The following is a 144,179-nucleotide window of genomic DNA, read 5'->3' as shown; positions in this document are numbered from 1 at the left end:
AGGGAAATACCTTCTTTGCCCTCCAAAGCTACTAGGGAATCGCTATGAGAGAGGGTTGCCACATTTAGCAAAAACACAAGATGCCTAGTTGAATTTGAATTTCACATCAACCTTGAATATGTGTTGGGTATAACATACTAACTTTTTTTTTTTTGAGACAGAGTCTCACTCTGTTGCCCAGGCTGGAGCGCAGTGGTGCCGTCTTGGCTCACTGCAACCTCTGCCTCCTGGATTCAAGCGATTCTCCTGCCTCAGCCTCCTGAGTAGCTGGAATTACAGGCACCAGCCACCATGCCTGGCTAAGTTTTGCATTTTTAGTAGAGACAGGGTTTTAGCATGTTGGCCAGGCTGGTCTTGAAGTCCTGACCTCAGGTGATCTGCCCGCCTCGGCCTCCCAAAGTGCTGGGATTACATGCGTGAGCCACTGCGCCTGGCCTAACTTTCAATATTATATAATACACATGTATAAAATTTCATACATATGCTAGTACGTATAGTAAATTATACTGTAATGTTTTTACTATGTCCCAAGTAATATTTATGACATTTATTTATACTAAAAAATTTATTGTTTATAGGAAATTAAAATTTAACTGGACGTCTCGTATCTGTGTGACCCTCTGTCTGACTGATAGCTTCTGGACTAGACCCTGGCTGGCGGAGTGCCCTCTCAGCAGGACCACCATTTCCCTCCTCAGTCAAACCTCACCTTGTTCCCCAGGCTCTGGGCAGGGGCACCTTGAGGGTGGTGGCCGTCTATGGCCTCGTGTCGTCTCCACAGGTGATACCTAAATTCTGTAGTCAGATAAGCGTGTGCACCTGTCTTCTCAGCCAGCCAAGTATTTCCTAAACTAAACGCTCCTAAAAAGTCTTCTCTAGTGGATGAAACACACCTTAGAATGCCTTCCAGAATATACTGCATTGTGAATGGATCGCAGTGGGGGGAAAAAAGTGAATTGTTCCTTTGTCCATCTAACGTTTGGCAGAAACTTGTGATTTATTTTGCAGCCAACCACACATGGAATCCAGTTTGCAGTTTTCCAAAGGCTATTTCTGATGTGGGATGTGTGACTCCTGACGCCTATTCTTGGTAGAATCTGTGGTGTAACGTCTTTGTGTCTGTGCTAAGAGTCAAGCCATTAACCTCCCAAATTTATTTATTTATTTATTTGAGATGGAGTTTTGCTCTTGTTGCCCAGGCTGGAGTGCAATGGCACAATCTCTCCTCACTGCAACCTCCGCCTCCTGGGTTCAAACGATTTTCTTGCCTCAGCCTCCCAAGTAGCTGGGATTATGGGCATGCGCCACCACACTGCACTCATTTTGTATTTTTAGTAGAGATGGGGTTTCACCATGTTGGCCAGGATGGTCTTGAACTCCTAACCTCCAGTGACCTGCCTGCCTTGGCCTCTCAAAATGGTGAGATTACAGGCAGGAACCACCACGTCTGGCCTAACCTCCCAAATGTAAACAAGTGGAGAGCCTCCTCTTCCTTTATTATTTTTGTAAACCATAACTACTGGCATGGATGTGGCTACTGAAAGAACAACATTGTTATGCCAACTTTTAGTAATTGCCTCTTGCAATGTCCAAGCTTGAAGGGCAGGTCCTGGAACGCAAAGCTTTTGTGCTTTCCAATCAGCAGAATGATGACTGTGAACAAACCAGCAGACTTAGCCAAGGTAACTCAATGGGTTGGTTTGCCACCTGCTCTTATAACCCCAAACATCTGCAGTCACAAGTTAAAAATTAGTGACATCCAACATAGTAAACTTTAGTTCTGTTTCTTCTTCTTCTTTTTATTTTTTGAGACAGAGTCTTGCCCTGTTGCCCAGGCTGAAGTGCAGTGGCACAGTCTCAGCTCACTGCAACCTCCGCCTCCTGGGTTCATGCAATTCTTATGCCTCAGCCTCCCAAGTAGCTGGATTACAGGTGCCTGCCACCAGGCCCAGCTAATTTTTTTTAGTTTTGGTAGAGATGGGGTTTCGACATGTTGGTCAGGCTGGTCTCGAACTCCTGGCCTTAGGTGATCCACTCGCATTGGCCTCCTAAAGTGGTGGGATTACAGGCGTGAGCCAACACGACCAGCCTTAGTATGTTTCATAATAACAAGAAGATACTCTAATGGAAGGTTACAGCTAACCTTAGGGAGAGAGTGTCCCCTTTGATGGCTTGGCACCTCTTCTCATGGCAGGAGAGCAAGCTGGCCGGTTGCAAAGAGTCTGTAGGTCCTGAACTGAAAGTGTGACAGGTTTCTGGGATGGGACTGGAGTGAACCAAATGATAGGATAAATTTTGCAGAAATATTTGGTACAAGTAAAATCAACACTGTGGACTCAGCTTTGAAACAGTTTTTAAAAAATTAGCATGCTAAGTTAAAAAATATATTTGTATTGGCCCCTGCTTTATTGAGGTATAATTGACAAGTAAAATCAAATATATTTAAGGCATAGAATGTAATGACTTGATATACATAAACAACGTAATATACTTACCACAATCAACTTCATGAACACATTCTTCACCTCCCAGAGCTACCTTTTTGTGTATGCGTGTGTACGGTGAGAATACTCACGATCCACTCTGTTAGCAAATCTCAAGCGTACTATACATTGTTATTACCTATAGTCACCGTGCTAGACATTGTTATTACCTATAGTCACCGTGCTAGACGTTGTTGTTACCTATAGTCACCGTGCTAGACGTTGTTGTTACCTGTAGTCACCGTGCTAGACGTTGTTGTTACCTGTAGTCACCGTGCTAGACGTTGTTGTTACCTGTAGTCACCGTGCTGGACGTTGTTGTTACCTGTAGTCACCGTGCTGGACGTTGTTGTTACCTGTAGTCACCGTGCTAGACGTTGTTGTTACCTGTAGTCACCGTGCCAGACATTGTTATTACCTATAGTCACCGTGCTAGACATTGTTATTACCTATAGTCACCGTGCTAGACATTAAGTCTCCAGACGAAACAGTTTTAAACACATTATTCTCATGTTTCCCTGAAGCTAACAATTTTTCCCAAGGAATTGGAATATGCGTTGTCTCTGTTTCTTATGCTCTATTTTCAGTCAGAAAGTGTGAAGGCCTAATTGAAAATACATTAAGTTACTGTTTAAATCAATGTATGGCTCTATTAGAGGAATAAGAGAAGACTTTCGACTTGCCTTCTGCTGTTCTCTAATCTAGTGAAAACATTTGTTGAAGTAGCTGGATTGCAATTTTTAGAACTATTTTTGAAATTTGAAATAATAAAATAAATTATAGTGTGTGTGTTATATTTATATTTTTCATATTTTATAGGCTTTCCTGCTTATTAGTTATGATTTGGATTTATAAAATTTGTATCCTGTGTTAGAAGCCTCAGATGATAATAATAAAGCAAAATGCTCATAAAAGCGAAGAATAAGAAAACCTACTGCCAAAGTGCAAAGGAAATTACCCAAGCAGGCAAGCAAGCAATCAGCCAATCCGCCAACCAGCCAGCTAGCCAACCAACCAGCCAACCAGCCAGCCAACTAACCAACCAGCCAGCCGGCCAACTAACCAACCAGCCAACCAGCCAGCCAGCCAACTAACCAACCAGCCAGCCAGCCAACTAACCAACCAGCCAGCCAGCCAGCTAACCGACCAGCCAGCCAGCCAATTAACCAACCAGCCAGCCAGCCAACTAACCAACCAGCCAGCCAGCCAATTAACCAACCAGCCAGCCAGCCAATTAACCAACCAGCCAGCCAGCCAGCCAGCTAACCGACCAGCCAGCCAGCCACACAACCAATCAACCAAGCAACCAATCAACCAGCCAAGCAAGCAAACAAGCAACCAGCCAACCAATCAGTAAATAAAAAACCAATAACAGTTGCATTTTGACTACTCTCTGGGATTTATCATAACGAACTTGAAATAATGTAACATAAAAGTAAATTCTTTAAACATAAAATTTAAGTATTAATATTGATAGTGCTATTAATTTTTTGTTTATATAGTTTTCACATTAAAAGACCTTGGAAGTGAAATTATATATAATTTCTGCATGAAGTATAGAAGTCACGTTACGTATTTATAGCAATTTAAAAATATAGAATTGTTTTCCTGTTACCAAGGTCGTTCCTATACATTGTAGGAAATTTAGGACATAGAGATTAGTGAGAAGAAGAAAATAAAAATCATAGGTAACCTGAACAGCCAGAGAGAATCTCTGTGAATTTTTGTGTACACCTTAACACTCCTTTTTATCTGTGTATATTTATTTTTTTTTAAATGGTATTGTTCTGATTCTTTCAAAACTGACATTTGATTTGTGTGTAATATGAGGAAGGGATGAAACTGTAATGGAGAGGAAGATGAGATTCTGCAATGACTCTGATAATAATACGAAACAAAGGACTGCTGGTCTCATGGAAAGCCAGTGACATTGTTCTCCGCTGGTTTTATTTATGCCAGACTAATAGCCCATGACTCCCTGAAATTTTCATCTTCAGAGTCATATATGTATTTCATGCGACTTAAAGGCACATTTCCACATGATGAGCTTTTCTTTTTTTAGCCGTGATTAGTTTCAGAAACGTTTGAAATTTCCATATTTGACATATTTGAACTTTACAGTTTAATCACGTGGATTTAGCAGTTAAGACTCTAGTACATTTTCCTCTCCGATTTTAGCAGACGAAAGCACATGTCAGGAAATGTCTAGCTTCAAACCTTCTGTGTCAAAGGCATGTACGATGAAGCAGAAACCAGACAACTGCAATAATTTTACTCCCAAGCCAGAGGCCACGGTGAGAACCCACTAGGTTAAAAACCAGATACAACGAATTGTGCAGCAAAAAAAGCTCAAAAAGAAACAAACCTCATTTGTGCAATGTCTGAAAAGAAACAGAAAACAGCGAGAACATGAGACTCCAGATAACAAATGTACTTATGCTTCATTATCTGAAAGATTCGCAGTGGGGCACAGACAGGAGCCAGCATTAAAATAATAAGAACAAAAATAGCTGTGCGTTTCAGCAGGGTGTGTTACCGTATTGTACTCAACACGAGGATATTAATTTCACAGTTTTCGTAGATAAGTTTAAACATAGGAACCTGTCACAGATAGGCAGTAATCTCAGTGAGGATACATCAGCTGGGATTTCACAGTCTGCAATTTTTAAATTCAGCTGGGTCCCCAAGGGCCAATCAATATTGGTGGCAATTATTCTTAGTATACGGTCCAAATGAAATGGGTGTTTTTTTTTTCCTTTTTTTATCAAGGTGGGAGATTGTGATATAGAGGTAAGCAAATTCCCTTGTGGTTGGCAATTGGGCTGCCTAACAGCTGCAGCTAGTCTGCTGTAGGACTCTATCCCACGTTTCTCGGGAATAGCCCAATAATGACCCCATTATTTTAACCCTTACACATGAGCAATGTTTGATAGCTAGCTGGGAAAAACCTAGCCTGTGTTAAACAAAGAGAGTATGAAAAATATAATAAACAAACCCAGAGAGCCTCCCAAGGCAGCTGCTTGGGAGCAGCACTTTCTACACAGGTTTTATTTACATTCTTTGGTTTCTAAGCCACAAACCCTTGAGGACCAATGCATGGGACACAGGTATGTTCTCATGAGGCAGAGTCAGTTTATATTCTAGAGGGAGAGGCGGTGAAAACCTTTTAAAAAAAAAAATTCTGAAAGCCAGATACTAAATTATGCAAATCCCTTGATTTTATTCATTGAAAAGCTGGGTTTTCTTTTTCTAAATTTTTGTCTATTTGGGGGGTGGTTGGGGATTGGGAGGTATATTGAAGGTTGAGAATGAGGAATAGAAAATCAGAGAACTGAAATTCAAAATGATGTTCAAGTTCCTTTTCCTGGTGGGGCGCAAGTTGAAGTTAGATTGGGCTAACCTTGGGGCATTTGGCTGGTAACACTGGCAAACCCAGGTCATCCGTGGAGAGAAGGGAATGAAAAACGCATTCTGTTACAACACATTAGGGTTGAGATGTGTGTTTCAGGTTCTTCAGCTTTGGTGTGGAGCTTCTTTTGTCTTCAGCCTGACCCTTAATTGGGCTTTTCATCCAATTTTACTTTTATCTGATTAATCACTTAAAATGCCAGTGTGCTAGAAATCTAAAATGTTCATGTTGTTTTATGCTCACTAATAACAAAACAAATCAAAACGATGTGCTCTGTGTCTGCTAGTGTTTCCAAACCACCAGCTCTCCTAAGTAAATGCTACGAGAAATGAAAAAATTCTGGAAAAGAGCCAAAAGTGTGAGCAGAAACGCCTCATTATAAAAATAGCCTATTGGCGGGGTGCGGCGGCCCATGCCTGTAAATCCTAACACTTTAGAAAGCCGCGGTGAACGGATTGCTTGAGCCCAGGTGTTTGAGACCAGCCTGGGCAACAGGGTGAAACCCCGTCTCTAGAAAAAAATACAAAATTTAGCCGGGTGTGGTGGTGCACACCTGCAGTCCCAGCTACTTTGGGGGCTGAGGTGGGAGGATCATCTGAGCCTGGGGAGGTGGAGGCTGCAGTGAGCCATGATCATGCCACTGCACTTTAGCCTGGAAGACAGAGAAAGACCCTGTCTCAAAAAAAAAAAAAGAAAAATAGCTTATAGTTTTATACACAGGATAGCCCGTTAGCTACCTTGGAATTATGGGCCTTTCCTCATGTAATTTGGTGTCTCTTACTTTGATGAAAAGTAGAATGAATCAAAGGGTACTTTTAGGAGAGTTTTGAAGTCATAAAAATCGATTTGCTCTTTGAAAGTTCAGGTACATGTAGCTCATTACCTATAAATTGCAGGGAGCTCCAGGAGATAGCTGGGGAAGAGTGTATGAACAGAACGGACTGCTATTGAATTTAAGAGGTATTAGGTTGGTGCAAAAGTAACTGCAGTTTTTGCCATTAGATTAAAAAAAAAAAAAAGACAAAAACCGCAATTACTTTTGCACTAACCTCATGTTTAATTATTTCCTGCCTAAAAATGGGGACATGAATGAAATATTCATTCACTTTCAATTCTGTACCGCCTTTTTGTTAACCACAGTTCTTTCCATTGCTTTGTGTGGTTCAAAGTTGCCTGGAATCAGTGATTAGAAGTCAATATTCTAAAGCTCAAAAATACATTGTTTTCTTCCCCTTCTCCCTCACTCTGAAAATGGTTTGGAATAAAGGTTCCTGATTGCAATAGTGATTTGTGGTTAATGTCTTTAGACTTCTGGTTTGGATTAATACTGCTAATTAGTTTCTGTCCTTGACTTTTTCCAATTAAAGCCTAGAGGCCTTGGTGCTGAACACCTGGGCAGATTACCTAATTAGATGAAAGAAACATACACAGTCGTTCACAGGTAATTATTTTAACTTTCACTGCTTGTTGAATTTTAAACGTGATGAAAATGGCATTCTTTCTACCCTGCGAATTGCAAAATATCACCTCCCTGGCACACAAGTTGGTACTGGCACTTCTTCTAAAGAGACAACTTTGAATCCTTCTTTAATGTGAATACGTGCAGAAAGTGACAGATTTGGTTTTTCCCACCAGACGTAGCAGAAAATGCACACTCTAGTTGCTTCTCTGCTGTCTCCCACGTGTTCCTTTGAGAAGTATGTTTCCTTTGAGGAGCTAAGTAGAACATGGACTCTCTTCGGTGCGTCATGCTCTTGGGCATTCTTGGAAACACGCTTGTTTGTCCCAGTGCTAGACATTGTCGGGTGGCCTCCTGAAGATGGGACATCTTCTCTTATTTAGAATTCAGAATTGAAAGCCCAACTCTGTGCCTGTGTTCTTAAAAAAGAAAAAGAATGAAAACTTCTGGGATCTTTTCTGTGGCTGGGTTCTGTGGCTCATTCTCGGCTCACCCAACATGGGAAGAATCAGGCCCAGGTGGAGCTGAATAGGAGGTGCTTGCACTGAATCCACTTGGGACCTGGAGAATATTTTACTCTTTGGGGGACATGCTGGAAGTTTGTGACAACGGTCTTAGCCGGTCTGTGTAACCTCAATCGCTGTAGACCAGTCAAGGGCCCCACTGGCCTTCCCGCTTTGGTCTTGGCTCTTACAAATTCTCTCTCAGCTCCATCTTCTCTTACATCTTCATCTCTTGAAGTCCTCTCTCTCTCTCTCTCTCTAGGCCCAGCCCCTATGGCACCCCTTCTTCAAAGCCTTTCCTAGAATAGCCCATTGATTTCGTTTCTTTCCCTTTCCTTGAAGCCCATTAGCTTTGTGCATCTCTCTCACAAGCCTTATGGTGTCTATTTTGTATTAGTGTTATTAGAGATCCTATCTTAGCTCTCTGGTGATATCATCAGCCACTTCATTCATTTGCTCAGCAAGCATTCACTGAGTGTGTGATAGGTGCTGGACACATCTAGCCTGACATATCAGCGCCTACTCTCCTAGGTGCTGAAGATTCAGCGACAGCAGAACCAAATTCCTTCCTGCATCGAGCTTAGAACCCAACAGGAAGGAGAGCGCACAGCAAACAAGAGAGCACATCAGTACATGCGACAAAGTCATGCAGTGATAACAGCTGTTACAAGAAAAGCATGTCCAGGCAGGAAGTGATGGAGTGAGGTAGAAAATAATGTTATCTATTAATCTGTCTAATCTCACAACCACTCCATGCATGCGGCACCCCTACCGATCCCACTTTAGAGAGCAGCAGTTGAGTCCCAGAGTGGTTAGGACGCTTGCCCAAGTTCACACAGCTGGTCAGCAGCAGAGCTGTGCCCTCCTCTGAGCCCATGCTTGCAGCCAGCATGCACACTCTGAGATTGTCTGACCACCCTTCATTCCTCTCATCGCGGTCACAATGGTGGCAACCAGCAGAAGTTCTAGCACTGACTGTGGGGTCCCAGCATCCATGTCATGAACTGTAAGGACCTCAACCCTGGCTGCAGTGCTCCTGTGGCATGGTTTGGGTGGTGCTTGAGGCCACAGCTGCTGTTCGGGTTATCTATTACCATGTAAGCAATCACCCCAAAATGTAGGGGCTTAAACCAGGGGCAAGATACGTTTTGCTTTCGAAACTGCAATTTGTGCAGGGATTGGCAGGGACAATCATTTCTGCTCCACTTAGCATTGGGTGAGTGGCTTGAAGGCTGGGAGCTAGGATCATCTGAGACCTACTTGCTCCTGTAGCTGGCAGCTGATGCTGGCTCTTGGCTGTGATCTTAGCTGGGCCATAGACACCTGCACGTGGTTTTCCCATGGGGCTACCTGGCTTCCTCACCATATGGAGGCAAGGTCCCAAGGGAGAACATTGAGAGAGTGAAGGAGGAAGAGAGAGACAAAGAGAGACAGAGAGACACATGCAGAGAGAGGGAGACAGATAGAGAGACAGAGAGATACACAGACAGAGAGGAGAGAAAAAAAGAGTCGGGCAGAAGCTGTGTCACCTGGAAATCATACAGCATCTCTACAGCCATGTGCTATTCATTGAAAGTCAGTAAGGCCAGCCCATATTCATTTCCTTATTTCAGTTCTCACCACTCTGCACCATAAAGGCCTTGCTGCCTGTGGTACCTCTCACCAGGCTGTGAATGTCACACAGGGAAGTGTGTCCCCTGTTGCATCCGCAGGCCCTGACAGATGGGAAATGCTTGCTACACACTGAGTTTTTGTCAGTTGCATGAATGAAATGCATCGGCCATGAGCGCTCTGTTCTTATGTTCTCCAGGAGACAGGTAAGGCAGGATCTGGAGGACAGATTTTAGAATCAGACAGATGTGAGTGGGCAGCCTGAACCCACCCTGACTTCTTCATATAAGACAATAGAGTAATCCCAGGACTTTGGAAGGCCAAGGTGGGTGGATCGCTTGAGGCCAGGAGTGGGTGGGCAGCTAGACTCCACCTTCAGTGAGACCACTGTCTAAGAAGCTTTGCCCATGCTTTAGAACCAGCCCCGTGGCATGTTCACTTCCTCACCTTTCCCAGAGCTTCTATGAGCTGACTAATATTTTAAAAATGAATTGTTCTTAGGTTTCAGCTATCTGGAGTCTGAATCAGTATATATATATATTGATACTACTCTCACTCTGTCACCCAGGCTGGAGTGCAGTGGCCTGATCTTGGCTCACTGCAACCTCCGCCTCTTGGGTTCAAGTGATTCTCTTGCCTCAGGCAGCCAAATAGCTGGGACTACAGGCATGTGCCACCACGCCTGGCTAAGTTTTTTATTTTTAGTAAAGATGGGGTTTTGCCATGTTTGCCAAGCTGGTCTCGAACTCCTGGCCTCAAGCGATCCACCCACCTTGGCCTTCCAAAGTCCTGGGATTACTCTACTGTCTTATATGAAGAAGTCAGGGTGGGTTCAGGCTGCCCACTCACATCTGTCTGATTCCAAAATCTGTCCTCCAGATCCTGCCTTGCCTGTCTCCTGGAGAACATAAGAACAGAGCGCTCATGGCCGATGCATTTCATTCATGCAACCAACAAAAACTCAGTGTGTAGCAAGCATTTCCCATCTGTCAGGGCCTGCGGATGCAACAGGGGACACACTTCCCTGTGTGACATTCACAGCCTGGTGAGAGGTACCACAGGCAGCAAGGCCTTTACGGTGCAGAGTGATGAGAACTGAAATAAGGAAATACCAGGAGCATGGGAAGCTCACCTAACCCACAGGAGTCAGGAGATTGTGAAAGTGACATCAGCTCTGGGACTTGAAGAGCCGGTTTGAATGAATTAGGCCAGTGATGGAAGAATGTTCTAGCTGAGAGAGCATACTGTGCAAAGGGCCTGATGCAAGAAGAAGCCTGCTCCATGACAGGAGAGAGTGAGTTGTGTCTGGCTGGGCACCTTGGGTGGAGGAGGAGAGAGACAGAGACAGGAAGCTGAAGAGGTGCGCTGGGGGCAGGTCATGTGGGGCCTTTGGTAGTCTCGTCATTAATTAAGGGCAACCACACTATTGGACATTGGACCTACTTGAGGGGAGAGGTGGAATAATTTGGTAAAGGCAGAGGCTCACATTTAAACTCTCAGCATGCAAAGAATTACATCAGAATATCATCCAGAAACTGCCTTTATTGATACCCATCTGTTCATTTCATGGATATTTATCAAGTGCCAATGGCATTCCAGGCAAATCCTAGGAGAATCTGATGAAAAGGACAGATAGTATGGTAGACCTATAAGGAGAATGTTTATTTTTCTGTGATCTGTAAGGAGAATGTTGCTGGCTTCAGTCATACTGTGGTGGGGAGAAGATGCCACATTAATGCCAGCAGTGCAGTGAAAAGTGCTAGCGGACCTGAGACACAGACGTGGCGCTCTCTGGCTAGTCAGGCAACTTAACCTTGGCTGTGAATGGGCAAAACCAACTGGCTACCTTCCTGTCATGGAAGCACAAAAGCAACTGGCATTTCTTTTTACTGGGGGGGAGCAACAAACAAGTGTCCCATTGGAGCAGACGGAGATGAAATCTCTGCTTGATTGAAGGCATGTGAGAAATGAAGAGAGGCTAATGATGCATGTGGACCTCGAGCCAGGTCACCTCTAGTTTCCAGACTCTGTCCATTCAGTGTTGGGGACATCTGCAAGTTACTGCATGCAGGAAACCGTAGGGGAGAACTGGGCAATTCAACCCTGGTTTGCACACTTGTGTGCATTGATTCTGGATCAACGGTTTCAGAAATAAGATAAAATTTAAAACGAATGTTCTGAAGTTTTTGATCTAGATTGACATGGCAAGTGACTCTGCTCCAGCATTTGAAGACAAGGCAAGTGGGTGGGACAGTGAGAGTCTGAGAAATGTGGGCATCTCCACCACACAGGAGATGACGTCCTTGTGTTTAAACTTGTGACCTACCTGAGACTCCACTATGATCACTTCCAGTGAATACAAAGTAGATCATTAACCTATGACCTGAATGACACAGTGTAAAGGCATCATCGTAATAGGCAATGGATGTGAAATTAAGATTGCTGGTTTACATAAAGGTCAGTGCTGTTACGATCTCTTTTCATATTTGACCAATCATCAGAGGATTTGAAGGGATAAGGCGGAATGCAGGAGTACATAGATTTGCTTTCCCTGAGTTCAAGAGACTGGATATATTTCACAATTAAGCCTCATGGTCTTTGGTGAAGAAGGTTGACTTCAGAGATTGTAAATGGGATAGCCAGGAAGCAAACTAACATTTAAAGATTATAAGATTTTGGTTGGGTACAGTGGCTCATGCCTATAATCCCATCACTTTGGGAGGCTGAGATGGAAGGATTACTTGAGCCCAGGAGTTCAGGACCAGTCTGGGCAACATAGGGAGACTTGGTCTCTAAAAAAAAAAAAAAAAAAAAAAAAAAAAAAACATTTCCCCTAAGCTCCCAAAGTCTATTGTATCATTCTCACACCTTTGCATCCTCAGCTTAGCTCCCACTTATGAGTGAGAATGTACGATGTTTGTTTTTCCATTCCTGAGTTACTTGACTTTTAGATTAAGAGTCTCCAATTCCATTCAGGTTGCTGTGAAGGCCACTATTTTGTTTCTTTTTATGGCTGAGTAGTATTCCATGGTAGATATATATATACCACGTTTTCTTTATCCACTCATTGATTGATGGGCATTTGGGCTGGTTCCATATTTTTGCAATTGTAAATTATGTCTTCTGGTAGAAATAATTTCTCTTTTACTTATGAGTCTAGCAAAAGTGAGAGTAAAACACCCAGGGAGGGCTGCCTGTCTCAACAAAAACTGGAAAGACACAGTTCCTTTAGGATGTGAAGAATGTTCATTCCTATGTGATTGCTTTGCAGACATTCTGCCCCCTTCACTTGTTCATATGTATGTACCAGCCCCCATGGCTCATGGTCCTGCTCAGTACTTCCCCAGGGTCACACACTGAATTCTTATAGAAGCTGTCTTGTTGTGGCTGTATAACAGAGTACCATAGACTGGATAGCTTATAAACAACAGAAACATATTTCTCACAGTTTTGGATGGTGGAAGTCTGAGATTGGGGTGCCAGCGTGGTCAAGGGCTGGTGAGAGCCCTCTTCTGAGTTGCCCACTTGTCTTCTCATGGTGGAAGGAGAGTGAGAGACTCTCTGGAGTCCCCTTTACAAGGGCACTAATCCCACTCCTGAGGGCTCCCCCCCTCACCTAATCACCTTCCAAAGGCCCCACCTCCTAATAGCATCACACTGTGGGCTAGGATTTCAACATATGCATTTTGTGGGGGACACAGACATTCAGTTCAGAGCAGGGGCCACCTAGCTCATGGTCTTCTTTGGGGACGGGCCTTTTCAATAGGGACTGGGGACCCTCTGACTATACTGTTCCTCTCCATGTCCACTCCTAAGATGGACAGGCCTGGCTGGAGAGCATTCTGAATGTCCTCTAGAGGGAATGATTTTAGAGTCCTGTGGTGGATTCTCTCTGTTTCCTGTTGGCTCCAACAGAGCAATTATGTGTTAGTTATTTCTGCATAACATACCACCCCCCAAATTTAGTATTAATAGTGTAAAACAACAATGTCATTCTTTCTCTGGGTTCTGTTATCTAGGATGTCAGATAGGGCTCAGCAAGGCTGTTCTTCTGCTTCCAAGTGATGTTAGCTAGGATCCTGTATGTGGCTGTACTCAGCTGGGAGCTCACCTGGGTCTGAAACATCCAAAATGGTTTTATTTTTAATTCTGTTTGTGTGGTGTATCACATGTATTTATTTGTGGATATTAAGCCATCCCTGCATCCATGCTATGAAACCCACTTGATCATGGGGTATTATCTTTTTGATATGCTGTTGGATTCAGTTAGCTAGTATTTTCTTGAGGACTTTTGCATCTATGTTCTTCAGGGTTATTGGTCTGTAGTTGTCTTTTTTGTTTTACGTTGTTTCCTGGTTTTGGTATTAGGATGATATGGGCTTTAAATAATGTTTAGGGAGGATTCCCTCTTTATCTTTTGGTATAATGTCAGTAGGATTGGTACATTCTTCTTTGAATGTCAGATATAATTCAGCTGTGAACACGTCTGGTCCTGAACTTTTTTACTGGTAACTTTTTAATTACCATTTCAATCTGGCTGCTTGTTATTAGTCTGCTCAGAGTTTCAATTTCTTCATGCTTTGATCAAGAAGGATTGTATATTTCCATGAATTTGTCCATCTCCTCTAAGTTTTCTAGTTTATGAATGTAAAGATGTTCATAGTAGCATTGAATGATCCTTTGTATTGCTGTGGTATCGGTTGTAATATCTCCCATTTCATTTCTAAGTGAACTTATTTGGATCTTCTCTTTTTTCTTGGCTAATCTTTCTAATGGTCTATCAATTTTATTTATCTTTTCAAAGAGCCAGTTTTTTGTTTCATTTATCTTTTGTATTGTTTTTTGTTGTTTCAATTTCATTTAGTTCTGCTCTGTCTTGGTTGTTTCTTTTCTTCTTCTGGGTTTGGCTTTGGTTTGTTCTTATTTCTCTAACTCCTTGAGGTGTAACCTTAGATTGTCTGTTTGTGCTCTTTCAGACTTTGTGATGTAGGCATTTAATGCTATGAACTTTCCTCTTACCACTGCCTTTGCTGTATCCCGGAAGTTTGGATAGGTTGTGTCACTTATTGTTCAGTTCAAAGAATTTTTAAATTTCCATCTTGATTTTATTGTTGACCCAATGATCATTCAGGAGCATGTCATTTAATTTCCATGTATGTGCATGGTTTTGAGAGTTCCTTTTGGAATTGATTTCCAATTTTATTCCATTGTGATTTGAGAAAGTACTTGCTATAATTTCGATTTTCTTAAATTTGTTGAGACTTGTTTTGTGGTCTATCCTAAGATCTCTCTTGGGGAATGTTCCATGTGCTGATGAATAGAATGTATATTCTGTAGTTGTTGGGTAGAATGTTCTGTAAATATCTGTTAAGTGCATTTATTCTAGGGTGTACTTTAAGTCCATTGTTTCTTTGTTGACTTTCTGTCTTGATGGTCTGTCTTGTGCTGTCGTGGAGCATTGAAATCCATCACTATTATTGTGTTGCCATCTATCTCATTTCTTAGGTCTAGCAGTAATTGTTTTATAAATTTGGGAGGTCCACTTTTAGATGCATATATATTTAGAATTGTGATATTTTACTGTTAGGCTAGTCCTTTTATCATTATGTATAATGTTCCTCTTTGTCTATTAAAACTGCTGTTGCTTTAAAGTTTGTTTTTGTCTGATATAAGAATAGCTACTCCTGCTCGCTTTTGGTGTCCATTTGCATAGAATATCTTTTCCCACCCCTTTACCTTAAGTATATGTGAGTCCTTCTGTGTCTGCTGAGTCTCTTGAAGACAACAGATACTTGGTTGGTGAATTCTTATTCATTCTGCCATTCTGTATCTTTAAGTGGAGCATTTAGGCCATTTTCATTCAATATTAATATTCAGAGTGAGGTACTGTTCTATTCATCACCCTGTTTGTTGCCTGAATACCTTGTTTTTTTTTTTGTTTGTTTTTCATTGTGTTCTTGTTTTTAGGTTGTGTGAGATTTATCCTTTAAGAAGATTCTATTTTGGTGTATTTCAAGGATTTGTTTCAAGATTTAGAGCTCCTTTTAGCAGTTCTTATAGTGCTGGCTTTATAGTCACAAATTCAGCATTTGTTTGTCTGAGAAAGACTATTTGTCCTTCATTTATGAAACTTAGTTTCACTGAATACAAAATTCTCGGCTAATTATTTTGTTTAAGGAGGCCAAAGATAGAACCTCAATCCCTTCTAGTTTGCAGGGTTTCTGCTCAGAAATCTGCTGTTAATCTGGTAGTTTTTTTTTTTTAATCTGGTGCTTTTGCCTCACAGGTCTTAAAATTCTTTCCTTTGTCTTGACTTTAGATAATCTCATGACTATGTGCCTAGGTAATGATCTTTTTGCAGTGAATTTCCCAGTTATTCTTTGAGTTTATTGTATTTGGATGTCTAGATCTCTAGCAAGGCTAGTGCAGTTTTCCTTGATTATTCAATCCTCAAATACATTTTCCAAACTTTTAGATTTCTCTTCGTCCTCAGGAACACCAGTTATTCTTAGGTTTGGTTGTTTAATATAATCCCAAACTTCTTGGAGGCTTTGTTTATTTTTTAAATGCCTTTTTCTTGTTTTTTTTTTTTTTTTTTTTTTTTTTTTTTTTTTTTTTCAGATTGGGTTAATTTGAAAGCCTTGTCTTCAAATGCTGATGTTCTTTCTTCCACTTGTTTGATTCTATCGCTGAGACTTTCTAGTGTGTTTTGCAATTCTCTAAGTGTATACTTCATTTCCAGAAGTTGCAATTGTTTTTTATTTCTGCTATTACTTCACTGGATATTTATTACATTCCTATATTGTATGATTATTTTTATTTCTTCAAGTTAAACTTTACCTTTCTCTAGTGCCTTCTTGGGTGTCTTCATAGTTGACCTTCTGAATTCTTTCCAGCAATTCAGAGATTTTGTCTTGGTTTGGATTCATTGCTGGTGAGCTAGTGTTATCTCTTGGGGGTGTTAAAAAACCTTGTTTTGTCATATTATCAGTATTATTTTTTTCTGGTTCCTTCTCATTTGGGTAGCCTCTGTCAGAGGAAAGATCTGGGACTCAAGGGCTGTTGTTCAGATTCTTTAGTCCTGTGGGGTGCTCCCTTGATGTGGTGCTCTCACCCTTCCCTAGGGATGAGGCTTCCTGACAGTAGAAATGCAGTGATTGTTATTTCTCTTCTGGATCTAGCCACCCAGTGGAGCTACTGGGCTCCAGGCTGGTACTGGGGCTTGTCTGCAAAGAGTCCTGTGATGTGATCTGTCTTCAGGTTTCTCAGCTGTGGATACCAGCACCTGCTCTGATGAAGGTAGCAGTGAGAGTGGACTCAGAGGATTTTGTGTTGGTTGGCCTCCAGCCAGGAGGTGGTGCTTTCAAGAGCACATCAGCTGCAGTTGTATACTGAGGATACAAGCTTGCTCTAGGGTCAGGTGGCCGGTGGGTTCCTACAGCTCCCTAAGGATTATGTCCTTTGTCTTCAGCTACCAGGGTGGATGGAGAAAGACCATCAGGTGGGGAGCAGGGTTAGGCATGTCTGAGCTCAGACTCTCCTTGGGCAGGGTTTTCTGTGACTGCTGTGGGGGATGGAGATGTGGTTTCCAGGCCAGTGGAGTTATGTTCCTGGGGAGATTGTGGCTGCCTCTGCTGTGTCACACAGGTTACCAGGGAAGTGGGGGAACGCTGGCAGCCACAGGTCTCACCCAGCTCCTATACAGCCCGCAGCCTGAAAGGCTGGTCTCATTTCCACCACATGCCCCCAACAGCACCTTTATTTTCAGGCATACAGTGAGCAGGGCTGAGAACTTGCCCCAGGCTACAAGCCTCCCAGCTGAGAAAGCAAGCAGACTCACAGTTCCCACCGAGCCTGCAGCAGCAATCCCCCTCCTTCAAAGTGTCTGTGGTTTCTTTTGGTATTCCTAGTATCATCCTGTGATAGTTCTTAGAGTAAAAGTTGACAATGTGGGTCTTCTTCATGTGCTGCTCCGTCCATCGAGTGGGAGCTGCAAGTTAGTCCTGCCTCTTAGCCACCATTTTCCTCTATTATAATCAGCATTTTTAATTAACACTGTTGAGCTGTTTAGTTGCATCCATCCTATCAATGAGGAATCAAGTTTATGTCCTGTTATATGCGTGTTTCTAGCCCCTCCAAAATTCATGCTAAAATTTAATCCCCAATGTATATAATGGGAGGTTTGGCCTTTGGGAGGTGATTCTGTGTGGACCTATGTTCTCATCTCTCTTGAATATATTCCTAGGAGGAGAATTGCTGGCAACTCTCTAATTGTTTGAGAAACTGCCAAACTCTTTTACAGAAGCACTTTCCACAAATGAGTGACATGATCTGATTTTCCTTTTAATTCTGACTGCTCTGTGCAGAATGGATGGGGTTAGGGCAAGAAAGGAAGACCAGTTGGGATGCTACTGACAGATGCAGGTGAGAGGAGATCCTTGCTTGGGTTGGTAGGAGGATGAGCACAGATGGGTGAGTGGGAGATTTATTTTGGGAGGGAATTGACAGGACTTGGTTATGACTGGATGGCCATTGGTGGTCTTTGATTATAGAAGAGGTTCAGATGTCCCCTGATTTCTGGGGTGAGCAGGTGGGTGGATCAAGTTACCTTCTGGACTTTCTCCTCCTCTGTCCCCCATATTGCCAGGAAAAGGAAGTTCTAGAGGTTGGAATAGATTCAGCTATTTTAGCAAAATATTCTTTCTTGTTTCTTTGTTTTTCTCTTTCTCTCTTCCTCCCTCCCTCCTTCCTTTCCTCCCTTCCTCTCTCCCTCCTTCCTTCCCTCCCTCCATTCCCTTCCTCCCTTCCTCTTCCCTTTTGTTTTGGATGGAGTCTTGCTGTGTCACCCAAGCTGGAGTGCAGTGGACTCAGCTCACTGCAACCTGTGCTCCTGGGTTCAAGGGATTCTCCTGCCTTAGCATCCTGAGTAGCTGGGATTACAGGCACCTGCCACCCTGCCTGGCTAATTTTTGTATTTTTAGTAGAGATGGGGTTTCACCATGTTGGCCAGGCTGGTCATGAACTCCTGACCTCAGGTGATCGACTTGCCTCGCCTCCCAAAGCGCTGGGATTACAGGTGTGAGCCACTGTGCCCAGCCTATTTTGGCAAGATGTTTTCTGGGCCATCCTATGTGTTTCATGCTGGAGCTTGTTGGCATGTTCTTAATAAATCACTTACATATGAATCCTTGTCTCGGGGTGGCTTCTGGGAACTCTCCCTGAGAACCTTCTCTTCCAAGTTTCAGAGTCTGTTACCCATCTGTCCACCTGTCATGTACACTAGTGGATCTGCAGTCACCACGTGCGCCCGAAAAAATTCTAAATCATATTTGCCAGGTCTGCTCCAAGTTATGCACGATAGTAAGAAGATAATACAGTGAACCCTCACACGCTCATTTTCTAGATCCAATAATTATGGAAATCTCAGCATACACAAGGGAGCTTTGTAGGGTGAAGGAAATACTCTATATCTTGGCTGCGGTTTTGGTCATATAACCGTATGCATTTGTCAAAACTAATCAAACTTTAAATGGTGCACTTTATTGTATGTAAACCTCAATAAGTCTGATTTAAAAACAAATCTTGTCACGTGTTTTGTATTTTGTTTGTTTGCTTTTCTTGTTTTGTTTGCTTGTTTGTTTGTGTTTTTGAGACAGGATCTAACTCTGCAGCCCAGGCTGGAATGCCATGGTGTGATCATGGCTCACTGCAGCCTCAACCTCCCTGGGCTCAGAAGATCCTCCCACCTCAAGGTTCCCCTCTTTTGCCCCCGAGTAGCTGAAACTACAGACATATGCAACCGTGCCAGGTTACTTTTTTTCTGCCTCTGCCTCCCAAAGTACTGGGGTTACAGGTGTGAGTCACCACACCTGGCCCATTTATTTCTTTTCAATATAATGAAGTACCTGAAAGTAAATCCCCAAAATTATGTCATTAAATCTCTACACACTTCAGTACATATTAATAGCTCTAAAAATGGTTACTATTTTCTTATGTAACCACAATACAGTTATTATGCCTCTCAAAATGCATGCTACTTCTATGGTAATATACTAAATATAATTTTCAGTCCATAATAAAATTTACTTACTTGACTTCAAAATGTCTGTTTATTGTTTGTTGACACAAATCAGGATTCGAGCACATTTTCCCCATGAAGTTTCATTGTTATATCTTGTAAATGTTATTAAATCTACAGTAGTCTCCATTATTTTCTCTTCTCTATGCCCCCCCCACCCCCTTGGTTTGTTAAAGAGACCAGGTCGATGTCCCACATTCTGCATTTGTCTGCATGCTTCCTTATGATGTCATGCTCTCATTCCTCTGTTCCAAGTGAGTGGAAGTTAGCTGGAGGAGTTTGATTAAATTCAGGCTCAACTTTTTGTGACGAGAGTATTGCCTAGCTGGTGCTATGTGTGTTTGCATGGCGTCAGGAGGCACACGATGTCTAGTTGAAAACAGGGCTTTGGATTTTACAAACTAGGCTTTGGTAAGGAAAGGAACACATTTAAAGGTAAGAAGGTGATAAGTATTATGGGGTAAAATGCACCAGGGTAGGGCGCTGGGAGTGTTGGGCAGAAGACATTACAATTTTGAATAGGGAAGTTGAGGCAGATCTCACTGAGAAGGTATATTAGGCCATTCTTGCACTGCTATAAAGAAACACCTGAGACTGGGTAATTTATAAAGAGAGGTTTAATTGGCTTATGGTTCTGCAGGCTGTGCAAGAAGCATACTGACTCCTGTTTCTGGGGAGGCCTCAGAAAACTTACAGTCACGGTGGAAAGAGAAGGGGAAGTAGGCACATCTTATAGTTGGAGAAGGAGGAAGAGAGAGGGAAGGAGGGGCTGTACACTTTTAAACAACTGGATCTCACAAGAACTCACTCACCATCAACACAGTACCAAATGGGGAAATCCACCCCCGTGATCCAGTCACCTCCTGGCAGGCCCCACCTTCCCAACCCTGGGAATTACAAATCAACATGAGATTTGGACGGGGACACAGAGCCAAGGGACACAGAACCATGTCTAAAGGTGATAGCTGAGCAAAGACATGGGGGAGGTGAGGGAGTGAGTCAGGAGGCTGTCTGGGGATTCATGTTCCAGGGAGAGGACAGAGTTAGTGCAAAGACCCTGCATATTTGAGGAACACAGATGGGGAGGGGGGCTGGCACGGATGGAATGGAGCAGCTAGAGGGAGAGTTGAGCGGAAGGTCCCAGAGGGATGGACAGGGGTAGGTGGTGTAGGGCCTCGGAGCATTGAAGACTTTGACTTTGACTCTGAATGCTATAGAGGAGCCCCTGGAGTCAGGGTACAGAGCAGGGAGCTGACTTGATCTGACTTGGGTTTTTAAGGAGCTGTTCATTCTGACTGCTGTGCAAAGAAGAGACTGTGTAGGGCTAGGAGACCGAGCGAGGCGACTGTGAGAATCCAGGCGGGACACGATGGGGGCCCTGCTGGAGGTGCTGGCAGTGGAGGTGTGAGAAGTGGTCATATCTGGATATATTTAGAAGTTTAGGATTTGCTGACAGATTGGATGTGAGGTGAAAGGGAGAGAGAGTGGAGTTAAAGATGCCTCCAAGGTTTTGGCCTGAGCCACAGCTGCCAATCAGTGAGGTGGGAAAGACTACAGTGACATTTTAGGTACCATCTGCTGTTCCTGCAATGTCACGACCTGCTTGGTCGTCCGCAGGTGGGTTTATTGCTTTTCTTTTCTACCAAAAAAAGTCCTGTCCATTCCAGCCTTTGGCAGAACATCTCACTGAGAGCCCTGGCTCTAATCCTACTGAAAAATCAGCTGCCTTTTTTTTTTTTTTTTTGCCTTCCAGCTTTACTGAAGTATAATTGACAAATAAAAATTGTATATATTTAAGATGTACTACATGATGTTTTGATATATGTATAGGTCATGAAATGATTACCACAGTGAAGCTAATTAGCATACCCATCACTCACACGGTTACTTTGTGTGGTGAGAACACTTACGATCTACTCTCTTAGCAATTTCAAGTATATAACACACTATTGTGAACTGTAGTCACCATGCTGTATGTTAGGCTTCCAGAACTTGTTCAACTTATAACTGCAAGACTGTACTCTTTGATCAACATCTCCCCATGTCCCCTGAGCCTTGGGAACCACCATTCTATTCTGCTTCCATGCATTTGACTGTTTTGGATTCAAATACTGTAATATCACGCAGCATTTTTCTTTCAGTGTCTGGCTATGTCATTTAGCACCAGGCCCTCCAGGTTCATCCATATTATCACAAATGGCAAGATCTCCTTTTTGAAGGCTGAACGCTATTCCATTGTAATTTGTGGAAAACAGCATGGACATTCCTCAAAAAATTAAAGAAAGAACTACCACATGGTCTAGCAGTCCCTTTTCTGGTTTATACACTCAACTGAAATGAAATCAGTGCCTCGAAGAGATATCTACACACATATTCACTGCAGTATAACTCACGATTGCCAAGATATGGAAAGAATCAGCTGCTTCCCATAAGATTAATATTTGGTTTGTCCATGGAGCTCTCCCTCAGGAGTTATTCATTTTGAGTGCTGCTTAAGAGATGGAGACACTGTTTTTAGAAAAGGGTGGGAGATGAAAAACGTTCTCAAATATACAGCTGGATAGAGATTCTTCCAAAATGAATGCCGAGTAAACCACTTTTATATTCATAAGCTTGCAGTACAGTAGATGGCTGGAAATTGGGAGATGGGGAGGGGCTTCTCAACGGATGTATGACCGTAATTACATCATGCGACCTTCCCAGGCATCAGTTTCTATCATCTTAAAGTGGAAATGATACCAGTAATTATCTGGGAGAGCAGAGATGAGGATTACGTGAGATAACCCATATTTGTACTCAATAAATGGTTATTATAATAGGCAAAATAAGCATATTATTTTATGTCACTTTTCCCACCTTTCCCCAGAAAAATGGCTGCTCCCATATACATATATGAGTATACCCATCCATGTATACACCTATATTTACATATACTTATATGTATACATAGGCATATATATTTGTAATTTGATTTTTAATTATTTTTTGAGATAGATTCTGGCTCTGTTGCCCAGGCTGGGGTGTAGTGGCACAATCTCAGCTCAGTGAAGCCTCCACCTCCTGGGCTTAAGTGATCTTCCCACCTTAGCCTCCTGAGTGGCTCTGACTACAGGTGCACGCCACCATACCTGGCTAATTTTTGCATTATTTTTGGAAGAGATGGGGTCTTACCATGTTACCCAGGCTGGTCTCCAACTCCTGGGCTCAAGCTATCCTCCCGCCTCCACTTCTCAAAGTGCTGGGATTAGAGGTGTGAGCCACCTCGCCCAGCCTAATGTGTATTTTTTAATGTGAGGGTAATTAAAACTACTTTTAATTTTAGATCCATCCTTTAGAGTTGAGCTTTGTCTTCTTAAATCACTTCTGTTTCAGTGATTTAAAAAAATACTAATGTGCAATGTTTGCCTTAATTCCAGCCTACCCCACTCCAAACATATTATACTCAGTGCATTGCATTTATAGGGTCATTCTGGAATGCCTTTGGAAATACAGCGTCAGCATTTGTGAAATGGTTTTGCTCTCTCAAAGGCCAGGCTAAAGACAGGTTATGTGACATTGCAGTGTGTTTTCTTTAGAAAATCCATGGGTGATCTCTGACAGGATGGCTTGATCTTTCCGATAGCATTTGGAAGCCCATTAAAATGTTCAAGCATGCTGACTTATTTTACTGTTCAGATGAAATGACATTTGTTTGAATATTACTTAGATAGTAAATATTTAGGGACTTAGTTGTCTTTTGAAATGAGAATCGAGGTTTAAATTTCTAGGTGCTTTAAATTGCTTTTACAACTGAATTTTCAAACAGCACAGGAAAGACAGAATAAAAACTTTAACACGTGGCCAAAACTAAAAGCATTCTACAGACCCAAATAGGGAAGATGCTTTTTAACACTAAAATGGCATCCTCAAAAATTAGGGAATATACATTTACCCCCTCTGCCTCACATTTTGTGCAAGACTACTTGACGTAGTAGAATTTTGCTGGAAATTTCTTCTTAATGTCTTCTCTTACATTCTGCAAAATGTTCCCAAGAACCACTGAAATACTATTGTTAGGATTACTGACTAGTTTTTTTCTTTGTAATCAATTTCTATTGAAAAAGTCATTGAATTAGTGTGGTAATTTACTACCACTCATTTTTGGCAGCTTTGAGTGCATATCTGTAGAACCACAAGATAACAGCGAACAAAGTCCTTGAACTCAGGCTCCGTGAGCTTCACACCTCTGCAACCAGACCCATGGGAGCTGCGGGTGACAAATCTGTCCCAACGGGATATGACACCAACCTCGTGAGTTGTTTGCTTATGTTTTTCTAACATTTCTACTACTTAGCTTCAATCACATTTTTCTTAGGATGGGGTAATAAGAACCTTTTATAATGGACAATTTCAAGCATATTTTTGAAAATTAATTTCAAACATAGAATAATTTTATGAATTCCTATGTCCCCATAGCCCACTCCAACAATCATTCCCACAGAGCCGGTCTTGTCTCACCCATACTCACAGTCTGCTAAGGTATTTTGAAGCAAATCCAGACTTTATGTCATTCTATCTGTGAGTATCTTAGAAGATAAAAGAAAAGGACTTTAGAAAAACAATAAGAATACAGAGCAAAGGACATTTACTTTGGATCCTGGCTTGTGGACTGGAGCTAATTCCAGAATGATTTTATCACTGTTGACTTACTACCTGGGACGTGCTTGCCCCACTCAATAAAAGGGCATACTTTAGCTATTTTGTTTCTATGCTCCGGGCCTGTATTTTGAAAAGAGGATTTATGTGTTCAACAAATCTTTGCTAATTCCTACGACAACTAGAAATGTTCTATGCACTGGGGATTCAGAGATAAAACTCCCCAAACTTGGAGAAAATAGGAAAAATCAGCCTCAACACAAACACAAATATAAATACAGCCTGATACACTTGAGGCCAGTGGCGTGTACAGACATACAGGTTGTTTTTTGTGTCTGAGAGGTATTTCTTTCTCTTGCCCACAATTTAAAAAGCCATCTTGATTGTGATTAAATTTCAAGTGTTAATTAGGAATTAATTTAGGCTATGTAATATATAGCCCATTTTAGGTATCTAAGGTTCATCATGAATTAACTCATTAACTAAAGAAGATGGCTTCTCCCAATCTCAACCTCTGGGAGTTTCACACTTATCATCTGGGGTCCAGTTGACCTGGGGCCAGTGGGCAGTGGCAGCAGCCTCCGAGGGCAGGGGTTCCTCACTCTTTTCCCTCCCCTCCTTTTACTCCGTTTGTGTCCTTGGGTCCCTGGCACCTGCTGAGTGAGAAGCCCAGATCTGTGTTAGAAGCTGCTGCTCTCTGGCTCAAGGAGGGTAGCAGCCTCTGGATTAGGGAATGGAGGGATGGCTGTTTCAGGGATCACCTCCCTCTGCCTTTGTGCAGCCTCATGTGCTCAGCCTCCCACCCCTGAGATTTGTATCCTGTGGCCCAGGCCCTGAGCTGCAGAGCTGGTTAATTAGCGCTGGAGTCCAGGAAGCCCCATCTGTTCCCAGTACTTGTGTTGCTCTAATCTCTCCACCTCCCTGACTCCCAGGCCAGGGAGAGTTCTGTTCCTCCTACCCTGTGATCCCTGGAGATGTGCAACCCCCTCCCCTCCCCCTCCTTCGCCAAAGTGCCTTTTCGTGGGGCCAGGAGGCAGCTGTCACGAAGCTAGGTAAATCGCACTCCTTACCCACCAGCAGGTAGGGACAGGTGGGAGGGATATGGGAGGAGATGGCTTCCACTGGTGACTGCCAGTCCCTCCCCTAGCTGGCCGCAGACCCTGGGGCCACTTTGCTACTTTATCGCCCCAAGAGACCTTTATCTGGTGATCCTGGAATTTTAGTTGGGTTCTCCTAAACGCAGACCCTGAGACAAGGTCTTGGGCATAGGAGGTTTATCTGAGGGGACTCCAGGAAGCAGCAGTGAGGGAGAAGGAAGCAGGAAATAGAAGTAAAGGTCATTACTGAGATGGCTGCTGGAGGCGACAAGGGTCATGCAGGTGAGAAAAATGTCCTTCCGAGAGACGCTGGTTTGGTGGGTTTGGAATGTGTGGAGTCTGCAGGCGTGCTCATCATCAGCTGGGTGGACAGTGAGAGCTGGAGGGGCTCTGCAGAAGCCCTGAGCTGCACTAAAATCTACTAATCCAAATAGTGGCTCTAGATTCCCTCTCCTACTCAAAATGACTTAAACTCATCCAACTTAGCAAATACTGGTTGAACATCTCCCACTGTATTTAACGGAATGTAAAATATCATTGACTATAAGGCATGCCATTATTTTAAGAGGCTCTAAGAAAAGAGCTTCCAATTCAACTATGAAACTCTATGAAATGTAAGATTTTCCTAGGTCAGAAACATGAAACTGCAAAAGTTATGTGGATTATGGGATGGGTACCTCGTGCACTGACGCTTAATGGGCTTAGCGGGGATCGTGATATAGAAACGGCCCCTGTTTCCAGCAGAGTAGAAAAAGCACGCAAAGCGATGGCAGTGACAACAAGCAGAAATAGTACAGGGGAGAAGGCCAAGTGCCTTCAGACCGCAGAAGAAGGAGAGATTAATTCTGGTAGGGAAGCATCAGGAGCCCTTCCTGAATGAGGGGGTGGCATCTGAGCTGGGCTGAGAAAAAGGTGGGGCTTGAACTATTGGGGATGAAGAGAAACGAATTCCAGGCAAGTGGGAACAGCACAGGCAAAGGTTCTGAGCAGTTCTAGAAATAAAGTGATTGTACTTTTTTTTTGGTGGGGGAGGCGGTTGTAGGATTTATGGGTGAGGATAAGGAAAAAGTAGAGAATTAGAAAAGCAATGAACTTACCCTTTTACCCAGAAATCCCCCTCCCACCTGCATGGCCAAGAGAAATTTGTCCTCAAGGGCACCTTTTCCCTTTAGGAAAATCCAGCTGGATGGACAGCAGCAGGCGGAGGTGGAGGCAGGACAGTCCAGACCAGCAGCCATGAGGTTCTGAACCTAGATGGTGGCCAAGTGGGCAGAGTGAGGGCACGAGAATGGCGCTGTAGGGGGTACTGAGCAGGAGGGTTGATGGGACTCAGCAACTGGGGAGGGAGTTGGCAGGAAGAGAGCTGGGAACTTAGGACAAGTATCAGGGTATTTTTCTTCAAGGGAGAGGGAAGCAGCAATGATTTACTTGTTCTTACACATGGCGCACTCCAGAGTGCGATTCCTGCATTTAAATCACTTGGCTCCGGGGATGGGGGTCTCCCCCATTTCTCTTTCTGTCCACTCCCTCTTCATTTGTCCTCTTCCTTCTTGGCCTGCCTGCTCCTTGGGGCCCTGTCTCCAGGTCAGGAGGCCCGCACCCTGTACTCGCCTTTCCTGGGAGCTCTCACTTCACCTGTGATCTCAAGGCCTCTCCCTCCTGCTTGACTCTCATCTTGAGGGTTGCGGTCCATTCGAGGAGGTGTTTCTCCCATGAACTCCCTTATCTTTGGGAATCTATTCTTTTCCCTGTGCTCCCTATAGGTGGATGGAGAACCACTTTCCACGTGGTTACTCGATCCGGAAGGCTGTCTGTCTGTCCAGATGTGCCTCTTCCTTTCCTTCCTCTATCTAGCCAGCTTCTTTGCCCACCTCCCTTTCATGCTCCTCTCACATGCTCTTGGCTCACCATTTTTTCTTTAATTTTTTAGAGACAGGGTCTCGCTCTATCACCCAGGCTAGAGTGTGGTGGCACGACCGTGGCTTACTGCAGACTGACTTCTTGGGTATATCTTCCACGTTAAGGCTGCGTGTCCTGAGAGGTACTGCTCTCTTCCGAAAGGTGGAACCGCCAACCCTTCCCTTATGATTATGGGACCTGCCGATTATACAGTTGTTCTCTTCTGATATTTGCTTTTGTTTCTGAGGTATTCTGCCCTCTCCCTCTGCTCTTCTCCCAAAACAAATGTCTCTCCTCAGTCCCCCTGTCTGGGTGGTGGGTGCATAACACCAAGTGCCTGAAAAGCGTGAGGGAGAGGGTCTGGGCTGTTCAACTGTGTCTAATTGTAATGACGTTGTCAGTGGTGTAGTGATCGTGTGTTTTGGCTCAACAGCATGAAGTCTGGGTTGCACGTTGTATCAGAGGTGCTGTAATCTTTCCAGTATCTCTGATATGTGGCTTTTTGGTTGAATGTTGCCCTGAGCCCTCTTTAATGGATAAACAACCATGAGGGCTCTTCTCTGTGGAGCTGTGGAGAGCTTGGTGGTAGAAAGCGGTGTTTCTAAAAACTGCAGCTGCTCTTTCCTGTCTGAACTGAATCCCGTGTCTAACTGCTGCGCTGTCCTTACAGCCTCCTTCCCTGGCCCGGCTCCATGCAGACCTTCCATGCTTCACATTTCGCTCCCCTGAACTCGCTCTTTTTGTCAGCCCCAGGGTCTTGAGGCTGGGTCCTCTCTAGCAATCTCTACCTTCAGAAGAGACTTTTGCTTTTCCAATTCTTGTTGCTTTTGTCATTGTGAAGAGTCACCCAGGACGCTGGCACTCAGTACCCTGAGGTGAGAACTGGTCTGTGTGTGAGCTGTGGGACATATGCACACGCTTTCAGAGTGATATTGTGTAGTGGAAGGACTGTTAGAACTCAAAGAATAGTTAATAAATCCAGTATTATTCCATTGCAGAAAAAAAAAGTGACAATTGAGTGGACAATTCTGAGGCACCTTCCACACGCTTCCTCATAGGGTCTCTAGGGGATCCAGTCCCAGTGGCCCATGCAGGCATGCGCTACCATGCCTGGCTAATATTTTATTTTTTGTAGAGACAGGGGTCTCACTTTGCTGCCCAAGCTGGTCTTGAACTCCTGGCCTCGGGCAATCCTCCTGCCTCAGCCTCCCAGACTGCTGGGATTGCAGGCATTTGCCACTGCTCCTGACCTGGCTCACCTTTTTGCTCCTGGGTGTTGCTCTGACAACCAGAACAGCTTGCTTAGAATAGCTCAGCAAGTCCCCACAGGCCTGGAGAGAAAGTGAGAGATGCCCACTGACAGCTGAGACCCCACAGGCCTGGAGAGAAAGTGAGAGACGCCCACTGACAGCTGAGACAGTGGGTGCCTCTCGCTTTCTCTCCAGGCCTGTGGGGACTTGCTGAGCGATTCTGGCTTGTGTGTAAACTTGGAAGCTCAAGGGAGGTGGCATTCCTTGGGGGCAAACTTTGACCAACTGGGGCAGGAGCTGATGAGCACATCTTCCTTCCATCCATGTCTTGAGTGGACAATACTAAGGCACCTTCCACACGCTTCCTCATAGGCTCTCCAGGGGGTCTGGTCCCCAGTGGCCCATGGAGGTAACTAGGCCACTAACACCACACTGGGATGCCTCTTTCTCCTCCCTCTATTTAAAAAATTTTTAATTTAAAAAATATTCTGTAGAGACAGGGTCTCTCTATGTTGCCCAGGTTGGTCTTGGCCTCCTGGCCTCAAGCAATCCTCCTGCCTCAGCCTCCCAAAGTGATAGGATTACAGGCATGAGCCACCGCACCCAGCTCTCCTCCTTCTTTCACCCCTCCCAGCCCCTATTGCTATTTCTTGGCATCAATTCCTAAACAGCCCGCTCATCAGCCCTTGTCACAGGTCCTGCTTCTTGGGGTAGCTCAAGCTAGAACACCCCTAGGACACTCCCCAAGGCTCTTCCTTCCCATTCAGCACCACTTCCCTAAGTCACAGCTGCACCGCCTGTCATCTGGACTGCTCACAGCAGGTACCTCATTGATTTGCCTCTAATCTTGTTCTATTGTAATCCATTGACACATTTTAGCCAGGATGGTCTATATTAAATGAAATCTGTCTATGTCACTTTTCTGCTTTAAGTCATTGAGAAGCATCTCATTGCTTACGGAATAAATTCCAAGCTCAGTAGCATGGAACACAAAGCATCTCATCACCTGGCCCCTCCCACCCTCTCTTTCCCACCTCACATTTCATTTCTTCCTCCTGTTCAATAGAGTGTTGGCTCCAAGCTGCTTTCAGTTCGCGTGCACTATTTCATGCCTGGGCTTTTGGTCATGTTCTTGCCTCGATGCCACCATCTTCTTCGGCCTCACCAATCTTCACATGTTCTTTAAGCTGTGATATGAGCACAATCTGTGGCCATCCCTGCTGCCCTGGCACAGTGCTCTATTTCTCTCCACTGTGGCCTCATTCCTCTGTGAAGCAATGCCCTGTTTATCTGAGTTCCTTCAGGGGAGAAGCTACATCTAGTTAACTTTAAATCTCCAAATATATGCATAGAGGTAGATATAAATATAGATATAGATACATCTCCAAATATAGCTATATATATATATTTGGAGATTTAGAGGTAACTAGAGATGAGACAGAGTCAGACTCTGTTGCCCAGGCTGGAGTGCAATGGCACAGTCTTGGCTCACTGCAACCTCTGCCTCCTGAGTTTAAGTGAGTCTCCTGCCTCAGCCTCCCAAGTAGCTGTATTACAGGCACGTGCCACCACACCCAGCTAATTTTTGTATTTTTGTTAGAGATGCAGTTTTTCCCTGTTGCCCAGGCTGGTCTTGAACTCCTGACCTCAAGTGGTCTGCCCACCTCTGCTTCCCAAAGTGCTGGGACTACATGTGTGAGCCACCATGCTTGGCCAAGAAATACATTTTTGCATTAAATTCTAAACTAAATTTCCATTGACAAAAGCTTTATGCTGGCCACATTTGTCACAGTCAGTGGTCCCATGGGTTTGCAGGCTGCTGAGAAGCACTGGGAAGGAAGGTATGTGGAATTTGTCTTCAGCTGCCCCAGGAAAGGGGATGAGACCTCACCTGTGGATTGCTTTGCATTAGCACTAGCCTTGTGGCCAGTGTCTAGGTGGCTCCTCTCTTTCTCATCAAAAACAGACACACTTTCCAGCACCAAATTCTGCATTCATTTCTTAGGGCTGCCATAACAAAGTACCCCAAACTGGGTAACTTAGAACACCAGATACTCACTCTCTCACATTTCTGGAGGCCATAAGTCCAAAATCAAGGTGTTGGCAGGACCATACACCCTCCACAGCCTCCATCCTTCCCAGGCTCTTCCAGCTTCTGGAGGGAGGGAGCCACAGCCTCTATCCTTCCTGGCCTCTCCTGGCAGCTGGTGGCCAGCAATCCCTGCCACTCCTTGGCCTGTGTTTCCATCACTCCACTTCCTGACTCTGTTGTCACATGGCCATCTTCCCTCTCTGTGGCTCCAAATTTCCTTACAAGGATACCCATCATTAGACTTGAAGCCCACACGAATCCACGATGACCTCATCTTAACTTGATGACATCTACCAGGACCCTATTTCCAAAGAAGGTCACATTGGTGGGGCAGGAGATGAGTTCTTCACTGGATCTTTTTGGGGGACACAATTCAACCCTAGGAACTATGACTCACTGGACACCTTCTTGAGTCAGGGACTATGGTAGGTAGGTTGCACATATTTAACTTTCTCCACAATCCTGCCAGGTAGGGGGTATTATCACCCTGATTATACATGTGAGGGTATCCAAGTTCAGAAAGGCCACACAGCTCATTGAGAAAGAAAACCAGCCAGGCACAGTGGCTCATGCCTGTAATCCCTGTACTTTGGAAGGCCAAGGCAGGCAGAGCACTTGAACCTAGGAGATTGAGACCAGCCTTGCCAACATGGTAAAAACCCATCTCTACAAAAATGCAAAAATTAGCTGGGCATGGTGGCATGCACCTGTGGTCCGAGCTACTCAGGAGGCTGAGGTGGGAGGGATTGCTTGATCCCAGCATGAAAAGGTTCTAATAAGCCAAGATCATGCCACTGCACTCCAGCCTGGGCAATAGCACCTGACTGAGTCTTAAAGAGAAAAGTAATAGGCTGGGCGCGGTAGCTCACGCCTGTAATCCCAGCACTTTGGGAGGCTGAGGCAGGCAGATCACAAGGTCAAGAGATCAAGAGCAACCTGACCAACATGGTGAAACCCCATCTTTACTAAAAAATACAAAAATTAGCTGGTGCTAATTAGCGTGGTGGTGCATGCCTGTAGTCCCAGCTACTTGGGAGGCTGAGGCAGGAGAATCACTTGAACCCGGAAGCGGAGGTTGCCGTGAGCACATTGCACCACTGCACTCCAGCCTGGGGACAGAGCAGCACTCCAGCCTGGGGACAGAGCAACACTCCATCTCAAAAGAAAAGTGATAATAGAATAAGTAAAAGTAAAAGCACTCTGTGGTGTGTGTTGTACACTATCAGACCCTGGACACTGTGAATGAGGTGGTTTTGGGGGATACAAAAAAGGAGGCCAGGTCCTTCCCTTCAACAAGCTTAAATCTTTTTATCATCATTTTATCATCTCACTGCTATTTGAGTCAGGATCAAAATATCCAAAGAAAAGGTAAGAATCTGTAGACAGGAAACAAATATGTGATGATGACGAGAACAGTTCGGAGTCAGGATTTGAGCAAGGCCTGGGCTGCTTTGATTTTCTGAAGGTCCTGAAATATTAGGGGCAAAAAGAAAAAAACAAGAAGGAATACCAAAACAAAGTTACATAAGTATGAGATATACTTACATGTTTCCAGTGAACAAGTGAACAGTTTGACATGTCAAAGACACAATGTCAGAGCATTTAGCCTCAATTGGCGATAACATGAAAACCCTGAAAAGCCAAGTCTTCTGGGAATGTGAACTCCAGTTCTGGGCTGAACCTTGAAAAGGGCGGAGTGAGCCACACATGGTGGTCGGACCATGGGTGATGGGTAAGTGCTGCTGGGCTCCATTCTGCTGGAAGGACCGACACTCTCCCACTGCATAATAACTGGTGCAGGGGGGCCGGAAAGTGTGAGGGTCAGGAAGGGGAGGGTCCGCCCAGAGCAGGCTAATGGAGCAGTTGGTGACCCTGTTTTCCCAGCTTTCAGTCAGAGATATCCCAGATGTCATGGGAGAGCCATAGGATGCTCTCAGCTCTGAATTTCCATGCCTCTGCCAGGCTTAGCATCAAAGCAGTGATTTCCATCCAACATAGCGAAAACTTTTTCCTGGGGGACCAAAAGCTCGTAGCTTCAGAATGAGTCCAGAAAAAAAAAAATCCCTCTTGTGAGGGTGAAAGGAGCTGCCAGCCTCAACATGGCTCCTTGGAGAAGACATTTGAGACTTGGATTCTGGGCAAAGGGGCACATCACGTTCTGTGTTCTGACCTTCTTGGAATAAATGTCTCCACCTGTGAGCAGAACTCCTGGCTCTCCTCCACACCTGCTATAACAGAATCTGAGCAGAGTTAGGGAGGGATAGAGGTATCCTAGGTAATTTTTTATAGGCACTAAAGCGGAGGTCCATTGTACTATGTTTTGGGGTGAAGGTAGACAGGGAAGATGGTAGTTAGTAAGTTGCCATTTCATGGCTGCTGATTTTTGAGGGAAGGGGAGTCCATTTAAGTGACCAGGAAGGAGGAGGCTCACATGCTGGCTTGGGTGGAGGGTGTGTGCCATTTTGCTAACTCTGAAGAGTAGAGGGAAGAAGCTTCTGATGGTTGCTTGAGAAGCCTGAGCCAAGCAGCATCCCCTGAACCTCAAACTAGTAACCATTCCTAAGCCTTGTATCAACCTGTTGCCTTGCCATTTATTCCAGTTACTCTTGCTGTGCAATAAACCACCCCAAAATCTGGTGACTTAAACAATAATTATTTTATTATCTCTCACACTTACTGTGGGTCATGAATTTGGGAAAGTTTCAGCTGAGCAGTTCTATTTTGGGGTCCATTGCACACCTGTAGTCAGATGGTAACTAGAGCTAGAAATCAGAGGTCTGGAGCAGCCGGGGACTGGCTCTCCCTCTCTCTTTTTGTATTCTCACAAGCCTGTCCAGGAGGGCTTTCTGTATCAGATTGTTTGAGCTTCCTCACAGCATGGCTGCCTCATGGGCCGGTTCATGGCATGACATCTCAGGGTCCTGCCCAAATGTTCCAATGAACAGGGTGGGAGCTGCATCACCTTTAATGATTCAGTCTTAAAGGTCATGCAGCATCACTTCCATCACTGACTACTGGTTGCAAACGAGTTATAAGGCTGCTTAGAGTCAAGGGGAGTTGGCATAGACCTCTCCTCTCAGTAGAAGGAGCATCGAAGTTCCATTATAGAATATCAGGTGAGATGGGAGATACTCTTGCAGCCATTTCTGGAATGTTATACATATATGACATATATATATATATATATATATATATATAACTTGGATATTATATATGTATATCACACACATATATTACATGTGTTATATATTATGTATAATATATCACATATATTACATGTGTTATACATTATGTATAATATATCACATATTACATATATGTATATTATGTCCAAATAATATGTAAATATGGTATTTGGATATTGCATATATAATATACTGCACCCTACATCAAAACATTTTAAAAACAGAAGGTTTCTCTTCAGATCAATCAGTTCATCAGTGATAGGGGAAGCTGCCTTTCTTTGGACAGTTCTCAAGGAGTTGGAGGCTTTCTTTTTGAAACTGAGGAGCTGGCAAGTTTCTCTTTTCTGAAGACATGTCAAGTGATTTTTGATGCCTAACCATAAGACATCACTTAAATTTTTTTTTTCGCTTGCTTATGCATGTAGTTGGGTACATGACAAACACTTCTTCCCATTTCATTGATGAAGAAACCGAGGCTCAGAGAAGAGGCCCACGGCACAGCATAATAACAGAATGAGGACTAACGAGGACGAAGTATTTCTGGTTTCATACTAAAGCCTCCATCAGGTGATCCTCATGGGTGTGGGGAGGCCATTCATGGTTTTCAGGAGCTGTTTTGCAATGTTTGGAGCTGATGATGCTTCAGAACTCATACAAAACCAAGAGCAGTTTGCTCCCTTGCCCAGAGACTACAGATGGCTCCCTGGCACCATCAGGATCAGATCTAAATCCCTCTGTGGAAGTTCAGGACCCTCCATGGTGGGTTGTGAATGTATATGTTTATGTGCATATAGATCTTTACACAAACACATATATAATTCCTCAATGTTAATTCATACCTGTTGGAGGCTGAGAGGCATTCGATAAAGATCACAGTTTCTGGAAAGATCACTGCCTCTCTGCTTTTTGCACCCCCAGCACCCACCCTCTCTTCCTTGAAGAGCTCTTGCTGGTTTTAACAAAGGAGAGAGACCCACTGTGAAATTTCCTTTGTTCCACTGGAGGCCTGAAGCTGAAAGACAGTAGGCTCCGCCGTCTGGGCTGACAAGAGGAGGGCTGGGAGTGGGGGCAGCAGGCAGTGGAGGATGCCGGAGGAATCTTGAGGAAGTTTCCATATGCTGGGGAGTTTCCAAAAGAACTTGAAGCCAACTGCGCTCTTTTGGATGGGGCTTGTTCCTGGCCGATCCAATATGTCTCAAGTGGCCCATAAAATTTTTACTATGTTTTGTCCACCCGTGGATACTGTGACCTAAGGTCACCCAGTCAGAAATCTGTTTTGGCAATGTTTTCAGAGAAGATTGGAATGGCCTGGGCCGTGGCTGAATTGACAGTGTTTGCTTTAATCAGGAATGATGGCTTCTGGTGGGCGTCGGAGGCAGGTGGTGCAGGGAGCCGTGAACTTTGTCACAGAGCAATGACTTCTGTAAAATTCACAGCAGTGCCTTCCAATTCTGTCTGAATGAGCAGGAGTTACTACAAATGTGTCCTGTGGGCTGCAAGTAATGATGGGAATGGAGTCTTATTTCAGCCCGGAACTCACAGTGGAAAAGAAAGCCAACTGGGTGAAACCATTTTACTATTTTATCCTATCCTTTTATTTTAATAACTCAGATTTAAATGAATGGAAATAAATGCAATATCTGGACCCTATTTTTGAGTCTCTTGCAGTTAATCTATTTGGGAGATGTGTCTTCTCAATTGTCATTGAGACTCCCACAGTTGGTATATTAGGCTGTTCTTGCATTGCTATAAAGAAATACCTGAGGCTGGCGCAGTGGCTCATGCCTGTAATCCCAGCACTTTGGGAGGCCAAGCCGGGTGGATCACAAGGTCAGGAGTTCAAGACAAGCCTAGTCAAGATGGTGAAACCCTGCCTCTACTAAAAATGCAAAAATTAGCCGAGTGTGGTGGCGGGTGCCTGTAATTCCAGATACTCGGGAGGCTGAAGCAGAGAATCTCTTGAACCCAGGAGGTGGAGGTTGCAGTGAGCTGAGATTGTGCCACTGCTCTTCATCCTGGGCGACAGAGTAAGACTCTGTCTCAAAAAAGAAAAAGAAAGAAAGAAAAAAGGAGAAATACCTGAGACTGGGTAATTTATAAAGAAAAGAGGCTGAATTGGCTCACGGTGCTACGGGCTGTACAGGAAGCATAAGGCCAGCATCTGCTTCTGGGGAGGCCTCAGGGAGAGAGGGGTCAGTGAGGTACGGGGGCTCTTGCCTGTAATCCCAGCACTTTGGGAGGCCATGGAGGACAGATCACTTGAGGCCAGAAGTTCAAGACTAGCCTGATCAGCATGACAAAACTCCATCTCTACTAAAATTACACAGATTAGCGAGGAATGGTGGTGTGCACCTGTAATCCCAGGTATTTGAGGGGCTGAGGCATGAGAATCGCTCCTTGAACCTGGAAGGCGGAGGTTGCAGTGAGTTGAGATTGCATCACTGCACTCCAGCCTGAGCAACAGAGTGAAACTCTGTTTAAAAATAAAAAAGAAAGAAAGAAAGAGAGGAGGGGGACATGGGGGAGGTTCCACAGACATTTAAACAACTAGCTCTCCTGTGAACTTGGAGAGAGAGCTCACTTATCATCCTTATCATCAAGTGTATGGCCCAAGCTATTCGTGACCCAAATACGGCCCACCAGGCCCCACCACCAACACGGGAGATTGCATTTCAACATGAGATTTCGGCAGGGACACAGATCCAAACTATATTAATTGGTTAAGATGTCTCCAAGGAACACAGGGTACATGCAAAAATGCCTAGTTTCCAAAATGATTAAATCTGAAGCCCCTCAAAACTTTTGATATTTTTCTCAGGATTTCTAAATGTGGGATAGTTTCAAGTTCCTCTGTATTTGTATTCATCTCATTCAACTCTGAGATGCCTTTGACTAGGCATTTTATGGTCTGTTTTTTTCTGGTATCGCATAGTTAACCTCTTTAAAGCCCATGCTTCTTATACTTTGTCAGTTTCTTGTCAACCTGTCAGAGTCGGGGCCAGGAGTTGCTGTCACATTCTGAAGACCATGTCTGTAACACCATCTTGGTGAGTTCCACCTAATGTTAGGTAGGTCTACGTGACCTTCATAGAAATGGAAGCAAATCAGAAATTGCATGATTTTGATGAAACTATATTAGATTAAAAAAAAAACACCTCAAAGTGTCAGAAGCACTTTGCAGACATCAAGGTGTTTGAAGCAATGAGAGTCGCCTCCATGACCACCACCACCATCATGGAAACCTTGTGAGTTGTGGCCATGTGGAAATACTGATTTTTCTTTGTTCCGAGATGGAGTCTCACTGTTGCCAGGCTGTAGTGCAGTGGCACAATCTTGGCTCATTGCAACCTCTGCCTCCTGGGTTCAAGTCATCTCCTGCCTTAGCCTCCCACGTAGCAGGGACTACAGGTGCCCATCATCATGCCTGGCTGATTTTTGTATTTTTAGTGGAGACAGGGTTTCACCATGTTGACCAGGATGGTCTCAATCTCTTGACCTTGTGATCCACCTGCCTCAGCCTCTCAAAGTGCTGGGATTACAGGCTTGAGCTACTGTGCCTGGCTCAGAAATAGTGATCTTACCGTATGAGCAAGGCCACTAAAGCAACCCTGGCCACTGAGTGGTGCCTTTTGGTTATTCCTGATTCTGCCACTTTTGTACACACAAGACTTTAGCAAGTGTGGCTCCTCAAACACCTACATTTTCTTCTATGCTACAGGAAAAATAGGACTGGTGAGTGAATCAGAATTTACAAAAATCCAAGGCAAATGGCCACCAGAAACTTCACATGTGGTTTGATTTGGTCAGACTTGTGATATTTAGGTGAGTGACCAGAACAGTCTTTGTTTCCTCCTGAAGCAGTGGTTCCCACCATTGTGGAGTTGTGATCCTTATTTCTTGATGTTTGGTTTTGTGACTTTTCCCCCATTTCTAGGAGTGCTATAAAATATGTGTTTATTAAAGGCATGTGTATGTATATAGGTGTGTGTTTCAATGTAAGAGATATTGATTAAATTGCCTTTTGAAAATATTGTCTTGATTTTGCTATGCTGTTTAAGGAATTTGGAGGTGCTTTGGGTTTTGGAAAGCCAAGGTTTAAAAACAGCCATTCCAGATGGATCTCAGGCCCTTCTCCAGTAACTCTCCTCCAATTTTAGAATGTGGGAAACATTGCTGGGCTGTGATGGGTGAGAAACTATGCTTTGGAGGATAAAGGCTGAGCCGTACCACCACCTGGGCGTTTTAATGTCCCCTACTCTGAACCTTAGTGGAATCTTCCTGGCCACCTGGACAGAGGTGATTAGTTGACTTGCTGAAAAAGCCTTTCTTCTCCCTTTGGAACTCCTGACTCTTGGCAGGTGTGTGACCTCTGGGAATTAAGACTATATTTTCCAGCCTGTTTTGCTGATAGATGAGGTCATGTGATGAATTGTTGACCCGTTGGTCAGGTCCAAGTCTTGTAAGCAAGAATTACAGCTCCTAAGAACATTCTCTAAGAGGTTACTTGCTTAGGTCCCTTACGCATCTTCCCCCTTGCTGCTTGGAACATGGACACATGATTGGAGCTCCATTTTGGACCATGAGGATGAGGGCTATATTCCAGAAATGGCATAATTGAAAGCCAGAAACAGCACAGATCCTAGGGGATGATAGAGAAGCCATCCCCCTACTGGAATGTCTGAATTCAGAGTTCCACACAATGAAAATAAACGTATGTTTGGTACGTAATTATTTTTGGTTCCTTACTGGGAGCTGACTCTGATTTTAATTTGTAAATTCCCTTTTTTTCCTTAAAAATTTACCTGCTTATAGTAACTCTTCCACACCAGAGCCATTTTTCCTACCAGGTGGTTGTTTTCTAGTCCATCTGCTTAATCCCTGTATTCAGTGGTTATTCTGTGCTTCTGTTCTCAAGTAATATGGCTACCTTTTAGCAGGAGCCTTTACAATTGCACCCCAAGCCAGTAGCTTAAAAATTTGTTTTCAAATGAAGTCCAGTCTCCTTCTCATTGCTTCCAAAAATTTCTGGTGTGTGTGAATGTGTGGGAGTGGGGTGAGCTTGTATTCCACTGGGTAATGCCTGTCACCTCTTTCCTCACCCTAGCCCCTGGCTTTTCCCTCCATCACATCTGAGGGATTTTTCATTGCTATACTGCCTGCCATCCTCTTCCTACAGCTCTGCTCCAACATGGACACAGTCTGCTTCCTTCATTTCTTAACCATTTCTAACCTAAGGCTAATGAAGTTTTACTGTACAATAGATTTTTATTGAAGATTTGGGAATATCAGGGTGTAATTATAGCATAGACAAATTAAAAACTTATGACAAGGTTTCTATTATCACTGTTGTAATTATTCTTCCCTTATGCTCACTCAGTGTCAGTTAGGGTGGCTTGAATGCTGTCATTCTAGGTGGGCAAGCTCACTCACATGTTTGCACTTACAGTGTTGTGCTGATTCTTGGCTGAGAACTCACCTGGGCCTGTCAGGGGTATACCTCCATGGGAATTCCCCATGTCACTTAGGCTTCCTCACAACATGGCTACCAAGTTTGAAAAGAAGCAACCTGAGAGAGAGTGAGTGAGGCAGAAACTGTATTGCCTTTGGTTACCTAGCCTCAGAAATCATGTAGCATCACTTCAATGGTGCATTCTGCTTGTCAAGGCAGTAAAAAGTCCTGGCCAAGCTCAAGGGGTTGATCCCTACTCCCTACCTATTGATGGAAAGTGACACGTTTTGGGAAGAGTTTGTGGGCATGGAGATATTGCCATGGCCATTTTGAGAAAATGATCTGTTACACTCACCATGGGGCATCCTTTACCTGCCAGCACTGCCCTTGGCCCTAGCCTGCTCCTGGGTTCCGGGGATTTTACTTTTCCTATGAAGTTCCAAGATTCTCAGGTTATTACTCTCAATGAAACTCCTATCTTTTGTGCCAACCCAAAGAAAACTGAAAGCACCTACTTTTTAACTATTGTTATTCAGAGCCACTTGGTTCTCCTGGTCTCACTCTTCCCATTCCTAGCTCTGCCCTGGACCTTACCTTTTCTAACTTACGTTACCTTTTATAACAAGAGGCTCATTAGCTAAAAGACCTATTCTCTTCTAAAGCAAAATGGGCATAAGCAACAGAAACTTTAAAAACTTGTATCTGTCTTTCTCCCTCATAGGTAGCTGGCCCTTTTAGGCACCAATTCATGTGTAGTGGGTAACTTTTGGGAGGTGGTGGGGGAGTAGAGGGTGTTTCGCATTACAGCAGATGAGAATCGTTATTTTACCATCTATTAACTGTGGGCTCTTGGACAGGCCAATTTGCTGTTTTTGCCTTTGTTTCCTCATCTGTAAAAATAAGATTACTATCCCCACTTTATAGATTGACTTCAAGAACTGATGTGATAATGTGTGAAGAGTGCAGAGGACCACAGGAGGCACTCAAACATGAAAGCTGTTGATTTTCTTAAAACTGAAGTGGGGGCTGGGTGAAGGGGATGACAAACTTATATAAGTTGCTAACTTTTAATAAATCCCTAAGGAGATGTTCTTTTTTTTTTTTTTTTTTTTTTTGAGACGGAGTTTCGCTCTTGTTACCCAGGCTGGAGTGCAATGGTGTGATCTCGGCTCACCGCAACCTCCGCCTCCTGGGTTCAGGCAATTCTCCTGCCTCAGCCTCCTGAGTAGCTGGGATTACAGGCACGCGCCACCATGCCCAGCTAATTTTTTGTATTTTTCGTAGAGACGGGGTTTCACCACGTTGACCAGGATGGTCTCGATCTCTTGACCTCGTGATCCACCCACCTCGGCCTCCCAAAGTGCTGGGATTACAGGCTTGAGCCACTGCGCCTGGCCCTGGAGATGTTCTTTCAAAAGCCTACTTTTGAAAAAAATTATCAACAAGGGAAACCTTCTCAGAAGGCAAATAAAAACATTTGTGGCATAAAGCGGGTTTCCTAATATGAGTGAAAAATGTAGTGGAAGGCGTGGTCAGTAGAAAATAGTCCCCAATCCCTGGAATCCAGGCAGATCCCACCGTCTCAATGGAAATTGGCCCCATTATCTGTGAAATTAAGACCATGTGGTCTTAGCCACTACCTGAGGTCCATACACCTGGACATTTAAGCCTTTTATTTTATTCTATAAATACATTCAGCAGGTATTTGCTTAGTATGGATTGTATTTGAGATAGCTGAATCAATTAAAAATATTAAAATATTAATATCATTTCAATAAATATAGATAATAATTAGATATAGATACACTTTTTTTTTTTTTGCCTGAAAGTCATCATTGCAATTACACTTGAGGCAGGGAATACTTTTCTTGGTGGGCTTGTTTTCTTGGTGATCTTTAAACTAAAGCTTTCATTTATTACAGGGTAGACTGTCTAGCAGTTTCCAAAAGCATGGGAGGTGTCCTTGGTGCTGAATTACAAGCACGGGGTCTGGTGGTCAACACTAAGGATAAACATTTCTGCTTTTGGTGAGAGAGAGAGAGAGAGAGAGAGAGAGAGAGAGAGAGAGAGAGAGAGAGAGAGAGAGAGAGAGAGGGAGGGAGAGAGAGAGAGGAGAGAGGAGAGAGGAGAGAGAGAGAGGAAGGCTGAGAAAGAGGGGAGAGGAGGAGGAGGAGGAGGAGGGAGGAGGAGGGGGGAGAAGGAGGGGGGAGGAGGAGGAGGAGAAGCAGCAGCAACAGTCTGAGTTGTCATTGTTTGTTTTGTCTGGTTTTTTGGAGGCAGTAGGGCATGTCGTGATCAGAGAAAACCTAAAAAGAACAAGATTCTTAAAAATCAGGCTGTGGTGCTGCCCAGGGCATGGGCACTCTCCAGAGCTTTTCAGGGCTTCCCTGTGTTGTCATGGGGATTAATTAGTCAATGTTTGTGCCATATTTTGAAGTCACTTTAAGTTAAGCATGTGCAGGGAGCTGTGACTCAGATATGAAATTATCTTCAAAAGGGAAAGTGTGTGTCAGGGTTTCTGAGTGGTGGGGCTCTCACACATGTAATTTCATACTTACAAAGCATTTTGTAATGCTATATGAACGACATCTTGCCAAAATATGTTCACCATTTTTGGCTAAAACATTTTAGGTTAAAACTAAATTTGCAAAGTTACATCTCAGAAGAAGAATATACTGGAAATTTAGGAGGATTTGGAGTTAATAGGGTTTTTAGCAGACTTCCTTTCCTTCTTTTGTTTATTACTCCATCCCCAGAATCTCTTTTCCTTTCTTACACTGTATCTGCAGAAGAAAAACAGGTCTTGCCATATTCCAAAGCCTGTATTGGGTGATGAAATAGCTCAAGTTTCTTCAACCATTATTTATTCCATATCTTTTCCATCCAAAACATTAAACATTAAATTTCAAGAAGCATACCTTATTTATCTTTAGAGTAATCAGAGCAGCTAGAATTGCATTCATTCATTCAACATGCATTCAATGAGTATATACTCTGTGCCAGTCTCTAGGCATAAAATAGTGTCTTGTAGGGCTTTAATGCTTTCCATGTAACAGGGAACTCTTGCCAAATACCAATGCATCTGCTTTCTTAAATTATTACCTATCAGGAATTGTAACATCCTCAGATTCTTAGATTTACACTAGATGCATGCATATGTTTTATTAGCTCAAAGTAAACCTCTGTGGCCACCAATGGTTTCTGGTTATTTATATGTAATGTAAATTATGTCACCCTTGCCTCTAGTTCGATTTAGCATTTCACTTGATTCCTTCCCAGGTGAAAAGATGATTCCTAGTTCTTGTCTGGCTCTGGAGAAGCAGGTTTGGTTGCTGATCCAGGATGGGCTGCCTCCTAGGTAACCACTAGTGTATCTTGCAGTTGCCCATTGAAGATGCTGGTGATCTTCAAGAAACTTCTCAGGTCTGAAGGAAGACTTAGGAGTTAAAAATAATACTTGTGTTGAATATTTAAAATTACTGTTATCGGCTGGGCATGGCAGCTCATGCCTGTAATCCCAACACTTAGGGAGGCCGAAGCAGGCAGATCACCTGAGGTCAGGAGTTCAAAACCTGCCTGGCCAACATGGCGAGACCCCGTCTCTACTAAATATACAAAAATTAGGCTGGGTGCGGTGGCTCATGCCTGTAATCCCAGCACTCTGGGAGGCTGAGGTGGGCAGATCATGAGGTCAAGAGATCGAGACCATCCTGGCCAACATGGTGAAAACCCATCTCTAGTAAAAATACAAAAAGTAGCTGGGCATGGTGGCATATGCTTGTATTCCCAGCTACTCAGGAGGCTGAGGCAGGAGAATTGCTGGAGGTTGTGGTGAGCTGAGGTTGTGCCATTGCAGTCTGGGCAACAGAAGCAAAACTCCATCTCAAAAAAAAAATACAAAAATTAGCTGAGTGTAGTGGCATGCATCTGTAATCCCAGCTCCTCAGGAGACTGAGGCAGGAGAATTACTTGAACCTGGGAGGTGGAGGTTGCAGTGAGCTGAGATCATGCCACAGTGCTCCAGCCTTGGTGACAGAGTGAAACTCTGTCTAATAAATAAACAATAAAATTACTATTATCAATTATCTGGGTGTGGTGCACGTGTCTGTAATCCCAGTTACTTGGGAGGCTGAGGCTGGAGGATTGCTTGAACCTGGGAGGTGGAGGTTGCAGTGAGTCGAGATGGTGCCACTGCTCTCCAGCATGGGTGATGGAGTAAGATTCTGTCTCAAAAATAAATAAATATAATAAAATTACTATTATTATGGACAGGACTTTGCAAAACTTTATAATATAAAAATAAAATTCTATAAATATAATAGGTATAATGATATCATATTGTAATATTATATTGGTTTGCATAAACTCAAATCTGCCAACCTCTTTAATTCACATAGAGTATCCAGTAGGTGCTTTGCATATACTCCATGCATGATAAATATCATGAATAGTTGGATTAGCAGCACATTTTCCCTTGGATCTCTTTTTTATTTCCTGTGGAATGCATGCTAGTCCCAGGGAACCCTGAAGGACTACCTGTGGCAAAGTACATATCTGTATTTGACACTCACATGCAGGTAACTACCACGCTATAAATGAGCTGCTTTTCAGAGCCTCCTTTGCTAAATTGCCACATGGCATTCACAGCATAATTCTCAATAAAATACCATCACACTCATTGTTTCCTGCATATGTCAGAGTCTCCGACATTCACTACCATGTCTGCCTTGTGCTTTGTGCTCAGTAGTGGAAAGAATGATGGGTTTTCATTCCTTCTGAATGTTTTCTTTCATGCCTTCACCTCATGTTTTCTCTTTTGAACTCTTCAAGATTCAGCTCAAATTAGTTTCCCTCCATCCCTTCCTCCCTCCTTCCCTCCCTCCCTCCGTCCCTCCCTCCCTTCCTCCCTTCCCTCCTTCCCTCCTTCCCTCCTTCCCTCCTTCCCTCCTTCCCTCCTTCCCTCCTTCCCTCCTTCCTTCCTTCCTTCCTTCCTTCCTTCCTTCCTTCCTTCCTTCCTTCCTTCCCATGAAGTCTTATTCTCTTACCCAAACAAGAGTGCAGTGGCATAATCATGGCTCACTGCAACCTCAAACTCCTGGGCTCAAGTGGTCCTCCCACCTCAGCCTCCTGAGAAGCTGGGACTACAGGTGCACCACCATGCCCAGGCAATTTTTGAATTTTTTGTGGAGATGGGGTATCTCAGCATGTTGACCAGGCTGGTCTTGAACTCTTGGACTCAAGTGATCCTCCTGTCTCAGCCTCCTGAAGTACTAGGAGAGCCACCTTCCCAGCATTTTCTTTCTTTTCAAAAAAATTTATTTTTATTTTATTAAAAAACATTTTTTTTTTTGAGATGGAGTCTCACTCTGTCACCTAGGCAGGAGTGCAGTGGTGAGATCTTGGCTCACTGCAGCCTCCACCTCCTGGGTTCACGTGATTCTCCTGCCCAAGCTTCCTGAGTGGCTGGGATTACAGGTGCCCACCATCATGCCTGGCTAATTTTTGCATTTTTAGTAGAGATAGGGTTTCATCTTGTTGGCCAGGTGGGGGTGTGTTGGGGGAGCTTTGGTGGAAGGGGAAGGTGAGGAGAAGAAGTGAATCCACGTGCTTCCAGGAACAAGCACAGTGATGGAGAGGCAGTGCGCAGGACCCGTGATGAGGGCGTGAGTCCTCAGCAAGGACGGCCACTGGCATTTGAGGGGCAGCCATCATCTTCAGCAACAGGAGAGACTGTCAGTGAAAACCCGGCTTCTCCCCTTCTCTGGCCAAAGGTATGGTGTTTTGGGAGCCAGAGAATGGCAGCAGCTGGGTCTGCTTTGAAGATGCTCCTTGGTGCTGCAGAAGAGATTGTGTATGGGGCAACCCTTAGCACTTGGTCTGCACTGCCCCCAGGCACGAATTCACTTGGCCCCTGGGGACAAACCCACTTCCTTCCGTGTGCTCCACTCCCCTTGCCTGGGGGGGATGCCCAGGCATACCTTCTGCACAGTCCTGAGCTGCAGGGTCAGTGAAAGAAAAGAGGGTGGCAAACGTGCCCGGGATGCCTCTTAAGAGACACACCCCAAATCCATCTTGAGGGCCTTTAAGAGATGGAAGTGAACTGCTGGCTTCAAACCTCTCACTCCTCCTCCCAGCCTCCAACTTCCAGCACAGTGGGTCAATTTTATAAAACTAAAAATGTTAAATGCTGGCATTTCAACTTGGTTTCCAATGTCCATATTCCCAGCAATCACAGACACATTGAAAGCCGGAAGTTGGGTGGAGAAACAGAATGAGGTGATGACGATGTCTAAATTTTTTTTATTTTTTGAGATGGAGTCTCACTCTCACCCAGGCTGGAGGGCAGTGGAGCCATCTCAGCTCACTGCAACCTCTATCTCCCGGGTTCAAGGGATTCTCCTGCCTGAGCCTCCCGAGTAGCTGAAGTTACAGACGCGCACTACCATGCCTGGCTAATTTTTGTATTGTTAGTAGGGACGGTTTCATCCATGTTGGCCAGGCTAGTCTCAAACTCCTGACCTCAAGTGATCCACGCACCTCGGCCTCCCAAAATGCTGGGATTATAGGCTTGAGCCACCGCGCCAGGCCCTGGCCTGATCTTTAAACACAGTGTTGTCTTGAGGATGGCAGGAATCAAAGTCCCCAGGTTAGCCTTTCTTCCGCTTTGTTCTATTGGGTCAAACTTTAAAAAGAGAGATACCCCTTCTGGCCATTTGGGGCAGGGGTGTGGGGACAGAGAGGTGTGGAGGAGAGAATATATTGAAAGACAAGGCCTCCGAGACAGCTGAAGCCCAGTGACTGGCTACCGGGCTCTGTCTTGCTGCCGACCGGCCAGCAGAAGGCTGGGGGAGAGCGGCGTAAACAGAGGCATCTGGTCCCCCAGCATGGAGCAGCGGGTCCGTGAACCGTGGCAGATGCAGCCTCAGCTGTGATTGGGCACGAGGCCTCGGTGTCCAAGCCTGGGTCACGCGCGGGGCCCATTTTAACTGTGACAGTGCAGTGTCAAACTGCCATTCTTTCTTTCTCATGCGTTTTTTTTGCCTCTGAAATCTGCCAGCTCGCGGAAGCAGCCTAGACGTCGGCCCCTCGGGTTCCCAGGCTGGAGGAGGCATGCGGGGGAACAAGCAGTGAGTGACGTCCAGGGAGGGACGCTGAGGAGGGGGAGCCCAAAAGCCAGTAGCAGGCAGGCAAGATGTGAAAAGAAGGGCTCTCTGGGTTTTGCATCGTGGGCAGAATTAAGTCCGGATGAGGCACAGGTGCTGGGGTTAGCAAATTATGCAGAAGGACATTTTAAGGCTTTTCGAGTGAGTCGGAAGTGTGAGCTCTGGGAAGACAGAAAGTGTTCTTCGTCAAAAGTTAGGAAGAAAGCCAGTGGCAGCAAGTTTTTGAAAGATCACTTGACTTGATATATTTGCAGAGGAAACCAAAAGAATGGGGGTTTCTTTGTAAGAGGTGCTGTGTTGTGGCAAAACGTGGCTTTGCTCTCTGGGCTCTCTGAGGTTTAATCAACACCACTGCCCTCTCCCCAGTGTTTGTCTGTGGGGAAGTCTGGAGGAATGGGCCCTTTTCTGAAGCTGGTGACTCTGCTGGTTAACAGTGCTGAAACCGCTTCTGGAAGCAATTCACAACACCACGCTTTTTCCATTTCAGAGTCCCTCCCTCCCTTTCTCTCTTCTCTCTCTCTCTCTCTGTTAGAAAGGATGGAATTCATTTCAGAACGTGGTTTATTAAAACACCCAAAAGGCCAGGTGTATTGGATCATGCCTATAATCCCAGCACTTTGGGGAGGCTGAGGTGAGTGAATCCCCTGAGGTCAGGGGTTCAAAACCAGCCTGACCAACATGGTGAAACCCTGTCTCTACTAAAAATACAAAATTAGCTGGTGTGGTGGCACATGCCTGTAGTCCCAGCTACTAGGGAGGCTGAGGAAGGAGAATCGCTTGAACACAGGAGGCGGAGGTTGCAGTGGGCCGAGATTGCGCCCTTCCACTCCAGTCTGGACAAGAGCGAAACTCCATTTCACAAAAACAAAACAAAACCATACACAAGCATACACACATGGCTGGGCTCACATACGTAACCCCAGGACTTTGGGAGGCCAAGGCAAGAGGATCCCTTGAGGACAAGGGATCAAGATCAGCCTGGGCAACATAATGAGACCTCGTTTCTACAACAGATTAAAAGATTAGCTGGGCATGGAGGTGTGCCTGTGGCCTCAACTACTCAGGAGGCTGAGGGGAAGAGGATCACTTGAACCAGGAGGCTGAGGCTGCAGTGAGCTATGATTGCATCATTGCACTTCAGCCGGGGCAACAGAACGAGATCCTATCTCTAAAAATCAAACAAATAATCAAACCTTCCAGGTCAGGCTTTGACTTTTCGATTGTTTTGGTTTCTTTCTGGAGGCTTAGAGGTAGGGGAGTGAGGAGACATTGCTGCCACCTGTCTTGGGGATATTTTTATCCATTGGCTAAATCTGTGGTGACAAAACATGTGTCTCATGCTTCATTTCACACTCGAGCCTTTTGTGCGTTGCTTTTCTCATTCTTGTTTTTTTTCCTCTGGTGCCACATCCCTCCCAGGGTTCATTCCATGTCTTCCTTCCTTCTTTCATTCCTTCCTTCCTTCTTTCCTTCCTTCCTTCCTTCCTTCCTTCCTTCCTTCCTTCCTTCCTTCCTTCCTTCCTTCCTTCCTTCCTCCTTCTTTTCTTTTGCTTTCTTTCTTTCTCTTTCCTTCTTTCTTTCCCTCCTTCTTCCTTCCTTTCTTTTCTCTTTTCTTCTTTCCTCCCCTCCTTCCCTCCCCCCTCCCACCTTTCTTTTCTTTGTTTCTTCTTTCTTTTTCTTTTTTTTTTTGAGACAGAGTCTTGCTCTGTTGCCCAGGCTGAAATGCAGTGGCATGATCTTGGCCCACTGCAAACTCCGCCTCCTGGGTTCAAGCAATTCTCCTGCCTCAGCCTCCTGAGTAGCTGGAATTACAGGTGTGCACCACCACGCCCACCTAATTTTTTTTTGTGTGTGTATTTTTTAGTAGAGATGGGGTTTTACCATGTTGGTCAGGCCAGTCTCCAACTCCTGACCTCGTGATCCACCCGCCTCAGCCTCCCAAAGTGCTGGGATTACAGGCATGAGCCACCACACCTGGCCTCCTTATTTCTTTCTTTTTCTTCATCCAGGAGGAAAGGACTCATAAGCAGACATGACTTAGAATTCTCTAGGCAAAAAATATTTCCCTATTTTGGGGGAAGAGACCTGAGAAATACCCCAGTGATGGGGCATCCCGAGAGCCGGGGGCTTTGGCTTCCAGGGAGGTGGGCTGGGGTTATGCTTGTAGTTTAAAAACCACAACTAATTGTATTACTTGCTGTAGTCTCATTTCCATTAAGTCCAGATTGATTCCCTCCAGATGTGGCTTCTGAGCCCCCAAATCCTGTGATTTCCTAGAATGACAGACTCCCTTTCCCCCTTTTTCACTCTCTCCTTAGTTGTCACAGCTTGCGTCTTGAATGTATTTCCATTTTTTCCTAGATTTGTATTGCGAACCTACACCAAAGCCCCTTCTGACTCTTCCACTCGACGATCTGTTTTCCCCTCGTCTCTTTTCACTTTGTGTCTCTGAGTGTGTTTGACTTTCTCTCTCTGTGTCATCCTCTGTCTCCTCCCCGCTTGCCCTCTCCAACCCCAAGGGCTGATCGGCTTTTGGCACTCACCTCTGCACCTTTTTCTGCTCAAACTCTTTCGAAACAGGGCGTGGGGGCAGTGCTCTGATCTCCTAAATGCTTTCCCATGTCTCAGTGGGAGAAGTTACACCGATGCGATGCGCTGGCTCCAGCTATGCGTGGATAAGCAGCACCGTGTCTGCATGATGTGCAGTCCGCATTGCTGAGCCATTTGTTCTCCATTGAGTTGGTCTCTGTACAGACGAAGCCTTTTATGAATCCTATCTATAAAGTGACACCGGAGAGTATAATACATGAGAAACTTTCACACTGATGCTGATGCAAAGTGCCTCTCTTCTCCAAACATCTGCCCCCTTGCTAAATCATCACAGTGCCCGATGCTCCCCCAGCCCCAGCTCCCTGGACCGTCGTGGAGCCTGCACGGGCTGCTCGGGATCTGTTCTCAAGTTGTTGTGGGGATCCCGCCGTATGATGACAATTAGGAGCAGTTAGTGTGCAGATGAGGCCTGCGAGTGGCAGGTGGCGGGAACGGGCCTCAATTAACTAACAGGCACCAAATCCCTTCCTAATGAGGCTGGGCCACCCAGATGAGCCAGAAGCATGTGTCACTGACAGCAGCAGAGGATTTGAACTGGAGAGGGGGAGAAGGGTGGTCAACAGGTACCTGGCTCAGCCACAGAGACAACCCTTTCAGTTTCATGGGTTTCATGGCTCGGAAAGGCAAAGGGGCGTGGCCAGCAAAGGATGGTGTAAGGCAGAGGGCAGGGGCTTTGTCAGACTCAGTTCTGCTCAGCATTTCATCTCTTTGGGTGGTTCCCTTTGGTCAGTTCACCTTCTTCATGTGTTTGGGTGAAGAATTAGAATGCCTCCCAGGATAAGCAGTCAATGAGATATAGCCCAGCCAGCAGGCAAGGTAATGAATGTCAGAAACTTAATAAAGGACCATTGTCTTGAGTGGGATTTGAATTCCAAATCAGACACACTGCAAGTGTCGCATTGGGCTCTGTAGTTGAGGGCTGGTGGCCATTTCCATTGCAAATCTTCTGGCGCTCTGTGTGGATTCATCACCTGAATTTATGTGGGATTGAAACTTGTCTGGCTCAGTATGAGCTTTTAAGAATTAGAAAAGAAAATAACTTTTAAAAATGCTCCAAGTGTTAGCAGGGTGGCATCGATGGACACATTCCCTACTTCTTGTTTTTTTTCCTAATCCTTCCATCCTAAACAACTTGCTGGGAAAGTTCCAGACTTACAGATGCAAGATCCATTGCCCTGGAATGTGAATCTCTCCAGTTTTTCTTTTGAGATGGAGTCTCACTCCCTTGCCCAGGCTGGAGTGCAGTGGCGTGATCTTGGCTCACTTCAGCCTCTGCCTCTCTGGTTTGAGTGATTCTCCTGCCTTAGCCTCCTGAGTAGCTGGGACTACAGGTGCCCACCACCATGCCCAGCTAATTTTTGTATATGTGTATATATATATATTTTAAGTAGAGATGAGGTTTTGCCATGTTGGCCAGGCTGGTCTCAAACTCCTGACCTCAGGTGATCCTCCTGCCTCAGTCTCCCAAAGTGTTGGGATTACAGGCATAAGCCACCGTGCCCGGCCTGAATCGCTCCAGTTTTTCTCCTGTACACTCATTGTTCTGCTGTGGTAAGAAGTGGGGTACCCGTAATGTCTGCACTTTCCTGGGGCCACAGCTTTGTTCTGTGAAGTCCTCTCATTAGAAAGCCATATGTTTGAAACTGGTTATTTTCAATGCTTCTCCCATCCCCCTGCTCCTTCATTCTTTCCTTACAGCACAAAAATAAAGTTGAAAAAGGCCCAAAGCTTTAAAAATAAGGCACAGAGCCAGGACTGGGGATGTGGATGTCCCTTTGCGCACATGCATGTGGCGGTGTTTGGATAATATTACCCACCGTATGTGTCAGGCTGCAGAGCTCAGAAACAATGAGGGAAACCAGGAACCCACGTGGGACTCCCACCCGTTTCTCTCCTATTGTGCTTTTCTGATCCAAAGAGTATTTAATTGAACATTTAGGTCCTTTCCCTAATTTGTTGATATGAGAACAAATGTTGACAAAGAGAATTCTCTTGTTTAAAGGGGGAAGTTTGCTAACGTTTATGCATCCAGTCAATTTTATCTGTACATGTTTGTAGCTCTGTGACTCAGAAAATTAAAAACTGTATTTCAATTATGTAGCATAAGTTGTTATTTTAATTTTCTCGAGGATCATGTCATTACGCATTCTCCAAACCATTTTTTTTTTTTTTTGAGAGAGAGAGCCTTGCTTTGTCACCTAAGCTGTTGTTACACATTCTCCAAACCTTTTTTTTTTTTTTTTTTAAGACTGGAGTTTAGTGGCACCATCTTGGCTCACTGCAACCTCTGCCTCCCGGGTTCAAGCCATTCTTCTGCATCAGTCAGCCCGCTAGCTGGGATTACAGGTGCCTGCCACCACAACTGGCTAATTTTTGTATTTTTAATAGAGGCAGGGTTCCACCATGTTGGCCAGGCTGGTCTCGAGCTCCTGGCCTCAGGTGATCTGCCTGCCTCAGCCTCACAAAGTGCTGGGATTACAGGTGTGAGTCACTGTGCCCAGCCCGCATTCTCCAAATCTTTTAAGGACAGTCTCCGAACACCGGTGACTCTGTTGGGTTGTAAAATGAGAAAATAATACAAATTTCATTTTCTATTTTCTTTCTTTCTTTCCTCTCTCCCTCCCTTTTTTGTTGACTGTCTTCCTGCCTGTCTTTCTCTCATTCGCCTTATTTTTGGGCAAGATCCAGTTCCAAAACCACTTTAGGTCAAATATGTCTTTTTTTTTTTTTTTTTGAGACGGAGTTTCGCTCTTGTTACCCAGGCTGGAGTGCAATGGCCCGATCTCGGCTCACCGCAACCTCCGCCCCCTGGGTTCAGGCAATTCTCCTGCCTCAGCCTCCTGAGTAGCTGGGATTACAGGCACACACCACCTTGCCCAGCTAATTTTTTGTAATTTTTAGTAGAGACAGGGTTTCACCATGTTGACCAGGATGGTCTCGATCTGTTGACCTCGTGATCCACCCGCCTCGGCCTCCCAAAGTAGGTCAAATATGTCTTTACCCTCTCAGAAGCTTTCCAGGGAACAAAGTCCATCTTTCTCCGAGACATCTAACATCTTCCAAACCAGCATAAGACATCTCCCCTGGAGGGTGCTGTGGCTTCTCGCAGGCCCTGTTGCATCCTTTGCCTTATGCCACCTTGCATCCTCTCTGTGAGAGGGGTAAGGGACAGACAGTCTTATGGGAGACTTAGATTCCCAGTTTTTTCATTTGGATTTCTCCAGAAGCCCACCCTAAGACAAAGATTCTAATGCAAATTATCTACTTGGGAGGTGAGACCAGGAAATTTTGGTAGGGGAGTGGGGAAGGTGACAGAGCCAGTGAAAAATGGGTTATCAAGTTAGTTACTGCTGTGGGAAGCGCGCTCAGCTCTCTGGGGACTCTGAGAGACTGTGAAGAACAAGCAGGGCTGGGCTCCTTGGCTCCCGGCTGCCTGAAGCTGCTTCCAGGGGTGTGAACACTGCAACACCTCCATGGTTCACTGTGCATGCAGGCTAACTGCAGTCTCAAGGCCAGAGAAAAACCTCAGTGAAAGAAGCATCTTGAAGGGCTTTTTGCAGAGCAGGAGATATTGACAGCATCTGCTGCGCCTGACTTCCAGATTCCTCATCTGGTTCTGTTCTGCTTATCCCCCTCTGGTGTGCGATGCTGATGTTGGAGGCACAGGATAGGAGAGAGGAGGGGTAGAGATGGTGGGGAGGGAGTGAACTTTGATACTTTCTTAATATCATACAAAATGTTTAGGAAGAGAGATGCTGTATCACAGCACATCTCAAAAATAATTAGAGTTTGACAAATGAATGCATCCACCTCATTTTATGTTACCCACGCTTGTGGACAGGACCAGTGGTGTGGCTTGTGGGGTTCCTTTCATATTGTTAGCGAACATTCATGAACGGATATCCATAAATTCACAAACATTGACCTTAGAAGGGAGCTCAAAAAATTGCCTGGCTTTGCAATAAGACAACAATTTTTCCCTTATTTTGCAAATGACCCCGTGGACTAGAAAAGTCACCTGCTCAAGAACTCATTGCATGCGGTGCATATAAACTGCCTCAACCTCTTATGTCCATGTGCCACCACTCCTGGGTTCCGGAAGACAGACCCAACAAGAATTTCCAGCCAAATGCTCACCCTATCCTTAGCTTTGCCTTCTTTCCTGAATCTTCAGTTCCGTGTCAGCTCCCTCCCTTGCTTCTGGACCCTAACTTGATTGGCCTGGTGCTCGCCAAGTAAGGATTTCCAAGCTAAAAGCCTTTCAGCCAGTGGAGTGCTGTAAGGGTCAAACAACTGGCCTTCCCAAGGTGGAGACAAAAGATAGCCCTGATTTTACTGATTTCCGTGGTGTAAATACTCCCACCGTGGCTGATTTTGAGCCCCTGACAGAATGTCACTAAACGGAGTTGAGAAGCAATGTGTATGTAACTTGGCACCTGTGCAAACCTGCTCCACCGTACCACTGCTCCCAGGCCCGCACACCTCCAGAACTCCACAGCTCATGGAGCCCACGGGCTGAAATGCCCACCAAACCGAGACATCTAGCCTCAAACACCTACAGTTCCAAGGCTGTTTATCACCCCGATCTCCTTCCTTGCAACGCCACCATTCCCAATCCCTTCCCCCTCCTGCACTTCTGGATGGGGACTTGGTCCTTTCAACGTGTCCACTGATGGCAGCTGTCCCTGGGGAGGGGAGAATAGGTGAGGGGACTCCTATCTCCATCCCACCATGTGGCCATCACTGGATCTGCCTGTCAGCTTTGTCTCCTCCAGCCCGTTTGGTGTCTGCTGAGGCACCTATGACCCCCTCCCCCGCCAAATCTGCCTGCAAAGCATGTCTTTGTTCACTGGAGCAGCACTGAGTTGTGGCAGAGGCAATGCTGACCCTGCTCCTACTTTGTATTTAACTCTACAGGGTCCTTGCATTTACAACCAGGCCCAGGCCCAGACACCTCCTCAAGGAAGCCTTCTGTGACTTCCCCAGGGTTTGTTGTTCCTGTCATAGACTCGTGTTCCTTTCCACCAGAGCCTCTTCCTCATTCGTTAATGCGATGACTTAATTGACTGCCTCCTGCACTAAGCTCTGGAGAGAAGAGTCTGTGTCTTTTGGGCTCCCTGGGGTATCACCAGGCCCTAGTACATATAATAGGCATTCAATAATCTTTGTGTCATGAAAGAAAGAACTGAACTGGGGTGTTGTGACTTTCAAGCAACCTTTGTTCTCAAGCTTGCCTGAATATTAGTCAGGGACCCCCCCTTTTTTTTTTTAGACAGAGTCTCCCTTTGTTACCCAAGCTGGAGTGCAGTGGCACGGTCTCAGCTCACTGCAACATCTGCCTCCTGGGTACAAGTGATTCTCCTGTCTCAGCCTCCCAAGTAGCTGAGATTACAGGCATGCACCACCATGCCTCGCTAATTTTTGTGTTTTTGGTAGAGACAAGGTTTCACCATGTTGGCCAGGCTGGTCTCGAACTCCTGACCTCAAGTGATCTGCCTGCCTTGGCCTCCCAAAGTGCAGGATTATAGGCGTGAACCACCATACCCAGCCGGGATGCTTTTAAAAAATACTATGCTGGCGTGGGGCAGGTCTCTAGCACATGTAGTTTGTAAAAGCTCCCGAGGTGATTCTGATGTGCAGTTAGGGGTGAGATCACTGCTCTTGAGAAAGGGCTCTGGGGAATCTTTAGAGAGTGGTTTTCATACTTGACGTCCATGTTAAGACCACACCCTGGCACAGAATCACTGAGGCTGGACCCTTGCATAGGTATTTAAAAAACATCTCTAGGTAGTTTTAATATGTAAAATTGAGAACCACTGCAAAAAATCTTATTTCTCTTAAGCTTTCACTCTCTCTCTCTCACCCTCAAAGGGAATATTTGCCCTTTCCCCTCCATCATAGCTGTCCTGCCCTTCAGCTTTGGGTGTGCCTATGGAATTCGGGTGGCTTTGTGGCTTTGGCTAACAGGCTATCAGTGGACCCAACTCAGGCAAGGACCTTGGAAAGCACTTGAGGGGTTGGGCTATCCCCTGTGCTTCTGCCAATGCCATGAAAGGAACACATGCAGTCTGGTTAGCTGGTGGGTCCAGGAGGATGAGAGACACCAGGAGCAGAGGTGCCCAGCCCAGATCAGCCAAGCCCCAGCCAGCCCTGCAAACATGCAGACACGTTGGCAGTGATGCATGACTGCTGCTTTAAGCCATTGAGGTTTTGGTTCATTACACAGCAATAGCAAATGGAAAAATTGACTTTTCCACATTTTAAATATTCACCTGAGCTAATTAGGTGGTCAGTTCACTTTTGTAGAGGTTTTATGGCGTTAGTTTCTTCACTATTTCTCCAAGAAAATAAAGATTACAAGAGGAGAGAATTTCAACTAGTTTATCTCCAAGTCACACTTTTTGAGCATCTCATAAGTCATATTGGAGATCCCTCTCCAGTTGAGCTCAACAGTTGCGGGGCTGTGTGGCCTTGGGCAAAGAGGATTGCAGGATTATAGAACTAGCACTATTGGCCAGGCGCGGCGGCTCACGCCTGTAATCCCAGCACTTTGGAGGGCCAAGGTGGGTGGATCACGAGGTCAAGAGATCGAGACCATCCTGGCCAAATGGTGAAACCCTGTCTTTACTAAAAATACAAAAAATTAGCTGGGCACAGTGGCGCGTGCCTGTAATCCCAGCAATTCAGGAGGCTGAGGCAGGAGAATTGCCTGAACCCAGGAGGCGGAGGTTGTGGTGAGCCGAGATCGCACCATTGCACTCCAGCCTGGGTAACAAGAGCAAAACTCCGTCTCAAAAAAAAAAAAAAGAACTAGCGCTATCTAAGCAAGATGTCACTGTGATCACACTGGTACCTTATTTATTTAATGATTGCTAAAATTATTATTATTACTTATTCATTTTAATTTTAATTGTTTTAGAAATAAGGTCTTGCTATGTTGCCCAGGCTGGCCTTGAACTCCTGTCCTCAAGCAATCCTCCTGGGTCAGCCTCCCAAGTAGCTGGGATTGCAGGTACAGGTCACTGTGCCCAGCCACAATGGCACTTTACATAGTCATAGCTCTATAGTGGCATAAATATGGCCCTAATGTGTTTAAACAATAAGCCTCCTCTTCCTTGTATGAGCACCAATCACTCATATATTTGTGTTTTACCCCCGTCCCAAACTAAAGGGAATGGTTAATCAGGACCTTCATTAATTTTGCTGAAGTACATTTATCTGGAGATTATTGACAAAAATGATTTAACTTTCACTTTATTGTGTCAGATACTATTGACAATTCCTTCTCCCCAGTTCATTCATAAGAATGAAATAAAGACTCCAAGTCACATACAGACACTTTTCTCCTTTACCTCTGTGGTAAACTCGATGTACAAAATCCTTTCCACCCAGACTGAGGGAGGGTGTCTGATGGGGGCCTGGGTTGGGTCCGTATAGCTGTCGTTTGACTTGATGTAGCATCTCCCGGTCAAACTGGATAGCTGTATCTCAGCTCCCAAATGGACTAATCAACTTGACACCCAGAGAGGGGGGAATCCAAGGCTAGACTCTGGGGTGGGGTTCTATGAACTCCCTGAGCTTGAAGGCAGAAACGTGTGCATGAGTGTGCACTCACACATACTTGTATGTACTATTCTGGGAAGAAGGTTCATAGTTTTCATTACAGTCTCAAAGGGATCAGTGACCTCCTAACCACCACTCCTGTGAAAGGTACAAGGCAAAGAGGACTCCTACCCTCTAAGCAATACTATACTTTCAACCCCTGTAAGTTCAGGGACTCTGAAGATGAGGCGTTACTGAAGCACCGACTGTGTGCTACACATGTGAGGTGATCTATGTGCATCACCTCTGTGCTAACGCTTTTTTAGATGGGCACTCTGATGTCTGGAAACCAGGACCATCTGACTCTCAGCTCGAGCTCTTAGCTGTTATGCATGGAGCCTCTTTATTAGTGTGTTTTCATGCTGTGGGTAGAGACATATCCCAGACAGGGTAATTTATAAAGAAAAAGAGGTTCCGTGGACTCACAGTTCCACGTGGCTGGGGAGGCCTCACAATCATGGCAGAAGCTGAAAGGCACTTTTTACATGGCAGCAGCAAGAGAGAAAATGAGAGCCAAATGAAAGAGGAAATTCCTTATAAAAACATCAGATCTCGTGAGACTTACTACCAAGAGAACAGTATGGGGGAAACTGCCCCCTCCATGATTCAGTTATCCCCCACCTGGCCCTCCCACAACACGTGGGAATTATGAGAGCTACAATTCAAGATGAGATTTGGGTGGGGACACAGCTAAACCATATCAGCCTCCAACAGAAGGGTCCCAGAACACAGAATACTCCCTCCCCAAGAGATCACACACCAACTGAAATGTGGCAACAGCTGGCAGTCAGAATACCAGCCGGCCATATTCAATTGCATTCCCCCAAATTAAAGGGGGAGGAAACTTAACAAAAGGGCATGACAGATCCACAGTTTTCTGTTCTGAGGACATCAGGGCCAGTTCTATTTATGAACCTAAAGTTTGGGAGAAATACCTAACACTGTGGAACTCATGTGTCAAAACCACCCGTGAGCTCAGCAATTAGGTGCAGTATCTCTCTTTTGGTGCCAAGGATGTTACAACTCCCTCACAGATGATTTTTAAAAATCGTGGTGAGCACGAGCTTCCTAGGAATCCATTGTGTATCTAATGATAAGTTTAGGATGGGAGGAAAGAGACATTAGTGATACACTCCGTTGCAAAAGATCATGCTCTGCAGGGAAGCATCCACCACTGTGCAGCCACCTCTTTTCCTGGAAGAGGCCATCTGAACTGCTCCTGTCTGCTCTAACAGGAAGTCTCAGGTTACCACCTACCTGGGTCCCACTCCAGGTTCTGACCTCTTAATTGACAATCTCTTCTTCTCCTTTTTCTGCACCTCCAATATTTTCCCTCTTCCTTTCTTGATGTCCCCATTCTGATTCTCTCTTGGCTCGTAGCCAGCTTCCACTTGCTCTAATGAGTTGAGAACTCCATGCAGAAACCACACCTTTGCCAAGCAAACCTCCTGCCCTTGAACTTCAGGTGGATTCTGTCCTCCTGTCTTATTTTTACTCCTCTGACTGCGGCAGGCACTGCCACATTTTTGGAAAGAAGTAAGTATCAACACATTCTACAAATAAATAAAAGCAGCCCCCGCAGAAGCCCAGGACTCTGGGATCCGAGCTGTCCTTCTGCCTCTGTGGAGGCCTCTGCTCATGCCGTTGGTTTCCTTGGGTCTCATCAACTCCTGCAGAAGGTTTCCCATTTTTCCCACTTCTAGCAGCTAGAAAACACCTCTGAGAAGGTTTTTGGGATCTGGGGTTTAGAGTGGGGTATAAATCACTTTCTCAGGATGCCTCTTAAGCTCTGACCTCAAGATACCAAATTTGCTTCATTCACAAATTCATTCATTCAAAATTCTTAAATCATTAAATTCATAAATTCATAAATTCAACAAATACTAATCGGGCACCTGCTATATGCCAAATCTATAGCAGGCACCACAGTAAAGAGGTGTTCAAGGGGGTGATCTCTGCCTCAAAGTACTCCCAGTCTGGTTGTCGGGGGTGCCTCCTCCCTGAGGCTGACTGTCCCCCGAGCTGGGTGAAAAGCAGGTATCTTAGTGACACTCAGAGCTGGCTCCATTGCTTGGCTCCGAGGCTTATTCATTGAGTTAACTTGGGTGACTCACTTCATCTCTCTGAACCCCAGCCTCTCACCTGTGAAGTGAGGAGCTTAGAACCTGCCTCAGAGAAAAATGGATCCCACGTGTGCAAGCCTCTTGCCCCACAGAATGGGTGACTGAGGATCACCATGTCCACGAACCTCTCCCCTCCCCAGGGCCCATTTTCATAGCTTCCATGCCCACTGCCTTACACACCGCCCTTCCTCCACCTCTCCTTTTCCAGACACAGCCATGAGGGGCATTCTTTCCCACACCTGCTGTGGTCTTGGAGGTACATTTGTATGGAAACTCAAACGCCTTCCTACCCTTTTCTTTCTCTTTCAAACAGCTTTGGTGTTCAGTGACTCAGTCCTAGGCTCTTGGGACACAAGGGGTCCCATCCTCCTGGGGGGTGGGCAGGGAGTGGTTTTGTGGCTTGTCCCCTCCCTGGCTGGAGTGTTGGCTGGGTACTGGAGAGCCACCACACAACTCCTCGGCAAAGCAGGCCGGCCACATACACATACAAAGCAAGGAGGATTCTCTTTGTTCCTCTCTGACCCGCCAGAGGGACCTGTTTTTCTGGGTCTCCACAAAGTCAGCTCCTTATAAGTCCTCAAAGTGCCCTTTTCCTGTGACAGTGACCAATACTCACTATAGAATGACCCTTCTTATATTGAAGACACTAATTTAGGTGCATGTGAACAACTTTTGCTCCACCCCTACGATGAAACCCCACGAACTATTACAGCCACACTGCCTGCGTTACAAGTCTTTATTTTCAGTTTCCCTTACAACCCTACTTCTTCCTCCCTCCCTCCTCGCCCTCTCCTCATTCCCAGGCTCTCTCCAAATCCTCCCAGTTCCTCTGAGGCAGTGGCTTCCCAAATGCTTTCCAGAGGCCAGGTTGAAGGCCGACAGGAAGGTAGTTAATTACAAAACCGCAATACCAGTGCCTCTGCGGTGATGTGAGAGCCCCTGGGATGAGAATGCCGGGCTGCCTGATGCTCCGTGGTTCCGGAAGCTTGGCTGGGTACGAAGCCCCACACCACGGCTGTAGTTTGCCGAGCTCTCTGCCGTTGCATTCTCTGCTGGTGTGCATATTCCCAGCGCTGGCAACACGTCTTGCATTCCTGCCACTGCTTACATGTTTAGTGGTGGCTTCCATGCTTGTTCCAAGGACAACCTCATTAAGAAAGGAAGCAGTGCTCTCATGTAGACTAACTTAGGGGACAGGACCGTGCATTGATTGAATGAGACTGAGTAGGGGAGACTGAGGAGTATCTGGGCTCAGCCTTCCCTTCCTCCCAAAAAGTTAGAGTACACCTCAGATCTCAAACTGCGAGGTCCCCCTGAGGTCAGGCTGATGTCCTGCTTACGCTTAAAAGGTCCTTTACTGAGCCAGGCATGGTGGCTCATGCCTGATCCCAGCATTTTGGGAGGCGGAGGCAGGCGGATTACCTGAGGTCAAGAGTTCGAGACCAGCCTGACCAACATGGAGAAACCCTGTCTTTACTAAAAACACAAAATTAGCCGGGCGTGGCAGTGCATGCCTGCAATCCCAGCTATGTGGGAGGCTGAGGCAGCCTCCTGGGAGGCGGAGGTTGTGGTGAGCTGAGATCGCACCATTGCACTCCAGCCTGGGCAACAAGAGCAAAACTCTGTCTCAAAAAAAAAAAATGGTGCTTTGCTATCTTCTGCAAGACAGGCAACGGCACATCCACTAACAATTTCCATGTGGCTTTCTGGCTCTGCCAGCCTGTGACTATAAAATAATATGGCAGCTACAGAGCCTCACTGTTAAATAGGGCAGCTACAGAGTTGAGGCACTGCTCCGGTTCTGTGTGGTGTGGTGAAGACTCCGGACCACCCCTCAGAATAACAGTTTCAAATGCATAAAATAATACTCATGAATATAAAGGAAACCAATTACATGGAAATATATTGCTGAAAATATTTTACAGAAACAGATCTGTGGTGATGGAGAATTATGTAGTTATTTGAAAACTCATTAAATAACAAGACGGAGTGGCAAGTCTAACCTAAAGTAATGAGTGTAAACAGTAAGGATTTCACATGTCTCCAACAATGGTAACACAACTTGAAAATGTCAGCCATTTGGACTGCTGAGGAAGGTGTGGAACTGCAAATACCACAATGGTTTGTGCCACTATTGTGTTACAAAAATCAAATTTTCAGTTAGTGGGTAATGCAAATAAGGATGTAATTTCTCCACATGTAAGTTCAGGGACCTCATTTTTAGCGATGCTTGCTGAAGAGGGAGGCACTAGCTACAGGGAGCCATGGTTCCAACGTCATAGTCACAAAAGCTGCCTGTCTTTTCCATTTTCTTTCTTTCTTTCTTTCTTTCTTTCTTTCTTTCTTTCTTTCTTTCTTTCTTTCTTTCTTTCTCTTTCTTTTTCTTTCTTTCTCTTTCTTTCTTTTTTGAGACAAAGTTTCACTCTTGTTGCCCAGGCTGGAGTACAATGGCACAATCTCAGCTCACTGCAGCCTCCATCTCCAGGGTTTAAGGGATTCTCCTGCCTCCGCCTCCCGAGAAGCTGGGATTACAGGTGCCACCACCACACTTGGCTAATTTTTTGCGTTTTTAGTAGAGATGTGATTTCACTGCATTGGCCAGGCTGGTCTCAAACTCCTGACCTCAGGTGATCCACCTGCCTCAGCCTCCCAAAGTGCTAGGATTACAAGTGTGAGCCACCGCGCCTGGTCAAGCTGGCTTTATTTTATTTAATTTTATTTTTTGAGACAGTGCCTCACTGTGTCACCCAGGCTGGAGTGCAGTGACACAAACACAGCTCACTGCAGCCTATACCTTCTGGGCTCAAGCCATCTCCTGCCTCAGCTGCCTGAGAAGCTGGGACCACAGTTGCACACCACCACACCTGGGTCATCTTTTTTTTTTTTTTTTTTTGTAGAGATGGGGCTTCACTATGTTGCATAGGCTGGTCCAGAACTCTTGGGTTTAAGCAATCTTCCCACCTTGGCCTCCCAAAGTGTTGGGATTATAGGTGTGAGCCACTACACCCAGCCTTAAAATACTAGTCTCAAATCCCATTCCCACCACTGGCTGCTACATGAATCTGGGAAAGTAATCGCCTCTCTGGGTCTCAGTTTACCTGTGAGTAAAATGGAGACAGTAATAGCACCTCCCAATAGCATCGCTGGGAGGCATGAAGTGTGGCAAAGCCCTCTGTAAGCAGTAGAGACTCTATGAATGTTCTTTTAATTGCAAAGTAGAGTTTGAGCCTTTGGTTTTGAGAAAGGTTAAAAATAGAATCAATCCCTTTAAGTGCATTGCCCCCATATTTTCTGCCAAAGAGTTTTGAGCTCTGATGTTTTCTTTCTTTCTACCCCAAAACTATTGTTTATGTACAAAATGGATTCCTAGGAAGCCGGCCCTCACCACGGTTTTTAAAAATCACCCATGAGGGAGTTGTAAAATTCTTGGCACCGAAAAAAAAGACATTGCCCTTAATTGCTGGCTCAGGCACGGTTCTGACAGTTTCAATACCTGGTTCAACATTGCTGCTAGCCAAAACTCACCCGTTAAACATGTTTTCTTAAACAGTGACTGATAAGTTGTTATCTTCCAGCGTCTCCTGCTAATTAGACATCATGAGTCAAAGTTAATTTGGTGGAAAACATTTCTCAACTTAATGACATTTATGGGCAATTAGGCACGTTGTGGAAGGGAACACACATTTACATTTCAGCCTATTTCCAGAGCTTAACAAGAATCTCCTGTTTCCCGGTTGGAGAGTTCTCATTCTCTGAGGAATATGTTCAATACAGACACCATGGGTCTCCTTGTTATGCTAGAAACCAGCAATTGTTTGCACAAAACAAGCTACCACACAGTAATGAGGTGCAGACGGAGATAAAATTAGGCTCAGTGAAGGCTTTTGTGTTGTTTAGACCTGTGTCTCCAGGCAAGAAGTCCTGGGCTGCGTGCACAGTACAAATCACAGCCAGACTCACCGCATCGATAAATGGGTGCCAATCACATGGTTCTCAGCCTGCTGTCAGAAATGGTTTCTATTTGCAATGCCAGAAGACAGCTAACTGTCTAAAAGACAGCATTCTTAACTTACAAGATGATGCATCTTTGCTGTTGGGCATCTTTTGTAGGCCACCAAAATCTTTTTGATATGTCGTTTTGTCAAAATGAATTGGCACAGCCCCTCACCTGCACCACCCCATGGAAATCCAGCTTGAGGTGCAGTGGAGCAGCAAGGGACATCCTGCATGCTTCAGCCCAGCTCAGCTCCTCGGAAACGAACAAGCTGCCTGCTCTTGACTTTAACCAATGTCCAATTCTTTACTGTCTCCTGACTTCCGTCTTCTCACCATGCTTTCACTAGATGTGCATGATCTTCCTAGTTCTCTTCTTTTGGAAGAGGAGAGTTTGTATTTATGTATTCCATGTGGTGCCTCATGCACAGAGATAATAAATGGTGGTGAATTGACCCCCACTTCCACCCCACCACAGGATGGTTTCTGGGCATAGAGAATTGAGGGTGAAGTAGGATGTTTCATTTCAAAAATCCCAAAGCAATTCAGTGGGCTAAGGTGCTGAATCAGGATTTCTTACAGGGAGCTAAATGCCCAACATGAGCTTGGTGCCAGGAATTCACAGTTTTGTAAAACCAGGGTGATAAGGCATGTCCGGATATCTCAAGATTTGTGAAATTCTCATATACTGCTGCAATATTTAAAAAATTCATTTTTACACATTTGCATTACATGTAAAAAATTATCATTTTCTGTGTGGTTAAATGGTAGAAGAAAGCTTTACATAACAAATAATAAGTTTAGAGACTCTTTATTGTATAATTTAGGTGTTATGAACAAGTTTCCTAAGGTAAAACAAACAAACAAAATGAAACTGTCTAAATATTTTAACAATCATTTGTTACATGTAAATATTATAAATAATATATGTAAATATATTATAATATACACATATTAAAATAAGAAGGATATAAAAAATAAAATAATGACATAAAAGCTCCTAAAATCAACAAAAGAAATAATTTTTTTTTTTTGTTTTTTGAGACAGAGTCTCACTCTGTCGACCAGGCTGGAGTGCAGTGGCACTATCTCAGTTCACTGCAACCTCTGCCTCCCAGATTCAAGCAATTCTACTGCCTTGGCCTCCCGAGTAGCTGGGATTACCACCAAGCCCGGCTAATTTTTTGCATTTTTAGTAGAGACAGAGTTTCACTGTGTTGGCCAGGATGGTCTCCATCTCCTGACCTCGTGATCTGCCTGCCTCAGCCTCCCAAGGTGCTGGAATAACAGGCATGAATCACCACACCCAGCCATAACGTTCTGTTTTAATAAAACTTCCCAGGAGACAAATATGATTTTTCTGATTGCTTGAATAGCAATGGAGAAGATGACAATGAAATTAGACCCAAATGTCCCCCAAAACCGATGCAATCATGGGATTGGCCCCATCTCAAAGGAAAAGTCTACCCAAAAGACCCAGAGCAGGTTGGGGACCTATTCTCAGTGACCCTGGGGACCAGGTATTGGTGGGCACTGTGACACTGAGGGGTGAGAAGCAGTGGGCTTGGCCTTTAGCTGACCACTGGGGTGACCACTGGGGCAACTGCACAGGACTGCCAGGAAAATGACAGTTTTAAGTGTTGTCTCATCTAGACTGCAGGTGCTCACTTATACCTTGCTGGCTGTGTGGTTTGTGGCAAGTACTAATCCTATCTGTGCCCCCTTTATTTCCGCATCTGTCAAATAAATATAATAATTGTACCTAGGTAGTATTGTTATGAAGATCAAGTGAGCTTATATATGTAAACTGCTTGCACAGTGCCTGGCATATCATAGGTAGCAGTCGCTATAACAACAGCGATGGCCAACCCTTCCAGCAGCAGAGTCTATAGATTCCAGTTGTGCTATGAATGCCTAACAGGGAAACAAGGAGATCTGGCTTCTTGTTTCTCACCAGAAGAAGAAGATCTGACTTCCGCCTTCTGATCATGCTTTCACCAAATGTGCATGATCTTCCTGGTTATATATGTCTACTGCGTGTAGCTGTGCCTGGCATGTCGTGGGTAGAGTCCTGGCTTGCCACTTGATGTTTAGCAAAAGCTTTAGCTGCCTTGAGCCTCACCCTCCTGCCAGGAGAATAGAGCTAATGACACCTGCCTTACAAAGTTATTGTAAGATTCAACCAGACCTGCATTCTGTGAGCTGTGGCGCAATCACCGTGGGTGGCGTTGGAGCAGGTGGTTAAGAGGGAAGCGTGGCTTTGACTTGGGCTTTTCCTTTGACTGGGGAGCTGACTGCAGCCTCCATCTGGGCATGGCCTCTGGACCACATGCCGTTCCCCGGCCTTTCCCACCCCTCTCCCCCTCGACAATATGCTAACTGGTGTCCTTCTCTACAGGATCCTGCTTCCTGCCAGGTGACAGCAAGATAATCCAGCCACACACTCCTTGCTAATGGGGATTAGGGTGCTAATGGATTCTCCCTCTAGGTTAACATATGCACTTTTACAGAGGGGCCTTCTGGAGACGATGCTGATGCCAGAGAAATGACTCTAATGGGCCAAGTTTGGACGCCATGGGAGGGACCCCTGCAATGGGCCATCATGTGCTGTCAGCAGGCCCCATTTGCCTCTACATAAAAAGCCCGCCAAACTTTTCTGTTGTAGCCACCCCTTCACTCCATTCTCCGCCGTACAAATGGAGAAAGCTTTTCTTGGAGGAGGAACAATGTATCTCTTAGTCCATTAATCAGTTAATCTGTTATTTGTGGACCACTTTGTAAAACCATAATGATAATCGTCATTTATTAATCCCCTACTACACACCAAACTTTGTACTTAGTGTTTTATGTATTTCACTTCATCTGATTTTTACAGCTGTCACCTTGTCACCTTACAGATGAGCAAACAAGCTTTTTGATTTTTAAAAAATTGTGATAAAATACATGTAACATATAATTTATCATCTTTTTTTTTTTTTGGACACAGGGTCTCTCTCTGTCTCCAGGCTGGAGTGCAGTGGCACAATCTTGGCTCACTGCAACCTCCGACTCCTTGGTTCAAGCAATTCTCCTGCCTCAGCCTCCTGAGCAGCTGGGATTTCAGGCACATGCCATCATGCCTAGCTAATTTTTGTATTTTCAGTAGAGATGGGGTTTCACCACGTTGGCAGGATGGTCTCGATCTCCCAACGTCATGATCCACCCACCTCGGCCTCCCAAAGTGCTGGGATTACAGACATGAGCCACTGCACCTGGCCGAAATCAACCATCTTAACCATTTTCTAAGTGTACAGTTCAGTGGCAATAAGAACATTCACTGCCGGGCACAGTGGCTCACACCTATAATCCTAGCACTTTGGGAGGCCAAGGCAGGTGGATCACCTGAGGTCAGGATCACGAGACCAGCCTGACCAACATGGTGGAACCCTGTCTCTACTACAACAAAATTTTGCTGGGCATAGTAATGCATGCCTGTAGTCCCAGCTACTTGGGAGGCTGAGACAAGAGAATTGCTTGAACCCCGGAGGCGGAGGTTGCAGTGAGCGGAGATTGCGCCACTGCACTCCAGCCTGGGTGCCAGAGTGAGACTCCGTTTCAAAAAAAGCTCAAAAGAACATTCATATTGCTGTGCAACCATCACCACCATCCAGCCATACAAAATGCTTCTGATCTTGTAAAACGGAAACTCTCTACCCATTAAATAATAACTTCCCACTGTCTGCTCCCTTCAAATCCTGGCACTCACCCTTGTACTTTCTGTCTAGAAATTTGATTTATCCAGATACCTCATGTAAGTGGAATCATATAGTAATCATATAGTATTTGTCCTTTTGTGTCGGGCATATTTCACTTAGCACAATGCCCTCAAGGTTCACCCATTGTTGTATGTGTCAGAATTTTCTTCCTTTCAACGTATAGCTATGCTACGTTTTGTTTTGTTTTGTTTCAAAGACAGAGTCTTGCTCTGTTGCCCAGGCTGGAGTACAGTGGTACTGTCTCAGCTTGCTGCAAACTCCACCTCCCAGGTTCAAATGATTCTTGTGCCTCAGCCTCCTGAGTAGCTGAGACTACAGGTGTGAGCCACTCCACCTGGCTAATTTTTGTATTTTTAGCAGAGATCGAGTTTCACCATGTTAACCAGGTTAGTCTCGAACTCCTCACCCTAGATGATAAGCACCCAGCCTACATTTTGTTTTGATAGACTTGGGTTACTGCCACCTTTTGACTATTGTGAATAGTGCTGCTATGAACATGGGTGAGCAAATATCTCTTCAAATCCTTGCTTTCTATTCCTTTGTCTATTTACCCAGAAGTGGAATTGCTGAATTATGTATTTCTATTTTCAATTATTTGAGAAACTGCCATACTGCTTTCCCTAGTGGCTATACCATTTTACATTCTCACCTGTGGCAGTCAGGGGTTCCGGTTTCTTCCTATCCTCACCAACACTTGTTATTTTCTGGCTGTTTTATTTGTTTGTTTGTTTGAGACAGTCTCACTCTGTTGCTCAGGCTGGAGTGCAGTGGTGCGATCTCGGCTCACTGCAACCTCCGCCTCCTGAGTGCAAGGAATTCTCCTGCCTCAGCCTCCTGAGTAGCTAGGACTACAGGCACATGCCACCATGCCCAGCAGATTTTTTGTATTTTTAATAGATATAGGGTTTTACCATGTTGGCCAGGATGGTCTCCATCTCTTTACCTTGTGCTCTGCCCACCTTGACCTCCCAAAGTGCTGGGATGAGGGGCATGAGCCACCAACACCCGGCATGTTTTGTTTCTTAATGAGCATGGAGGAGATGAGCTTCTGATTGGATGCTAAGGGGCTGTAAAGCAGTTGCATCCTCGCGCCCTTGTGAAGTAATTACAGAGCCTGCTACTCTATTACTTTGAGAACAGTAAGTCATAGCATATAAGCAAGGGTTAGATGGAGCATCCAGAGGATGATGGCAGGGAACAAAAGAGAAGCCCTTAGAGGGATTGTGGGACTAGACGAGGTTTTGTGGAAAAGGACAGGCTGAACTGTGCCTGAAGGGTGCAGAGAAGGTGGGGAGTGTATTCCAGGAGGGGGCAACCAGAGCAATGGTGTACAGATGGAAACTGGTCCAGCCACTAAACTGAGAGGGACAAGAAGGACAATAGGAGTGATGTGGATATATGGCAAGGCAAGCCTATTTCACCTGCACTTTCTCGCTGAACTTCAGACCTTATGAAGGCTCTGATAACGGCTGGGATGTCTGGTCATGCAATCCATGGTGAGGAAGGAAAATCCGGACATCCTTTTAGCTCAATAGTGAATTAGAGCGATGCCAGAGCAGTGAGGGAGGGGGGCAGCGATCGTGGCAGTGTGATACTCCCGGGGAGTATGTGATTAGGAGAATGTGGCATGGCGGGGGCTGTGAGAGTGCCTGGCAGGCTGTGAGGGTGCCATGGTGGCAATGTCTACACACTGAAGGACAGGTCCAGTAACCAATACAGGGGTCTGTAGAGTCTGAAAGCATAGAAAACAATGTTACAGTGATGATTTTACAGATCGGAGATGGCTTTAATGATATTGTGTATATTTAACTGTTTCTGGACCTGATGAACATCATATATATTAAGGCCAATGAAGGAACCAGGTTTCTCGTTGATGAAGGGAGTTACACATGTAGAAAGGAAAAATCCTAGGATAAGCCCTTTGCTGTGGGACTGAAATTGGAAGTGTCGGTATAAACTCATATATAATGTATCCTGGCTCCGGTCACTGGGAGGGCCTGGGAACAGTGCCGCCCAGGAGCAGACAACACATCAGTGCTCAGATCTTGGTTCCTAAAGTCCCCCTTTAAAGGAACTCAAACTCCGTGGAAAAGTGGCTGATTCCAGGGCTGGGTGCGAAGTCAGGGAAAATACAAGATGAAATTAGAACATCTTGTGCCAGGAAGTAAAGAAGGGCTCAAAGAACCATAGGCACATGTCCAGAGAACCCAGAAGCCAGAGTGAAGGAGCTCCTACCAGCCAGACCTGGGACAACTGGGGCATAAAAACGAATGATGATAGGAGCAGAGTGTCACCTGGTAAATACAATGAGAACTTTTGAGTTCCTACTGACATAAACAAACAGATGAATCTATAAGTGGAAAAAGTAAAAGCTTGTTCTTACAGCAGAATTCCAACTAATATGGTGGGGCACAGTGGCTCACAACTGAATCCCAACACTTTGGGAGGCCGAGGTGGGAGGGCAGCTTGAGCCCAGGAGTTTGAGACCAACCTGAGCAACAGAGTGAGATCCCATCTCTACAAAAAAGATGAATAATTCCAACTGATAAATACAGGGAAAGTGAGGAAATTAGAAAATCACTCATTGGCAACCATCATAGTCATCCAACCAAGAGACACTGGTGGATATTAAAAACAGCGAGGGGAGTCTGATGAGAAATGGGATATTTGCATAGTGGGGGAAGTAGAAAAGTTCCCTTTTAAAGTTTCCTTTCCAAATTTAATTTCTTGTTAAAGAATAAGTGTGCTAATAACTTCGAGAAGCCCTATCCTACGTAGCTGTTAGACATGCCAGGCTTACAGGCACGTAGTACATTCTATGTACTTTAACCAAGATATCTGTGCTGGACGTGCTCACAGGCGTGTCCCAGCTCTCCATTGCTTTTACCTGTTTAGAAAAATTTTAAATTTTTAGCCAATCAGGTTTCAGTTTAGATTGTGAGGTCTGCCTCCAGCCAACAGAGATGTGTAAGGAATGGATTTGTGTATATTCTTTTGTTCTTTGCGCTCTCATGATCTCCACCTACCTGCAGACTCTGTGTGTGGTGAAGACTCAGTATGTCACCCAAAGTTGAAGCAAAGGTAATGTGTATATTCTGTGGGGTGCAATGTGTCTTTTTGTTTGTTTTTGTTTTTATTTGAGACAGAGTCTCGCTGTGTCTCCAGGCTGGAGTGCAGTGGTGCAATCTTGGCTCACTGTAACATCTGTCTCCTGGGTTCAAGCGATTCTCCTGCCTCAGCTTCCCGAGTAGCTGGGACTACAGGTGAGAGCCACCATGCCAAACTAATTTTTGTATTTTTAGTAGAGACGGGATTTCACCATGTTGGCCAGGATGGTCTCGATCTCTTGAGCTTGTGATTCACCCACCTTGGCCTCCCAAAGTGCTGGGATTATAGGTGTGAGCCATTGAGCCCAGCCTGCATTGTGTCTCACTAGGCAACAGCAACACTGATTACGAATGATAGCTCCCGTCTCACTCAGGATACTCGACCCACTGCTACTGGGATTCTACATTTGTTTGGAGAGGTGGAGGTGCAGCTAGAAGAAGAGGAAGTGGGAGCATTATAAAGAGCATTTTGAAAGGTTTTTTGAGTGAGAGGAAATGAGACTTGATGGAGCAGGCATGGAAAGTTGTTGCTGATTCCTGAATTGGGTTCAATATATTGACAATGGCATGAAAGGGATTAAGAATCCTGACCCCAAGCAGTCTGCTAGGCTATCCCGTTTTCCAAGGGAGAGGGGTGGGCATTGTAAAACTTTCTTGATTAAACACGTGGATTCAGAATGAATGAATTCATGCATTTGGCTGTAGTGAGATTTAAATGAATGAACACATGGAGACTCGCAGTGCAGTGCTGGGAACAACACATGCTAGACACACAAACACATGGGAAACCCCAGCTAGAGCCGGGCAGATGAGAAGCAACTTTCCAACGGGCCTAAAACCCCTACCCAGCTAAAAACCCAAGAATCTAAAGGTACGGCATTGATCACTTTCTCCACCATCGCTAGTGCTGCGGCCTGTTCTTTTTATTTGCAACGATGCTTTCTCTCTGAGGAATTCCCAAGTTCTTACAAACTTGAAATTACCCAGGGGAAATGAATCCTCACCAGCAAGAAAGCAGAAATGAAGCTCCTCAACCAAAAGAAACTCCCTTCACCTCTCTGTCTCCCTCTGTGCCACCTCCCTCACCTAAAATAACCCAGGTCAACTCTGCCCACCTGCTCTGTCGCCGCCTGTGCCAGCCTCAGTCATCAGCTGACCCAGCATGATTGCTAATGAATCCTGTGCACTTTCACCAGGAGGGTTTCTTTGGAGAAGTCCAGGAAGGTGTTTGAAAAAGGCCAGTGCCTCTTTGTTTTTTAATAACCGTTCTGTGACTTCAACCACTTCGATTCTACATCTATTCTGTTTGCAGAGGACAGGATTCTCCTGTCGCAGTGTCTGATCTTGATGAAGGCTTCTTGACGCTTTGGATCTGCTAAGACCACACACAGAGTATTTGTGGTTATTGGTCTCTTGGGAGAAGATGTTTATTCCCCTGATGATAAAACTCCGACAGAGAGACCTGACTTTGCGGACACCAAGTTCAAGACAGAGGGATGGTCATGAGCCTTGAGCTGGGATTGCAAGAGCTGCTCTTGGCAGTGTGTTCAAAATTCTGTAACTGGAGATGATGCAGATAGATGTCCACTTCCAGGTTGTCAACGGTTGTCCGAGAAGCACCAGTACCCACTGGCCAGTAAGGGGCGCTGTTGATTGAGGGACTGTGACCGGAAGGTTTCAGGGGGAAAAGAAGTGACCCGCAGATGTGGTCTGTGATTCTAGTTCCTTAAAGACTTCCCTCTTTGGGGGACGATCTGATTAGCGCTGGAAGACCCAAACCAGTGGCTTCAACCCCAGCCAGCAGCCCCACTCTGCTTTGTACTCTCGGAACAGAAACTGATCCCCACGGCGGCTTTTCTCCTTTGCCTGTCCGGCCTCTCTCCCTCCCGACAGTGCAGAGGGTCCAGGCCGCCGCAGGAGGCATCACTGTGATTGGTCCAGGCTGCGAACTGCTGCGTGCTCGTTCACTTTCCTTCACTATTGCCTTCGTGTTTATTTATCTCCGAAAACGATCATGGCTGCATCTGATCCTTTCATGCAGCCATTGTCACTACTCTCTCATACTGGAATCTACCAGGCACTTGGTTTGATAGACTACTAAAATAGTTAACGAAAGTCCTCAGATTTTGTGTGTTGCGGGGGGCAGGAGAGAAATAGAAAAAATAGAGAAAGAAAACAATCTGAAGATATTGCATTCCATATTTATCCTGTGTGTCCCGCATGTGATGGGTCCTATATTTGTAATCACATTATATATATATTACATATATCCTTAAAAAAAAAAAAAAAAAAAACTCTCCCAGTCCCCATTTAGCTGAGTTTTAAAGACAGAGTGCTTCTCTGTGCTAGGGCATCAGCTGGGGGACACTGTGCCCAAAGGCCGGAGGCTCTTTCCTGTGTGGAGCTCTTTCCCTGCAAGCAAGGCCTGTGTTCGCGGGAGGGCACTTAGAGACACCCTCAAAGGGCTATAGAAGTGCAAATTATTAATAGACATTATTCCAGTGATGCTCACTTAAACCTCATTGGCAGCGGATGAAGCAGTGGCGGCCCCTGGCCATTCGTTCGGGTTTCTCCTGCTGTTCCCTCTCGACTGAGGACTGCAGCAAACAGGAGATGTTTGAAAACTCAGCATTATCTGCATTTTTCTGGTTTTATGGGTCAAGGGAGGGAACCCTGATTTTAAGGGAAAGGTGTATTTTCTTGAGTTGGCAGTGAACAAGTTAAAGGGATACTGTCCCCCCTTCTTTTTTGAGGTTATATTGAAAGATAAAAGTGTCCCTATTAACATGCAGATCTGAATATCCATTTGCAAAGAACAGAGTTATTTCAGATGCTGTATGGGAATCCTTTTTGTACTTGTATCTTTGGGGGTGGGAAGTCCAGCTGCCTCTTCTAAGATTGCCCATAACTCTTCAGATGTCAACAAATCATTGAAAGGTGTCAGAATGGGGGAAATGAAAGATAATTATTCTGGCTGTGGAGAGCTACTTTGAAAGTGAATAGAATCTGTCAGATCGTCTTTTGAAAACGGCAGTTGGCTGCTTGTCTTGGCCATATTAAATGGATATATCTGGAGCCCAGTGAGGTTGCTTGAGATGGCGGTAATCAGCTTAAGTTGGTTTTGGTAGAGAAAAAAAAAGCACTAGAAACGGGGCAATTACTGAGTTGGCGTAGAACAGACGCCCTGATATGGTGATGCCAGGAATTTCTATTCATTTCTTAAAAAAATGGAATCTTACATTGTTTGTGAATGAATACAGAGCAAAGTCCATAAGGACTTGATAATTTCCAGATGGGGTGGGTGTGGGGTGGCAGGGGAGCCTTCAAGGGGATCCTGTGGGCCTGGGTGAGTGAACGGGCCACACTCGGAAGAGAGGACAATTCCGTTTCTTCGCAGGGACTGAACCAGTAACAGGAGGGCAGAGAGACTTTGACTGAATGAAATGGATGTAGGGTGTTGATGCCAAAATGAAGCCCCATCTGACTTGGTTCATGTCCCCAGGTGGCACAGCAACAAGGAAGCAATTTTGGACAAATGTTCAGCTTCATATAAAAGTAGAGTTGTGGGCCAGGCGTGTGGTGGCTCACACCTGTAATCCCAGCACTTTGGGAGGCCCAGGCAAGTGGATCATGAGGTCAGGAGTTCAAGACCAGCCTGGCCAAGATGGTGAAACCCCATCTCTACTAAAAATGCAAAAATTAGCCGGGCATGGTGGTGCGTACCTGTAGTCCCAGCTACTCAAGAGGCTGAAGCAGAGAATTGCTTGAACTGGGGAGGTGGAGGTTGCAGTGAGCTGAGATTGTGCCACTGTACTCCAGTCTGGGTGACAGAGCAAGACTCCTAAAGAAAAAAGAAAAAGTAGAGTTGTTCCTGCTTCCCCTTATCCAAAGCCAGATTCTGGGGAACTTGAACTTCCCAGTTCATGGAAGAAACATCAGATCCAATACAGGGAGGGTCAGGAGAGGCGTTGCCTGACTTTCCCCAAGCCTCACACCTAGACTTTAGGGGCTCACCCAGAACGCAGCTGTGCATAAGGTCCTAGAAACATGACTCATGGCTTGCACCTCTCCCACGCCAGACCACGCGGACATGCACGATCAAAGAGGTTTTTTTTTTTTTGCAAGCCCTGTAGTTGTTCCGTAGATAATACAGCTAGATTTTCATTGTGTTTCTATGTTAGAAGTAAATCTTTAAAATAGATGACAATTTGTCTATTCTTGTCAAAGCATTTCTTCATTTGCTAACATAATGTGAGCCCTCTGTGGTCTGGGCTGCTGGTTCTGCGGGAACAGGGCAAAGCAGGTTCTTCAGGTCATAGGAGCTTGGGCCAGATGGCTGGGTGGCTTTGCAGTCTGTGGAATGAGTCTCCATGGCTCCTGACCACAGACATGTGCCTGTCACCAAAACAAGGAAGAGTCTGCCTGCCCCACTTCTCTTCTCATATTTGGGGCCAGTCAGGTGGAGAGACACCTTCTTACCACATGTGGCCTGTGTACTCCGATCTGATGGGGTTGCAAGGGCCTGCTGTGCCCAGGATCAGGTTCCAGGTGTCCTCTGCCCTCCAGCCAGCCGCTGACATTTTTATATTTAGAAAGCCTGCCCCAAACAGGCAGCTCTTCCAGCCGGGGGACACTGCTTGCTACCAGGAAGGAGGGCACATTAGGGGTACCTGCTCCTCTGCTGGGTTTCTGCAGAAACATGCCACCCCCATTAGAGTTTTGGCCAGGGACTGTCAACCTGTTGCCATACCAGTGACTGCTATCACAAGAGAAGCACCTTCTCGGAATTCCGGGCCCAGTAAGAGATGCAGCCTGTTTTCCCTGCTTCACCAATAGATCGTTCATTGTCCTGTCCTCCTTTGCTAAAGGTGGGTGGGGCAGCACAAAATTTTTCTGATTCAACATGTGTGGATTCCACATTAATTCTTTTTTTTGAAACAGAGTCTCACTCTGTTGCCCAGGCTGGAGTGCAGTGGTGCGATTTCAGCTTACTACTACCTCTGCCTCCTGGGTTCAGGCAATTCTCCTGCCTCAGCCTCCTGAGTAGCTGGGATTAATAGGCCTGCATCACCATGCCCAGCTAATTTTGTAAAACACTTCAGCCTCTCAAAGTGCTGGGATTACAGGCGTGAGCCACCATGCCTGGCATGATTCCACATTAATTCTTATGCACACATTTTTGAGCCCATGGCCATTCCTGACACATTGGCTTTATCCCATTGGATATAAGATGTAATTGGTCGGCTCACTGACCTGTTTATATTTATATATTTGTTTACTCACTGAGAGTCTCCCTCTCAGTCTTCAGAAGAAGATCCAATGAGGACTCAGAGTGCTGGTCCCCAGGCTTGGAAAGGTGAGGCCCCTCTGACAATTTCTGCGCCTTGGCTCTTGTTTTCATCTGTCAACGCTGACACCATTTGGGGTTAGTGGCTTCTTTGATGTGGCTTCTCAGGGTACTGGGCTTTGTACCTAATGCCCAGGGACCCCAGTTCCAGTTGGCCCAGCCTCTGTCAGCGGTTACCTGCTTGCCCTTGGGTGAGTTGTTTACCTTGAATGGCTTCTGGGTCATTTCAAATAGAAAAATCTCCTTCCCGTTTAGGGCATCTAAGGACTTTGTTCATAAGGCAAATCTGACCCCATTTTTCTCATTCTCTGGCAAACTGCCACCCAGTGGTAAGTTTCAGAACCATAAAAATGTGGCCAGAAGCAAGGATGTGGGCCCAGAGTGTCCCTGGGGCCACCACATTCAAGGTGCAGGAGAGTTTCTACCTGGTTCTGATACCCCAGAGGAGGACAGAGTCCGAAGGCAGCTTATCCTTTTGGGTCATACATCTCTGCTCAGAGACACAGCCCTTACTGTTGCACACAGGCTGGGGAGGGGCAAGAGGCTCTGTCCATGGGGTACTAACTCTGCGTGCGGCTGGACATTCAGCACGAGGCACAAAGTCTGTGTTTATAATCCTCTCTGCTGTAATGACCGGGCATTCCTTCAACAGCGAGAATTTGTGTGGGACACTTTTACTTCCTGCCAGGCCCATCTTATAAGTTATTGTTTCATCAGTGGATCCATATATCTGTCCTCAATCATGTCCTGTTTATTAATAAATTTTACTTCTGCACTTGCAGAAAGTTTCTTTTTTAAAAAAACACTTTACTCTCTTGACCCTTAAACTGTAAAGGTTTCCAAAATGGAAAACATGATGAGAGAAGGGGGAAAGGGAGATCTCATTTATTTGGGAAATATTTTTTTTCTGAATACCCCATAAAACATTCAAAAACATGGAAGGAAGGCTGGCTTAAGAGTCCAAAAAGCTAGATTCTAATCTGGGTCTCACTTTTCTAGCTCTGTGACCTTGAGCAGCTTACTCAACCTCTCTGAGCTTCATTCTCTTTCTCTATGGAAAGGCGAGAATAAGATGCGCTTCCTTTTGTATATTATCCAAATTAGCATGTGTGAAAGTAATTTGTCAAAGGTAAGAGACTGTATGTAGGTAAAGCATTGGTATTAATAAAACAAGACAAACAGAAATGACTTGGGTCATCGTTGCTATGACTTAGAGCTGATACTAAAATAGCTCTGGGAAAAAAGTCATGTGCTTTCTAGATCACAGACAAATACAATTATATTTTAGTCGCAGAAAATAGAGCCCAACTTTCCGCTGGCCCCAGAGGCCCTCTGCACATGCGAGGTGGGAGGACAGCCTCTGGTCAGTTCAGGGCCTTTGAAAGCAGTAATGACCAATTGGAAGCCAGAAGAGTCTCTTTCTTGGTCTCATTGGTTGTTAGAGGTGTCAGTCATGGTCAGCCCACCCACAGCCCCATCATAGGCTTAAATGGCCACTGTCTCTACCACCTGTTGATAATTTTTGACTGGTTTTTCTAACTGGAAAAGATAAGTGGGACCCTCTAAATTCTTCCTGTGGGGATTGCAATTGGAAGAGTGAGAGACTCAGTCAAGTGAAGGCAGGTGATCCTGCAAGAAGGCGGTGTAGTGTGTAGGGTACGGTGGCCCGTGAGGGCCATGTGCGAATTGCAGGGGTGGAGCCAGGAGGACGGAAGGGGAACCCAGGAAGAAATAGAAACACTATCAGGTGAAGGCAGCGGGGGAGGCAGGGGTGCCTCAACACTGAAGCGATCTCCAGCTTTGCCACAGACTGCCCCGTGGAGGGGAGCCCTGTGTCCTTGGCAGGAGACGCCATGCCACGGGCCAGGGTCACCTGCGAGCTGCCTCTGGGCATGGCGGGGATTTTTTGTAGATTTAATGCCCTCTTGTTTAAACAACTGCCTGGTTCTGCCTCAGCATTTACAAGCGAACATGCCTTTGTTCCATAGCCATAGATCCCTGCCCCAGTCTATCGTTGAAAATGCAGATCAGGGATGTGGGCCTAGGAGTGTGCGCAAATTGCGGCTGAAGCACAAATCCCATTGTTGCGAGAGTAACTCAAAACCTACCTGGGTGGGTCCCTGAATCCTCAGAAATGCAGACTACCCCGTGCTGTCCCTTCTGTGTGAAGGGCAGTGGATAGATAAATAAATTAGTTATATAATAATAATATAGTAAATATTATAGCCACAATAACAAAACAATAGCTAGATTCATAGTGCTGCGTATGCAGTAGACACCAGGCTCTGTGTTAAGTGTTTTATGCCAGCGCTGTGAGGTAGATAATCCAAGGATTTTACAGAGAAGGAAAGTGAAGCCCAGAGATGCTTAGTAGCAAAGTTCCCCAGCCAGTAAGTATGGAGCTGGCCATAATCTAACCCCAGAGCTCAGCTCTTGAGCACTACCTTAGAGGGCTTGTACTGTTGCCGAACCAACAAATCACAAACCATTAAAATCTCACGGATGGAGTAAGCCAAATCACGTAGCACTTCCATGTTATATTTATTTTAGACACAGATTTCTTATGCCATGGTAAGTCCTTTAGGGAAACGGATTAGTTCTTCTCGTTGGCTGTAACTCCCTCAGTCTTTGGCGTCAACCCCTTCTCACAGTGGGCTTCCAGGAAGTTTTGCTGGCCAGCTCTTCCTTCCTTCTCCCTTGAAAAGTTCATGTCCCCTATGCCAAAGAATGTCAGCAGCCTGAGAGCGAACAGTGACCGGGAATGTATTTTTTTTTATTTGTGATACTTTACAGTCCACAAGAATTGTAACTTTTTGGTTTTAAAAAATGCAAATACCACCAAAGGGCATTCTGTAAAAACGAAACCCTCCTCTTTTCATCTTCTGGATGGCATGGCATGCATTCTTCTAGATAATTCTCTTTTTAGTTTTATTTTTTGGACACAGGTTCTCACTCCCTCACCTAGGCTTGAGTGCGGTGGCATGATCATGGCATGATCATGGCTCACTGCAGCCTCGACCTCCTGGGCTCAGGTGATCCTTCCACCTCAGCCTCCCAAGTAGCTGGGACTACAGGCACACTCCACTGTGCCTGGCTAATTTTTGTATTTTTTTGTAGAGACAGAGTTTTGCCATGTTGCCTGGGCTGGTCTGGAACTCCTGGGCTCCAGCGATCCGACCACCTTGGCCTCCCAAAGTGTTGTGATTGTAGGTGTGAGCCACTGCACCCAGTCTCTTCTAGATAATTTTATATGGAGACATATATAGATGTAGTTATAGAGACTGTTATACATATGGCTCCCTGTCATTCTTTTTAACCGACGCACCGTAAATTATTCAAACAGTGCCCTATTAATGGACATTTAGGTTATCATCATGTTTCACTTTTGCAAATAATATTACAATCAATCCCCTTGTACATATGTTCTTGCATGCTTTGAAGGAAGAGCTCCATAGAATATGGGTCTACTGAGAATGAAAGAGAATTCTAGAATAGAATTCCTGGATCAGAGGGAACATTTTACATGTTGGTAGAGACTATCAAATTACTCTCTACTAAGGTGATTCTAACCTGCATTGCTGCCAACAATATATGAGAAGATCTGACCCTGGCCCCTCCCATCCCAAATGTGTATTTCTAAGTTTAATTGGATTTGTGTATGTCCTTAGCAGGACTTCTTATAGGTCCCAGAATCCCAGGGCAGCACTTGTTTCCATGGCTGACTGTTACCCTGGGAGCAGTTTTCCTGCTGAAATTAACCAGGATTCATGGAAATTATACAATATGTGCAACAGCTTCACACTGAAGCATTAAGGCAAAACTAAAATAAAACAACCTAACAGAACAGTGGTGGAGATTTGTGAGTAAACAGTGAGTATTTTGCATTCTTCCAAAGATATAAAGTCCAGAAGGTTTTTCATATGGAAATTTCCATTAGCTTTTTTTTTTTAGATATTCTGGGAATACTTTAATTTCTGCTGAAAATGTCCGGAGAAGTTATATAGGTGGTAACTGAAGCAATTTTGTTATGTTCTGCTAAATTGATTTCCATACCTATCACAAAGTTTGGACTGCCAAGAACCTGTAACTCAGTTTACAGTTGGTTAAATATGGCATTTGTAATTTTTTTTCTTTTTTTTGAGACAGAGTCTCTTTCTGTCACCCATGCTGGAGGGCAGTGGTGTGATCTCGGCTGGCTGTAACCTCTGCCTCCCAGTACAAGTGATTCTCCTGCCTCAGCCTCCTGAGTATCTGGGATTACAGGCAGGCACCACCAAGTAGTATTTTTAGGAGAGATGGGGTTTCACCATGTTGGCTAGGCTGGTCTCGAGCTCCTGACCTCAAGTGATCTGCCCACCTTGGCCTCCCAAAATGCTGGGATTACAGATGTGAGCCACCATGCCCAGCCAGCATTTGTGATTATTTTTACAAAGAGTTGTTTCCTAGGCTCTGGGTCCAGTTTGCGTTCTCTTAACTAACGGAAAAATCAGCTTTCCTCATTTCAACCAAACAGCTTCATGTCTAGAAACCCACCAGTTGTAAATGTAAAGATTACTCCTAAATTAATTGCAAGCAATTAAAATCTTGGGATTGATTGAAACTGAAGTAAAGGGAAAGGAATCATTTTAAGATCTCAAGCCATCCCTATGACTTTATACTTAAGATACAGCAACTGTGCATTCTCATTTTTAAAAACAAATGACTATGACTGCTACAGAAATAACAATATACAATTTTGGCCATTTTCATGCCTCATGAAGAAAGCTTTACCTCAGAAATAGGATACAGGATAAGCCCACCAGCAGTGTAGTTTCTAATCCAACTTTGTCAAATAATTTGGCAAGGGCGAATGCTAAATGGTAATGATGAGAATAAATTAATAAATGTTACTTTTTTTTTTTGAGACAGTCTTACTCTGTCACCCAGGCTGGAGTACAGCTGCTCAATCTCAGTGCAATGCAATCCCTGCCTCCTGGATTCAAGTGATTCTCCTGCTCAGCCTCCTGAGTAGCTGGGATTACAGGCACGCGCCACTACACCCGGCTACTTTTTGTATTTTTAGTACAGACAGGGTTTCACCATGTTGGCCAGGCTGGTCTTGAACTGCTGACCTCAAGTGATCCACCAGCTTCGGCCTCCCAAAGTGCTGGGATTATAGGCGTTAGTCACTGCGCTGGGCCAGTAAATGTTACTATTATCAAGGGTCAGTGTTTATTTAAATGAGTGACTGATATCTTGGAAGCTGTTTTCCCACTGAAATTCCAGGAGTCACAGAAGCAATGTTACCATTATCTGTTATCATTATTGTAAGAGCTGCCATTTATTAAACCCTCACTATATAAAGGCATCATGATAAGCATTTCTGATCTATTTTTCAAGTATAGTTCCTTCGAATAAGAAAATGTTATCCCTTTTTTACACCTGAGGATGGGCGCTGAGCAGTTAAGTAGTGTGTGTGAGATGAAAGGGCTGGCAAAAGATCATGCAGGAATTCACCCTGCCCTGTCCATCTCCAACAAGGTGCTGCGTGTGTCACATCTCAGGTGGCTCCGGCTGCAAAATGGCCCAATACCTCCTTGCTTGCTTGCACGGGGAAATCACAGAGAGATATTACATGAAGCATCTTGTGTGCAAAATGTTTTATGCATAGGGGTGGGTCAGGGCTCCTTGCTCTGCAAAACAAACCAAATCAAACAGGAATTGGAACAGGTGGAAGGCTTAAGCTGAGCCAGCTTTTTGGTCCGTTCTTCATCGTGTCTCAATTTCTGTAATGAAATTTTCCCACCAAACAGCCACACAAATGCCTTGGTCGAGGAGACTGAATTGGGTCTTTTCCGGAGAATGACACTTCTTCCATTGAAACGGCCCCTTTCTTGGACAGGGAGCTGGAGTGTGTGTATGTCTGTGTGTGTATGTCTGTGTGTGTGTGTGTGTGTGTGTGTGTGTGTACTTGTTTGCCTCGTGAAGCAGGCATTCAGGTGGCACAAGGCTGAGAGTGACTTGTTTGGCTATTTGTGAAGAAGCTGGCAAACTTGGGCCTTCTCCCTGGCAGGGAGGAGAAAGGACCGCTTGTTTCCGAAATATGAGCAAAAAGACTGGTGCAGGTGGGGCCCCCATCAGTGAAAAGTTGTTGGAAGCAAAGGCTGCAGGTGCTGCCTCGCTCGGGAACACGGACGTGTGCTTCCTGGGTAGGGTGAGGGAGAAAGAGGACTGCCAATCACCAAATAGAACCGCACTGTTGTCCCAGGGGTGAATGAAAAAGATGTTTCAGTGCTGTGGACGGATCTGGATGGTTTGCCACGGAGGACAAAAAGTCTCCTATAAAATTCCATTTACATAGTCCTATCTCACTTGGGCTTTTGGTGACCAGATTCAATTGTGCTGGTGTCCCCTGTGCAGTGTGATATCATAGCTTCAGAGGAAGGCTTTATTTAGAGGTCACACTAGTTTGTCCTGGGGATGTAGTCATTTTTTGTGTCACGGACAATGTTTTACTGTGGAGATATGAGCCAGATGGCTTAGCCACTTGCAGTCCGGAGCTAAACAGTGTCTGTATTGTTGGCGAATAAACAGAATCTATTGTTTGCTGCTCATGAAACTCTAGTGCCCACCACTGTTTAGAGATGAAGTATTTAATAAATTGTTAGGTCTCGCTTAAAGAATCTGTAAAACAACATCTCAGAAGGACGCAGGCCTCCAAAAATATAAATCTCATGTGTTCTTAAAAACAAGAACAACAACCACCTTTATCTCCAGCTTTCTTCCTTCCCTGCCCCTCCATCTCTCAAGGCCATTCACTCTTACAGTAGTGAAGGCTCTGATTTTGTTTCTTTCCCATGGCAATCCATATGCTAATATGAGCAGTAACCCTCGCGCGGGGCGGTGAGGGGACAACATGATGCTTGTGTTTGGCCCCCTCCAATTTTCTCACCCCCTTCAAGCCGTGGCTACCTATTTGCCAACCCTGAACAGAACAGTGGAGCCTTCTGGGGTAGCACGTGTGCCACGGAAATGCAGTTTGGGGATGCGCTTCCTCCCTGCTTCCTGAGATGGTCCTCTCAAGATAAAAGGGGTGTAGTGTCTGGCAAGCGCCTCTCGCATGCTGAATCGGCCTCCCTCAGTGGGGGAATCTGCTCACTCACCGCAAGCAACAAAAACAACAACAAATAACACCACAGCACAGCAACCCGAAGGACCACAAAATATTTGTTTCCTTTTTGCAGAATGAGTGTAGAGTGTCACTTTCTGAGCATTTAACACTCTTGGCCTTCCCCATCTTTTTTTTTTCCAGCGTGCATCTTGTTCCTCTAAATAAAGCCCGCTTTTCCATTTAACTTTGCCCAGCTGTGGCTGGGTATATTGCAATGTCAGAAGTATTCGTTTCCTGCCTTAATTGCAGCCAGAGCCAACCTTGACTGGCAAGGAGAAAGCCACTGACAGGTTTGGGCTGTGTCCAGACCTCCTCAGACTTTCTGTCAGCCAACTGTTTGACAGTATATGCAAATGCATGCAAATGCAGGGACACTGGCCGAACACCTGCAGAAAGTGACCATCTCCACTCAGGCTTGGCCTCCCCTGTAACTGGGGGTTTTGAAATGCTGCTTGGTCGCTTTCTGTCAGTTTATTATGCGTTTGTCAGCAGAACGTTGGGCTGATAAAAACACTCCTCTTTGTCCTGAAGAGCCGCAGAGCTCCATGTGGAGCTGTAAGTGCCAGGGCTAGTGGGATGGCTCCCGGCCAGCCCTTGTGAATCCTCCCCTCTGTCTGCAGGACCCGAGCGGCAGCATCCGAACTCTTGTGGGCTTGCCCGCATGGAGGAAGGCCTTCTGTTTCCATGGGTGGAAAGATGGAGGCTTGATGGTGGGGTAACAGAGCAAAAGGCCGGCTCCCTCTAGCAGCTGGAACTTGGCGACTTTGAGGAATAATATGTCCTGGATTTTCAAAAGCCAAAGGACAATCTGTCCGGGCTGTCAGGGGATTGGGAAGGGGGAGAGGGCCCGCCACCTCAAGCGGGAATGGAACTGCCAGCCACACACGCCCCCTCCAGATTGTGGGAAGACGGCCAGGTGGCGTGACTCGGGCAGCCACTTGCCGCCCGGCCATCTCGGCTCCCATATGCTCAGGCCTTCACTAGCTTCCCACAACTTCACTCTTGAAGAGGTGCTGGGACCAGCCAGTTAGCTGTGGTTTAAAAGTTGTGTGTGAGACTTGTGCATAGTTTTGAGTTTGGCCTTTTTGAAAGTAGGGCAGGTGACCTAAGTATCGTAGCTCCAAGACCGTGAAGACCAGTGGACAAGACCCAGATTCTGGGGACTTCCTCGAGCCATCAAAGAGGGAGAAGTAAGGTAGGGACACTGCAGACCAGTGTCCCGTGTGGTCCTTAAACACGGAGCACCAGAATTGGGGGAAGCATTTTGCAATTTTTTTTTTTGAGATGGAGTCTCCCTTTGTCGCCAGACTGGAGTGCAATGGCGTGATCTCAGCTTACTGCCACCACCGACTCCCTGGTTCAAACGATTCTCCTGCCTCGGAGAGGCAACTACTCAGGAGAGTAGTTGAAATTACAAGCATGTGCCACAACACTAGGCTAATTTTTGTATTTTTAGTAGAGATGGGGTTTCACCATGTTGGCCAGGATGGTTTCAATCTCCTGACCTCGTGATCCACCTGCCTCGGCCTCCCAAAGTTCTGAGATTACAGGTGTGAGCTTCCGCGCCCGGCCCATTTTGCAGTTTTTTTGTGCAGCCGGGCTTTGGTTCTTCAGAATAACAAGTCATGTGGGAACGGTTGTGCAAAACAGGCCTTCTAAATCTCCCCGTCCTCTCTCCTTACAGATTTGAAGCACCTTGAAATCTGGGCAACTTCTTGTGTATTTTTGGGAACCTGAATATACACAATCTAAATATAGGAGCATGGTGTCTTGAATGTAGATCTGTAGCCAACTCTGGCAAAGTCTGAGGAGTAAGCAGGTATTGCTTGTAATGGAAAACCAGGCTGGGCACGGTGGCCTGTAATCCCAGCATTTTGGGAGGCCAAGGTAGGAGGATCAATTGAGCCTAGGAGTTCAAGACCAACCTGGGCAACCATTTAGCAAGACCCCATCTCTACAAGAATTAAAAAAATTAGCCAAGTATAGTAATAAATGCCTGTAGTCCCAGCTACTAGGGAAGTTGAGGTGGGAGGATAGCTTGAGTCCAGGAGATTGAGGCTGCAGTGAGCCATGATCATGCCATTGCACTCCAGCCTGGGTGACAGAGTGAGACCCTGTTTAAAAAAAAAGCGAAAAACAAAAAACTGATGTCAGTGTAGACTGCTGATCCAAGTCATTCATACTCCAAAATGGATTGTTCTTTGGCCTAAGAATCATTTTGCCATTCATGCAACTTACATCAATCAAATAATTGCCTACTCTTTCTTGTCTATTAAGAGAAGTGAAAAATCACAGTGAAATCTCTTGAAATGTTTGACCATCCAGTTGTTTCTCTCTCTAGAAGGAAGAGGCTGATCTCTGCACTTTCCAAAAGCTGCTGTTCTGGGACCTGGCAGAAAATTGGAGTTCATGGATTCCAAGCAGGCATAATGGCTCTCTGCAAGACCAAGTATGTACAAACATACCTTGAGCAGCTCTGCAAGCCTGATGCCTCACGAGTGGGTACCCAGGCTTCATAACTGCTGAAAATCATGGTGTGGATTATCAGCACAATGATAGTGTGGCGGTGAATGCTTGTAGTCTCAGCTATAGGGAGGCTGAGGCGGGAGGTTGGCTTGAGTCCAGGAGATTGAGGCTGCAGTGGGCCATGATCATGCCATTGCACTCCAGCCTGGGTGGCAGAGTGAGACCCTCTTTCAAAAAAATAAAACAAAAAAAAAACTGATGTCAGGTGCTTGTGGAATCAGTGGGGTTTCCAATTATTGCTTTATTGCAGAGGGAGACAGAGGGCAGCTTAAACTCAGAAATGTATATATTAGATGCTTGCTAAGTACCCACATTGAGCATCTGCTGTTGGGGATAAACTGAGGCACAGTGGCATCAACAGGAACAACTCAGGGCACACAGTAGACCAAGGCCATTCATTGTTAGCACTAGGACCCCAAAGCCCAGGTTCCAGGGCCTCCTCCACATGCACCCTCTTAAATATATCACGAAGTACATGCAATAAGAAAAACTCTTGCTGGGACCAAGTAGCCACAGAAAATCCAGGGGGATCTGCATATCAATGATAAAGGCAATTTGAATTAGAAATATAGGAGGCTTCAAAAAGGGCCAGGGACGTGATGGGGGAGGCCTCCAATCGGGTCCTCAGTTCCTTTGAGAATCCATGAGACTGATACTGTTTGTGGTTGTCATAACATCAGCAAGGAACGAAGGCGGGAATTTCATCAACAGGGATTTTAGACATTTTCCTAACCCCAGTGTCTGGGTAGGGTGATTAGATCCCACTCCTCTGTTCAGAAGGCCAGTGCAATTTCTATGGGTACGGTACCAGTTTTGTTTTACTGATTGGAAAGAGAGCTTGGTCATACTAGCTGTAATTCATAATGTATGGGCATCTCTTATGTAAATGAGCTCACTCTTTCCCTTAAAAAAAAAAAAAAAAAAAGGGCCGGAAAGAAAATGCTACATAAATGAGACCGCTTCGTTTCTCTCCTGCTTGTTCTTTCCCTCTTTCTGTCTCTCCCTCGCTCTCTTTTAAAAAATAAACCCAAGGTAGTTGTATTTAAGCAGCTTTAATGTCCTTTCAGGGCTGCGCACAGGGTTGTGGTCACTCAGGCAGCAGTAACTTTGAAAAAATGACCCGTCTACACCCAAACAATAACAGAATCCCCCTTTTTATGTTGGAAACGCCCACGGCTTTCTGTGCATCTCCAGACTCCCCACGTAGATGCAACTGTTTGACCAGCCTTCTACTGAACAACTTAATTAAGCAAAAGAAAACGTGTCAGTTTCTGCCAACCTCACAAAAACAGAGCTGTGGGGGTAAAAAGGGTCGGCGAATTAACCCACATTCCTGAACGGGTTCACTAAAGCCAGGCCTGGCTTTGCAGCAATGCCAAGGGGAACCATCCGCTGGGTTGCCATTCAAATTTATCAAGACATATTGTTCTGTAGATCATACAGAACACAATTAAAGCTGCAGTACCTCAGGGGGCCACAGCTCGGGTGTGAGCTTAGTTTAACTTAAAAAAAAAATCTTGTCACGACACAGTGCCTACCATTGACATTCTGCACAGTTACGGAGACAAAACAGTTCTATCTGACCATATGAAAACAGCAAGTTGTTTTTAGTTTTTTCCCCTGTTTAGTGTCCCTGCCCTCCCTCTTCCCCCCTTTTCCCTCTCCACGAAAGCACATGCAATATGCAAAGCAACTGTATTCTCTGCATGCAATTTGTACTGGCCAGACCCAACCCGAATTTAATCCTTTTTTTTTCTTTTTGTCCTGAGGGCGGGGAAGTGTCCCAGCTTAAATCCTTCTCTGGAAGCTGGGAAAGCAGAGGCCCCAGGAATCCTGTTTCCTAGCCAATTAAATTTAGTTTTCTTTTCTTTTTCTTTTTTTTTTTCAGGCTTGGGTTTTGATTTTGCTTCCTTTATGTGAAGCCAGGAGGGAGCTTAGCGCCCAGCCCTCTGTGCCCCACCCCCATCACATCTCAGCCTCCTGCAGTCACGGGGAAAAGGGGAGGCTTTCAGTGGTAGCCAGAAGGAATTCAGAAACATCACATTTCATGTGGGGAAGAATTGGATCAGCACCAGTTTGCATGAGATTGTGACGTTTTTATCCCAAATTATCCTCCCTTGGTCTCTCTGTGTGTGTGTGTGTGTGTGTGTGTGTGTGTGTGTGTGTGGTGTGTCTGTAGGAAGTCATCATGTACAATTATGCTATGCAGAAAACATCCCACACTTACAAATGCATCACCCCACATTCTGGCTCAGGAGACACAGACTCAAGTCCCCTCGCAGTTGTCTAATTTTGCAGGGAAGCAGCTATCCCGAAGTTTGCAGGTTGAAGACCTTTGAGTTATACACATCAGGAAGAAGTGTGCTCTCCAATCCCAGATGAGCTGAAACACCAACGTTTTTCTGAGGGGGTAGTTAGGGGTCCTATCTTTCCAAGCCCTTTTCGATGCAAGGAGCCATTGATGAAGGAGCATCTGTGCTTGGTGTCTATTGCAGGTGTTCTTTGGTGTGGAGATGTTTTCAATGAAAGATTAGAAAGTGGTTCAATTATCAGAAGTCCCTATTTGTTTGCTCTAGATCAGCTTTTGTTTGCTCTGTCACTCAGGGAGAATATTAACCACTTTGGCTAGGTAAGCTGGAAAGACATTAGCCAGTGCGGAAACGATCGGCAGACAAGTGAGGGGATTTGGCAGAAGTTTGGCATGGAAGAAGAATGAATAGAGCCGCGGGCAGAATGCAATAGTGGCAACAGGCATGCATTCTTTGCAGATGTGCACCGAAGGCTGCGGCTACTGTGTCTATTTCTTCTGGCTTCTCTCTTGAGCTTCTGACACTGTACAGAAAGTGGGTCGGTCCTCTGAGAGGCTTGAAAAATGCCAAAGTTTACTGCCAACTGGTTGGAATATGTGCCACACATGCATAAAGCAGAGAACATAGGTGGTGAAATGCAGTCTGCAGGTCCTATCTGACAGTTATCCAGACAGTTCATCTCAAAATAATCATTCTGCCGTAAACGTACAGATACTGCAGGCAAAAGCCATCCCAATTCAAAAGCAGTAAAAAGAATGGTGTATTCTTTTAAGGGTTCCTTATTATCTACAGAAAATGATCCACATGTCCCATTAAGGTTCTCTAAGAGCTGGGACCAGCTTATATGTTTATCTTTTTTGCCAAATAATTCAGGCTCCAGAGGGATTTTTCTTTTTGGTCTGCAGGGTGAAGCTTGTCTGGTGGGCATCTTTTGCAAACTACAGCCACTCAGTTGAGCTCATTCCTCTGAGGTCTCTGTGCTGTCCCAAAATGGCTCTTCTGTGGCCCAATGGAAAATCTGAGCCGAGAGGTTTATGTAGACATAAGGCCTCAGAGAAGCATCTGATCCTTGGGGCGGGCGTGCCAGCCAGCTGGGCCCCTTACCCTGCCTTTGGTCTCACTCCTGGCCTTTGCTCTGGGATTCCTGCCCTCTGGGATGCCTGGCCTTGTCTTCCTCTGTCCCCAGGACAGGAAGCGTCATCTTTGCCAAGGGCCCAGGGCCGCTCTTTGTGCTTTCAGGGGTTCAAGTCTCCTCTCTACCTCTGACCTGCCGTATGATCTTAGGCAAATTATTTACCCCCTGTGCCTCAGTTTACCCATCTGTAAAACTGGGCTAATAATAGTATCCAACCTCAGGGAGCTGTTGGGAGGCTTAAGTGGGTTAATTTATGCACAGGACTTAGAACCCTGCCTGCAGCAGAGTAACAATAGTTATTGTCTCTCCTGTTAGTCTTGAACCTCTTTCAGGCCTCCAGCATTGCTTTATTTATTGCAATAAAAGTTCCACAACTAAATAGTCCCCAAACTGTCTCCCCTCTGTTGGGCACTGCACAGGGCAGGTATAGTCTGGGTTTACAAACCTTCCTTCTATTGATATGGGCTCAATACCCTTGGCTTTCCAACCAAATCAGAGTGCCAGTCCCTGGAAAGATTTCCCATAACAAATGGCAGCAGGACAAAGGCTGAATTCGATCAGACCCTTCTTTCACCTTGTTGGTGGTGCAGGGAGAGGGAGAAGGGGCAAAGACCAGAGGCTGGGGATGCTTAGAGCTGCCCCATGCCCACCGACCCTCCAACTCCCTCACTCCACTCCAGGAATGGGGCTCAGAGATATAAAGTGACTCACCCAGGGTCACACAGCAAGGCCTGGGCCTAGAACCCTGTTCTTTAACCTCTTGCCTGTTTGTTTTTTCTGGGAACCATCATTACATTCAGATGGCAAGGTCCTATGGAACGGGGCATTCAACACAGCCTTAACTTATTCACATGTTTCTGTTCATTAACTTCAGGATTAATGAAACCCCAGACGGGGTTTAACTTGCCGCTGCAATGTAAAGAGAAACTGACCACCTTCCTCTCCCAAATGTGCTTGGGTGTGTGTCTTAGATACATAAGGACCGTTTGGACACATCTAAGGATTGCGATCCAGCCAGGCAATACCAGAGAAGTAGCGCGACAGCCACACATGCAAGGTTCTAAACACCTGAATTCCAACGACCCTCAGCACCCGCAGCCCAACGCGCTCACCCTGGCTCCCTGGCTCCCTGGCTGCCCCAGAGCCCACCCGCCCTGGAGCTGCCTAACCCTCGCTTAGCGGCTGGGAGGTTTCCTAACAAGCCCGAGCTTGATGGGAGCCTCTTGTTGGGTGAAATTTATGACCGGGCACTTCCTCCGAGAGACTTCCCACGTTGAATTGTTGAACGCTTCTGACCTTACCGCCCCAAACAAGAGAAGGGTGGGGAGGAGAGGCGGGGCGGGTGGAGGCTGCGGGGAGAGGGAGGCGTGGCTCAGCCAGATGTCCAGGGGTGGGAGGTGCAGAAGCCGGGAGCCAGGACCTGCGGGCCCCTGGGTGCAGGGACCGGGTCGCTGAGGGCGCGCGGCTGTCTGATGCGGAGCGCGCAACCCGTCACCATCGGCAGCCTGCCCTGCCTGGCAGATGGACCCAAGCCTGGAGTTGGGGTGGTGGGGGTGAGAATCCGCCTGGGTCCAGCTTGTCCTATTGGAAACGCCCTCGGAGGAAGGAGAGACGGGATGGGTCTGTCGGTTTCTAGGTCCCTCGGGTGTTTTGTAGATGCTCCTTCGTGTGCAGATGGTATTTGGACAGTCTCCCGAATCTGTTTCATGGATGGTCACTGCTACTCACTGCTTCCTCCTGCTTGGAGGAAGGAGAGACATGGCAAAGAGAATCTTGGTTCACAGCTTCCCAAACTTGGCTGCACATTGGAGTCCCCTAAGGAGTTTAGGAAATAGAATGATATCCGATCCCACTCCCCCAGGAGTGTGATTTAATTGATCTAGGTTGAGGTCTGGGTGTCTGAGTTTTAGAAGCTCTCCTGGTATCCTAATGAGCCAGCAGCTCTCCACAGCCAGCCTGGCATGACATCTAGGGTGTCACCCACTGGACAGTAAACACATCTGAGAAGCAGGTTTAACTTCAGGCTTACACTTACAGATGAAAGAAACGGAATTTTTTGATTGGTGAGTCATCTAAGCAGGGCAGCCATTTACTAAAATAACGTTGAGCTTACCAGAATGTTCTCTATGGGGGAGGGGAGCAAGTTGCAGTTCCCATGACAGGCATAGTCAGATGCATCAACTCACTGTGGGCCCCTAGCTCTTGGGACAGAGGCATGCATATCCTTAACTAGGTCCTGCACTGTGTGGCCTGGACTCCCTTGCCAGCTTCTTCTAGAACCCCATGGGGCTCCAGCCACACCATGGAATGCATACATGCTTCATCTAATTGGTACCTACTCATCGTTTAGCATTTATGTTAGACATTGGTTCCCCGGTGGCAGCACCTGCAGACCTTCCAGACCATGTCAAATCTCCCTGTTCTGTGCTCATCATTCTAATCCTTCTCCTACACAACCATGATTGCATAAAAATCCAGTAAAAATTGATTGTATAACTAGTTCCTTCGTATCTGTCCCCCCTAAGATATAAGCTCTATGAGGATATGAAACACACCTTCTTTATTCATTGCAGCTCTTGAGCCATAGTAGGACCAAAATAAATAATGGTCAAACAATGAAGACAGGCCACTCTTATTGCTTAAAAACCATCTTTGGGATCTAGTGTTGCATTCACCTGGATTTTATTGGCTCAGCCTTAGGGCTGGTGTGTGGATATTCTGGCAAAGGAGTTTGGCTCATTGGAGTGCTTAGCCACATGGTGGCTCTTCTGTTGTTAATGGTAGTGAGCCCTTTATGGGTTACTTTGTGCCTCTGTGAACTCAACTATGAAGCAGGCAGAGGTTATAGAAAACCCATGGGGCTTCAAGGAAGAGGTGTGCTACAGCTGTGAAGTGGCATGAACGTGCAAACGTTTCATACACATGATAGAACTTGTAACGATTCTTTCATGATGGGCATTTTCTAGCAAATTATCAATGGCGTGCTTAAAATGTTTAAGTACACTGTATCCAGAAAGCTGGGAGTGGTGGTGTATGACTGCAATCCCAGCTACTCAGGAGACTAACTTGGGAAGATCTCTTGAGCCCAGGAGTTCAAGATCAGCCTAGGCAACATAGTGAAATCCATCTCAAAAAAAAAAAAAAAAGATTACCAAAAGGATGATCATTAAAGTTCAAATGCTATAATCAAAGTAAAATAAAAGGAAACTAAGTTTTCTTGAATATTGACACTATGTCAAGTACTTTTTGTTGATGCCATGTAATCCTAACAATAAACCTATAATATAGGTTGATCATTACCGCTTCACAGACGTAAAAGTGAAAATTCAGAGAGGCGGTAACTTGCCCAACGTCACGTGGCTAGTAAAGGGTGAAAATGAAATTTGAAAATAAGTATCCCAGACTTACTACTCCATACCACTTCCCTTTTAAAACGAAAGAATCTTGAGGTGAAGGAGTCCTAGATTGTCCTTTGGAGGTGATACCTGCATTGTGGCTATTTCTCTGTTGGAGAGAGAACATAATCCTGAAAAAATTCCAAGAGAGATATACCAGTGCTTGTAAAACAAAACACACAACAAAACCTTGGCAAAACACCCAAATTCTTATTTTCTTTGAAATTCTTTAATCGACAAACTACGGAACTCAGCACTTGCATCCAGATAGAACAGAGAGTTTTTCCTTTGCAGCTTAGAGAGCGAGCCAAGTCTTCAGACCGGAGCCACTTAATCAATAGACCCAATAAAGAAGACCGTTGCACAGAAGTGGACTATTAGCATTACTTGGAAAAAGTTGACCAATATTTCTTTACTATGTGTAATGCATGAGACACAAAATTCGAAGTGTAAATTCTACTTTATTATTCCACTTAGAATTAAGCTGACGTAGACATTGTTCTGTATCCACCCACAATCAGGCTCGATCATATCTTCTTCTTGCTCTTCTCTCTAGTGACACTTTTTCAGGTAGATTTTTTTAAAAACCTATGACAATGATGCCTACATTTTCAGATCTATTTAAATCACAATTTTTAAGTTGTATTCTTCCTTGGGAATTCTGTTTAATGTATTTCTTTGTCATTTTCTCACCCCCTGCAAAACTCCTTTTTCAAATTTTGTAACCGCTACGTGGTTTTACTTACAGAGATTGTAAGTCACTTGGTTATACCTGAAAGGATGGCAGGCGTTCTGAGTCTGACAGTGATTTAAGGGTTTTTCATGAATTGTCTCTTCTGTGAAATCAAGATCCAAGAAATATCACAAATCCTGGGGTTTCCAGCCACTAGGTAAACCAAGATAGGTCTTTGGATAATGGCCCTAAAAGAGTCCTAATCATGGAAAGGTGAAATTTTATTACATTTTATTAAAAATTCAGACTCTATCCTCTACTGGACTTCTTAAGCCTCAAGATACACATAGCATCATTTCTACTCTTCAAAATAAAGAAAAAGGGAATGAGGCTTTCCTGCAATGGCAAGATCATTTTGAATCTGATCCAAGGGGAGTGAGAGGGAGGTTGTGGTGATGACTTTCCTGGCTGGCTAGTTGGTTGGTAGTTTGGTCCACAGGAATGGGGAAAGATGGAAAGGGCCCAGGTTTGAGGGAGAAATGATCTTGAACTTTGTTTAGGATATTTTGAGGATAAGCTTCCTTTAAAATATCCATCAGGTATGGGCTAGGTTGTTGGATACCTGATCTGAAGGTGGAGATTGGCATTTGTGGGTCGTGGTCACACAGACTGCAGTTTGAGCCCCCAGTGGGGAGACTGCCTAGAAAGAACTAGAGTGAAAAAGGAGGGATCCCGACTCTAATGTTTACATGCCCCCTTTGTTCCACTTATGAACAAAAGCCTGAGAAGATGTAGCCAAAGAAGTGGGAAGAAAACCAGGAGAATGTGGAGTCACAGTATTTAAGGCCATCCAATACTGCAGTTAGGCAGGGTGGATAACTGGCCAGTTCTGCTGGGGAAGATGAAACCTGGAAAGACCCTTGGATTTAGTGGCCTGGAAGCACGTGAGCCACTTAGGTGGAGGGGGCTATGTGGGTAAGGAGGAAATAGAGGCAGGAAGTGCAGATAATACAAGGAGAAGCTCACCTGGGAAGGATGGGAGAGGAAGGTGCTTGCCGGAAGTGGAAGTGGGGTACAGGAAGAGTATTTACATTTTTTTTCTGATTTTAAAGTGGAAGAAAATGCATGTGTTTAAATGATGAGGGAGAGTTCTGTAAGATCTTTTAGGCAGACTGACTATGCCATGGACTCCATGGTAACCTCTGACCTGCATGTATACCTCTAGATGAGTTCCTGGAACTAGAAATTCTGAAGTAACTGGAAACCTCAAAAGGTGAATAGTGATCAACTCCTGTGGTGCCTAATTAACTTTCAGACATTCTTCTATTGTTCCTTATTTCCACATCAACTGACAAGGCAGCTGGACTTTGTAACCAGCCTTGCTCAACTGATAGGCCAACCTCGTGACTCCAAACACTATGACCCCCCACCCAAGCTTGCAAAAAACGCCCTGAACTGTAACTTCTGTAACTTTCCACTGCTTACCCCAAACCTGTAAAACCAACTCCTATCCCACTGCCCTCTACTGACTCTCTTTTCAGACTCAGCCTGCCCACACCCGGGTGAATAAACAGACATGTTGCTCATATAAAGCCTGTTTAGGAGGTCTCTTTATTCAGAGTTTGCATTTAACAGGTTCCACCAAAGCAGGAGATGTTGAAGCCGGAGAAGACAGCTAGGGAGATTTGCAGGGAGGTGCCTCAGGAAATGAGAGGGCTGGGGACTCAACCAGGTGGTCAGTTGACCTGGGCTGGAGGAGAAAATTCTTTTCTTATGGAAATGGAGGGACCAAGAAGAGGGTAGGGCCAAGGCAGGAAAGTAGTGGGGGCTGGGGATGGGAATATGAGGGCTTTTTTCTCTGATGGCTTTCATTTTCTCTACTAAGCAGTAGAAAGGTCATTTGCTGAGAGTGACAGCGAGGTAAGGGGCAGTGGTTTTCAGAGAGCAGAGAAGGTTGAGAAAGGCACCACAGAGTGTGAGAGGGCTCTCTGAACATGAACCGTCTTAGGGTTGCTGGCAGAGTAGAGGGGTGAGCAGGTGATTGTAAATCAGAACGCTGGTCAGATTCATGCTCAACAGAGTTGGCCTTCTTGGGAATAAATCCAGACAACTTGCTATCTGGTTTGTGAACACTCCTTGTCCCCAGGCTGTAATGGGTGAAATGGTGGCTTCCAGAAAGATATGCCCCTGTCTCAATCCCTGGAACCTGTGAATGTGCCCTCGTTTGAAAAAATAAAAAAGAGTGCAGAGATGAGCAAGTTAAGCATCTTAAGATGAGATCCTCCCAGACCATCCAGTTGGGCTCTAAGTCCAGTGACAATTGTCCTCATAAGATACACACAGAAGATAGATACATGGAGAAGAGAAGAAAGCCCTGTAAAGGTGGAGGCAGGGATTGGAGCGATATGGCCACAAGCCGAGGAATGCCAGGAGCCGCCTCCAGAAGCTGGAAGAGAAAAGGAAGCATCCTCCCCTACAGTCTGTGGAGGGAGAAGGGCCCTTCCTTTTGGACTTTGCACTTCCAGAACTGTGAGAAAATACATTTTTGTTGTGTGAGCTACTAGATTTATGGCACTTTTTTTTTCTTCTTGAGATGGAGTCTTGCTCTGTCACCCAGGCTAGAGAGCAGTGGCGCTATCTTGGCTCACTACAGCCTCTACCTCCAGGGTTTCAGCAATTTTCCTGAATCAGCCTCCTGGGTAGCGGGGATTACAGGCACACACCACCACACCTGGCTAATTTTTTGTATTTTTAGTAGAGATGGGGGTTTGCCATGTTGGCCAGGCTTGTCTCAAACTGACCTTAGGGGATCTGCCCGCCTCGGCCTCCCAAAGTGCTGGGATTACAGGTATGAGCCACTGCACCTGGCCAATTTATGGTACTCTGTTATGGCAGTTGAAGGAAACTGACACACAGGCCTTTCCATGGCACCCTCTCCTGTAGCTTGTAGGTCAGTGCCCTTCCTGCTGCCCACTTCCCCACGTTTGGGGTAGTTCTTTAACCCCAAGCCATTCTTCCTTTGAGAGATGCTATGGCCTGTGGCCTGAAGTCCCTGCTGGCCCCCCAACTCCTGGCTTCCTAGCTCTGTGACCTTGGGCAAATTCAATTGCAACTGGGACAAAATAGCTACTGCCCACTCCCGGAGATTTCCTAGAGGGTCAGTCAAAACTGCTCCCACACTGCTTCTCTGTAAAATTTGTTTGCAATTTCTACTCTGAATTCCCAAGCTGCTCCTACCTCTTCATTGCCATTCTCCTTCCTGGGGCATCATCCACCTTAGGAGTGCTGAAGAGGCATATCTTTGGACTCCTCTGGCTCTAGGTGCTCAGTGTAGCTTCTCGGGGAGTGCACTGTGTGTGTCTTTGGTGAGAGCGTCATTTTAGAGACTGCAATACAAAGAATAGCACATTGCCAGGGTCTCCAAGGATGTTGCTTTGTCTTAAGGGCAAGGCTGATCTTCCACAAAAAGGACCAGGAATGGACTTGACTGCTTCCTCATTTCCTCTTTCTTTCCAACTCCAATTCTCAATTCTCATTCCTTCTCTCTCTCTCTCTCTCTCTCTCTCTTTTTCTTTTCTTTGAGAAGGGGTCTTGCTCTGTCTCCCATGCTGGAGTGCAGTGGCACAATCACAGCTCTCTGCAGCCTCAACTCCTGGGCTCAAGAGATCTTTCTGCTTCACCCTCCCAAGTACCTGGGACTAGAGGTGCACACCATCACACCCTCCTAAGTTTTTGATGTGTTTTGTTTGTTTGTTTGTTTGTTTTGGTACAGACAAGGGCTCATCATTTTGTCCAGGCTGGTCTCAAACTCCTGGCCTCAAATGATCCTCCTGCCTCAGCCTTCCAAAGTGTTGGGATTATAGGTGTGAGCCACCGAGCTGGCCTCCAACTCTAGTCCCCTTAAAACTCTCTCCTAGGGCACTGAGAGTGCCTCCTGCGTAGCTTTGTGGATGTGGCTTAAATCTTGGGTTGCAAAGCAAAAATTTTGGAGTTCCCAGCTGGTGTGCCCAGCAGCAATCACAGGTGGGCCTGAAAATCTGCTCCTTCACATCTGTGATCAACTTGCACTCAAAGTTTCATATCCAAGCAAACTGGGACAGTTGGTCACCCTGTCCTCAATCTGAAGCCAGGTCAGAATGCTCTGCAAAAGTCATGCTTCTCCGTATGCAAAGGGGGGGGGGGAGAAAAACCCCCAAACTTCACCTCCACCTTTTTCTAGTTACAAAGAAGGCAAATTTCAGTTGGAGGGTGGCCCTTCCCTCTGTGACTTCATCCCTCTGCTCTCTCTTCCTCCCTGGGGTTGTGAAAGGCAGCATCAGGACTATTTTATTCCTCCTAAAAAAGTTGCAGCTGGGCATGGTGGCTTACACCTGTAATCCAAGCAATTTGGGAGGTCGAGGCAGGTGGATCATGGGGTCAGGAGTTTGAGACTAGCCTGACTATGTTAGTGAAACCCCATCTCTACTAAAAATACAAAAAATTAGCCGGGTGTGGTGTCGGGCACCTGTAATCCCAGCTACTTGGGAGTCTGACAGGAGAATCGCTTGAACCCAGGAGGTGGAGGTTGCAGGGAGCCAAGATCGTGTCATTGCACTCCAACTCGAGTGACAGTGCAAGATTCCGACTTGGAAAAAAAAAAGTTTCATCTTTTCTCATTGTAACAATAATACATGATCATTGTAGATGCTTTAGACAATAAAAAATGTAAAGGAGTAAATTAAATTCACCAATAATTTCACCAGCCAGGGTGATGATACTGAGGATGAGGATGATGAAATTAGCACTTCTTGACTGTTTTATGTGGGTGGTGCTGTTCTAAGCTTTTTACAGGTAGTAAAACAATCATCAAAATAATCTTTTTTTTTTTTAACTGGTGGGAAATCAAGGCAATGGGAGTTTAAATAAATTGTCCAAGGACTCAAGATTGCTGTTTGATTTTCAGACCTGTATTTTATTTATTTATTTGAGCTGGAGTTTTGCTCTTGCTGCCTAGGATGGAGTGCAGTGGTGCGATCTCGGCTCACTGCAACCTTTGCCTCCCGGGTTCAGGCAATTCTCCTGCCTCAGCCTCCTGAGTAGCTGGAATTTACAGGCATGTGCCACCATGCCCGGCTAATTTTTTGTATTTTGGTCAGGCTGGTCTTGAACTCCTGACCTCAGATGATCTGCCTGCCTTGGCTTCCCAAAGTGCTGGGATTGCAGCCGTGAGCCACTGTGCCCGGCCTCAGATCCCTATTTTAAACTGCACACCGTGCCTCAAGGTAGCAGAGATCTTCGCTGGGACTCTGCCTTCAGCAGTTCCTAAATTGTATCCTGTCAGAGCCCAGCGTCATTTGGGCCCCACTCAAGTGTCCTAATGAAAAATGGATGACTGTGGTCTTTGCTGCCAACTCCCTGATACTGTTCAGGACAAGGAAACAGACCCCCCACCTCATTTTTCTTGATCAGTTTTACTTCCAAGCTCTGTTTTCCTAAATCTTTGTAGTCGCGGCCACATTTATAAACTCAAATGTGGCATTAAACGGCATCTAATTTGACACTAAATAGTATGCTTAGTGGTTTTTGGTAACATGAAACTGTGTTTCTTGGGGTTCTGAAAAGAGCCTGCTGACCTCGCATCCCCCTAGCAGGAGGCTGGAGGATGGGGCCTCCCTGCAGGGCCTGGAACATCCCAGGGGCTTGTTCTGGGACCCATCCTCCTGCTTCCCCTGCTCCTTTCAGGCCCCCCTGCCACCTGCCCGGCCTGGGGGATGAATGGGAGCTGTCAGCCTCTGGGCAGAGTTATGGAGGCCCACGGGCTGCTGGTTGCCTAAGGAACCGGCCCAGGCGCCTCTCATCCGTCAGGCGTCCTTGCTCCCAAGTCCCTCCAGCTCCCACTTGAGAGCCTTTGTCTCTCCGCGGACACCCCAGGCCACAGGCCGAGGTTAAGATCCTGCCCCTGGTTCTGTTGTTCTCAGTGGGCACCGCCTTCTCGGCCCCCTCCCTGGCCCAGATGACAGCACTTAGTGACCTTTCACACGAGCACTTCAGGCCTTTGTGTGGGGCAATTGGTCTTCCTGCTCTTTCTGTGAGCAGACACGGATGGCAGCATTACAACTGTCAGGCCGCCAGACGCAGCGGGAGCCATTGGGTGGCAGGGCAGCCCGGGTCCACACGGCGGCAGTCACAGCCGCAGCAGGGGTGGTTAGGGGAAGCTGGGACCACAGTCGGTCCCCTCATGCCCGGCTCGGGGTGACTCAGGCCTCTCTGGTGAGCAGCACCCCAATCTCCAAGGAGGAGCTGTGCATATTCAGGGCCACCTGCCTGTGCAGAGGAAGGCTACGTGTCCCAAGGTGATTCCGGCCCACTTCTGTGGACACAGACCCAGGGCTGCTCCTGGGTATGATTTAGGTGTGTGACTCCACAAGGAAGTCATCTCATCTCTTTATGTATTTATTTTTCTCTCTATATATTTTTTGAGACAGCATCTTGCTCTGTTGCCCAGGCTGGAGTGCAGTGGCTGTGATCAGGGCTCACTGCCGCCTCAACCTCCTGGGCTCAAGCAATCCTCCCACCTCAGCCTCCCAAGTAGCTGGGACTACTGGTGTGTGCCACCATGCCAGGCTAATTTTGTTGTTGTTGTTGTAGAGATAGGGTTTCACTGTGTTGCCCAGGCTGGTCTCAAACTCCTGGGCTCAAGTGATCCTCCCTCCTTGGCCTCCTAAAGTGCTGGGATTATAGGCATGAACCACTGTGTCAGGCCTATCTGATCTCTCAACAGTCAGCGGCATAATTTTCCTTGTTCTAGGTTTAGTAGGAAGGAAATATAAAATATGTTCAGCTCCCTGGAGAAAAGGCCTATGTAGAATCCAGACCACAGTAAATATTAACTATAGTACTGCTATCGACTACGCTCCTGCTATGATGATTACTACTTGCAGAATTTCTGAGCCTTGTATCTGCTGATGCTCTGATGGAATATTAAAACTAAAAGAAAGGAAATAGAATAATACAGCCCATATAATTCCAGCTACATGAAAAATAAAATCATATGTTCCAATTATATATGCATAGAATAAACAACTGGCGGAAAACGCAATTCACTGTTAATTTTTATTTCCGGGACATAGAGTTTCTTTTTCTCTCAATTTCAGTATATGTTTGAAATTGACGTGAACCTGCATGTCTTTTATAATCACAAAGAAGCAAGTAAATATTTTAAAAATATGCTCATTTGGGAGAGTAGGGGATATAGTTAATGAGTAAAAAAATTAGAATAAATAAGACCTAGTATTTGCTACCACAACAGGATGACTATAGTAAAAAACGATTTAATTGTATATTTTAAATAACTAAAAGAGTATAACTGGATTGTTTGTAACACAAAAGATAAGTGGATACCCTATTTACCCTGACATAATTATTATACATTGCATGCCTGTATCAAAATATCTTGTGTAATCATATACACACCTATTATGTACCTACAAAAATTAAAAATAAAACATTTTTAAATGCTCATTTATATTTTGTGTGATTGCAAAAGATCCTAGGAATAGTCTTGATTTCTCTTCTGTTTGCTTGAAAATGAAGCAGTTGCTGCCTTCCTGGAATCCAAGGGTAGATTGTTTGAGAGAGGAAGTTTGACCTGACATACACATCCACCTTCAAGAAATGACTTCAAAAAGGGTCAAGAGGCTGGTGTGGTGGCTCATGCCTATAATCTCAGCACTTTGGGTGGCTGAGGCGGTGGCTCACCTGAGGTCTGGAGTTCAAGAACAGCCTGGCCAACATGGTGGAACCCCATTTCTGCTAAAATACAAAAATTAGCGGGGCATAGTTGTGCGCACCTGTAATCCCAGGTACTCAGGGAGGCTGAGGAGGGAAAATTGCTTGAACCTGGGAGGCAGAGGTTACAGTGAGCAGTGATCAGTCTGGGCAACAGAGCAAACTCCAGCTAAAAAAAAGGGTGGGGGGGCCGGGCATGGCAGCTCATATCTGTAATCCCAGCATTTTGGGAGGCCGAGGTGGGTGGATCATGAGGTGAGGAGTTCGAGACCAGCCTGGCCAAGATGGTGAAACCCCTGTCTCTATTAAAAATACAAAAATTAGCCAGGCGCAATGGCAGGCACCTGTACTCCCAGCTACTCGGGAGGCTGAGGCAGGAGACGTACTTGAACCTAGAGGGTGAAGGTCGTAGTGAGCTGAGATGATGCCACTGTACTGCAGCCAGGTAGACAGAGTGAAATTCCGTTTCAACACACAAAAAAAAGGGACAAGAAAGGAACCAGAGTTTGCTCTCCTTCTACCTAAGGCGATGAAAGGCAGACATGGCATATCTTCTGTGCCTTGTTCTGCCTCGGAATAATCTAGCAAGTTTGTTTTGCTCAGCCAACCTTTTTCTTTCTAATTTGGTGCTAAGGGAATGGGCAGAATAAGTCCTGTGTGAGTGCAGACGCCACAACCTTGTGCAGTTGCCATTCGTGCCTCCAGCATGTGGTTCCATTGCTTCATGGCCAGGAGGACCCCTCTGCCCAAGGACACCCAAGAAGCACATAGTGAAGCACGCACGGAGCTCTGGTAGGTGTCGCTTTCATTTCTGGTCAGTAAGAAACCTTAGCCCTTCTGCTGTTTCAGGCAACCCTTAGTAAACTCACAGGCATTTTTTTCCTTTTTTTGAGATAGAGTCTCCCACTATCCCCCAGGCTGGGGTACGGTGGCGTGACCTTGGCTCACTGCAACCTCCACCTCCTGGCTTCAAGTGATTCTCGTGTCTCAGCCTCCCAATTACAGGCACGTGCCCCATGCCCAGCTAATTTTTGTATTTTTTTTAGTAGAGACAGCGTTTGACCATGTTGGCCAGGCTGGTCTCAAACTCCTGATCTCAGGTGATCTGCCTGCCTTGGCCTCCCAAAGTGCTGAGATTACAGGCATGAGCTAGTGCGCCTGACCAGAATTTTTTGTATTTAGTAGAGACAGGGTTTCACTATGTTGCCCAGGCTGACCTTGAACTCCTGAGCTCAGGAAATCCACCCGCCTCGGCCTCCCAAAGTGCAAGGATTACAGGAGTAAGCCACTGCCCAGCCGCATTTTAAAAATCTTCATCTCATAGATCCTCCTCAGTTTTCTAAGACTGTAGATGGGCGATTTGAAATTAACTGAAATCAAAACGTCTCGTTATAAGTGTCATAGTAATACCATGCAAGCCTGTAAGGCTGTCATCGGGGAGTATTTTTCTTGGTTACACTTGATATTGGGCAGGTATCAAGGCTCCCAGACACTTCAGTTTGTCCAACCTTAGAGCCTATGTCTACATTGATTAACAAATTGCTCAAAAGAGAGCCACAGGCCACTGCAGATAGCTTTGTCTGGTGACAGAGGAGTTGATCCATGCCCTGCCTTTCCCTCACAAACTCACCTCTCTCAGCCTTTTTCCTCAATTGGATTGGTTTGAAATCCGATTGCAACATATTTATAGATGATTGATCTATTCTTTTCAAGGGGCAAATCAAACTCAGAAAATCTCTGTCAACACAAGAAGGCAATGAAAACAAGGGCGAGAAATTCTTTAAATCCAAAAGTAGGACTTTGAGGAAAGGCAAGCTGGTGAAGCAAGCAGTGCAGGGACCCAGGCTCATCAGGACGGTGTGAGAAGCCTGTCCTGCAGAGCCCCAGACACCACGGACTTATGACATCTTTTCCTTCATTTTGGCCTCAGAAAATCTCATCTTCTCCCTTTAAAGTCATTTCCCAAATGCTCACCAAATCCCCTCCAGAAGTTATTTTATTTTATTTATTTATTTATTTATTTTTAATTTTTTTTTTTTGAGACGGAGTTTCGCTCTTGTTACCCAGGCTGGAGTGCGGCGCGATCTCGGCTCACCGCAACCTCCGCCTCCTGGGTTCAGGCAATTCTTCTGCCTCAGCCTCCTGAGTAGCTGGGATTACAGGCATGCACCACCATGCCCAGCTAATTTTTTGTAATTTTTAGTAGAGACGGGGTTTCACCATGTTGACCAGGATGGTCTCGATCTCTTGACCTCGGTATCCACCCGTCTCAGCCTCCCAAAATGCTGGGATTACAGGCATGAGCCACTGTGCCCAGTCCCAGAAGTTTTTTTTTTTTTTTTTTTTAAATAAAATAGAGATTTTATTGTAAAAGTAATTTTTGTTAATTGTAAAAAAAAAATTCAGTAAGTACCAAGAAAAAAATAAAAATCACCAAGTCCCACCATTCAGAGAAAAATACTGTTAATATTTGGCTGACATTTTCTCAAACATTTCTCTTTTTACATATTGAATTCTACAAATTGCTATAGGCTTCTTTATGTCTCTCCATCTCTCTAATCAACGAAAGCTCCAGAGCATTATTTCAAATCATTTCAGATTATTTCAAAATCAGATCATTAAAATGAGTGTATGGTATTTGATTGTAAGTTCATAGCAAAGTTTGTTAAACTCATCCCATTAGAATGATCATTTTGGCTAATTCCTATTTGGTTTTAATATTAAAAGCAACCGGCCAGGTAGAGTGGCTCAAGCCTGTAAACCCAGCTCTTTTGGAGGCTGAGACAGGAGGATTGCTTGAGCCCAGGAGTTTGAGACCCGCCTGGGAAGCAAAGCTAGACACTGTCTCTACAAAAATTTTTAAGAATTATCTGGGTGTGGTGGAGTGCATCTGTAGTCCCAGCTGCTCAGGAGGCTGAGGCAGGAGGATCACTTGATCCCAGGAGTTCCAGACTGCAGTGAGCTATGATTGTCCCCTTGCACTTCAGCCTGGGCCACAGAGTGAGACTGTCTTGGGGAAAAGAAAAGAAAGTTTGTGATGAATGTCCTGATACAAAGACCTTTAAGCTCTTTTACTAAGCCTATGTAGAATAAATTATTTGAAGAAAGATTGCTGATTCAAAGAGTAGGTTCATTAATCATTTATATAATATATAATACATTGTGTATTATGATATAAGTATTATGATATAAAATAGAAATACATAAAATTTGTAAGGAACTTTGATGGACCCAAAAAGTTTAGATATATTCAGTCCTTGGGCCTTGAACAGAGGTGAGCATGTCTTTTAGATACTATACTTAATTTTTATATTCAAGCCATGGATACTTGAAATTCCCAGGGGACCCACTCACAATAAGGGCCTCAACCCCTCTAAACCTTGCAACAGACCTTCTATCCCCCAGACCTCTTAGGAGAACTTCCTTTTCGGTGGGGAGCAAAGAAGGAAACAAGCCTTCATGAACAAAGAAGGAAGGAGGAACTGGCTTGTATTGAAAAACAGCTCTGCTGGGCTCCAGGATGGTGGCATAAATCTCCACCCAAGGAGGGGAAAGCTGCCTTTCCCAGGAGTGAAGTTTAGGCCTCCAGAGCTGAATTCTTAAGCTGCAGGCAGAAAGTAGTAAGACACTGGTTCACTCTAAAAAGATTTTTTTGTTTTATTTATTTATTGCTTCTTTTTCTTTTTTGGTGACGATCGGATTGTAACTACTCTGTTCTTGTTGAACTTTTGCAGTTTTTTTTCATAATTTGAAAGAATTAAAAATTATAGCCTTTATGAATAAATATAACTCAGCTCTTTCTTACTAAATGCAATTGGGGAATAAATACAGTGAGTGTTCACACACACACACACACACACACACACACACAAGAAAGAGAGAAAAAAGAAAAAGGTGAAGAATAGAAAATTGTTTAAGTGGCCAAAGAAACTTTATCCTATTGTGCTGCAGGCCAAGCTATGCCAGCTATATGTAAATGTAAGCAGTGGCCTGTGTTCATGTGTCCACTTTGAAGTTGCCATCTGAATTTAATTCTGCCTTTGTGATTAAATCAGGCCATTACGTTTAATCTCACTTAATAGTAAGAAACGTCCTTTGTTGTTTTCTATAGGCAACATATTCTGCCCCTAACATATACAGCTTGGTATTCACACTTTACTATTAATCCCCGATGGCTGATAATTGCTTCATCTCCAAGCCCTCTGTCCAATTCACAAGGGGTTGATTGCAACTATTCTTCCCCTATACATTAATGCACTGTTTGGGTCTTGCTTCTTTGGCTCAGTGAACCCTATCAAGCTGTCCACATTTTCTGGGCATGTGGGTGTATTGTGAGATGTTAAATTAAATTCTGTGTTGACCTCCCTAAATGCCAGAATCTATTAGCCCCTGCAACATAGCTGATTGACAAGTGGGACTACTTTTCCACTCAAAATCCTGCAATAAGAAACAACAACAACAGGCTGAATATTTTGTTTCTAGGCAGAGTCTGGGGTCTTCTTACCGCTGTCTTGTTATTTACATGCTCATGACTATGGCAGGACCAATTGCCATAGTTGTTTCATTGATCTTCCATTTGTCTGCCTTATCATTTCTCTGGGAGAAACTATTAGACCTCTAGAGAATCACCATGCATTGCTTTAGCGTTTGAAATTATGTTCTCCTTTTTGGTTTTTTTCCGAAACTGTTTTGGATGATGAGTCTCAGGCCCTTCACTGTTATCTGTGACATGAATTGCTCAGGCATAGAGATCTTAGAGGCAAAATCCCAACTGGAAGAGCTTCCTTCCATCTTTGTTTTTTGCACCTAACGTAACAGATACAGCTAATTTTAATGTTGAGCTTTACAAAAGAAAAGAAGCTTTTCTTTCTCTTACCCATTCATTAGCTTGGCCAATAGTTACCAGGCTTTTCACTGTGCTAAATTAGGAACGCTATCACTATCAATTTGACTTTGTGCTTCCCAAAGCACTATTAGCTGCTCATGCCTAGTCCATATTAAGCACATATAGTACCTAGAGTGTGAATGATGGCCAGAGTCCATGCATAACTCCCTCCTCCTGCCAATAGCTTTGCCCAGCTTGCCACGATTTCAGCCTCCTGGCTGCTGGTGGGGTTCTTGGCAAATCCACATGGCTATTTTTTTTTTCTGATTTTAAAAGCAATCTCATAGAATAAATTTTATTTTTATATATTATATAACTGTAACATATGTACTATATAAGTACATAGGTAATAATTGTAGAAGAGTTTTCTTATATTTACCATAAAAAAAATCTTAAAAGTTTGAAACAAGTAAAGAAAAAATAAAAATTGTTCTCAATCCCACAAATATAGCTGTGGTTATTATTTTGGTGTATTTTCTAGAATAGCTGTCTTCTGTAACATGTGAATAGACTGGCAATGTAGATAAAAATACTCACATAATTTTTTTGCATTTCCAAAGTGTTTTATTAAATTCAATGTTAAATAATTGAAGCCCTGAAAAATGTGTGCCCTAAAGTGAGTAAGTTCTCTTATTTCAAAAATAAACTTTTTATTTTGGAATAATTTTAAGTTTACAGTAAGGTTGCAAGAATAGTTCAGAGTTCCCCTATTCGCCTCACCCAGTTTTCCCTATTATTTTTTTTTTCAGTTTTCCCTATTATTAACAGCTTACATAACTACAATACATTTGCCACAACTAAGAAACACATTGTCAATTTATTATTAATAATTTTTTTTTTGAGACGGAGTCTTGCCCTTGTCACCCAGGCTGAAGTGCAGTGGCACAATCTCAGCTCACTGAAACCTCTGCCTCCTGGGTTCAAGCAATTCTCCTGTCTCAGCTTCCTGAGTAGCTGGGATTATAGGCACATGTCACCATGCCCAGCTAATTTTTGTATTTTTAGTAGAGACAGGGTTTTGCCATGTTGGCCAGGCTGGTCTCAAACTTCTGACCTCATGATTCGCCTGCCTCGGCCTCCCAAAGTGCTGGGATTAGAGGCATGAGCCACCGCGCTCAGCCAATTTATTACTATTATATATTAATATATTATATATAATTAGGAGTGTTCATTTTCTTCGTCTGCTTTTTTCACCATGTAAGTAAATATTTTTCTATATGACTAAATATTCTCATTATCATTTTTAAAAAGAAGAAACTAGGGTAAAGAGTTTGACCATTCAATCAGTTAGGTTCCAGGTAAAATACAGTGTCACATCAGAAAGCTGCTTCCAGAAAAGCCCTCGTCATGGGGGCATCTCTGGAGGGGAGCTTACCCAGGAGCACCCTGTCCCCAGCCAGGAACCTGCCCTGGTCTCCATGCCAGGGTCTACTTAATGCCTTTGGGAGCATCAGCCAGGAGCCTGGGTCTGGCCTTTGCAAAGGAGATTCTGAATGTAAGCAAACGGAGTCCAGGTGTTATCATTTCCAGCTTCTCTTTTTAAACATTACATTAGAGATAGAATACTTTCATTACTGAAATTTTAGAAAATGTATATAGAGCAAAAGAAGCAAGCATAAAGTAATCCTACACAACCACTCAGAGACAACCACACTGCTTTGTGGTATTTGGAATCACACTACTTTATAATTTACTTTTTCTTTTACATTATAATCATTTTCCTCTAACATTTAATATTATTATTATTATTTTTTAAATTTATTATTGCATTTTAGGTTTTGGGGTACATGTGAAGAACATGCAAGACAGTTGCGTAGGTACACACATGGCAGTGTGTTTTGCTTCCTTTCTCCCCTTCACCCACATTTGGCATTTCTCCCCAGGCTATCCCTCCCCAGCTCCCCCTCCCGCTGGCCCTCCCCTTTTCCCCCCAATAGACCCCAGTGTTTAGTACTCCCCTCCCTGTGTCCATGTGTTCTCATTTTTCATCACCCGCCTATGAGTGAGAATATGCGGTATTTCATTTTCTGTTCTTGTGTCAGTTTGCTGAGAATGATGTTCTCCAGATTCATCCATGTCCCTACAAACGACACCAACTCATCATTTTTGATTGCTGCATAATATTCCATGGTGTATAGGTGCCACATTTTCCCAATCCAGTCTATCATCAATGGGCATTTGGGTTGATTCCAGGTCTTTGCTATTGTAAACAGTGCTGCAATGAACATTCGTGTGCATGTGTCCTTATAGAACGATTTATAGTCCTTTGGATATATACCCAGTAATGGGATTGCTGGGTCAAATGGAATTTCTATTTCTAAGGCCTTGAGGAATCGCCACACTGTCTTCCACAATGGTTGAACTAATTTACACTCTCAACAGTGTAAAAGTGTTCCTTTTTCTCCACATCCTCTCCAGCATCTGTTGTCTCCAGATTTTTTAATGATCGCCATTCTAACTGGCGTGAGATGGTATCTCAATGTGGTTTTGATTTGCATCTCTCTGATGACCAGTGACGATGAGCATTTTTTCATATGATTGTTGGCCTCATATATGTCTTCTTTCATAAAGTGTCTGTTCATATCCTTTGCCCAATTTTGAATGGGCTTGTTTGTTTTTTTCCTGTAAATCTGTTTGAGTTCTTTGTAAATTCTGGATATCAGCCCTTTGTCAGATGGGTAGACTGCAAAAATTTTTTCCCATTCTGTTGGTTGCCAATTCACTCTAGTGACTGTTTCTTTTGCCGTGCAGAAGCTGTGGAGTTTCATTAGGTCCCATTTGTCTATTTTGGCTTTTGTTGCCAATGCTTTTGGTGTTTTGTTCATGAAGTCCTTGCCTACTCCTATGTCCTGGATGGTTTTGCCTAGATTTCCTTCTAGGGTTTTTATGGTGCCAGGTCTTATGTTTAAGTCTTTAATCCATCTGGAGTTAATTTTAGAGTAAGGTGTCAGGAAGGGGTCCAGTTTCTGCTTTCTGCACATGGCTAGCCAGTTTTCCCAACACCATTTGTTAAACAGGGAATCCTCTCCCCATTGCTTGTTTTTGTCAGGTTTATCAAAGATTGTATGGTTGTAGATATGCTGTGTTGCCTCTGATGCCTCTCTTCTGTTCCATTGGTCTATATGTCTGTTTTGGTACCAGTACCATGCCGTTTTGATTACTGTAGCCTTGTAATATAGTTTGAAATCCGGTAGTGTGATGCCCCCTGCTGTGTTCTTTTTGCTTAGAATTGACTTGGCTATGCAGGCTCTCTTTCGGTGCTCTACACGTTCAGAGAAACTTCTCTAGTAACACTATAGAAATGATCCCTGAAAGTATAGTCTTACATTTAATATTCTTATAAAATTTCACCCCAGGGGTGGCATAGAATTCTATCCTATGACTTTATCTTAATTATTTGATTCTATCTTACATTTTTTGGATATTTAGGTTGTTTCCAGCTATTTCCTATTATAAAAGATACTGTGATTTTTTTTTTTTCCTATTACAAAGGGTGTAACAGGTAACACACCTTATTGTTTCCTCAGGAAAAATCCTCAAAGGTGGGATTCATGGGTTAGATAGAGGTTGATCCATTGGTGCCTTTCCTGAGTGGTGTTTTCCAAGAGTTTCAGATAAAAAAAAAATAGGGGCCAGGTGCTGTGGCTCATGCCTGTAATCCCAGCACTTTGAGAGGCCGAGGCGGGTGAATCATGAGGTCAAGAGATCAAAACCATCCCGGCCAACATGGTGAAACCCTGTCTCTACTAAAAATACAAAAATTAGCTGGGTGTGGTGGCATGCACCTGTAGTCCCAGCTACTTGGGAGGCTGAGACAGGAGAATTGCTTGAACCCGGGAGGCAGAGGTTGTAGTGAGCCAAGATGACGCCACTGCACTCCAGACTAGGTGATAGATTGAGACCCTATCTTAAAAAAAAAAAAAGAAAGCACTTGGCAGAATGCAACAGATGTACTGGGTAGTGTGGTGGTTAATACTGAGTGCCAACTTGATTGGATTAAAGGATGCAAGGTACTGTTCTGGGCTCGTCTGTGAGACTGTTGTCAAAGGACATGCCATTTGAGTCAGTGGACTGGGAGAGGCAGACCCACCCTCTCTCTAGGTGGGCACCATCTAATCAGCTGCCAGCGAGACTAGAATAAAGCAGGAGGAGAAGTTGGAAGGACTTGACTTGCTGAGTCTTCTGGCCTTCATCTTTCTCCCGTGCTGGATGCTTCCTGCCCTCAAACGCTGGACTCCACGTTCTTCAGCTTTTGGACTCTCGGGCTTGCACCAGTGGTTTGCCAGGGGCTCTGGGCCTTCGGCCACAGACTGAAGGCTGCACTGTCAGCTTCCGTAATTTTGAGGTTTTCAGACTTGGACTGGCTTCCTTCTCCTCAGCCTGCAGATGGCCTATTGTGGGACTTCACCTTGTGATCTTGTGGGTCAATTCTTAATAAACTCGCCTTCATATATCCCATCTATCCTGTTAGTCCTGCGCCTCTAGAGAAGCCTGGCTAATACAGGTAGTATGTCTACTGTTTTGAGAGGCTCCCCAGCTCCTGGTGGAAGATGGAGAAGCCAGCTAGGTGTCTGCATTAGTCACATATTTCAGCCAAGCAGCCTAACAAGACACACGGATGAGAAACCCTTCACTTCTGTCAAACTGGAGGATTATTTTGAACAAATAACCTTGTGCTATCATGAGTCTGTTTCTGCTATTGAAATGACATTGCACAATCCAGTCTGCTTTGATGATATAAATAATATCTGCTTCCCTAAAGGACACTGCCCCTGGGACCACAGGGAGCCTGGGATGGTCTCTTAGGGGTTGTGCGGCTGGAACCCCATGTGATAGCTCATGATGGAATCAGAAAGTCTCCTGGCAGGCCACTTCTCACTATGACCTTGCAGAGAGCCACCATGCAAGCTCCTGCCACAGCTGGCCAGAGGAAGGTCATCAGTCTTTAGCATAAACATGCGTGCGTTTATGGGATTACTGTGCAGACCCACGGGCCAACTGTGAGCGCTGCGCCGACTTTAGGACACAAGCCAAGAAGTTTGAGGCCCATTGGGTTTTGAAGCGGAGGTGTCTGTCTTCCCAGAGCTGCTCCCACAAACCGAAGTGATTTATTTTCAAGCTTTGTCTCTGTGGCCCCTGTAAGTCTCCAGGTAAGACAGGAAGGCAGCATTGGGCTCTCATGTTAAAGGGGAGATTGTTGAAAAATAAAAACTAGAAAACAAACACTATGTCCTCCAAATTCCCTCCTTTTCCTCCTTTTTAAACCTAGAAAACCTATGGTAAATGACTAGAAATGATGTAATTTGAGAGGAAAAAATAGCATCATCAAAGAGTGAGACTGGCGTTGTGGCTCCTCCGCCCCCCGGGAAGTGTTTCAGCCATTCTGGGCTGAACCCGTTATGGATATTCCCAGGGTAATTCCCCGAATACAGGCTCCCAAATCAGGAAGGAGCTTTGATGATCACCCTTAGAGATGGTATTGAGATCATTGTTCAGCGGCTGGAGGGAGCCCCATATTTTGTTTTGCAAAAAGCAAACAAGGACTCATGATTTTTATATAATCTCCCAATCATCCCCCAAACCTCCCCCACCTTCTGCCAGCCAAGAGAAAGCTGAGTATTACAGATTCTTTAAAATGGAGACCTCAGCAAGTAAGATTCAAGACTGACTTTACCAATTTGTTTCAATTCTGACGCCTATTAAAGCAACAACGTTTGAAGAATTCATAGGAAGAAAATGCTCAGTAAAAGTGCTACACGCGATTATTGCTGCTGCTGCTACTATTACTATTTCTCAAGATTCGCTTAAAGAAAAACAAACTCGGCCAGGCATGGTGGCTCACACCTGTAATCCCAACACTTTGGGAGGCCAAGGCGGGTGGATCACAAGGTCAAGAGATCGAGACCATCCTACTCAACATGGTGAAACCCCGTCTCTACTAAAAATACAAAAAATTAGCTGGGCATGGTGGCGCGTGCCTGTAATCCCAGCTACTCAGGAGGCTGAGGCAGGAGAATTGCCTGAACCCAGGGGGCGGAGGTTGCGGTGAGCCGAGATCGCGCCATTGCACTCCAGCCTGGGTAACAAGAGCGAAACTCCGTCTCAAAAAAAAAAGAAAAGAAAAGAAGAAAAACAAACTCACACATATGGTATTACAAATCCTGCATTCCTCACAAGGGGCTGCCCCACTGGTCTCCCCAGTAAACAGCTGAATGGAATGGGAGTCATTCCCTCAACAGAGGCAATGCAGCTCCAACCCAGAGTGGGGGAGGTGAGATTTGCCCATGGACATATCTCCAGTGATAATGGTTCCAGGAGCTCTGCTGAGCCCTGTGTGCCTCCTTGAATCCCATGAGATCCACATATTATCATGCCCATTTCACAGATGAAGATGTCAAGGCTTACAGAGCTAAAGCACAAGGTAAGGAAGCTAGGAAGCGGGGAGCAGGGATTTGATGGCAGAGACCTCCCGATGCCAGGGTTTTCCACCAAGACACAGCGCCACTCCTGTGACTCCCAGTCACACTGTCCTGGAATCAGCCAGCAGAGACGATGTCTGTGGAGATTTGAATTCGCCCAGAGCCTGCCTGTCATTTCTGTGAGCTAACATCAGCTTTTTCCCCAACTGGCCAAGGGTGGGCAGGGAAGTGGGGCGGCTGTAGGAAACTGGGGGTGGCGGAACAGGGGTCTTCCTGTTGGAATCTGAGAAAAATTGGTAGCACTGCTGCTATCTGTATTTAAACATTTTATATTTTGTTCATCATGAATTTTTGCATCAATTTTGCAAAAATTGAGACCAAATCTCACTCTGTCACCCAGGCTGGAGTGCCGTGGTGCCATCTCAGCTCACTGCAGCCTCCACCTTCCAGATTCAAGAGATTCTTGTGCCTCAGCCTCCTGAGTAGCTGGGACTATAGGTGCCCACCACCACACCCAGCTAATTTTTGTTATTTTTAGTAGAGATGTGGTTTCACTATGTTGGTTGGCCAGACTCGTCTTAAACTCCTGACCTCAGGTGATCCACCCACCTTGGCCTCCCAAAGTGCTGGGATTACAGGCGTGAGCCACCATACCCAGCCTTTAAAAAAATATTGCATTAAAATATTCTTTATCATGATAGCTGAGTTTTTGGTGCCCCCTTCAATTTTGTGCCCAAAGAAAGTACCTCATTTACCTAATCCTGGCCCTATCTGCTTCTTCTCAAGGCCCACTTTTTTCCCAAGACCCAAGTAGCAAAAAGCAGTTCTAATCTAACTATTGTATTTTACTTTGGGAGACAAACTTAATTAATCAGAATATTTTTCTGATTCTGTCTTATTGACCAGTTTGAAATGGCAAATTAATTAATGAATTTTAAACATAGTTACTATTGAAAACTTTAACATTAATAAAATCTTGGTTTCCCTTCCTTTCTTTTCTCCCTCCCCTCCTCCCTCCCTCCCTTTCTCCCCTTCCTTCCCTCCTTCCTCCCTCCCTCCCTCCCTCCCTCCCTTCCTTCCTTCCTTCCTTCCACCTCAGGTGTTTCTGGGTGGAAAACACAGGCTTAAACTTCCTTTGGATAATATGCCCTGAATTTAGATGATCACAAAGTCTATTTTGAGAAATAATCTCTCACTTATTAATCATTCACTCGTGCCGACACCTAGTAGGTGGATGCTCAGTAAGTGTTGGCCAAAGGAAGGACTACTGAGGACAAATCCCAGCCTTGCTTGTAGGGAGAGCCCGGCCCCCAGCACCTTGCCGGAGAGGCTCCCCGGGGCCTGACTGAGCCCCATTCAGCCCCCATGTGCAGAGGATGACTCAGCCGGTGACTTCATTCACCCAGCCTGGTGTTTATCCACTCGCCACAAACCAGTTGATACTGTTTGGAGCTACCCCGAGGTGACGCTCTGCTGGTGGAGAATGACATGCAGTCAGCTTGTGGCCTCTGTGGCCAAAACAGCTGAAACACTGTGGCTTCTGAAGAACCCATTGTCTGCTGGTCAAGCATGAGGACAAGGAAGGTCCTGGTGCTGCCCCCCAGCTCCCTCGGAGAAGCATTTTGGCTTCCATGTGGGTGCAAGACAGACCACAGCAAGGGGCCCTGGCAGGGTTCTGACCCCAAGCTTGGAAGGATGATGCCTGCCATGGGGCTCCCTCAGAGAAGACCCTCGAGAAACACTGTGGGGGTCCAGTCAGAGCTGGAGGGAACTAAGGAGTTTAGAAGGCAGCTCTGCTCATTCCAAATGTATTATTACTTGGTACCACTGGATGCTGCCATGGACCCTGTTAATGGCTTGTGAGAAATGGGAATGACTGAGCATACACTTCCTTCCTTCCTTCCTTCCTTCCTTCCTTCCTTCCTTCCTTCCTTCCTTCTTTCCTTCCTTCCTTCCCTTCTTTCCTTCCTTCCTTCCCTTCCTTCTTTCCTTCCTTCTTTCCTTCCTTCCCTCTTTCCTTCCTTTCTTTCCTTCTTCCCTCCCCTCCCCTCCCTCCCCCCTTTCCTCCCTCCCCTCTACCTTCCCTCCCCTCCCCTCCCTTTCCTTTCCTTCTTTCTTTTTTTCTTTCAACAGAGTCTTACTCTGTTGCCCAGGCCAGAATGCAGTGGTGTGATCGCAGTTTACTGCAGCCTCAGCTTCCTGGACTCGGGCGATTCTCCCAACTCAGCCTCCCCAGTAGCTGGAACAGGCACACAACACCACACCACTATTTTTTGTAGAGATGGGGTTTTGCCATATTGCCCAGGCTGGTCTTGAACTCCTGGGCTGAAGCCATCCTCCCCGCTCAGTCTCCCAAAGTGCTGGGATTACAGGCATGAGCCACCATGCCCCAGCCTCACACTGGTGCTCTTTAAAGCAGCTGTCACAGTACACATCACCATGGAAATAATCAATTTCCAGCCAACAGAAAAAAATCTATCAGTGGCAACAAGAAAAGCATCAGCAGGTGCAATAGGCACTGTGCTTAACTGTATACCATGCCTCATTTAACCCCCAGGAGGTGGGTCCTGTTATTACCCTGACCTTACAGAGGAGGAGACCGGAGGTACCGGAGCTCAAGGAACCTACTGAGGTCACACAGCCATGGAGTGGAGTGACCAACTGGAGGCGCAACCAAACCAGGCAACACACAGGCGGGACCTTAAAGAGAAGAGATGACCAGGAGAAGGGAGGAGATTGGTGCCTGATTGTGTTTGGATACAGTAGGGTTCTTCGGAGTGGAGGATGGGACGGGGAGCGTGGAGCATCCCTCTCTCCCATCTCCTGTGGCCAGGTCTGCCACACCAGCCAGCCCCGCATGCCTTCCCCAACAGCCTCCCTGGGGCAGTTCACGGTTTGAAGACAACACCCCTTCATCTGAGTTGCGGTGGGTCTGTGCAAATATAAAATACAAAAGGCATTTCTGACTCCCTGGCAGCCCCTAGAACCATGGAGACCGTGGTCATAAGTGAATTCGAAGTTGTCTTTTTTTTTTGTTTTTTGAGATGGAGTTTTGCTCGTTGTTACCCAGGCTGGAGTACCGGCACAATCTCGGCTCACTGCAGCCTCTGCCTCCTGGGTTCAAGCAATTCTCCTGTCTCAGCCTCCCGAGTAGCTGGGATTACAGGCACACGCCACCATGCCCAGCTAATTTTGTTTGTTACAAATCCTCTCTTCGATTGGTCCTCTGGATAGATAACATGTTATCAAATCACTTCCAAGCTTTCTTTACTGACTTTTCATCTGCTCAAACTGTTTTTGAAAATTTGAACAGAATGACGCCTAATGACCACTGTCTGAGGAGTTTAGGGTTTTTGTTTTCTTGCCTGAATACCCGGTGGTGACTGGGATGAGAGACATGTATGTCTTGAAGGGTTTGGGTTGTGTGAAGTCCACCTTCTGCCCCAAGAATGAGAATGGAGAATATAAGGGCTAGGACATCTCCCAGTTTGTTCCCGCAGTTCCCGACATCTCACTACTCACATAATTAGGTCAGACTCCACTAGGTCTGGAAGTGTCGGAAATAAAAATCAGAAAAAAAAATTAAAAACTGAAACTGAGGAAAAAGGAAAGCTAAAAGTGAAATGACCTAAAAGAACGACCCCATGGTCTCAGGGTGTTTTGGCTTAAGAAAGAGGAGGCAGGGAGTGGTGAGTCTCCCCATGGAGTGCTGGCTCGCTGACGCCTGGATCACGCATTAGTCAGACATGCAATGAACAGAAGAAGCCACAGCCAGATGTGGGGTGGAGACTGGGGTACAGGTGGGGTGCCCCAACCTTGCCCCAAGAGCAAAAGGGGGAGGAAGGAAAATAACGCCTCTTCACATCACAGCAATGACAGAGAGGACACCCTTGGGCGCTCCCTTTCTTCTAGATGGAGCCCATTTCTTTCTTTGTCTGGCTGCTATGAGTTCCCTGAACTGGCCTCAGCTTCTTCTGTCTCTGTTTCTGTTTCCTCATCTGTAAAAATAGGGATGATGCTTGTGCCTACAAAATGAAGTCATGCATGTAAAATGCTTACGCCCCTGCCTGGTGCCCAATAATACAACGAGCTCTTATCAGCACCAGCTCCATTTATATTTCTGGTAGTACTGCCCTGCTGTGTCTGCAGTGAGTAGTTTTGCTTTCCCACCTGCTTGCCCCCAGGTGAGTTGGCCTTTCTTTTCTCTTTCTTCTTTTTTTTTTTTTTAACCTCACAGATATCTGCTTTTGTGATTTTGAAGTCTCCTGGTTGTACGACTTTGGCGTTCTCTAAGGAGTTACCCACATTACTTCGAAGCTTCTGGGATGCAGTGCCCTTATGGAATCCCAGTGCTGGAAGCCTGTTTCCTGGACCCCGTTACCTTGGGCTGGTGCTGAAGGTGCAGAGCCTGCTGTCAGGGGTACCTGTCCTCTGTCCCAGGCCACCACTGCAGAGGGGCCTCTTGGAGAATCACTTGTGTCCATGAAAAACACTCAGCAAAAAGATGCCGATGATGTTGACACATGTTCCAGCAGGGTCAGAATGTTCAGCGTCCACATGAAAACACCGCAAGACAGCCACGGAGGAGAAAGGCTCTGGAGCTGTGCCCTCAGAAGCCGTTTTCCCTTCGCGCTCTGCTGCCCTTGTCTGTCAGCCATCTGCGCCCTCACTTTCCGAAACCGTAATGACAAACCTGTAACCATCAAGGGATCTCTCACAGGGGTGGCCTTGCCTCTGCCACTCCCTGTCACCAATCTGGGCCTCTCTTGGGGCTAGGGGATGAGAAAGTTCAGGTGACTCAACAGCAGCCTGGTCAGCCGGTAAGGGATTGGCCCTAAGCCTATCTGTCCTGGATGCCACCGGCAGGGCAGACCACAGGCTGAGCAGAGAGGCTGGAAGAGACCAGAGCACTGAGATTTTCCAGGGGACAGAAGAACATGCTCAGCTCTAGGTGGGGGCCTCCTGTTGAGATTCCCATTCCCTGTCTCACCAGGACAGACCAAGGAAGCAGCCTGTGCTTCCCCAAAGCAGGCACTAGTCCCTGGCATTGCCACCTCCAGCCACCTGTGTAGCTTTGATTGTGGCTGCCGACCCTCCTGGGCCTTATGCAGTAGAAAGAAGAGAGAATGGATAATTTGCAAGTGCCCTTGCCTGACAGCATTCGTGATACTCAGATACAATTTTGGACCTGCAGTCTTTGTCCCAGGTAGTGGCCTACCTGTGTGCTCTGTCCTGTTGGTCACCATGAAGCCTGAGCGTGGATGTGAAACACATTCTTTGTGCTTTCAGTCGAGGCATTTCCCCTGCCCCTCTCCCCTCAGCAAGTGATGTGCAGCCTGTAGTGTCTAAAGACTTGGAATATTCAGCTGCTTGTCCTGAGCTCAGAGCTTGCCTGGCTTGTCAACAGTGGCAGGAGGGAAGGCGGAAGGTTTGCGGAGAGCTCCTAATCCCGTGTGAGCAGAAAGAATGTGGCTTGATTTCTTTCCAGGCATTCCAGCTTTTTTGCTGGGCTTAGTTAAAAATGACAGAATGGGAACTGCTTTAAGAGTGATTTTCTGATGTCCCCATAAATAACGAGACTAGTTTGTGTGTTGGTTTTGAGGACTATCTTGCTACTCTAGTTTGGCACCTTAACTGGATCTTACTTGGAAACTATATCTAATGCCTTTTCCCACAACTAAGCTCTGCCGGATAAAAGTGAATTCACATTTTTGAAAAACATGGCATTTTTCACCCATTGCTTGGTGAGCCTACTTCAGTGAATGTGGTAATCTTCTTACTGAATATTGTGTGTGCAGAAGAGGGGTGGGGCAGTGAGGAGGCAGGAAATACCTACTGAGGGAAATATACTTTCCCAGTTAATGCGCTATATGCCCAGGGAGCAAAACCATCAATTGAAAGACTCTTCTCAACCATTACCTTGCACTTGGCAAGTTCATCAGGTACCCTTCCATAGCAGAAGGAAAAGCCCCCCGACACATTTTTTTCTGGCTGGGTTCCTCAGTGCCACAGGAGGCCCCGGGGTGGGGGGGGGTCTAGCTAGCAGGCTGAGGCTCTCTTGTACCCAGCCTCACCTGCACACCTGGGCATTCAGCAAAGACCAGACACCTTAAAGCAGAGGACAGCACGGAAGCTCTGTTGTTCATCATCTGAACTTTAGTAAACGGAAATATTGTCCATGATTGGAGAGGAGCCTCTTCCTTGAAGGAGCCACCTGCCCTCTAAGCTGTATATTTCACAAGGTTACATTTTTATGCCTGGTTTCATCAGTTTCCCTTAGAGAACACCTGTAAATAGACCATCACTGAGGGCTAGGCAAATTCCATCGTGTATTTAATCTGCTCTCTGCTTACCAATTGCTCACCTGGACTCCAATACATATAACAACATAATTTCTCAGGACCTTGTGTATGTTCCCATTAGGTTCTGTTTAATCTAATTGCTGGGACCTCACTTCAGTGGTTGGCTGGATGCAGGGAACTTTTTTTGGCAGTGAGCCAAGGGTTCCTTCTCATTTTGCTTCTGAGGTCTTAAGAGTGTCTTTCTCCAGGAACCTTACCAAGACCCTCCCAGCTGTCCCACCCCCTTCAAAGACCGGCTTACACTTGTTTCCTTCTGCACAAAGCCCATGCCAGCTAAAATCAAGTCAGGTGGGCAGTTTAGCGAGCTCCTTTGCTTGTGTGACATAGCCCTGAAGATTTCCAAAAGCAGCTCCATGCTCCAGAACACACGTCTAAGCTTCAACCCTGTGCCTGCAGAATGCACTGCCCTGCTACAGACAGAGGTTGAACGGTCTGACTTTGCATTGTGGACACTGTATGTAATTACCTTTTATCCGTTTCCTCCTGCAGGACTCTTCAGTGCCTGCTGGTACTATTTTTTAGGATATAAACTCCTTATATGGAGCAAGTCTGCAAATCTTGCTTGGCACAATGGCCAAAAACATGCTACATGCAGGCAGATAAGTATTTTGATGGCACCTGGAACAGCTTAAATTTATTTATAGCCTTTGGCCCTTCTGAAAAGCATGATAGGCTGTAATTTTCTCAGTTAAATAAAAAAAATCACACACGTATAGTGTTACCTTTCCTATAAGGCATGGGTGGCTTCTTCCCATTTACAAGTAAAGATGGGCAGACCCATTTTCTGCCCTGTAGCTTCATGCTCCTTTTAAAGATGATGTTTGGAATGACAGTGGCATCTAGGTGCTGGTGTTGAGACTGTGGGAGAAATCGTTTATTTCTAGTCTCTTACAAGTATTTTTGTTTCAAGGAGAACCTGGTTTGCTTTTGATTTCATTGACTTTCACTCCCCGCCCCTTGCCAAGATATAAAGTAAGCAAAGACAGGCACTGAATAAGTAAAAGGCCACAATTCAAATCTACTTTTATAAAAGCTGGTGACTTTGCTGGTGGCAAAGTCTAGGAAGCCTGAGAAATCCTCTTTTGGAATGAATTGGTGCATAGAGCACCTTATGCCATGCCATCTCCTGACTTCTCCTTAAGGAAATAGACACAGCCTGGTAGCCTGGCAATGCCATCCCTCCTGCCTCTCCCACCTCCTTCCTGCCCCCCCCAAGTGAGTATTCATTTTCTCTAAACATATATATGCCTCAGATAAGCTAACATAGATAAAACTGAGTAAATCATCTCTGCGTTTGCTTTCATTTTCCTTAAGTTAAAGGGGACACTAGTTCTCCACTACTCCCCTACATTAAACAGTGGTTGGATTTCATTAATGATGATGTAGTGTTTTAATATTGCATGTGAGCAGGTCAGCCTTCCAAATTCTTAACAGCACCAAACAGACAAAAAAGCTTTCTTCACCTCTTAGGAGAATTGAGTGGCATTCAATGTCACCATTGCAGGAGACGATTCAACCCAATTTAAATGATAGGGGTAGGTGAGTGCAACAGCGGGAAGCTCAGACCTGTGTGGTATTAAGCCTCTGTCCGCGGATAGGGAAAATGTGGATTTCTCGGAAAGATGCTGAGCTCTAATTTTATGATAAATGTATTGCTTAACCCACTTTCCAGGGGGTGAATTTGTAGTTAAAAGAGACCTGTGCCTGAAGCTTGACAAAGAATGAATTCCTGGAATTGCCTCTCTCCCTTCTCTATCCCATTCTCTATCCCACCCACCTACTCACCTACAAACCTCACATTTCCCAGGGATGCCTGAACTTGAACTACAGTTTCCTGTTCGTTGGATTATTTTACAAATCAGGAAGTTATGTTTAAGTTTTGTTTTTAAGCAAGCTCAAATGTTGGTTATGCTACTTGTGGGGAAAGGGAGAGGAAAGGTGAATCTCGAGTTCTAAGCTGCCTTTCTCACGTGGAATCCCGGTTATTTACCTACCTACCTTCACCTCGAGGTTCTAAATCCACTAGGGTACAAGGACGTTTTTATTACCAAACAAATCAGACGAAAAATGTAAAACATCAGGCTTTAAATGTTTTATTTTGTTGATTCTGTACAGCGCCAGGAAACAAGGTTAGAAGTAAAATAAAGTGCCAGTTAAATTCAGCTACTACCAACAACCAAAACCTTAAACATAGAAAATCAAAGCAAACGGTGGAAAGGTCATAGCATAACTTTGGGTAAAGGAATTTGTTAACGTCTGTAACAAATCGAAACCGACCACGTCTTCAACTGCAAGACGGCTAGAAGGAAGACCTTCGGGGCGCGCTGGTCAAGGGCCGGGCCCGCTAAGGAACCGCGGGAAGCGCCTTCCTGCCGTCGCCACCGCAGCTGGGATCAGCCGGGCCGCGGGAGGTTCGGGGTTCCCGGTCCTCCTGCGCGTCTTTTAATGAGAACGTTAATTAGCGGTCTTGACAGGACAGCGACTGTGAAACGCCTGGTTACCTATTTTAGTAATTCAGGAACACTGCGTGCAAGGCGGTTTGGTTTTCGTTTTTAAGCAAGCTCGAAAGTTGGTTATGCTACTTTTGGGGAGAGGGAGACGAAAGGTGAGTTCTAAGTTGCCTTTCTAAGAAGCCCCCCGGGTTTAAGAGCGAATACTCTCCGCTACAAAATACCTGTTTCGCGAGTCTCAGATATAGCTCTCCAAACAGCTGGTTTACAAAAGCGGACCCACGTCCCAACCCAGCGCACCCTGCTTTGTCCTCGCCCCCACCCGCCGCCGAGGGTTTGTCCATCTGCCACGTCCCACACCGTCTGCGTCGCCTAACTGGTCTTTCTCTGCCTCTTGAGGTCTGGGGCCTCTTTCGATAGGACCTGGCCGGTGAGAACTAGGCGCCCGTGGCCTCTGGCCAGGGAGAAGGAAAAGAACCACCCCTCCGCCCCCGCCGCTGCTAGAGCGCAGCCCTTCCGCCTGAGAGCCAGGGTGCTCCGCTCCGGGGAGGTGGCGCTCGGGGGTGGCCTCTCGCCGCACCCGGGCCGCGCCAACCACGGCACGGCGCCCTAAATTCTACATCGGCCCCGGGAAGCGCGAAACTCCAGGCACTCGGAGAGAGCTGTGAGGGGTGGGAGTGAGCGCCTTTCTGCCCAAAGCCGCTGGAACCGACCCAGAACCCCAAACAGCCCCGACGCGCCAACGAACATCCGCTCCGGTCACTTTAGCTTCCCAGGGGCGGGGGCGGAGAAGTGGGTGCCTGACAGTCCCTTCCTCTGGACTAGAAGGTTCGAAATGCTCTCCTTGCTCGGCCTCGCTCTCCCCGACGCAGGGCGCAAGGGCGCGGAGAAGCTGAGCGGCGTGAGGCCGGGCCGAGGTCGCGCCCCAGGCCCGGGCTGGCCCTCACTTGGAGAACTGCGCCTGCACGGCGGCCAGGCCCAGGCTGGCCGGGACCAGGTGCGGAAACTTGCAGACGGCGCAGGTGCAGATGCCGGGGCCGCCCGCGCCGCCGCCTGGGAGCGCGAACTGGCCGCACGGTGGCTCGTCCAGCGCCAGCGACAGGTACTTGGCGGGGCGCAGCGCGTCGGGGGGTCCTACAGCTCCGGGCGCCAGCAGCACGGAGCCGGGTGCGGCGGCAAGCAGGGGCAGCCCGGCCAGCAGCAGACGCGGCGCGGCGGGCCCAGCGCCCTCGCCCAGCGCGCGGCGCAGCTCCTGCAGCGAGCTGCCCAGCAGCAGGATGTAGTTGCGGGCGAGCAGCAGCGTGGCGATCTTGGAGAGCTTGCGGCCTGGCGCGCCCTGGCAGTGCGCCGCGGAGTAGGGCAGGATGACCTCGCGCAGCGCGTCCATGGCCAGGTTCAGGTCCTGCATGCGCTTCCGCTCGCGGCTGTTGATCTTGCGCCGCAGCTGCTGCTGCTGCTCCTCCTTGGCGTCCGGCCGCGCGCTGCCGCCCGTGTGCGCGCCGGACCCGGGCCCTGTGCCTGAAGGCTCGGCCGGCGCCTCCGGCTTCTCGCGCGCAGCCTTGGGGAGGGGGGGGGCCGTCGTGGTGGAGGAGGAGGAGGAGGAGGAGGAGGGCGGCTGCCTGTAGCCCACCAGCTCGTAGAGAGAGGCCCCGAGCTGCACGTCTCCGGGCCGCTGTGGCCGCAGCATGGTCCCGGGGGCCGCGTTCACGCGCGCCTGGGAAACCGCATAGTACATCTGGGAGGCGGTGGGGGCGGCCAAGGACGCCCTTCAGGAACGCCCCGGGGTGGGCAGGTCGGCAAGCCGCCCCTCCCCGCGGACCTGCGCGCGGGGAGCCGATGGTGGGGCCCTGGCCCGCGCCCGACCCCTTTAAACCCGGCTTGGGAACCTGCGGGGCCGCGGGCGACGGGGCGCAGCCAATGGAGGCGTGAGGCCGGGCTCAGCCGCATGTTCATTGGCTGCTGGCGCCGGGGCCGCGCCGAGGTGCGGCTGGCACCACTCTAGGAGGTTATTGTGAGCGCCTGTGCCAGCGGCGCGGGACAGGGCCCCGAGGCGGAGTAAGGGCGCCTGTGCCAGCAGCGCGGCTATTCCAGGAGGACTGGTCGCACTGGTCAGGCTGTAACTCACGTGCCTTCCTCCAGCAACTGTCTACTTAAAAACAACTTTCCCCATGTATATATATATTTTAACTGTGATCTAATATTCTTAACATAAAATTTACCATATTATTTTTAGACTACTGTTCAGTAATGTTATATACGTTTGTGTGCATATTAAATTGATTTAAATTAAATTCACATTATTGTGCAGCCAATCTCCAGAACTCTTTTCAATTTGCAACCCTGAAACTCCACCCATGAAACAACTCCCCACTTCCCCTCCCCCAGCTCCTGGAATTCACCCTTCTGTTCTGTCTCCAGGCATTTGTTCTTCTCTTGGTCCCTCATGTAAGTAGAATCATACAGCACTTGTCTTTTAGTGACTGGCTTCTTTCATTTAGCCTACTGTCTTCAAGGTTTATTCATGTTGTAGCATGTATCAGAAATTTCTTCCTTTTCAAGGCTGAATAATATTCCAGTATATGGATATACCACATTTTGTTTATCCATTCATTCGTGGATGGCCATTTGGGGTGCTTTTGGCTGTTGTGAATTATGCTGTTTTTCTTTCCTTAAAATACATGATTTCCTGCAGGTTCAGATCGCTAAATTTCTGGACTAAATGACAAGTAACATTAGGATGGTTCCTCCCTGCCACTCCCAACATCCTTCCCCATCCCTCTGACTGAAAGGTCTTTAGGGACAAAGGAGCCTTTGGGTTGGGTTTGTCTCCACCCCAAAGGGGGTGATCTATCAGCAACTTGACTCTTGCTTAAGCAAAAGTCAGTCAGAAATTGGCCTCTTATTAGAAACAAAACAAAACACCCACATAGTCCTATTAATTGAGGGTGGGAATGAATCATTTTCTTTGCCAAATAAAATAGCATTACTTGGTGGCTATGGACATTTTCTGCCCCCAACACCAATGCCTACTACTACAACTTGTCAGTGTCCTGGGGAAGAGGGCCTTTGGCATCTAAACCTCTACCATCCAATATGCCTATTTAAATGCAAATGAATGAAAATGAAATTAAGTTAAAATTGAGTTCTCCAGTTGCACTAGCATTACTTCAAGTTTGTAGTTCTCACAGATGCTAGTCGCTGTCTGCTGAACAGCACAGATACAGAACATTTCCATCTTCACAGAAAATTCCACAGGACAGTGCTGAGCTACAGTGTGACAGAAGGAAAATGAGCCTCCTTCACCCTGGGGCTTTTTGGTGTGAAAAGAGAGATGCCACTGAAGGGCCCCATCCATTTCTACCAGCGGAGCTGATCTCTGCTCTAGGAGCTTGTGGCTGTGCTTGCTGGTTTCAGGGCTGCTTTGTTCTGGTTTTCTTCCACCAATATTTGCCACATGCGTTCACTCTGACCTGTTTCTGACCCCCAGCTCTACCTGTAGCATCCTGCCCATGTCTCAGGTTCGGCTCCAACTTTGCTTTCTTCTGGAAGCCTTGGTGATTTCTCCTCTTCCTCCTCTCTTGACTCTTGGCAAACAATTGATAGCATTTCTTCATAGCTTAGACTGTGTTCTGTGGATGCCATCTCTGCATTTGGCTCTGATTGTTTTAGGGTAGGAACCACCCTTTCATTTCTGCATCCTCCCAAAGCCTAGCACAGTGTTTGACACTTACTGTGTGTCCTGGACATCTCTAAGGATGGCCTGAAATCTCTATTAGCTCAGAGGCTCATCCCTTAAATGCACAAACTCCTGACAATGCTCTAACCCAAGCATTTTCCTAACGGTTTTATAGGGAGGGAAGGAACCCAGCAGGACCTCCTGCCTGTCAGAGGAGTCTGGCCTGACTTGGTGCTGGGGGCCCTACTTTAAGAGAGAGAGGGAAGCCTTGGCAGAAAGGAGACTGATTCTTAAGCAGAACCATACTAAGCAGGAATGAAAGAGAGAGACCAAGAGAATAGCCTTGAAAGTTTCAAGCAATTAAGTCTAACACCTCACTAGTCATTTTGCCTTCTGTTAAAACAGCTTGCTTTCAAATCATTTTTACAGACACTTTTACACTTGGTTCTCATGGGACCCCTGTGAGCTGGGCCTTTTCGATCCCTTGCTGCTCATGATAAAACAGGCTCCTGGAAGGCAGTAGACTGCTGTGCCTTCAGACAGATCGGGCAGAGCTGCCCCATCAAAGACTGGCTTCCTGAATTCCCTTCAGCAGAACCAGACTTCCAGGAAGCCCAATAGAGGAGGGTGATGGGGTGGGTTGGGGACTGAGTGTAGGGATAGAGGGGCCAGCCTAGACTATGCCAGTATTGATGAGTTGGTGGGTTCTAGCCATGTTCCCCAAGAGAGTGTCCCCAGAGTCCTGCCACCATAAACCCTGCTCTAGCCTCTTTGGCAGTGCCCGTTCTCACTATCAGGACCTTCTGTCCTGTAGCTGAGGTGCCAGACTGGGGCAGGCCCTAGTGACCTCCCCCTCCAGCTTCCTCCTCTGCCCACAGCCTAGGTGGGGTTCCTAGGGCCTTACCCTGCCATCAGGAAGAGGAAGTGAATGGGGGAGACAAAATCTAAAGGCTTGGCCAGAGTTGCCTAACTTGTACCCTCCCAATTTCCCACCCACAGGAAGGATCACCCAGGAATCAAAGAGATGGAGACACACCTGCTGCTTTTGCCCCCAGAACCACCCCTCTTTCCTGAGGGTTTTCTTTAGACCTAAGTTTCACCTCATTTCCTCCTTCTTGGAAAACTTCTCTCTCCTTCAGCCAAGGATACTAGGAACCAGACATGCTGTGTGTTTCAGTGTCTTGGTAGACGGACCCAGAAGAGGGTTCTGGGTGGCCATCCAGCTCTAGCCTGGGCACGGGATTTGTGGCTGGTTGGAGCTGGCGACTTGGACGGTACCTTGTGCTGGGCTCAAGCAGCGGCATGCAAAGCGTGACAGCTGGCAAGGGCCAGACAGTTACTGTGGCCGCTGGCACAGGCCCCGGGGACTGTCTCAAGGGGAGGCAGCTGCTGCGGCCTCCCACATTGAGGACATGCTTGGGGAGCAACTTGTGTCCACCATAACAACCGCTTTTGTCTTTGCCTAGAAGGGCTTGTGTGTGTGTGTTGGTGATTCCTTTCACTCTGCAGAGGTGTGCACATCAGATTTCCTTTTCCTTGTGTAGAAACCTAGTGTTTCCTGCCCATTCCCCCATCCCTGCCACCTACTCTTGCTTTGGGTCAAAAAGCTTGGACCTTGGAAATGGCGGACACTGAAGACTCAGAGCCTCAGTGATGTGTGAGCGTGTTTCGGATGTACCACCATCCCTCTCCTCTGTGAGAGCAGAGATGGGCTGTACTGCTGCAAAGCCCCCTGCTGTCCTGTGTGAAACTGTCCTGTTGCAGAAGGCCAGCTGAGTGCAAGCAGTCAGCTGCTAACGTGTGCTGCTTAACTGGCTTGAGCTTAGACCTCTAATGGAATGATGAAGTTCACTTTTTAAAAGTGCTGCTTACTTCTAAGAAGATCAAAATTCTTTGGAAAGTTTAAATTACCCAGTCGGTGTTGATATTCACACTGTCTCTAGGGAAAATGGCAGCCTTGTCCAATGTTTTCCTATATTCCCCATCCCATTCAAATATAACTCTTCCTGGAACACGAAGGTCAGGGAAGGAGCTGCAGAGAGAGCAGCCCTTAACTTTGTTCTAGATTTCTCCCTTCTGGATAGAGGAGAGTAGTAATAGAGAAAATGTGAAGGAGGAGATGGATCGCTCTTTGGTAGTTGTTCTGGACAGGGAGGGACTCTTTAGGGACGCTCGATCCCATCTCATCTGGGACGAGCTGGCCAGAGTCAAAGCCACACTTAGAAACAGTTCAGGTTAAATAAAGATTCCTGCTGGGAAAATGTGAAAGAAGATGAGTTTTGTTTGCTTTTGACAGAGAATACAAGTTGAACAAGTTGTTGTAAACGGACTCAATGTTGATTGTTACTTACAATGTTGTGTGAATCCAATGTGGTTGTCACGGTTGTCTTGATTCACAGTGTGGAAGGACACAGGCAGTAACGCAGTGTTCTTGGTTCTGATGACAGCACTCAAGAGTATCAAACGCCATGGTTTGTGTTTTGCAAATAGTATAAGAAGCTTTATTTTATTTTTAATTTTGGCCTAAATAACTTAAGGTTATTTCTGAGCCTAAATTCGTCCCATGACATTTGTGTGTGTGTGTGTGTGTTTGTGTGTGTGTTTGTGTGTGTGTTTGTGTGTGTGTTTGTGTGTGTTTGTGTGTGTGTGTTTGTGTGTGTGTGTTTGTGTGTGTTTGTGTGTGTGTGTTTGTGTGTGTGTGTTTGTGTGTGTGTGTTTGTGTGTGTGTGTTTGTGTGTGTGTGTTTGTGTGTGTTTGTGTGTGTGTGTTTGTGTGTGTGTGTTTGTGTGTGTGTGTGTTTGTGTGTGTTTGTGTGTGTTTGTGTGTGTGTGTTTGTGTGTGTGTGTTTGTGTGTGTGTGTGTTTAAAAGTTAAGAGAAAAAATAGGAAAGAAATGATCATCTATGAATTATGTACTTTGGAGGGTTCCTTTTAATTTAAAATCTTTTTTTTTCTGAGACAGTCTCACTCTGTCACCCAGGCTGGAGTGCAGTGATGCGATCTCAGCTCACTCAACCTCTGCCTCCCAGGTTCAAACGATTCTTGTGCCTCAGCCTTCCGAGTAGCTGGGATTACAGGTGTGCGCCACCACACCCAGCTAATTTTTTGTATTTTTAGTACAGACAGGGTTTCACCCTGTTGACCAGGCTGGTCTCAAACTCCTGACCTCAAGTGATCTGCCTGCCTTGGCCTCCCAAAGTGCTGGGATTACAGGCATGAGCTACCACTCTCAGCCTAATGAAAAATCTTGATACAGCTTTTGGTGACATAGCTCAAACAGATGGGCGTGCCCGCTCTCCCCACACAACACATACAGACGTAGGGTGACCTAACAGATGTGGGAATTTTCATTGCTTCTGTGAGAACCAAACAATAAATATCTCTTACCGTTTATTTGAAAACAACTATTCTTTACAAGAAGTTTCACATAAGTATTGCGAAATGCGCTCTAAAAGAGAAGTGCATCGTTTGCTTTATAGATGTTCAGAGAGTTTCTGCCACATCAAAACTTGAAAGCAGGTTGGTAGGTTTGAGGCAGAGAAAGGGAGCATGACAGAGGTCCTCGGAGGGAGTGTGAGAAGAATAACTGTGATGAAGATGTGGATATGAGCCCATGCAACTTGCGGTCTGAAGGGCTGGTTTGGTGCAGAACAAAAATATCCTCTGAGCCTCCCTGAAGGTAGTAGCTGAAGCCAATGCTTCCAAGGCTTACACTGATACAATAAAAAGAGACAATTTGCTTGGAAGGCTGTGGCTAATTTATAACACAATGTCCAATGTCATGGTTAGTTTTGTTGCAAAAATTTGGCAGTTTAACCCAGAGTCTCAGGCAGCCTGAAAAGATTTGAGCAGTTCTGGCTACAGCATCTCTGCCTTGCTGGATGTTCCGAATGGTTCAAACAAGCCCTTTCATAGAGACGCAGGGCCAAGTGCGCTCAAAGGAATGAGGGAAACAAAGGTGGCTCTGAAGTCATTTCCCCGCACTGGGTCCAGCCATCCGGTTTCACTCCTTCCCCATTGAACCGGCAGAATGCAACAGGAAGAGCGGGGATGAAAGAGAACAAACAGGCCGATGTGTTTGGGGAGAGAATGGAGAGAAGCCGGGGCGCTGAGCTGCTAAACTTTTTCATTCTAGGTTTTTCAGAAAGGAGTGAATGATGAATTATAGAAACCTGAAAGGTAATAAAATATGGGTCACTGGAGCGCTGAGTCCAAGTTCCTAAAACACCTGCAGAAGCAGAAGGTTCTGGAAGTCAGTGCGGCCCCACAGTCACCAGGGCAGACACCCTGCCAGAGACACAGAGGGAACTGTTCACAAGCTCACCTGTTGTTTTCCCGTTGGCTCCCGGTCCTTCCCAGTCTGTAAGAGCTGGCGGCTGGATCTGACTCCAGATTAGACCACCAGGGGAAAAAGAAAGGCTGTGTGAAGACTTCCCAGGGAGCAGTTAAGGAAACCGGAGCTCCAAGGCCTCCGCCTTTTTCTCTCCGAGGCGCTCTGACCTGGAAATATTAACTCAGTGGTGAGGACTATCCGAGTTAAACATGCAAATCTTCTCCCCTGTAATATTCTAAGGCTTTTCTTTTCCTTTACTCAAAGGCATGGCCTATTTATATCATACAAAGAAGAGTCCTGATCTCCTGATCCCTGGATTGGGGATGAGAACAGCTCTACTCATCTGAGCCTCAGTTTCCTCATTTCTAAAGCAGGGGTAATAGCAGTTATCTCCTAGGGTTGTTGTAAAGTTGAGAAGGAAATGTAAGAGACAGCCAGATGCAGTGGCTCATGCTTGTAATCCTAGCACTTTGGGAAGCCGAGGTGGGTGGATTGCTTGAGGTCAGGGGTTCGAGACCAGCCTGGGCAACATGGCAAAAACCAATCTATAGGAAAAATACAAAAATCACCTGGGCATGGTGGCGCACACCTGTTGTCGCAGCTACATGTGAGGCTGGGGTGGGAGGATTGCTGGAGCCTGGGAGGTTAAGGATGCAGTGAGCCATGATCACACCACTGCACTCCAGCCTGGGCAACAGAGTGAGACCCTGTCAAAAGGGAGAGAGTGAGAGAGAGAGAGAGGGAAAAGAAAGAAATATAAGTGAGATGTCCCACCCAGAGCCTGGCACATAGTAGTATCTCAGTAAAATGATAACAGTAGCTAATATTTATTGAGTACTTGTGATATGTCAGGTACCAAAGCTAATACAACCTCTGAGGCTGACTCCTCCCACATATTTGAGTGCGGGCTCTCAGGTCTCCAACTCAGCCCTGACACTTACTTCATTTCTGGTTTCCATTCAGACTAAAGCAGTGTCCCAGTTCTGTTTGCGTAAGTGCATGCCTTCTCTGCATCCAGCTTACATGGTTTCCGCCCCATCTGTCCCTGGGCTCACTGAATACCCAGGATATTCCACTCACAGGACCCTGTTCCAGGGTGCTGTCCTGGACACACTAAACCAAAATCCAGCAACGACTTGCTAAGGAAATTGTAGTGATGGGAGCTCAGTGAGATCCTAGACACCCTTGGAGAGAGAGCTGTCACGCCAGCTTTGAGGCTGGACTATCTGGTTTGGAGTCCTGGTTGCCTCACTTATTAACTGTGTGACTTGGGAGAAGATGCTTATTTGTCAGTCCCTCAGTTTCCTTTATCTGCAAAACAAGAGTGAAAATGGAATTCATTTCCTAGGAGGGTGGTGATTGAGTGTGGTGATATCCGTAAGACACCGAGAACGTGAGGATGGTGTTAGCTGTCATGATCATCTTACTAAACCTTGTTGTGAGTTGATCATGTCCCCCAAGTTCATGTTGAAGTCCTAACCCCCAGGACCTCACAATGTGACCTTACTTGGAAATAGGGTCATGGCAGAGGTGATTAGTTAAGATGAGGTCACTAGGGTGGGCTTCTGATGCAAATGACTGGTGTCCTTATCCAAGGGAGAATATGAGCACTGACATGCGCATGGGGAGAACTCCATGTGAAGATGAAGGCAGAGATTGGGGTGACACTGAGATCAGACCCTGCAAGTCAAGGAAGCTCAAAGATCGCCAGCAACCCCCAGACGCTGAGGAGGGTGTGGAGCAGATCCTTCTTCGCAGCCTCAGAGGAACTTACCCTGCCAATGCCTTGAGCTCGGACTCCCGGCCTCCAGAACTGGGAGGCAGGATGTTTCTGTTGTTAAACCCCCCAGTCTGTGGTACTTTGTTGATGTCAGCCCTGGAAAACAGATACAGCCTCTGAGCCTCACTCCTCCTGTGTCTTAGAGCACAGGTCTGCAGTGAGCTCCTTAGCCCTGCCACTTCCAAGTTTATGAACTTGGGGGAGTGACTTACCCTCTGAATGCCTGACTTAATTCATCTGTAAAGGAAACTCATAATGACACTTAACTCACAAGGGATTTTTTAAATTGCATTTTAGGTTTTGGGGTACATGTGAAGAACATGCAAGGTTGTTGCATAGGTACATACATGGCAGTGTGATTTGCTGCCTTCCTCCCCATCACCTATATATGGCGTTTCTCCCCGTGCTATCTCTCCCCAACTCCCCACCTCCCGCTGTCCCTCCCTTAGTTCCCTCTGACAGACCCCACTGTGTGATGCTCCCCTCTCTGTGTCCATGCGTTCTCATTGTTCAACACCCACCTATGAGTGAGAACATGCAGTGTTTGATTTTCTGTTCTTGTGTCAGTTTGCTGAGAATGATGGTTTCCAGATTCATCCATGTCCCTACAAAGGGCAGGAACTCATTTTTGATGGCTGCATAGTATTCCATGGTGTATATGTGCCACATTTTCCCTGTCCAGTCTATCATGGATGGGCATTCCAGGTCTTTGCTATTGTAAACAGTGCTGCAATGAACTTTTGTGTGCATGTGTCCTTATAGTAAAATGATTTATAATCCTTTGGATATATACCCAGTAATGGGATTGCTGGGTCAAATGGAATTTCTATTTCTAGGTTCTTGAGGAATTGCCACAATGTCTTCCACAATGTTTGAACTAATTTACACTCCCACCAACAGTATAAAAGTGTTCCTATTTCTCCACATACTCTCCAGCATCTGTTGTCTCCACATTTTTTGATGATTACCATTCTAACTGGCGTGAGATAGTTTCTCAATGTAGTTTTGATTTGCATCTCTCTAATGACCAGTGATGATGAGCATTTTTTTCATGTTTGTTGGCATCATGTATGTCTTCTTTTGTAAAGTGTCTGTTCGTATCCTTTGCCTACTTTTGAATGGGCTTATTTGTTTTTTTCTTCTAAATCTGTTTTAGTTCCTTGTAGATTCTGGATATCAGCCCTTTGTCAGATGGGTAGATTGCAAAAATGTTTTCCCATTATGTTGGTTGCTGATTCACTCTAATGACTGTTTCTTTTGCTGTGCAGAAGCTGTGGAGTTTGATTAGGTCCCATTTGTCTATTTTGGCTTTTGTTGCCAATGTTTTTGGTGTTTTGGTCATGAAGTCCTTGCCTATACCTATGTCCTGAATGGTTTTGCCTATGTTTTCTTCTAGGGTTTTTATGGTGTTAGGTCTTATGTTTAAGTCTAATCTATCTGAAGTTAATTTTAGTGTAAGGTGTCAGGAAGGGTGTTTTCCCAACACCATTTATTAAACAGGGAATCCTTTCCCCATTGCTTGTTTTTGTCAGGTTTTTCAAAGATCAGATGGTTGTAGATGTGTGGCATTGCCTCCGAGGCCTCTGTTCTGTTCCATTGGTCTATATCTCTGTTTTGGTACCAGTACCATGCTGTTTTGATTACTGTAGCCTTGTAGTATAGTTTGAAGTCAGGTAGCATGATGCCTCCAGCTTTGTTCTTTTTGCTTATAATTGACTTGGCTATTCGGGTGCTCTTTTGGTTCCATATGAAGTTTAAGGTGTTTTTTTCCAGTTCTGTGAAGAAAGTCATAGATAGCTTGATGGGGATAGCATTGGATCTGTAAACTACTTTGGGCAGTATGGCCATTTTCATGATATTGATTCTTCCTAACCATGAACATGGAATGTTTCTCCATCTGTTTGGGTCCTCTCTTATTTCGTTGAGCAGTGGTTTGTAGTTCTCCTTTACGTTCCTTCACAAGGGATTTTTAAAGCAAGGGTCTGATGGGTGTCTGGCTCACCATCATGTTCACTGTTCTATGCAGTTTGGTGATTTCTGGGGACTTGGAGTCTTAAGGCAGAACTCTGTTCTAAGTTAGATTACTTGAGGGTCTTGTTCAAGTACAGATTCTCATTCAATGGGTTTGAGTGGGGGCAGAGATTCTGTTTTTCTTTCCTTTTTTCTCTTCTGGAGATGGAGTCTCGCTGCTGTATTGCTCAGGTGGGAGTGCCATGGCTATTCATAGGTACGTTCATAGCTCTCTGCAGCCTCAAACTTCTAGGCTCAAGCGATCCTCCTGCCTCAGCCTCCTGAATAGCGTGGGATCATCAGTGCACAACACGACACCTGGGGTATTTTTAATAAGCTTCCAGGTGAAGGTGATGCTGATCAGAGGACCACATTTGAAGTAGTGAGTAGCAAGGGCCAAGATGACCTGAGCAGGTCCCATCAGGGATCATGAGACTGAACTCGAATTTTACAAGAAACCTTCTTTCCATATCCATGTCACTTAGGCACATGAGTATTTGACGGAGTGCTCAACCGTGCTTAAAGAAAGAGCAAAGTCGGCTTTGGAGAAAATCATTTCGACCAGGGGCGGATGCCCTACCTCACGGGACAGCTGCACACTGGTGAAGGGGACATTATGAGAGGAGCCTGAGACCTCAGATTGGTCCTGCCCCTGGGAGAGGGAGTTGGATGTATGACATGTGGCAGGTGTGTGATGACGTGGAATAGGGCAGAGTGAAGAAGCCATGTGCCGGGAACATGGGCCAAGCCCATTCTTCTGTCTGACCTTGGTTCCAACTGTTCCTTCTGTCTGAAGCCTCCACCCAGGCCTTTTCAATGTTGAGATCTTAGTGAAAATATGAGCCCCCAAAGAGAGCTTCTCATACCACCCAAGCCAGTGGCCCCCCTCCCCGTCAGTTACTCTGACGTCAGTCCAGGTTTGTGAGTGCATGCTCTGCAGCAGAGGTCTGTGGTCACCTCTATCCAGCTGTGACGGAGATGTTCCCTGCAGAGGAATAGCCCCACACTTATTTTTTGCAAAGTACTTTTTCATCTGTTGGCCACTCCTCCCTGCTTTATTTTCCTCTTGGCACTCAGCAGCCACTAAAGCCACCTCGGCACCAACTTGCCTACTTGTTTGTATGTGGCTGTCCCTCTTGCTCTAGAGGCTTCCATGAAAGGCCTGTTCTCAGCTGGATCTCAGTGCTTGGACAGGGCTGGTCCCTGAGTAGATGCTTAATAAAGATTTGGATGAATGAGTGAGGAGGAAGAATCTAGATGGATTGATCAGAGTCCCCTGACCCATTCAGGGGACTTTGGTCAGTCATCTGCTATGGTGCAGAGCCCTGTTCCAGGCCCTTGGAGAAAGTGTGGCCTTCCTGCCTTCTAATCATTTATAATCTGTTTGGGGATCTGAAGGATGCATAGATGAACGTCTGCCTCGCAATAGCAGGTTACTAAGAAGGGCCAAACACTAGAATGGACGAGGGGTGAAGCCCACGTGTTAGAGTTGTCGGGAGGTCATCGGAGCTGCTGTAGACCTGAGCACATATATGCACTAGTAGGTCTTATTAAAATGCAAAGTCTGGAGTCTGGTTCAGTGGGTTGGGGTGGAGCCCAAGGTTCTTCATTTTGATAAAGTGCTCAGGTGGTACTGATGTTTTGGTCTGAGGGCCACGCTTTGGAGGACAGCAAGGCTTTACTTTTGAGGGTTAGATGAAGGAGAGGTTGCTGGCGGCTGAAGTGTCTTGGGTAGAGGGTTGATAAGCAGAAGTGATGGGTAGGTTAGGGGGTTGAGAAAGGGACAGGCAGAGAGGCAGAGTTACGAGGTGATGGACAGACCATTATCTATGCAATAGAGAATGGGAACAGGAGAGAAGGACAAGCAAGGAGGTTGGGGGAAACGAAGGGGTAAAATGGAAAATTCCCCAGCCATAGCCACTGTGATCTATACCCTCCCTGCAGTCTTCTGTTTTTAACAGCAGTTTCTAGAAGGATTGAGACACTAATGCATTGCCTTCCTCTGGTCCACCAATCAGTCAGAACGTGTTTTCAGAAATGTTGCAACCTGAGATTGCCCAACAGGTGCTGGGCAGGGGCAGAGGGAGCTCAGCAAAAGAGGCTGCTTTGAAGTCCAGGTTTGTGAGTGCATGCTCTGCAGCAGAGGTCTGTGGTCACCTCTATCCAGCTGTGACGGAGATGTTCCGTGCAGAGGAATAGCCCCACACTTATTTTTTGCAAAGCACTTTTTCATCTGTTGTCTCATTTTAGCCTTATGGAATCCCTACGGGGCTGGGCAGACAACTGTTTGTTTTGCAGATGAGGAAGCTGAGGCCAGCCCAGTAACACTTGATGCAGAGTCCAGGCTAAGACGGACAGGAAAGAATTGTTCTCTGAGTCTCTCACACTGTGCCTCCTGCCTTGGTGCTCATACATGTTAACGTGTGCGGGACCGGACAACCGCAGTTCTCGGATCAGAAAAGCCTTCCCAGGAAGTTTGCGGAATGATGACTCCTTGACACCAGAGTTTTCTTGCCAGGATGGGATGCAGTCCAGCCTCATGGTGCTAGAATATTCTAGAATCTCCCCAGGGTGGGCTTGGCCTCCCATCAACTCCCCGCGATGGGAGGGAAAGCGGTGCAGCTGTGGCAGTTGGCACTGCTTCCCACATTGCATGGAGACTAAGGTCAGAGTCGATTTCATGCTCCTTCCTCCCCTATTATGACCTTCATTATCCTGGCACACAGCAGCTGCTTGTCTCCAAATGAGGAGACAGGAAGTATTATATCACTATTAATAACATTTAAGAAGAGCAGTAACACCATTATTAACTCCCGTGATTCTTCTCAATTTGAGTGGTGGATGCTTTTAAATTCTGCAGAGTGTTTAGGGCAAGCTTTTCTTTGCTTTACCCAGACCGGGGACTTGCCTGCATTGTTAGACTCTTGCCAACAGAGCAGGATTCGTGCCTTTTATCAAAGGGAAGAACTGAGGTGGCTGTCAATCTTCAGGTCTGCAATTCGGCTGTGCTGAGAGTATCAGAAATCAGTATTAGCCTGGATTAAAACCATACCTCTGCCAAGGACAGGAGCTTCCTGGTGCCCCTGCCCTGGGCTGGGTTCCAGCTGGCTGGGCTGCCCATCACTGGCTGCTTCTTGGTTTTGTCTTTTCCAGGCCCGAGCTGGTGGAAGCCTATGGGGTATGGGGGGATCGCTGCTACAGAACAGGCTCGCTGGGATGATCTTGGGATACACCTTTTCTCTGTCGCTCCCCAGCTCTGCCTTTACGCCGCTTCTCAGCCTATCTGCAGTCGTGAGGGTTCGGATACCTTCATGAACCTCTGGAGGTTTGTACTGTAAACAACACACTCAACAGACAACCCCAACTCCCCGTTCTCTGCTCCTCTTCTCCAGCATCCACTACCCGTGTTAAGTTTTGCTCTCTTTCTACTCTTTTGCCTTTCCAGTCGCTCTGGCTCCTCCCTGATTATTGCATATATTCATTCAGCACAATCCCCCTGTTCTCCAGCTAGCAGAACTCACCCTTTTCCAAAGATGCATTTTTAACTTAGCATCTTAAGATATATTTTTAACTTAGCATCTTAGCATTGAGAGAATGATACTCTTGCAACTCATATTCGCTTCCAGTCAAAAGCAGTGCTTTTTCTAAGAGGACGTCTGGTGAATGAGTTCTCTCTGTCTTATTACATTAATAATAGATGCGGACTACTATCCAGAGAAAGGGAGGCATTGTGAGTTGGCGACAGCCCACATTATGCCCACTCTGTAGGCTCTTCAGATGTTCACACTCAGCCTCCTTCCCTGGCCTCCCCCAGCACGGTACTGCGGAGGGGTTCTCCACCCTAGCCAAGAACTCCTGGGCAGGCCTCTCAGCCCACCTATTTCCCATACTGCTCTGTTCTCACCCTTCCTGCTCTCTTGTTCTGGAAGCCATATGGATGCTGCAAATATCCCTGATGCTGCAGCTAGGCCATGCCTGCATCTCTGTGGGAGGCTGTGTGCCCAGTGGGAAATTTCACTGATCATCCAGATTATGGCCTGATAGTGGATACCTGATGCCTTCTGTTTTGTTTGGTCATGGCCGGAATCAGAGCTGCCCCTGGATGCTCTGACTCGGCCACCTGCCCTGGGCCTGCACTGCAGAGGGTTCAGGGTCTTGACTGGCTGTGCCCCTTTCCATGGGTGAGGAGCTCTCAGGGACATGGGGACGGGTCCATCCAGAGCTTGCAGCACAAGATGGAGCTGGGGGTGTAGAGAGGAGAGGGATGGGATACGGGCCACAGGGTCTTAGTTCTGTTCTTTCTCCTGGGTGTCACAATATTCAGAGTAGACTCATTTGACCCTTCAGTTTTTACTTTCTTCTAAATAAATGACCAATATCCAAGCTTTCTCCAATACACATAGGAGGAGACCACCACGACCTGCACTCCAAACAAAGTGTAAATCAGGTGGATTGTCTGTTCTCTCTCCCAAAAGCCTTGGTAACTTTCTAACACGGAGAATCAAATCCAGGGGCCCGAAAGATTCTACCCAACTTGACCCCTGAGCTTTTTAGGTTTTCGGAAGCAGTGGCCATATTAGAAGTCAGAGGGTCTTGCTTGGGGCTACGTCAAGAGACAGAGAGAGACAGAGAGACAGAAAGAGAGAAAGAGAGAGAGAGAGAGAGAAAGAGAGAGAGAGAGAGAAACAGAGACAGAGAGAGACAGACAGAGACAGAGAGAGACAGACAGGCAGAGAGAGACCCTAAGACTACACAGGGATGGGGAGGTCCGTCTGCCTCTCACACTCCTTGTCCTGCCCTCTCCACCTCTGCTCCCAGCCCCAGCCCTGCAGTTACCTTGCTCTAACTGCACAGGCCCCTTGGATCTTTCTGCAACACCCTGCCCTGTTGCTGACTCTGCGCCATTGCTCTTGCAGTTTTCTGTCCTCGGAGCACCTGTCCTGCAGAGCCTCAGGGTGTTCACGCTTCTCCAGGTTTCTCCTCCAAAGTCATATCTGAGCTGCCTTCCCTGCCCCAGTACCCATGTAGTCACCATTCTTTTCCCTGTAAGCTTTGTTTTCTTTCCAGCCTAAAATTATATTATAAATATTTTTGTCCCTAGGGCCTAGGACTGTGCCTGGGACATATGAAGTCCTGGATAAGTACTTGTCAAATGAATGAAAATCCAGCCATCAGGTTTCTTAATTACCTTCAGTCTGTTTGGCTGCATAAAGAGAAATCTCTGCCACACGTCTTTATTGTTTGTTTTTCATAGAGATGGGGTCTCACTATGTTGCTCAGGCTAGTCTTGAACTCCTGACCTCAAGTGATCCTCCAGCCTCAGCTTCCCAAAGTGCTAGGATTATAGGCATGAGCCACCATGATTGGCCAACCACACATCTTTTACAGAGGTATCTGTGACCTTGGGGAAACAAACATCCACAGTGGACATAGCAGACTCTGATACCCCACCCAGCATTTCCTGTTTATCTTTTCCCATTCGAGGGGAGTCCTGTCCACCATTGTCTTTTTGGAGTTACTGCACAACCTCAGACAGACCGTGCTTGTGTGCAGCCAGCCTCCATTTATCACCCAATGCCAGATCCCGAGGGAGCTCAACTCCAGCCTGCTGCACAAAGGTGGTCAGATCCTCCGTTCTCTTCTAGATGTGCACAGGTCCCCACTAAGAGTCCATGAAGACCAGGCAGCCTTTGGTTTCTCATGCTGTACTTCCCCCTGAGGCTGTTATCACCCTTAAGCAATTGCTTACATGCTGCAAACTGTTTTTGTTCACATTTGCACAGGGGGAGTTTTCCGTCCTTGGCTAGATGGTGCCATCCATGTTCATCCATGGCCCAAGCTGTCATTCTGTTCTTGTGCCTAAGAGATTTGTGGTCGAGAATAATTGCCCTGGGGAAATGGCAGACCCAGCCTCTCCTGTGCTATCCTGAGGGGAGCACCACTCAAAGATGGGGACTTATCTGCTTAGCCCTCACAGGGGTGAAGGTGGAAGGAGTGAGCTCCTAAGGTAGCTGGCTTCCAAAGACAGCCCCTCTGCAGCACGCCTCCAGCACGCATGACTGTGTAACTCCCTTCCAAATTTAATCTGGCCTGGCTGTGTGACACACTTTAGTCAACAGAATGCAATAGAAATGAAGTTATGCCTGTTCCAGGCCGGAACCTCAAGGAAGTCTGGCAGCCTTCGCTTTTGTGTTTCTGAAAGCCAGCTGCCATTTTAGAAGCACAGCCAGAAGGGCCACATGGAGAGAGGGAGAGATGCCCCGAGTCTACGTGGAGAGACAGAAAAGGAACCCAAAACCTCAGACCTTAACCCAAGACCCTGTGAGCCCCCCATCAAGCAGATCCAGCCAACCCCCTCCATTCGAGCTGTCTGTGCCAATTATTAAGTGGTGACCCTGGCTGATCTTAGCTGAGGCACCGGACACGGGAGGGAAGAAGCCATCATGGACATTCTGGCCCCACACATGGAGCAGAGGGGAGTCATTCCTGCGATACTCTCTCCAGATTCCCCACCCTCAGGGTATGAGAAATCATGAACTGGTGGTCCTAAGTCACTAGGTTTGGAGGTAGTTTGCTCTGCCATAATATGGAATTGAAACAGCCCCCAATCCTTGTGTGTGGGTAACTCTTGCCTGTGTTTCCTAACTGTAAAAATGTTTCCATGGGTCTGACTTGCCCCCTCAACCACATAAAACAGGAAGAGCTCTCTGCCCCTTTGGGCAAGGGAAGTGGGTTTGAGCAGGTGTATCTGTATTGGATGTAGGCATATCACATGGAGGTAAATGGTTGAGGAAGCTCCTTGTATTTTTTAATTTTTTAACAAAGATTTGCACTTAAGCTCTATGGATATTTGAGACATCCAAGGAAATAAAAAGTTCAAAAAAATTATATAACTCGGGAGGTGGGAGATGGAGGATCTTCAGGTGACTCTGAAATAACCTCATGCAGGGGCACACCCAGCTTCCGTTCTTGTGCCTAAGAGATGTGTAGAGTTATTTTATTTTCACATCAGTGAGGTTGACAGTGGCCAGTTGTCACCTTCATTCATAGTAAAGACAAAATAGCTCTGTGAAACCCTTAGACATTTGGAATATGCCTGAAAACAATATGTGGCAGTTTTTCAAGCTTCCCTGTTTTGGGCCTCAAGGCACAAATGAGACTGTGAAACAGTGTGGAATAGTCTGGAATAATCTAGAACAGTCGGGAATAGTGAAAGGGATGAGCCTAGTCCAGTGGCAGAAGCCCGGGTCCTGGTCTTTGTTCTGCCATGTGACTCTGGGAATGTCTTGATCCCATGACCCATGGAACAATATTAGAGTGATAAAAACCTGACCTGCTGACCTCATAGACACCAAAGATCATGGAAAACTTTGACAGAAGCATTCACAGGGAGAGCTTTGAAGGGATTCATATTCACCTCACAAATGGACCACTGAGTCCTCGTCAGACACTGGGGTTTGTCTTCCAGGCTAATTGTTTAATTTGGGAGAACCTTTCCAGTTGATACTTGTATTGACATTCCGTCTGTTTTCCTCTCTCCTACCACATGGCTATCTACAACTGCTGGGTATGGGAAGAAGCAGCTCCTCGGAGTGCCCATAGGCAGCCTTCTGAAATTGTTCCTGTGATCAGTTCTGCCATCTTATGGCCTGCAGGACTGGACGGAGGTGATAGCTGGGAAAACTAATCATTCATCTGCCTCTCTTGACAGCTGCTTGCTGATCCTTTATTCTCTGAAATAGCTCTGGATAAGACGAAAATAAAGATTTGTTTTGTTTTAATTTGTGTAAAGCAACTTTCCATTTCTAGGTCTACCGTGTGACCAGTGCATTTCTGCCTAAGGAGGATAACCAGTAAAATAACCTTGTTCTGTTTTGTTTTGTTTAATTGAGACAGAGTCTCACTTTGTTGCCCAGGCTGGAGTGCAGTGGCACGATCTCGGCTCACCACAACCTCCGCCTCCTGGGTTTAAGCGATTCTTCTGCCTCAGCCTCCCAAGTAGCTGGGACTACAGACGTGGGCCACCATACTTGGCTAATTTTTGTATTATTAGTAGAGATGGGGTTTCAGTATATTGGCCAGGCTGTCTCACTTAAATTCCACCAAAGGAGCCCCTATGTAACAGAAGACAAAAATAGAGAGAGAGGGCCTCTCTGTTTGAAAGTGGTTTAATTTTGCAGTGATCTTAGGGGCTGGGGTTCCTATTTGGCCAGGGTACCTAATATATCTCCAGTCTGGGTGGGGAGTTACAGTAAGTGGTGCTTTTGTATTAGGGCCCTTAAAAAAAAGGAAGAAAGATATCTTTCCCAACATATCTTGGGAATAAGACATGTTAGAATTCTACACCCCTCCCCCAGTGTCTCAGAATGTGACTGTATTTGGAAGTAGGATCTTTAGGGGTAATCAAGTTAAAATGATCTCATCAGTGTAGGCCCTAATCCATTGTGACCAGTGTCCTTTGGCAAAGGGGAAATTTGGACACAGAGACACACATGTACGAAGGGAGATGACGTGAAGCCCCATGGAGAAGGCAGCCTTCTAGAAGCCAGGAAGAGGGGCCGGGAACGGATCCTTTCCTCATGGCAGGAACCAACTCAGTTGACAGCTTGATTTTATGCTTCTGGCTTCCAGAACGGTGCGCCAATAAATGGCTGTTGCTTAAAACCCGGGTTGCTACACTTTGTTGTGGCAGCCTGAGCTAACGAATACACGTTTCCCTAGAGGAGAAAGAAGTCAGGGAGAATTCCTGATCCAAACAGGTTTTCAGCTGAAAGAAGCTGGACTTGGTTCTGAGAAGAGGGTGGAGACAGACTTATAAGGTGGGGTATAGAAGAGAATACTCGGGACCCAGGGACATTCTAGTCTTCATCCTCTGTTTTCACAGTTTGCCTTTTCCAAAGAGAAGGTGAGGACATGGGCCGTGACTTTTCCCCACTGGGACCCTCCCCTCCATTCCTACTCATCTGAAGGTGTATTTAAAATTTGGAGCGATAACAATTTAAGTAGCTTTTAAAATGAGCCAGCTCTAGTTTCGTTTAGCTGCTGGTTGCCTTCCCTCTGACAGCGTCGCGTGGCCTTCCTGTCGGGACCCACCGAAAACGTGGTCTGCTTTTCCACCCTTGCAGTTCACAACTCCTCAAATCCGTTGTTCTTTGTGTTGGAAAATACAAAGTGCACCCAAATCTGCTCTGATCCTGACGAGGGGAAAAGCCATTTCTGGCCTGGCAGTTGCAGGTGACAGTCCTAACCAGTCCAGGAGCAGATGAGAAGTTCATAGGCTGCTAATAAACTGGAACCAATCGGTGAATGTGGGTTGATTGTGCCGGGCCGGCTGGGGCCACAGGTCCCTGGGAGAGCCCGCACTTGCGCTGCCTTTATCTGCATAGAGCAGGAGCATGAAAGCGCCGGCCGCTGTCAGTGTTTGTCACAGTGAATGGACATATGTCCCTCACACTAGCACGGGGAATATCTAATTAAGCTACACAATGATTGCTTATGCCCGGGGCTGTTACAAACAAGGCTCTGTCACTCTCCTTGGAGAACCACAAAATGGGAATTTGCTTTTAGTGCATGATAATGAATATATTCGAAATATATTAGAATTGATTTAGATCTTGCACTCTCACCCCTTAAAAAAGAAAGTAAACAAATGCTGTCTTCACAAAAAATATTTTGTCCTTCTAAGTCCCACAGTGGAAGTGGGGTTGGGGGTGGGGGTGAGGCAAGGCTGTCGGTAAATATCAGTGGGTTGATTATGGTGTTTGGTAGAATGTGCTTTCCTGTTTTTGTTTTAGTTTTTGTTTTTTTTAGAGAAGGAGTTTTATTCTTGTTGCCCAGGCTGGAGTGCAATGGCGCTTTCTCAGCTCATTGCAACCTCTACCTCCCAGGTTCAAGCGATTCTCCTGTCTCAGCCTCCCAAGTAGCTGGGATTACAGGCATGCGCCACAATGCTCAGTTGATTTTATATTTTTAGTAGAGATGGGGTTTTTCCATGTTGGTTAGGCTGGTCTTGAACTCCCCACCTCAGATGATCTGCCCATCTTAGCATCCCAAAGTTCTGGGATTATAGGCATGAGCCACCACGCCCAGCCTCTTGTTGTTTTTAATGAATGGGTTAGGATTTTTGTGCCAGAAATTTATTTCACACATCAGCAGAGATGTTAGTGTATAGGACGTGGGAACCTCCACGTTTCAGAGTTGTAAGGAGTGAAGATGCTTTTCTTGTGTTGGCCTTTCCTTTCCTTCTCTTCCCTTCCTTAGGCCTGGGTGCGACTTATAGGAAACTTTATTTAGATTGATGCAAAAGTGATTGCAGTTTAGGCTGAGTGTGGTGGCTCACGCCTGTAATCCCAGCACTTTGGGAAGCTGACGCCGGCGGATGACTGGAGGTCAGCAGTTTGAGAGACCAGCCTGGCCAACATGGTGAAACCCTGTCTCTACTAAAAAGGCAAAAACTAGTTGGGTGTGGTGGTGGGCGCCTGTAGCACCAGCTACTCGGGAAGCTGAGGAAGGAGAATTGTTTGAGCCCAGGAAGCAGAGGTTGCAGTGAGCCAAGATGACACCACTGCACTCCAGCCTGGGCAACAGAGTGAGACTCCATCTCAAAACAAAACAAAGTAATTGCAGTTTATCGGCAAAAACGACAAGTACTTTTGCATGACCTAAATAATTCAGTTTAAATCTGAGTCATTTAACACATTGGACTGAAGTACTGAGTCTGGTTTAAGACTTATGTTGCTCCTTTAAGACGAACGACAGTTTTTAACAGGAAAATATATGATTTTGGGTTAGGACCTAAGAAGTGAGTTTTTCCTGCCTCCCAATGGTTATGACCAAGAAAGAATTGTAGCTCCAGCTGTGGAAGTGGGGACTGTGTAAAGAGTCATGGCTGGGATACGGAAAACTATGGGAACCACCTCAAAGAGTCTTTTTATTACCAAAAGCAAAACCAAATACATGATTTTTGGGCCTCAGTACAAAATGTAAATATGGGGCCCCCTTGTTTAAAAGTCAAGAAGGGCCAGGTGAGGTGGCTCATGCTTGTAATCCCAACACTTTGAGAGGCTAAGGTAGGCGAATCACCTGAGGTAGGGAGTTCAAGACCAGCCTGACCAACATAGTGAAACCCTGTCTCTGCTAAAAATACAAAATTATCCGGGTGTGGTGGCCCATGCCCGTAATCCCAGCTACTCAGGAGGCTGAGGCAGGAAATCCTTGAACCCAGGAGGCGGAGGTTGCAGTGAGCCGAGGTTGTGCCGTTGCACTCCAGCCTGGGCAACAAGAGCAAAACTGTCTCAAAAAAAAAAAAAAAACCAAAAGTGTCAGTAAGGGCTGACAGCAGAACGTTGACCAAAGTTCAAGACTCTTCTAAGCCCCGGGCTCCAGGCCACTGACCTGATGTGTGGTGCACACCTGAAATTGGCCCTGGCCCAGAGTGGTTTTTCTGTGCTCCGTGAGAAGGGAGGAGGTGGCAAAGGACCATTTCAAGTCCTGATTTCTATATAGCCCATGATCCCAGAGCAGGTACTCAGTTGATGAGATAGAATGAATTGAAAAATGAACTTTGTATTGAACCTGTTCATCCTTACTAGGTGAATTTCAAGAATGAAGTGAGCGCACTCACTAAGTGTAGGACTGCCTCCTCTCCACCACCGCCCTGCCCAACCCCCGAAACTCTGCCAGAGACCGTCAGTGCCGAGAACAAGCTCCTTTTAAGAGCCAGGCATCTAGTAGGCCAGGCAGAATTTTGCGAAGTAAAGAAAAGAAAATTTCAACCGTCTTCACAAAATAGGAAATAAAAGCCTCAATTAGCATTCACCCAAATGTTGGGATCCCTGGCTGCGACTGGCTTTTGCCTATAGAGCAGGTAGGGTCTGTGGCTCATCTGTCTCCTATTGGCTCCGCCCCTATCACATAGGCACGGATGAGGCAGCCTCAAATGTCCTGGCCCCTCTACCTGGGACCCCTGTTGGCTCCTTCGTGCTGGGACTGCTGCTGGGAAATGGGTCTTTCCTGGCACTGCCCACGAGTCAGTGTGCATAGGAAAATGGGCTTGTTTTCCTCAGGGGACGGCTATTGGAAAGACCTATCAGGTTTTATAAAAATGGTGGTAAAACACACCTGAAATTTATGATCATAACCATTTTTAACTACAGTGACTGTTCAGGAGGATCAACTATATTCATGTCATTGTACAGTATGCCTCTAGAACATTTTCATACCTGTTGGGTTTTTTTTTATTTTTTGAGACAGAGTCTTGCTCTGTCACCAGGTTAAAGTGCAGTGGCACGGTCTCCGCTCACTGTAACCTCCGCCTCCCGGGTTCAAGTGGTTCCCCTGCCTCAGCCTCCCGAGTAGCTGGGACTACATGCATGCACCACCATGACTGGCTAATTTTTTGTATTTTAGTAGAGACAGGTTTTACCATGTTGGCCAGGATGATCTCAATCTCTTGACCTTG

At 45.9% G+C, this 144,179-nt stretch overlaps 1 protein-coding gene, 2 long non-coding RNA genes and 1 pseudogene across 4 annotated transcripts in view; 2 read left to right on the top strand and 2 right to left on the bottom strand.

Annotated features, from left to right (window-relative positions):
- Positions 1–9,832, top strand: part of LOC118149920 (uncharacterized) — a 16,515-nt gene extending 6,683 nt beyond the window's left edge. The window contains exon 3 of the long non-coding RNA XR_004737678.3: positions 3,303–9,832. This is a non-coding gene — a long non-coding RNA (uncharacterized LOC118149920). The remainder of the gene's footprint in view (positions 1–3,302) is intronic.
- A 36,296-nt stretch (positions 9,833–46,128) lies between these two features.
- Positions 46,129–118,182, top strand: LOC118149919 (uncharacterized). 2 transcript variants are annotated; one of them, XR_004737677.3, is made up of 4 exons: positions 46,129–46,277; positions 84,342–84,449; positions 100,440–100,597; positions 115,347–118,182. It is a non-coding gene; the product is annotated as an uncharacterized LOC118149919 (long non-coding RNA). The 2 variants fall into 2 exon arrangements; XR_008478337.2 differs by lacking the exon at positions 100,440–100,597.
- Positions 107,937–108,014, bottom strand: LOC118150033 (small nucleolar RNA U3; annotated as a pseudogene).
- A 1,368-nt stretch (positions 118,183–119,550) lies between the features above and the next one.
- OLIG1 (oligodendrocyte transcription factor 1) lies at positions 119,551–121,762 on the bottom strand. The gene has a single exon (XM_008986595.4). It carries the CDS (start codon positions 121,654–121,656, stop codon positions 120,865–120,867), a length of 792 nt encoding a protein of 263 aa, XP_008984843.4. The 5' UTR covers positions 121,657–121,762; the 3' UTR covers positions 119,551–120,864.
- Between the last annotated feature and the right edge of the window lie 22,417 nt (positions 121,763–144,179).

Source organism: Callithrix jacchus, chromosome 21 (assembly GCF_049354715.1).
Source record: "Callithrix jacchus isolate 240 chromosome 21, calJac240_pri, whole genome shotgun sequence".
Classification (NCBI taxonomy): Eukaryota; Metazoa; Chordata; class Mammalia; order Primates; family Cebidae; genus Callithrix; species Callithrix jacchus.
Note: the sequence above shows the minus strand (reverse complement) of the source record. Positions and strands in the feature narration are given on the sequence as shown.

Coding starts and splice junctions, on each gene's coding strand:
- OLIG1 (XM_008986595.4), bottom strand. CDS start 121,656: ATGTACTATGCGGTTTCCCAGGCGCGCGTGAACGCGGCCCCCGGGACC.